A 110,622-nucleotide genomic window follows, 5' to 3' on the forward strand; every position below is an offset into this window, starting at 1 on the left:
GCTTCCCCCAACCAGCCTTGGGGGCCCAGCCAATCACTTCCACACCCCGCGCCCAACCTGCGCCTGCTGGCCTGGCTTGGGCTTCAAAGCCCATAACGCCCAGCCAGGAGTTGCCCGGACTGAGCCGAGGTGGGCAACCCTCGTCACCCAAGCAGCAAGGGGGTCCCCAAGGCGGGGAGGGGGGCATCGCGTAAAAAAAAGGCCATCTTGACTTTTTGGACCCCACGGCCTGGCATGGGGTGGCTGGGGCTAAAAGAGCCTGTGGATCAAACGCAGGTTCTCCTTCCACCCAGATGTTGCAAAGCTCCGTCTTTTAAATCAGAAAGGTGCAAAGCTGTTAATTAATATACAGAATATGTTTTTTCAACATGTTTCTTCTTTTCCATTAGAAGAGTGTTTCTCAACCTTGGGCACTTGAAGACAGGTGGACTTCAACTCCCAGAATTCCCCAGCCAGCCATGCTGGCTGGGGAATTCTGGGAGTTGAAGTCCACCTGTCTTCAAGTGCCCAAGGTTGAGAAACACTGCATTAGAAGTTGTAAACTGCCTATTAAAGAGAAAAGCTACTTACTGCGTCCTTCAGCATTTCACCCACAAAATGCAAAGTGGAGATTAAAAGAAAAAAAACTCCTCTTAATCAAAGGCTGGCCCCACCGTTTGACCCCCTTGGACCCCTATCTCTAGTCCCACCTACGAAACCCCGTTTGGCTTCCTCCCTTTATTTATTCATTTGTTCAATCCCTGGATATAGCCGCCCATCTCATCTCATCGCAGGCGACTCTGGGCGGCGTACCCCAAAGCTAAAAACAGTAAAATCCACTAAAAAATAAGCCAACCAAAATAAAACCGAGACCAAGAAGAAGTTTTTTAGGGGGCCACTATATTTATTTAAGAAGAACCCTTCTATTAAATCAATGTTGTAGAGCTTTCATGCAAGCTCCCCGGCCCGGCTGCGAACGACTACATCTCCCACAGTCCCCCCGCGCGATGTGGGGCGGTCCTGGGCTGTGAAAAACACATGAGCGTCAATTTCTCAGGCTAAAAGAAAAACCCCACACACAAAGAAGGGGAGGAGAGAGGCGGGCGAAGAATCAAAGCCTCGAGCGTCATGTCTAGGAATAGACACGGGAGCCTTGCCAAGATATTACAGAAGATGAGTAATCCACTTAAGTCATTCCTCTAAACACCATTCCTTGTAAGAGAATTAAAATATCAGCTTACATCACCGAATGCAGCTCGCAGGCTCGGCAAAGGCTGTGCAGAAATTATGCTTCGCCTGCATGAGCAAGAACAGGATGGCAGAACGGGAGGAAGGAGAACGGAGCGCCCGGCGGGCAACCGCAGCTGGCCGCAGAAGCACGGCCCAGAGAGCTGGGGGTGAAATGAGAAGACGTGAATCTTAACCCTGGAAGCTGCCCGTCATCCTTTTCCTTTCTCCTGTTTCTTGTTTTCCCCCTTCCTTTTCTTTCCATCATTTTGATTCAAGAAGTTCTGAGCCGGATAAAATCAGTCCAACTTTTAGAGAAGCGATATAAAGCGAATAAAGAAACCTAGCGGAGAGAGAAGGAAGAAAGTGAGGAAAAGAGGAAGAAAAGAAAAGACGACCAGAAGCAGCCTCCGATCTTCTTAACGGCGGTTACATTTTCAGAATTTCCCAGAGCTCGGAGATTGTGGGTTAAAGTCTTGGATGAGAGAATCAAAAGTTCACTTACGGGATGCGGAGTTTTGCAAAGCAATTGTGGGGGGGATGTCTCAGCATATTTTTAAAAAGTTTTTAGAAGTTTAATACAAGGGGGGGCACTAATGTTATTTGAGGCCATTTCCTTGATCTTATTTCTCCCCCCCCCCCCCGCCCCTGCATGAAATCTTCTCCGACTATTCTCGAGTGGCGAAAACATCTTGAAGATTCACCCCTTGGGCCAAGTCATGTCTGGCTAACCCATGGTTTGTCGAAAAAGATCCAGCTGACTACAGATACATAATATGCTAAGCTACCTACCAGTTTACGAACCGTGATTGGGGGGGGGGGGGTTGGCACAACATGCCCCATGAGGCCTCATTAAAAAAGTGGACAAAAATCAAGAGGTGTGCTATTTTTCATTTATTTTATTTATATTTAGTTACATATCAAATTTATATGGCTGCCCGTCTTACAAAAAGTGATTCTGGGCGGTGTATAACAAGGGTATAAAACGATAAAGCTATCAAAAAGCAGTCATTATTAAAAAGTTTTAAAAATAAGGCGTGCAAGAGATTAGATGTTAACAGCCCTAATGGAGCCACCTCAAGATCTCATCGGTGCCCTGGGACCCCCCAGGCCTGATGACCTAACCAGGTCTTGGGGGACTTCCAGAAAATAAGGAGGGGTGGAGATGACCTCATTTCGGGGGGGGGAGGATGTTCCATAAGGCGGGCACCACGGCAGAGAAGGCCCACCCCGGGACCCGCCAAGTGTGGTTCCCTGACAGATGGGACCCGCAGCACGCCTCTGTTGCCAGATCTGATGTAATCGGGGAGAACCGGCCCTTCAGAAAACCCGGCCCCATGCCACGATGGGCTTTAGAGGTCAGAACCAGCACCTTGAATTGGACCTAGACGCAGACTGGCAACCAATGCAGCTCACGGAGCAGAGGTGTACATGTGCCATCCTAGGGGCACCCATAACTGCCCACACTGCCACATTTTGCACCAGGATATTCTTCAAGGGCAGCGCATTACAGAAGTCCAATCAAGAGGTGGCCAGGGCATGAGTGAGTGTGAGCAGAGCCTTCAGATCCAGGAATGGGCACAACTGGCGCCCAACACGATGCTGTGCAAGGCCCTCCTAGCCACAACTGCCACCTGCTCTTTGAGCAGGAGTCCAGGAGGACCCCCAGATTGTGTACTGGGTCTGTCTGGGCAGTGCCACCCCATCCAGCACCTAGCACTGGCAGGCCCCAAAACCCAGAACCCCTCACTCTTGCCAGGGTACAGCTGAACCCTGTTGCTCCCCATCCAGACCCCCACAGCCTCCAGGCACCAGGATAAGACATCAACAGCATTGCTTAATTCACCAGGAGCAGAGATGTATAATTGGGCATCATCAGCGTGCGGGTATGATACCTCACCCAATGGCAACAGTTGAGCAAACCCAGCAGCTTCGTGCCAGAGATCATCTAGAAGCGCAACCGATGCCATTTCCGCCCCATGCCCAGGCCTGAATCCTGACTGAAGGGGGTCCAGATAATCCGTTTCAAACTGCCCAGGTTGGAAAAGTCTGGCTTAGAATAATACGTCAGTCAGGTCAAAGGAAAGGGAAAAGGTAAGATCTCAACGCTCACTGTATACGGGCCACCCTGAAGAGGTTACCTGGCCGGGTAACAAAATGTCTGCAAGAAAACGGCCAAGCTCAGAGAACCCCAAGGACTCCACAGTTTGGGGCTTGTAATAAAGTCTCTCTTTTTGCAAGGCTCAATTTATTTTATGTACTACAGGTCGGTCGCGATTACCGTAGGGCAAGTTTAAATAGTGCAGTATTGGATTTAGCGTGATTCATAAATTGATACCAGTTCACGTTTAATGGAGCCAAAAGTCAGTTCGTGCGAGGCGAGCGCGTGCCCAGTTGCCGCTGGAGTTCTTTGTGCAAAACGGAGAAAAGGAAGTCTCCATCTGGGGAAAGCTCAAAAAAAAATTAGTACAGCAGAACACAGGAGACAACATTTGTACTTTGGATGTGGGTTTATCCTCTTTTACTGTTATACGATATTTCATGAAGAAAGATATAAAAATTCACGTTTAAACATTTTAATTGCCTATTGCCGTCAGTCTGGAACCAACGACCCTATTTTCCATAGAAATATCATTTTGAATAGCACGAATTTGAATAGTGCGACCGTTTTGTGGGATTCATTGACTACGCTCATCGAGACCTACCTGTATATCAATTTATATTGTCCCCCGTCTCCAAATTGCAACGCTCAATGCACGGCGGGAACACCATCTCTTTGGCCAGGTCCTAGTGGTGTGGCCAGTGACATCATAGCCTCGCTGGGATGGGCATGGCCAACCTTTTCAACCCATTTTGGGAAGAATTGGGATTTCTGATGGTGTTGGAAGGAGCCAAATAGCACCCTAAGTCTGAAGGTCCCCATTTTGCGTCTTAACTCTGTCCAGATTCCAAGATCCTGGGTCAAAAACCTTAACCGTGCCCACCCTAAGTGTGCTCTGGGGATTGCAAAACAGGTCAGCAATATCTCACAGCATGGTTCAGGGGTCTTGGGGTGTCAAAAAAGTCAAAACCTGCTTGCACTGTTGATTTTTATGTACTTTTTGTGATAACTGTCGGCTGCCTATATGTATAATTTGTAACTGTTTGAATGGTTTTCATTACTGAAATTGTTCACTGCCCAGAGTCACTTGGATTGAGATGGGCGGTTATAGAAATTGCACAAATAAATAAATACATACATAAATGCAAGAATGGCTTCCATATAAATTACATATTACTCAGCAAGGCAAATTTAAGCAATTAGAGGACAGCTTTTAAGGGGAAAATGTACTGTATTGGCCAAAGAAGTGAAATCAGAAATACACAAAAATTTTAGATTTATCAATACTGTATATCGGTTGGAGTACAACAGAGGGAAAGTTAGAAACTAAATACTTACCTACAATGTTTTAAAATGTTTTAGTAGTTTCCTTCCCTTCCTTCCTTCCTTCCTTCCTTCCTTCCTTCCTTCCTTCCTTCCTTCCTTCCTTCCTTCCTTCCTTCCTTTCTTGGTATCTTTAAAGAACAAAATAGTGTAGACTTTGGCACTCAGCTCAGAGACTCAAAAAGATCTTTAAAATCTTTTTTGCTTATCATCAAAAATAATTTAATGTATTTTGTCTTTAATGGTTAACTTTCCATCAATGATATACGGAGCTCTAACAGTCCAACTTTAGTAACTTCTTTGTCCACTTACTGATATTTTATTTCTGCATCAATTATTTTTTCTTTTTCTTTTTCGCTTGCTCATTTTCTTCTCTATTTTTCTTTCTTTAAAAAAAAAATTAAAATAAAATAAAAGGTCAAGAAGGCAGATAGGGGTATGTGATGGAGCCCTGCCCTTTTTGTATATGTGTCTCAGCTGCCGTCTTTGACTTTTTGGACATCCTGGAACCCAACAGAACATTGTAAAGAATGAGTCACCCTCTGGGGCTCTATCAGTCCATCAGCAAGATAATTCTCCAAAAACTGGACAGAATGGGACCAAATTTGGTGTAGTGGAAGAAACTGGCAAAAGAAAGATTATGTTAAAAAATGGATCAGCCTGGAGCTGTGAAAGAAAAATTCCAGAAAAATTCCCCCAAGAGCTGCCAGCTGTTGGGTTCTTGCTAGTCTCCAGGGAAGGGCTCAGAGATCTGGTAGATAAACAGCCTTCTATTTCCCTTTGGGCAGCTGATCCCCACACTGGGAGGGGCAGCAGATAAGTGGGGAGTGCGTGTCGACATCCACACCATCATTAATCACAGCAGTATTAGCAGGACCAAGTTTAGCGAGTCCTGCCCCAAAGTGATATCATCATCCTTTCTATACCTGCATCATTTGCATAGTGACAACATTGCACAGGGTCGGAAGCTGCAAAAGCACACTTCTTCCTTGCTTGCTGGCAAAAAACAGACCAGCCAGCCCATCAGGCTTGTTTCTTGCTGGTAATCGTCAACAGCCTTGTGACGGTGGCCTATTTTTTGTCAGCAAGAAATAATTAAAGCTATCGCTATCATCATCATCATCATCATCATCATCATCATCATCATCTCCACTTGGATGTGTGTGTGTGTGTGTGTGTGTGTGTGTGAGAGAGAGAGAGAGAGAATCGTGCAAGCCATAGTATTTCCTATGACACTCTATGGAAGTGAAAGTTGGACTTTGAAGAAGCAGAATATGAAGAGTATTGGTGCTTTTGAACTCTTGTTGGAGAAGACTCCTGAGAATACCATGGACAGCCAAGAAGACAAGTTGATGGATCATCAAACAAATCAACCCAGAGTTCTCCCTCAAAGGCACATATGACCAGGCTCAAATTATCCTACTTCAGACACATTATGAGAAGACCAGCTCCCTGGAGAAGGCTCTGATGCTGGGAAAGGTGGAAGGAAAGAGAAGAAGAGGACAACCAGCAGCAAGGTGGAGGGACTCAGTTGCAGTGGCAATCCGGGCACCATTGGAAGATCCGATGGACCAATTTAAGGATGGATCCTCCTGGAGAAAATCTATCTGTGTGATCACTAAGAGTTGACAATAACTTGATGGTACGTAATCATATATGTAATGGGAATCAAATTATGTCAATTGATTTCACTGGCGTTAGTACAGTCCTGTGGCTGGTGGACAATTTCCTGCCAGCTGTTGAAGTTGAGAAGGTGGAAAAAAAGCAACTTTCTGCCCAGGGAAAATGAGCGCATTGTCCTCTGTGGCAAGCTAGAATAAAGACAGTGGGAACTGGCAATGGGGATGGTGAAATGGATGCCAGATTAGTTTAGTTTTCTTCTGGTGCACAGATAGGAGGCGAGTGACAAAGAAGATCAAGATTTTTTCAAGTGTGTTCCATGGAACCCTGTGGTTCCACAAGAACCTACTTGTGTTCTGTGAGAGTAACAGCAAGAAAAAAACCTCACTCATACCCAGCCAGTTGTCTATCACCAGAATTTGTCTCTTGGTCAGGGGTTCCAGGAAAACATCTGTCTCTGCCTCTTTCTCTAAACCAGTGTTTCTCAACCTCAGCAATTTCAAAAGGTGTGGACCTCAACTCCCAGAATTCCCCAGCCAGCATGGCTGGCTGGGGAATTCTGGGAGTTGAAGTCCACACCTCTTGAAATTGCTGAGGTTGAGAAACCCTGGTCTAAACAAACTGGTTCCACAACCTGGAAAGTTTGCAATCCCCTGCCTTAGCCGTAACCGCAACTCCAGCGGACGTTGCCGGAGAAGCGCATTATGTACGGTCGCCCAAATCAGAAGAATCCTAGCTGTAGCTTTTCAGGCTAATAAATGATCTGAGAAGGCATCAGCAGAAACTGATCACAAAGTCCTAAAATGAGTTCGCCTGAAAATCTGCTCGCAGGCTCCTTCTGATTTTTCTCTTTTGATCACTCCAGTGGAAGGAGCAACGTCAACGGTCCAAGTAGGTGGTGATGGGTCAGGTGGCAGGGGAAGTTGGCCCCAGTTCCAGGTGCACGGGCAAGTCAAAACAATTCTGTACCTCTGCTTGAAAAACGTAACTTCAAAGACCCTGGGGACAGGACTGAAACTGGCATGGCTCACACCTCCCTCTAAATTTCCTGGGGGGCGGCGTGCATCTGCTGAGCATCAGATCTGTCCCTTTTGAGTCGGGCTTCTTGGATCTCATGCAATTGTCTCTGTCCGGGGTGGGGGTGGGGGGCAGGGGGGCTATCATTCCAACAGCCAACTCAGTGACATGCCCCGAGACAGAGGGCAGGGCCGGACTCAGAGAGCACCCTGCGATACGTACAACCGATGGTTTCGTGCCTGAAAGAACAGCCGCCCTATTTCAATATGACAGAAATATCTGAATGACTAAAAAACTATGAAACAAATCCCCTCTTTTTTTAGTTCAGGTCTTCTCGTTTTGCAAAAATTAAAATGAGAAAAGAAGAAACAGCTTCGGCTTAATATTTAAAAACCAACCTCTAGCCCCCAGGAAGACGCTTTTGGACGTTAAAATCCCAGAGCATCAGAAGTTTGGGACGGGAAAAAAAGTTCTTTCTGTCTTATCATTACAGCAATCTAAATGGGTCAAATTACTGTCGATTGACTTGCCTCCCAATCTATTTGCCACATTTCTGAATCAGCAGCCTGGGGTGCTGGCAGTCAGATAAAGCTTTTTGGTCTTTGATTGAGTTCTGTTGTTCATGATTTAAAAGCAAGAACTGGGTTCATGCTTCACGTTAATTAACCGTGTTGAGTTGGAAAGAATCAGAAACATGGGAGGCCTTGTTGGGTGAAGAACAAAGCTGGTACCCGAGGGTCTCTGCAGGGCATGGTCAAAAAAGTCAAGATGTCGGCGAATGAAGCTCCGTCCATTTTTACATGGGATGCCCTACAGCACTAGACCTGCATCAGTTATGATTGTTCAGCACAGGGTTCCCCACTTGCACCAAGCCACAATACAAACATGAAATGCACATAAAAAACGGGCAGAGCTTCGATTGCACCGTTGTGTCTGCCATTGTGACTTTTTTTACCATACCTTGCAGAGAACACTGTGTTACTCCATTCAATGATGGAAAGAAACTGAGGCATGGTGGTACCCTAGTTTTAAGAGGAAGGGGGAGGAATCCTGGGGGTGGGATAAATTGATATTGCTCCGTGGTAGATAGAGCAAGGCTGGCGTACTCCATTAACTAGGGCAGTGTTTCCCAACCTCAGCAATTCTAAGATGGGTGGACTTCAACTCCCAGAATTCCCCAGCCAGCTGTGCTGGCTGGGGAATTCTGGGAGTTGAAGTCCACCCATCTTAGAATTGCTGAGGTTGAGGAACACTGATCTAGGGAAAACAATCTTTGCTCTACATCCATTTGGGGAAGGGGAAGAGAAGGAACCAAAACTGGACATCAGAAGAAATAAAGGAAATACATTCGATCAAGAAGCGAACAGCAATTACTTTTCTAAAAGACTGGGAATTCTTTATGGACTTTTTGCTGAAAATGGATGAAAACAAATTGGTGATTTTGGGATCTACTGATTAAAAAGGGTTGCTTATGGGAAGAAGGGAACCATGATATGAAATTTGGGAAGGCGGAGATGGTAATTATTATGTTCATAACCGCTGCAAAGAAGATCGGAAGTCGCTCCTTTAGATATCTTTTCTCTTTCTTTTTCTCTGATTGTCTTTTACTTTTTCTTTTATTCTTTCACATTGCTTTCCTTTTAGGTTTTCCATGGTTTTTTCATCTTATGTAAAATTGTCTTTGAATGCAAGTGATATTTAAAAGAAGAAGAAGAAACAAAGGGAGTTCAGACAATTGCAATTACATATCGATAGCGGCCATTCCCAAAACAACTGTTGATGTGACCGAGGCTACATTTACGGTGACCCGCACCAGGCCGCCGTTTGCTCAGCCACATTTAGACGATAATTGGTTGAGTTGACGCAACATGCTTGGCTGTTGCTTACAAATCGCAGGGCTTGTTCAGTGGGCTTAAAGTTTGAACCTTCAAAGCTGATGATGGTTTAGCACAGGGTTTTCACTTAAATCACCGCCACTTCGCATCCAACGGTTGCTTCCAAAGTAGAGCAGTAGCTTTCAAAAAAGAACTACCCCAGCAATGTATAAAAACCTGTTGGCTTCAATGCCTGGCGTTGGCAAAATCTGTTGGCTTCAATGCCTGGCGTTGGCAAACCCTGTTCTGGATCGTTTTTGTGCCTTTCTGGTACACTACTGTTTGATTTATCGAAATGAGCTGATGAAGCTTTCCAAAGCTTTGGAGCATCATTTCAGCTGCTTTGATTGTCTGTGTCCACTGTGGGAAATAATTTGCTAGCTGGACTATTCATGCAGTTCATGGGAAAGTAATGTTGACTGTTTCTGCTGGTGCTTTGATCAATATTGGGGAGAGGGAATGTCCCCCTTTGCCTTTAGTAGCTGCCAAAGAGAAATCCAGCCCTTGAAGCTATATCGGGGGGGGGGGGAACACCCTACCTACTTTTTACGCCTCCTGGGCAACCGTTAGAAGCAAAAGAGCCCCAGCAAAAAAAGAAAAAAAGTTGTTGGTACTCTCAACAGCCCCAGCACATCTATCAATATTTTGCCTTTCCTTCTCAAATTTCAAGCGGCGTTTGTAATCAGTCGATATCTGCAAAGAAAATTTCTCTTTCATTTTGACTCGGCATCCGAATTTGACTCAAAAGTCCTGGTATGCGATGAAAGCACGTTTGTGGGTATGTTGGGGGGGCTGCAAGGGGGTTAGGGTAAGTTCCTCATCAAAACCAGAGTGACTCATATAGATTCCTTCAATTTCAATGAGGGGCCCAGGACAAGAGAGAGGAATGGGGGAGACGGTACCTATTTGCTATGCTTAAACCCAATTTTGCTTTCGCTCCGCTAGCAATAAATCTGGATGGAGAAATTGAGCAGATAATTTAACACACGAAAAGCAAAATTGCAACCGCTACGTCTCTGAGGGCCCAGAAGAGCTGAAAGCAGAATGAGAATACGACATGGGCCAGCAGAAAGGCAAGCGACTTAGATGGGAGGGAGGGTACAACTGCCCACTTTCAATATTTCAGGGGGGGGGGAAGTTGACGGCTTCTGTTCTTTAAGCAGCAGTTTGCAGCCACCGACACTTAATCCTTCTAATCTTGGTACTGAAAAAAGGGAACCGCAGATCAACCTGCCGATTAAAGCTCAGGAGCAGCTCAGCCATTTTTCAGCTGAAAAATCCGTTTTGCAGTTTTCCAGCATTTTGAGACTGGGACCTCTCAAGCTCAGTGAACTTTCAGTCAAGGATGGCGGGGGGGGGGGGGCAGGGGGGACACCCCTCAGAAGGTCTGATCACACCCACTGAGGTCTTGGGTTTCTCCCCAAAGGTTAAGCGTGGCCCCCGTTTTAGAAGTTAGTAACCACTTCTAGAAAGAGAGAAATCGTGAATGGACAGAGGTTTTTGCCCAGGAACACATCCTGGAAAGGTGTTGGTAGCCGAACCAGATGAGGTGCTTGATAAATGTTGAGGTCGCACTTTTCTTCTGCTTGTTCGACTTCTACTCCACGTGCGGTCTAGATCGGGGACTGTTAATCCTCAAGGGGCGGGCGTCTAGGAGCTCTGATTGCCAGCGTTATTGGAAAGAAGGATAAGGTTCCCACGCAAGAACTGCAGCAAGCGCCCTGCTTTCAGACGAGACGCCTATATGCAGGCAATTTAAGGAGGCCGAGGCAGCAGTGCGCTCCTTTGGCTACATACACAATAGGGGTGGGGCTTTTATCATGACGCCACACCCACCATCTTATAGATTTTGACTCCCCTCCACCCCAGCTGATGTTCATAGACAAAGCTTTCATCCCTTTCCTCCAGCTTTTTCAGTGTACAGGTGGTCCTCATTTAATGACCACTCATTCAGCGATCGTTCAAACTTACGACAGGGCTGAACGAGGGGGACTTACAACTAGTCCTCATACTTACAGCCATCACAGCACCCCCACAGTCACGTGGGCGCTTGGCAACCGCCTCACAATTATGATGGTTGCAGCACCCTGTGGTCACGTGATCACCATTTGCGACCTTCTCTGCCGGCTTCCCACAAGCAAAATCAATGGGGAAGCTGGCACTAGGTCACAAGTCACAGTCATGTAAGGTCCTCATTTAACGATGGCAACTGGGACTGCCAGAACTGCCGTTGCTAAGTGGCGTGGTCACATGGTTTGTCAACTTATGACCGTGCCACTTTATAATGGAGTTTCCGGACCCAATTAGCGTCATTAAGTGAGGGCTACCTATAAAGGGATGGAAGGCGCCTTTTTTGCAGGAGGGGGAATCTGCCTCTGATTTGGTAACCCCGAGTCTTTTTATCAGCATAAGAAGTAATTCTCTCACTGCCCTTCTGCTAATGTGGTCAGTTTCAGATCATACATTAAACCATAAAACATGGTTGACCAACACAATGGCTACACTCCCACAACTTGCTATGATAAAACAAGCAAGTTCTTTTAGGGTTGACCACGTTGATACGGTTCATGCGTCCAACGAAGACATCATTGGGTTGGCTTTGGATGCAGATTAACAAGTTATAACTCAGCCATTCTGATGTTTCCGGTCTGGCTTAGCTTCTCGCTATGAGCCAGAGAGAGAGGTCAACCCCGCTCGCTGCTAGGAGAAGTAGGACCGCCTGTTTAATCGTGCATAGGATTTCTGAGTTCAATGCAGTCTACTTGTTGGTGGGGACAAACAACAGGGCTCATTCCTTGTTCAAGACCACTAAAGCTGGGGTATCTTCAGCAAAGTGTAGAGCAGGATATGGCAAGCCCCCTGCAGTGATGCCATTGCGCAAGCCCCTCATTTACCTGCCTGGGTTGTGATGCCCCGGTGGGGCGCAACTTGTGTAGTGACCTCGCTGCACATCCTCAGACAAAGCTTTGAAAACCCATCTCGTTCCTTGCTTGCCAGCAAAAACCAGGCCGGCCAGCCAAACCAGTCGGTTTGTTTTCTGCCAGCAATTGCCACTTACTGGCCAAGAACAGACCAGCGGCAGCCTGGTTTTGGACTTTTCTTTTCTTTTTTTTTTTTGACAGCAAGAAATAATTAAACACCATTTTAAATTGTTTGCTGCCCTCTGCTTGGATTTGTTTTAAAAAAATGTTCTGCAAAAGGAAGTTAATGTCAGTTGGCTTCACTGGCTATCATGCAAGAACTCCTGCAAAAGGATGTCCACAGGTTATGGTCAAAAAAGTCAAGATGGTGGCTGAGATGGTGCAATCCAAGCTCTGCCTGTTTCTTATGTGCATCGCACACGGGCCGTGCATAAAAAACAGGCAAAGCGTCAATCGCACCATTGTGGCCATTTTCTTGACTTTTTGACCATATCCTGCAGATACTTCTGGGTATCAAGGAGGCAGAGGTACTATATACCTGGGGGGGAGGCCAAAAAATGTCACCTTGGTAGCTGCGGCCACACCCTTAAAGCTCCATTCCTCGCAACCTTACAGCTATTTTCTCCCTGTTTCTGGACATGACCGATTTTTGGTTCTGTTCCAGCAAGATTCTTCTCATGCTGGAAACGGAGGATTTGGACCAGAAACAAAAACTGGCTTTTTTTAAAATCAGAATATGTGCCAGAAAAGATACATATCGCGAACTAACATCATGATGAAACCAGAATGATCCCTACTGGGTTTTATGGACGAGGGATTAGAAAAGAAATATGGGCAATTAATATTATACATGGTAACTACGGCAAGATCATTGTACATAAAGGGTTGGAAAAGCGATGAAATGCCTACAGGGGAAGACTGGATTATAACATTAACTGAACTCGCAGAAATGGTGAAGCTGACCAGTTTGGTCAGCGAAAAAACGGCAAAGGCTTTTTTGAAAGATGGAAACCTTATATGGACTTTTTGCTGAAAGGAGAAAAAACAAATTGATGATTTCGGATTGAAAAGGGATGAAGACGCTGGGGAAAAGATGAAGACGATAATTGATCGACAGAAGGGCCGAAGGCATCATAGTATGTTTTCTTTTCTTTTCTTTCCGTTCCCTTTCTTTTTCTCCTTTTCTATCATTCTTGTTTGCTTTATATGCTTTTACTCTATTGAAAAATTATAATAAAAAATATTTTTAAACACGGGCAGTTCTTGTTCCATGTTCTCACATTTGTACATGTTCTCTACGATGTTCCAGCTTCCCTGCTGCATCTGACAGCGTTCGTTCGTGATGGGGTTCGTCTCTTTCTTCTGCCACTGGAGGGGGGTGAGTTTTGGCGTCCACGAAAGGCACAGAAGTCACCCAGAATGATTCTGGTCACTTCTTGTCCTTCCATCTGAGATATGCCCTACCCAGATTGACCTTCGAGACTCCCAACTTGCTAACATCTTCAACCGGCCCTGTCTTTGCATGGAAATTGACTGCCTGCCGCACAAGAGAACATATAAAATGCCATGTTAGCTTGAGCTAACTTCCACCCTGCTTTGTCATATCAATTGTACAACTTCATCTCACTTTTTTTTGTTGTTCGCTCATTTCTTGCCCATTTTATGCTGGCTTTCATATAACGGCTTGAAAGAAAAAAACTTATTTTGCGTTTATAACTGGGGTTTTTTGAGTCACGAAGGGGATTTTTTTCAACCGTGTCAAAATTCAAGGGAATCTTAGATGTTTTTAAAAACAGTGTTATAGAGCACATTTCTCATCAAAAATAACTTTATTTTTAATAGATTCAACCAAGACAGGTTTCCTTATTGCAGTAGTGAGAGCAAGAGCGTTTGGGTCACAGCTGTGGGGTGTAAAACCTTTTCCCCACCTTGAACAGGCTCCATTTGTCAAGCAAAAGGGAGCAAAATTGCGGCTGGAATTTGGGATTGAGACCGGAGGAAGATCGCTCTGCCCTTTTCCGCTTTGAACAACTGCCTGCAGTCGCTCACAAGGGTGGTGGCATTCTGCAACGATCATTTGAGAGCCATGCAACATTGCTGCTGGAAATTAGCACTTTTGTCGTCAAATTTCAACAAGAATGAAGCGGGGAGGGTTAAAAGAAGTCAAGATGGTGGTCAGAACCACATCTCTGAAGTTGCCAACTTGACTTTTTGACACACACATCCCACGGATGCCCCTCCTGGAAGGGGACATGCTTCCAGATTAAGCATCTCTGTATTTGTGTAATGCGTGAACCTTTGTAACCTTTGTCGAAGGATGTTGAGATTTTCACCGAAGAAATCCTGGAGAGTGTCAGTAAAAGGCCCAACTTCTGAGCAGCCTAGATTGGCACAATCCCTTGAACGTCTGGCTCAGTATTGACCCACCAGGGAGAATTCCTCCATAGCCATATCTGAAGTGAAATGCAAAGAGAGTTTTGCTTCACTTGATCGGAAAAGGGTTGGGGAAGTGTTCTTATTGCAATGAAAGTGGCTTATTTACGTCAATATAGTGTAGTGGTTAAGACACTGGGTGGGACTCAGGAGATCCTCACCACAGATGTCTGGTAGGGGTCATGACATCATCACACAAACAATGTGAATTTTGTAATATGTACAACATGGTGGGTGGCACTGTTTGTCCCCAGAGTTCAAGTCCCTACAGGATCGTGGAACTCAGCAGGTCCCATGGGCTGACACACTTTCTTTCCATCCAGCCGATTCATTGGGACCACCGTGGAAGCCATCTTGGGGTACCAGAAGCAAGACAGAATACAAATGTTGTATCATGAGAAGATTAAGCAACCACCTCTTCCTGGTTGACAGTTTCTTGCAATGTCTAGCACAGTGTTTCTCAACCTTAGCAACTTTAAGGTATGTGGACTTCAATGCCCAGAATTGGGACTTCAATTCTGGGAGGTGAAGTCCGGATACCTTAAAGTTGCCAAGCTTGAGAAACACTGGTCCAGCAAATTCAGAGCAATACGTATTTCTGCATGGTTTGCCAGCTCTTTACTTTGGGGGGGGGGGGAATATATACCTGTAATTTCTGCACATCCCACGGTGTTGAAGTTTAGAAGATAACCCCATCAAAGGAATGACCCCTCTAGATGCCACAAGCCAATGCTAAGTGCCCTTGCGTAAATGGCTTTTTGACATGTTTTTTTACAACGTACAACGAGCCCCCCAAGACCAGCCACAGCAATATCACCCGCCACTTCTTCTCTCCCTGCAAAACTGGAGCTTTCATTTTGATATTGGAAAGTACCACACACTCATCTGGTCAGACACTTAAAAACCACAATTAAAATAGCTCCGGAAAGCTTGAGCACTTCTGGAAATGAAGAAGACAAAAAAATGAATGACTCATATCCTGACCCCTTTGACCCAAGGTAGAAAGGCAGCAGCTGAACCACAGTTTATTCTGCTAAAATTTGTAATTGGGCTGAACCGAGAGATCTCATGCTAGCCTGGCCCCGTTTCATTTGCACTGATTCCAGCAGCAACATCCACTGGGGGAGGGGGGGCTTAAAAAAAAAGTCAGGATGGCAAATGTGACTCATGTGCAAAGCCCTGGCCCCTCTTTCAAGGTGTCGCATGCACGTCCGCATGAATGTTCATGGGGGGCATCAAAATCCGAAAGATGGGGGGCACATGTTTTGTACATGCGTGCAATGTCCCTGCGTGTACAAGAGGGGCAGAGCTTCAATCAGGGCACTGTGCCCTCCACCTTGCAGATTTTAAACCCCACCTTCATGGGCACCACTGGTTTTGCCACCGTAAATTGTCCATATAAAGGGGTCTCATTTGAAAGTAGGGTACTTGCTGTAATTCTTGTGTTGCAACCTTAACACTCTTTCTAATAAATATTCTTAATCAGAGCTCCTAGATACTAATTCCGCGAAGATGGATTTGTACCTGGTCTAGACCACAAGAGGCAAGTCTTCAATCGTTGGCTGTGAGTACCATCCTGATTATTTTTACCACCACCTCTTAAAGAAACTTGTCATAGTTTCCTGCTGTTTCAAAACTGTAATTGTCCATGTACAGTATGATGAAGATCTCATGTACTTGCTTGCTATGGCTGCTCAAAAACTGCATAATTGTTGTCTCCAGTATGGAACAAGTGGGCTGGGTATTCAAAGATCTTACAACTGTGCTCTCACAACATGCTAAACTTGGTTAGCAATAACACCAATTAGTTCTTGAATAGCTCAGGGGATTATACAGACCGGGCTTCTTCAGTTAATGTAAGGATCAAGATAGTGCCAAAAACGCATTTGTGGCTCATAAATGATCTTGATTTAGAGTAAGCTATGAGCTGGCCAAATCTGCAGATGACAGCAAGGTATTTAGGGAGGTAAAAACCAAAACTGAAGTGTCTCTTTCAACTGGGTGAGTATGGTCCACCAAATGACCAATGCAGTCCAAATTAATTAAGTGTAAAGTGATGCACATTGAAGCCAAGAAACTCTACCTTCGTGGCAAGGGCACCCACATGGGGGTTCTAGGGCACCAAGCTGGGGCACCAAGCTGCGCAATCCAAGCTGTGCCCCACTTTACATACATCACAATGTTAAAAAAGGGGATGGATCATGATTGCCATCGTAACTTTCAGAAAAGGATGCCCTTGCTTCATGGGCTGATCCTCACCTTCCTCTAACCCCGTATTTCTCAGCCTTGGCCATTTGAAGAGGCATGGTCTTCAACTCCCAGAATTCCCCAGCCAGCCTGGCTGGGGAATTCTGGGAGTTGAACTCCACACATCTCAAAACGGCCAAGGTTGAGAAACACTGTTCTAACCATGCCACTTTTACAAGCCACACTGTCTTCATGACGTTGCCTCTGCCTCACCCCAAACTCACAGTGGAAGCTGCTTACGGTCATCTCCAGCTGTTCCAGTTTTAAAGTTGTGCTTTCCCTCTTCTCCTGGCACAACAGGGAAATGTTTGCCATGCTGGCACAAGGTACCTCCCCAGCTCCTTTGGTCTATTTTAGGTCGCTCCAGGTTCACATGCTCCAAAGCACCTTTTAAAAATTCAGTCTGAAACATTATACAACCCTAATATTTATCTATTAGATTTCTATCCCACCTTTACTTTGTACAAGTCAAGGTGGTGTACATAATACTCCCACCTCCTACTTCCCCGCCAACAACAACCCTGTGGGCTGCGCTGGGCAGAGAGAGCGTAACTGGCCCAAAGTCACTCAACCATCTTTCATGCCTAATGCAGGACTAGAACTCCCAGTTTTCTGGGTCCTAGTCCAGCATCTTCACCGTTCATCAGACTGGTTCTAATACTGTTGAATATCAGTCTCCTTCTTTACCAGAATTGTATTTTAAGGCCCATCAGACACTGGGCTTTAAATTATGATTAGATTATGTCAAACCAGCTCTGATATAAATATATATTACATAATTTGTGTCCCTTGCACAAGAGCCTCACATTGTGCATGATATCACTGGGGCTTCTTATAGAGTGGGACATTTCCTGAAAAGCTTTTGTTTCCACTGGTGGAAAAGCAGGATGTAGATCTATGTAATAAGTAAAAGATGAATCACAGAATCATCAAATCATTGAATTGTGCAGCTGGAAAGGACCATGAGAGTCATCTTGTGTCATCAACTGATCCAGGATACAGTGGTGCAAGCCGTGATGGGCATGACTTGGTAGGCCCATGTAACACTGCTGCTTTGTGAACTGCACTGGTTGTCAGGTTGCTTCCAGGTGCGATCCAAGGTGCTGGTCATTACCTATAAAGCCCTACATGGCATAGGGCCTGGTGACTTGAGGGACCGCCTGTCTTCCATAGCATCTGCCCAGATGATTCAATCCTACAGGGTTGGCACATTCTGGGGTCCTTCGATTAAACAGTGCCATCTATCAAGACCCCGGAAGATACCTTCTCTGTAGCAGCGCCTGTCCTCTGGAATGAGGTTCACCCCAAGACCTAGATGGCCCCACTCTAGTGGTGTTTCGAAGGGGCTTGAAGACCTGGCTCTTCACCCAGGCCTTGGTGAGGGAGAGAGAGACCCCTCATTTCATCATGTTTACTACCTTTTATCTTGATCTTTGATTGATTTTATCATGATTTCTTTGTTTGTTGTGAGCTGCCCAGAGTTGTTGAAAGTCGGGTGGCATACAGATTTAATCTATCTTGTATATAGCTTACACCCTACGTCAATAAGACGTATAGGTTGAAACCTAGCTGGATTTGTAATATCCCCCTTTTTATATATTGGGATTACGACGCTATTATTCCAACCTACAGGGAATCAGCCAGTGGCATTGATATAGGTAAACAAAGAGGCGAATATAGGGGCCTACCAATCGGGACATGCCTTAAAGATTTCTGGAGGTAACATGTCCTCTCCTGCGGCTTTACCAGCTGTCTGTTGTGCAATTTATTCTTTTAACTTCTGCCACAGTTACAGGGAGCCATTTTGGAGATGTTTTTAGTATATCAATGCCCATTAGCTGTTGGTTTGATATACTAGAGTTTAATTAATTATCATCATCCTCATCTAGTCCAACCCCGTGCAATAGGCCTGGATACCAATTAAACCATCCATGAGAGGTGGCTGTCTTGCTACTTCTTCAAAACCTCCAGAGATGGAGAACCAACCATCTCCCTAGGGAGACTCTTCCATTGCTGGACAAATCTTAGCCTCCAGAAGTTTCTCCTTGTATTTAAATGCAATCTAGTGTCTGCAATTTATACTCCTTATTTCTGGTGCTCATTTCTGAAAATAGTTCCTGGACATCTTCCCTGTTGCTTCCCTTTGAAGGTGGTTGTCATGTTGCCCCTCCATCTTCTTTTTTCCAGACTGAACTTTGGGGGGGAAAATTTGCCATGTTGCCTATTCTTGTTTATGCAGAAGAAGGTTTGAGGCAATGTTGATGGGATGTGAGTAATGTGTCATCCTGAGTCAATCCATCAGTCACTCTAGCTTTGTGCTGTCTCCTTGCTTTTGGAGAGGAAGCCTTTGCAGCCCTCCCTGGAAGTATTAAGATTATTTGGGAAATCATGTGTTCGCAGAACTTGCTCCTCAACAAAGAAGGATGGGCCTGCCCAGGAGAGGTGTGACTTGCCGTGGGAACAGCAGGACAGGGGTTCGCAAAATTAAACTTGGGAGACAATTTGGACTGGTCTAAGACCATAATAAAGATTTATCTATCTACCAAAATTTGGGAGATGGCCATGGCTCCAGCAGTGGGGAAATTACACATAAGACAAAAATGTGCTTCTCAGGACAGATGGACAGTTTCTACTGAGAGAGAAAACAGGATTAAAATAATTAAATTCTGAATGCGCGCCAAGAGACAAACAAAGAAGAAGAAACCAGCTCAACGTAAGCTTGGTGTTTCATGATGAGTAACTACGGCTGCCCGACTCATAATACAAAAGAATATTATGAGCAGCAAAACTTCATATTCAGGGACTGCAATTTACAAACTTTCTCAAGCGTTGGAAACGGGCCGGGCTGTTACTCCCTTAATGCAGTTTGAAGGCTGAGAGATTGTAGCCGGTGAGTTTACGGCTTAGGAAAGGAGGACATTCTTAGGGCAATCTGGAAAAAGCCACAATGATGTCACCTGCTTCTGGTCATTGGGCAAACGACATTGTGATACCCATGATATCACTTGCCGCTCTGGGCACGTGAAGCCATGTGGGAAGGCTGCCCTTGAGAGACACCCGCCTCCGCGTCGCTCTGGTTGGGGAGCTGAAGTAGAGAGTGATCGTGTCAAGTGATGTGGAAGTTGGGGTGTCCGTAGGGTGGGGTCAAGAACACAAAATGGCAGCCCCAGCAGTGTGGCACGCATGAAAATGGCCAGAGCTTCAATGGCGCCACTGTGGCTGCCTCTTGATTTTTTTTACCATACTCTGTGGACACCTTTGGTGGGAATGTAAGAGAAGATGTTTTGGGAACTGGAACAGGTGGACAGAAGCATGTCCCCAGAACCGCCCTAGCATACTGCTTTTCCTTAAGTCATTTCCCCACTTGTGGCAGGCAACATCTTCATAGCACCATCCATCAGTAGAGGCCCGTCCTCATTTTGGCACAACGATGGTTGGATTACTCTAACACAGTCATCCGTGCCGGCTGGAGAATTCTGGGAGCTGAAGTCCACCCCTCTTAATACTGCTGAGGTTGAGAAACCCTGGTTTAGCTCAATAGACGTGGACAGTGTTTGCCAGCTGCTTTCCAGCATTGTGAATGTTAGTCCTGTGAACAAAGGGGGTGAGGTCGAACATGGGGACCTGCGAATGCAAAGCATGACACGCTTAGCCTCCGCCCTTGCCTAATCAGCGTTGCACATAACATCTCACATTACAACCTGAGAACCCATCTCAGAAGATGGCAACATCTGGCAGCGTCTGAGCTTAGAAGCAGGGTCGGATTCCGATTGGATGGGAGACCACTAGGAGATGGCAGAATTCTAGGATAAACTGGGAAAATGGTTGGGAAAATGTCCCCCCAAAAGGCAATGGCGAATCAGAGACGTGTCACCGGAGTAAACCAGGTACAGATGACATCTTTACTCAATTACATTGTTATTTTTATAGATAAGATTTTGATTTATTTGATTTATTTATATTTATTTATTAAGTTTATAAGCCGCCCGTCTCCCCAGATGCATTTTGACAGCTGCTCGTAAGTGCCCAATGCTTTTCAGCCCCCCCCACCCTGCTTTTCTTGCCCGCCTTTCCACCAAACTGGTCCCCAGGTCGTATTTCCAGAGCAGGTTTTATTTATTTGTTTGTTCGATCTGCAATTTCTCTTTCCTACAGGGCATCTATAGCACGCCGTCCTCCCACTTTTCCCCCCAGCAACAACCCTGCGAGGTTGGCTGGGCTCCAAAGGGAGTGCGCCATTTGGATTTTCAGACGACCAAACATCTCGGTCTGTTTTATTCTTCTTTAAGCGTCCTTTATGAAATTGCTCTTCGTTCTCACTGCGACGACAGTCGCTGTTTCCCTCCAAGGAAGTAGTGACAAAAACCGTGCTGTGAATCTGAAAGTATTTATGATAACACTGTACTGACCATGACCACAGGCAGGAAACTCACACTAGTAATCAACTAATAATATACATTCTTTTGGCTTTTTTTTTTCTTCTTCTCTATTTTCCAACATCGAGTTTCTATAAAGAGGAACTTCGACGGGCTAAAATAAGGTCGAGATTGAGGAACAATAGCACTGAGTTCTGAAATTCGTTGCCCGCGTTACACCTTTTCCTTCCTCTGTTGATCATGCTTTCCCACACATCTGTTCCTGGAAAACTGGGGAGGATCCACCCAGCGCCCCCCTTATGGCGGGCTCTGCCACCCTCTGCTGGAGACAAACGGGTTGCAGTGCAGGGCAGGTTGGACCTCGGGGGCTCTGCAGAAGCAACATTTGCTTTTGGCCACAAAAGAAAAAAACTTTTTGAGTACGAGGGAAATTTTTTGAAGTGGCTGTCCTGGAAATACACAGGTAAAGGCATGGAAAAAACACAGGGAAATTTGGAGGAGAGGCAAAGGAAAACACCACTCCTGGGTTTCGCCCCCAGCTCTTTTACTCCCTGCAAAAATGGGGTGGGGGTGGGGAAGGTGAAATGCTTCCTAATGTTTTCTTTTAAACACACACACATGCGCGCGCACACACACACACACACACACACGTGAAAAAAAAGGACTCGCGTATTTCAAAGGGCTCTTCCAAATAGCATCTCGCAGTGATGTCGCAGGGAGATTTTTACATCAGAACATTTACATCAGGCCATTACAGGACCTGGACACAGAGGATAAAATATGCAGTTTATCCCTTCAATGCAAGAGGGCCTTTTTGCTGAAAGAAGAAAGAAATGATGTGATGATTTGGGGGTTTGAAGATGAAGAAAGATGTAGATTAAATGAGGGCTGAAGGGACTTATATAATATCTAAAAGGGGGAAGGACTACAAATGGTAGTGATCTGTCAAACAGAAGGTTGGAAGTCATTATATTTCTTAACCTTCCTTCCTCCCTCCCTTCCTTCCTTCCATGACGTCTGAGGCAAGGACGTCAGTCAGTCGTGTCATCTGTGCAATGAGGACATGTAGGGTATGTCACTCCTTCTGGATGCAAAAGAATTTGGGCAATACGTAGTGTGGAAGAGCCTTTGTATCCAGGTCAGTATAGTGAACACCTTTGAACTCTAGTGTTGGAGAAGACTCCTGAGAATACCGTGGACAGCCAAGAAAACAAACCGACGGATCATCAAACACATCAACCCAGAGTTCTCACTCCAGGCACAAATGACCAGGGTCAGATTATCCTACTTCGGAGACATGATGCGAAGACCCAGAATATGGAGAATTCTGGAGTTGAGGTCCACCCCTCTTAAAGTTGCCAGGTTTGAAAAACACTGCTTTAGATGACGTTGGAGAGCTTTAGATGTTGTGGAGGGAGGCATCTTTCAAGCATAAACCCTTGGAAAGTTTTCAATAGCAACTGCGATCTTGAATAGTGTGGAGATATAAATTGGACTATTTTAGCTCATCTGTCAAGGAGGTAAACATGACCCCCGATAAAACACAAATCCAAATTTTAACAGCAACATTTGGCACCAATTAAAGGTCAGCTGGTGTTCACATAACAGATTTACTTATTTGTTGATCGCGGGGCAAAAGGTATCACATACCTCATGATATCATAGCCCAAGTGACATGCATTTCATAGTTTGCATCATCCCCATGATGACGTCGTGACACCTGTGACCTCATCATGGCCTCTACTGGTTGCTTATGTGAAGGTTCTTCATGCTTGTAGGGGCAACCTTGCCTGGTGGTCCAAACTGGGGCCCAATCTATCCAGTATGTAGTTTTAGATGTACTTTTGTTCCTGCAGAGGAATTGTGGAATTCTCTTCGAATCGGGGCACCCATGGGAGGGGGATGGCGAGGGGGGGGTCAAAAAAGGCAAGCAGGTGGCTGCAACCATGGGATTGAAGACCCACCTCTTTGTTACATGCCTTTGCAGGCAGATTGCACTTTGTATGTTTTTATGCACAGATTGTACTCCATCTGCATGTAAATCTCAGTCTGGATGTAAAAAAAGGTGGGTCTTCAATGCTGCCGTTGCAGCCACCAACTTGGCTTTTTTGCCCCCGCCCTCCCCTCCCCCAGATGCGACTGCTTTGGGTGCCGTGAGTCTATTTTGAACGAATTGGGAAGGGTGGCTTTACAAATATTAAAATTCCCTGCAAGCTGTCGATGTTGCGGTGACTGAACGGAAGAGGGAGCCCAGACGCCGTCTTTCTGCAACTTCCAGCCATCTCTCGCTAGCGAGTGAAGGTGGCTGAGGCCCTGGGGCATCGTTTAACTTTCACAGGAAATAATTTCAAAACACTTCTCCGAAATTAGTGTGTTTTCTCAGAAAGGCATGTCACCAGGGCCGGGGATTTCATTCCGTGAGTAAACCTGGGATTCGGTAACTCAGGTGAATGACCTGAGTTGGAAAAATCCTCCCTGCGAGAGAGAAAAATGCCAGTGACTTAAAGCATTTCAAATACAGTGACTTTCAGGGTTTTCTACAAGTCCGGGTGATGTACAAGTATCTCCCCTTACCAAAGGTCTGAAGAAGAAGAAGAATTGTAATAATTAGAACGACAATTAATAATTGCTAATGCCACGTTTGAAATCCTGACCCTAGGCTCCCTAGACAGCTTTCGAAGCAACACGGCGAGCACAATAGCAACATCACTGAAATACAAAAAATACAACACTGTCCTAAAAGTCAGAAGCAAGGAGGGGGCCCTGTTTATCTTCCACCTGGGGTGGGGGCTACTGTCATAAAGTCCCTGTTACTCACCAGCCCAGGGTTTCTCAACCTCAGCAACTTTAAGATGGGTGGACTTCAACTCCCAGAATTCCCCAGGCAGCATGCTGCCTGGGGAATTCTGGGAGTTGAAGTCCACCCATCTTAAAGTTGCTGAGGTTGAGAAACATTGCACCAGCCTAAGATTTCTCGGTAGATCGACAAAAGACTAGAACACACAAGACTAAGTTGTATGACTAAGTACATGGGAGATCAATCTTCAGGCTATCTTAGCTTTTGGAGACCATTTAGAGCTCCAAAGCTAATAAGAAGACCTTAATTTGGGCCTAGAAACAAATTGGCAGACCAAGCTTAAAGGGATGTAGGAGGAGTACCATATATTCAGAAGGAGGGGCTCTCCAAATCTCCTTGTGGTGCATTCCTGGACATTCAGGTAAGGAATGTGTTACAGCAGGGTTCCTCAACCTTGGCAACTTTAAGATGGGTGGACTTCAACTTCCAGCAAGGAATTCTGGGAGTTGAAGTCCACCCGTTTCAAAGTTACCAAGGTTGAGGAACGCTGTATTACAGGGAGAAAGCATGATACAGGTCACAGTTGATTTCCAAACTCTGTATTCAGCCTGTGAATTTTTCCCATCCAATCAACAGCTCTGCAGTCTTAGCCCAATCCACTTTTCCAAACACATAATAGGTCTATTTTACCTAGATCAAGTTTAAGTTCAATTACTACCATCAGTTACTAACATCTACCACAAAGTAATCTCAAAGCACCTCTCTGTGGTTTCCTTCCACCACCTCTACTTTGTGCAGCCCACTTTGAAATTAAACTGGGGTCATTGGAAGCGAAAGTTGGGCTTTAAAGAACCAGGTTAGGAAGAGTATTGACATCTTTGAACTTTGGTGTTGGAGAAGACTCCTGAGAAAACCATGGACAGCCAAGAAGATAAGCCAATGGATCATCAAAAGAAAACAACCCAGACTTCTCACTCCAGGCACAAATGACCAGGCTCAATTATCCTACTTTGGACACATTATGCGAAGACCCAGCTCCCTGGAAAAGGCTCTGATGCTGGGAAAGAGAAGGAAAGAGAAGAAGAGGATGACCAGCAGCAAGGTGGAGGGACTCAGTTACAGCAGTGATGGGGGTACCATTGGAAGACCTGAAGGACCAGGTTGTGGGACAGATCATCCTGGAGAAAATGACCTGATGGCATGTAATCAAATGAACAAGAATACAAACCATAAAAAGTAAATGTAATAAGTCATAATTAAAACAAAAAGACGTGGCTCTGTGCAAAAGCCTGGGCCCCCAGTTGTGGGACGGAGCCCGTTGCTTGGCCATGTTGACTGTTGGATTGTGGCCTTGTCATTTTTTTTCAGCTGCCATGGGTTTTATATTTTTTGTATATGTTTTTATTATTTTTAATATTGTGAGCCGCCCAGAGTCACATACGTGAGATGGGTGGCCATATAAATCCGTTAAATACAGTGGGGCAAAAAAGTATTTAGTCAGCCACCAATTGTGCAAGTTCTCCCACTTAAAAAGATGAGAGAGGCCTGTCATTTTCATCATAGGTATACCTCAACTATGAGAGACAAAATGGGGGAAAAAATCCAGAAAATCACATTGTCTGATTTGTAAAGAATTTATTTGCAAATCATGGTGGAAAATAAGTATCTGGTCAATATCAAAAGTTCATCTCAATACTTTGTTATATATCCTTTGTTGGCAATGACAGAGGTCAAACGTTTTCTGTAAGTCTTCACAAGGTTTTCACACACTGTTGCTGGTATTTTGGCCCATTCCTCCAGGCAGATCTCAAGTCTTACGATCACATTTTTCTATGACTCAGGGGGAGTCCAATCATGCTGCCATGGTCTAAGGCAGTGTTTCTCAACCTCGGCAACTTGAAGCCGTGTGGACTTCAACTCCCAGAATTCTGGGAGTTGAAGTCCACACGGCTTCAAGTTGCCGAGGTTGAGAAACATTGTTCTAAGGAATGAATGAATCTGGATGCTCTCAGACAGAGGCACAATGAACCTTGGTCAGGGGTATTTTAAGCCAGGGGTTCCCTAACAATGGCTCATGACCCCTGGGGGGAGGCCCAGATGTGAAGCGCTTGCAAAATCTGCACCCACTTATGTTTGTGCAGTAACAACACGATCACCACCCAGAATTCATTCCTACCAGCAGCCAACCTGGTTTTTTTTTCTAGAGGAGCTGCTATAAACTTTCCAAGAGCAACTCGTGACCCAAAACAAATGTGAAACCAAAATGAGAATCACTGCCTTGAAAATAAAACCCACATTTCAGGAAGTTGTGTTTTTTCTTTCTTTCTGAGATATAAATTAAAATGTAAATACGAACTGTGTTTTCTTTCCTGCCCAGCCCTCACAGCCTATTTGCATAGTTGCCTTTTTGTGGTCAAAGGCTTTTCACTCTTGGAATGTAACCTAACCGAGTGTCACTTTTCAGAAAAACTGGAGTTGACTCAGAAAGTTTGGCAGCGCTGCGCGTCCGTCCGTCCCCCGCTTCATCCCGTTCCAAGCCTTCCAGATTTCCCAGCCGCCATCTCATTCGCTCCAGAGGACCCAATTCCACATTCACACAAATATAAATCTGGCTTTTAAGGCGGACGTTCATGCTCACATTTGAAGTAAATTTCCCCCAGGGAGGCATGGTGCCTTTGCAAATAATGTTATCAGGTAAAAAAGCCAACAAACCTTGGTGATGAATTTCTGCCAAGGTCGAGTTTACTTTCGCTTTTCTCCTGGCACATGCCCTTCTCAAAGAGCCAGATTGAAGTGCCCACGTGCATGGGTGGCTTTTGCATCTAAACATGGCAGAAGGAAGCCATGGCAGTTCTGCTGGGCCCCCCAAATGGTGCCTTCATCTCGTCCCCGGCTGTGATGGAATGCTTATGAAGGCCAGGCTCAGGGAGATAAGCGTGTTCTTAGCCCCCAACAGGAGCGTGGGATGTTCAGGAAGATGAGGTTGGCACCTCCCTACGGAATTCACGGTGTTGTGGCTGGCTGGCTGGTTTGGGAACTTAGGTTCAGCCTGGAGAGATTTCTGTCTTGAGGTGGAAGCTAATAAATGCAACAGAACTGTATTTGCATTGTCTCTCGGAGTTCTTTGGGCTGAACCTGACATCAATCTCCCCAGACTGAACCCAAGTTCCCAAGCCAGCCAGCCACAACACTGTGAATTCCTTAGGGAGGTGCCAGCCTCATCTTCTTGAACTTCCCACACTCCTGTTGGGGGCTAAGAACACGCTTATCTCCCTGAGCCTGGCCTTCATAAGTCCATTCCATCACACCGGCCCATGAGTGAGACAGCCTTAAGCGATCATACTGGAGTTAACGTAGAATTTTCCACCTTCTTCTGACACGTCCCAAGGCAGCCCCAAGATGTGTAACGTGTTGGTGAACCTGCCTGGTAATAAAGCCGATGGGAGCACCTTGTGCTTAGCAATGAACTTCTCCCTTAACTTGGGGACCTTGGGCCAGTCCCTCTTTCCCAGGCCTAGGAAGCAGGCAATGGCAAACCACTTCTGAAATCTTGCCAGGAAAACTGCAGGAAAAACACCAGGAGTCAACACTGACTTGAAAGAAGAAACTATTTATTTTGGGGAAAGTTAATGTGTAATAAATGCACTGCTGATAGTCTTATCTTTCACTACTGTATTATGGCTCTGCTGTTCCGGGAAAAGGGCTGGTTGGTGTTCAGCATCGTTCAACCTTTGAAGGATTATCCTTCTTGCCTAGTCAAAACCAGACGACAGGAGCCCTTGTTTTCTTCTTCCCCATTGGAAGGAATAGGTAAAAGTAAATCAAAAGCTTGAAAAAGAAGGAAAAAACCTTACTAAGGCAAAGCAAAGAACAACTAAAATTCCACATGGAGATTGGCTTAAAGATTGAATCAGAACTAAAAAGGGAAAGAAAAAATTCTGATTAAAAAGCTTATCCACTTCAGAGGAAGACACTCTCGGCCATTTGTTTAGACCAGTGTTCCTCACCCTCAGCAACGTGAAGATGTGTGGACTTCAACTCCCAGAACTCCCCCCTTGGGGAATTCTGGGAGTTGAAGTCCACACATCTTCACGTTGCTGAGGTTGAGAAACACTGGTTTAAAGTATTAAGAGCCAGCTTATTTTGAATGATTTTCTGAGCTGGTTGGCATACGTGGTTCTGAGATGATCTTCCCAAGCTTGTTCTTGATCTGGCAACGTGACACCTTTTCTATCTGATGTAGAGGTAGGACCACAACTGAATAGTGACCATCACCCAGGAATACTGAGAATGTCATTTGTTAATGTGGTAGAAAGAACAAGGGAAAAATTTATCTTGGCCTTCAAAAAACTAGAACTTCACCATCCACATCGGATGGATTGAAAGACGTGTAAGAGCATCAGCTATGTGGCTCTTTTCTACATGGAGATCAGGATGCAGATGGTGGGATCCCATGTCGACCGTTTAGAGCTTTGAGAGTTGAAAGGTGACTTTAACCCATCTTGAAGTTTTGTTGTGGGAATAAAACAGAGAGAGAACTATGGATGCTGCCCTGAGCTTCAGGAAAAAATGAGGGGCCTGGACATAATAGACCAAGCACTCTGAAAATGCAGAGCTGTAGGCTCTGCCCCAATGATGGAACCAATATGGCAGAAGACACAGCCAATTCTTTCTCCTGCTTTCTGAGTTGCAATTTGGCAGGTGCAGGAGTTCAGGTGTCTGATGTTGTTAGGGTGCACACACCTGCCCTACAGTGATTTGAATTTTGCCACTCCCCCCCCCAAAAAAATTCCCCAAATCTCTCGATCCAGCTGTGTCACTGGTACCAAATGCAACTAAGAGCTTCTCCTCATTTAAAGGGAAGGTCCAACTCTTGGAGAGATGGAGAACATGGCTGCTTTTGCCTGGGAAGACAAGGGCGGGGGTATGTCTTCCTGCATTTGCCATTGGATGTCTGTAGTCTCTCCTAAACTCCTTAGAATTAAAAAAAAAAATGTACGTCTTTGGATGAATGGATAATTAAATTGTGGGAGCATCCATCAGTTGGATTCTGGAAGCTGAAGAGCTAAGAATATATTACAATAGGGTGGAAAGGATCCTAACTGCATTGCTGCAACTTATCTTGACTCCAATTGGTTTCCAAGTAAACCACTCCATCTAAAAACGAAAGTGAAAGTAAGAAATGGAATTACAAAGGCTTCTGTAAATTTCTAAGAACTGCTAGCAACTACAGAGTGCCTCTGGTGGAGTGTAGGAAAATGCATTGCAGACAGAGGACATAGCACTCCCTATGGCTTACCTGGGTATTGCAGCCCCATTACGCAATACAGGTAGTCCTCAGCTTATGACAAGAATTGGGACCAGAATGATCATCACTAAGTGACACAGTTGTAAAGTACAATGTCATGTGACTGAGTCGCTTAGTGATGGCAATTCCAGCACTCCCAGTTGCTGTTATTAAACAAGGACAATGCAGGTCATTAAGCGAGGGCTTCACATGACCATGACTTCCGACTTCCTGCTGGCTTCCCCATTGATTGCTTGTTGGAAGCTGGCAGGGAATGTCAGAAATCATGATCATGTGACCACGGAGGTGCTGCAACGGCCAGAACTCCAAGGACTGGTCTTAAGTACCACTCATTCAGTGCTGTCATAACTTTGAACAGTTGCTGAACAATGGCCGTACTACCTGTAAATTGGGCAATAGATACAACTGAATTGCCCTACAGGTAATCCTTGACCTATGACCATTCATTCAGTGACCATTCAAAGTTACGATGGAGCTGAAAGAATAGTGATTCTGACTGGTCCTTGGAATTCTGGCTGTTCAAGCACCCCGCAGTCATGTGATTGCAATCTGGGCACTTGGCAACTGGTTCACACTTATGACCAGTTGCAGTGCCCTGTGATCGCCATTTGCAACCTTCCCTGCCAGCCTCTCCAGAAAGTATCCCCCACCCACCCACCCTCCCCCAGCTCCTCTGCACTTCTGCCTCACTGGCCACTTGCACACCCACACGCACCCTCCCCAACACTCATTGCCCCTCCTTGCACCCTTGCATACCCTCCCTGACCCAAGCAGTGCCTGTTATGCACCCCTGTGCACCCTCACACACTCTCCCTGACCCTCCCCCCACCCCTGGACACCCCCTCACTCCCTTCTCCACCCAACAGCGGTAACTTCCTTGCAACTTTTTGCTGGCTTGCCCACTGACTTGGTTGTGGGAAATCAGCAGGAAATTGCCTCGCCTAACGACTTTGGGATTCGATTAAGGATGGCAACAGGGACTGCAGGGATTGCCGTTGCTTAGGCGATGCAGTCTTGCTTTACGACCACATCACTTAGCAACAGAAATTCCAGTCCCAGTTGCTGTTGTACTAGCTGTATTTTCCCCATTGAGCCTGCAATATCTCAATGAGCCACAAGGGGGAGACCCTCCTATATAAAAAGAAAACCTGATGCAGAATTTCATTCTTGGCTGGTGATGTTATGTATGGATTTGTGCCATATCTGAAATGTCGGTTTTCTTTTCTGTAGGATTATACCTTAATCTTATCTACAACTTTTAGTACTGAGTTAATGAATTGCTTACTGTTTGTAGTTTGGGCAGTGATTAGTCCTAGGTTAACCAAGTACACTCAATTTAACATCCAGCAGCGATAATTATCTCTTATCTCATTTCCTGTTTTGTTGCATGTCCTTCATTTTCCTTATATTCTTTCAAAACATTAAATAAAATTTTAAAGAAGAATAAAAGTAAAAAAGTAAAGGCTTTGTCAGGTCAGTTCAATCACTGTGGTCCTCTAATGGTCAGTGGGAGGGAGAGCCGCAGACCGGACAACCGTCCTGCAAAGGGTAGCTTAGCCCGCAGAAGGAAAAGGGGTGTGGGAAGCATCGCAGGAGGGACCCTCCCTAGTTTTCTGGAGAGTAAAAGGAAAGGAGGGGAGAAATGCTTTCAGGCTTGTAAGATTCTGCTAGTGCAACCTTAAAATAAAGGCAGTGTTAGTTCCCACGGTTGGTGCTTCTTGGCTGGATTACTTTGAAGGGTTGACAGTGCTTCCTTGTCAGGGATATTTCTGATAAGGTCCATTGACTAATCAATACAAGTGAATGACAGTGATATGAGCCTGGTTTGCCCCTCCAGCCCTGGGATTTCCCAGTAATCTCCTCTCCAAGGACTCATGAACTTCAGCCCTGCTCAGCTTCTTTGGAACCATACAGGTTTGTGAGGGCTGCCCTCTGCTTCGACGCGTAAAGTACGAGCGCACCTCTCTTCCTGGGCTGAAGGCCAAGCACTGGCTTTTGAGAGTGTGCCAGGCCCAGAAGTCATAAATAGAGCAGGACCCAAGCTCATTGTTCTTTCTTTTCATTTACGTTTAAATCCGGTCGAAATTCATTACAGTTTATATCACGGCTTTCCTGTCATGAGTTTAATATTTTTCTCCTTCCTCTGTCCCGTGAAAAATTGCCATTTGGTAACAAGGCTGAAGATCGCTTGGAGTGGCAAACATGGTTTCTTTGGCTTGGAAGAGGCAAATCTTCCTGCGCCGATCTTTTCCTCGCCCCCCACCCTCCCCTCTGCCTTGTAGCCACGCTTGTTCACACTGCTCTTCCTTCTTCATCTCAAAGCAAAATGGACAAGCCCCCGTATGGAGGAGGACGGAAGCGGGTTGCAACCCCTTGCCGGCAGGGGAAGAAAGGAAGGTACAGTAAATCAGTGTTTCTTAATCTCAGCAACTTTAAGAAGTGTGGACTTCAACTCCCAGGATTCCCCCACCAGCATGCTGGTGGGAGGAATGCTGGGAGTTGAAGTCCACCCATCTTAAGGTTGCTGAGATTGGGAAACGCTGAATTAGATCATGCTTGACAATAGGAAGAGAAGCATCTTTTCCTGGATCCCTGTACCACTTGCTGAGAGTTTCTGAGAGATGCTGATACCAGCTTATGATACCAGGGTTAGAACAGGCTAGGTTCATTCCCTAAGATGGTTCTGTTTCCCTCCTCCATCTGATTGCATGTTTTATATTTGTCTATTTCCATGGTTCTTAAAGTGTGGTCCTAGGACCCCTGGGGATCCCCCAAGACCCCCTCTTGGGTCCTTGAAACCAAAATTATTTGCCGGCCGATGTTGCAAAACAATACAATATTAAAAGCCCATCAACCAATCGTGAGAAGCAACAGTGGCAGCCAGTGCATCGATTTTAATTTTTGATATAGTAAATGTCAATCAATATAACCCATACGAACAAAACCTCTTTTGGGGTCCTCCATAATTTTTAAAAGTGGGAAGGGGTCCTGAGAGCAAAAAGTTTAAGAAACATGGGCCTGTTTTAAGAAAAGCAAACAAGCATGTTGCAAAGAAAAAAAAAATCTTCAAAAGAAACTGCATTTCCAGCAATCGTAGCAAGACTATAACTGAATTCCAAAATCTGGACATCCCACTAGATGGCAGCAGTATGTCTGTTTGCTGCCATCAGGTGGCCATTTGAACGTTTCGGACCCAGATGTTGCAACTGTGTTGTGTAGAAATGTGCCTACCTAGGAAAAAAAGGTAGAAAGCATTTGGGGAATGCTAGAAGGAGTGGTAGACACAAACCTGCGTGGAAGCTGTTTGGGGTGTAAGAAAGCGGTTGTGCAATTCACAATTGTTTGGGGCTCGAATGAGGTTTGTGGCCAGGCTGGGCATTATGTTAATCGCACAGCCCTTTGCAAAAGCATCACTGGATGGTAGGACTGTAATAGAACAGTGTTTTTCAACCTTGGCAACTTTAAGGTGGGTGGACTTCAACTCCCAGAATTCCCCACCCACCTTAAAGTTGCCAAGGTTGAAAAACACTGTAAGAGAAGGTTCCCATCAGCTTATACTGGTCTTGCAGAAATGCTGGTCACTTTAGCTGGACCAGATAGATCAGAACAGCAATTTTGTGCCTGGATTTCTCAAGGGCTCCACGCGAACAGCCGAGGTGAGCAAAAGCCGGAGGCCGAAGTGTATTCATCTGGGCAGGAAGCCAGATGTAACAATGCAAACCCAAGGGCTGTGCCCTGGCTCAGATTTCAGGCATAGAGAAAGAGAAAGAGAGAGATGCTGGAAATTCCCTCCTACAACAACAAAATGGTATGTCTTGTGACAGTCATACACACATCCACAGAAACTTCAGCGGTGATTAATGTTTAACTCACGAGGGTGCTGTATAAAACGGCTGCCTTCCTATCAGTTAGTAGCAGAGTCCTTGATGGTGCTCGCCCCACCTGGAGAACTACTTCTTCAGCCTGGTTTAAAGGAAGGGAGAAGCAGGTGACCAACAGCCAGCCCCCCAGGCCACCCCCCGGTCAGCAATGGGAGCGTGCCTTTGCCCCTCGGAGGGTAAGGAGAACGTTCAAGGTAGCTTTCTGAATAAAAGGTTGGGTTGAAAGGCTGGTTTCAGCACAGCTTGAAAGGGGAGGACTCACACAAAAGTGTTTCTGGGCATGCACTGAGCGCCTTTACCCTGAGCACTTAGAGATCTGTGGTCAGCCCTCTTGCAACAACGCGCTATAAATATTTGACTCTGGGCATTGGTAGCAACTGGGTTTCGATGTCTCTCTAAAGCGTGAAGGGCAAATGCAACAGAGGAAAAGTATTGGGTGCTGGGTGCTACCCTGGAGGGCTGATGTGGAACCTCCACATTCAGGGATAGCCTGTCGGAATCCTAGGAGCTGATGAATGGGCGAGCGGAGTAGGCTTGATTGTGGAGCTTTTCAGAAGCAATCTGCCAGATTTGGTGATCTTGACACAGCTCAATGAAGTAAGAATCTGTTTTTTGGTGAAGCCGGAATCTGTGCATCTCCAGATGTTGATGAATGACCATCTCTATTGTTCTTGGCAGCTAGCCATACTGGTGTTGGGAGTCCAACAACATCTGGAGCGCTGGAGCTCTTCCACCCTGTATGAAGGATCTGATAATTGACAGGGTGAGAGATCAGCATCTCTATCTCCACACCAGGGAAAGAGAGAGAAAGGAGGGCAGTGGCTTCTGGGCCTCCTGGATGCATCTCCCTGGCTTTGGTCATGATCCAGCATTGTCCTGGAGCGCTTTTCTGACCCAAAACTCTTATCCAATGTTACAAGGAGGGTATCTGGGCAGGGGGGCGAATAGAAATTTTGGTATAGAGGACCTTTCTATACAAGGTGCCTCCAAACAAGGGGGACTGCAGCTTCCACAATTCCCCACTTGGGTGGTGAAGGTTGCAGTCAAGCCATGCTTTCTGTGTTTATAAATCCCCATGGAGTTTTCTTCATTCAATAACGAATGCAGGGTTACTCCTTTACTCTCCTCCCCTTCTCTTTTTGGTATGCATTGCTTGGAAGGTTTGAAATAAAGCCAGGATTAAAGGTTTAAGTCAGTGTCCTTGGGGTCTGATGCAGTGGCTAAGAGGGGACACTTTTTGCTGGGAAACTTCTGGTTTAGCTGAATCCATGTTCATCATTTAGATTATATCCTGCCTTTTCTCCAGCAGTTCAAAATGGTTTATATGGGGGGGGGGGAGTGTCTTGATTTTTTCAGCACAATCGCTGAAAAGGAAGGACTCAGAGACAGTGACTGGTCCAGAGTCCACCAGGAGATGTTCATGGCTGAGGCTGGACTAAGCACCTGGTCTTGCTGGTTGCAACAGTCCATTCCTTGAGGACTACATCGATCTGGCATCCTTACTAGATATGGGCAGGGTGGCCTGATTGTGGGACTTAGTGTAGAGAGGACTTCCCTGCTGACATGTTCTCCAGAACTATGAACCATTGCCCGAGATCCCCAGCAAGCACCGCATTGCTTTCCAACACAGAGTTAGGGCTCTCGGCTGGGGTATTCACCCATCCTGGGATCTGGGCACTAGAAGAATAAAACACGCATGCAATGAAGTTACGTAGCAATAAAAATGCCCATCAACTTCTCAAATGATATCCAGAGGGCAGGTGGCCGAAGGGATAAAGGTGGCTTCTTGGTCTAATCATTAGATACATAATGTTGCTTAGGCTGAGCAGTGGGAACTTGGCCTCTCAGGCAGTGTTTTTCAGACTGGGCATCTGACTGGAGAATTCTGGGAGTTGAAGTCCACACATCTTCAAGTTGCCCAGTTTGAAAAACACAGCTAGAAGGCATTCCCTCCAGATGTGTTGTATGGTTAAAGTCCTGTAAGTCCCAGATGCCGTCTGGGAAAAACAGGAGGTTCAGCCCATTACACGTGGAGAGAACTAAAGAGGGAAGATTGTCATTGCAGTTCCTCAAAAATTCTGCAAAATGTCATGGGTGAGGAGAGAATGGCCAATCATAAGTGATGCTGTGACAAGAATCAGATGATGGATCTTGTTTCTAAGGAGAAACAGCCAAGGGGACACAATCACATGAGATTTTGAGGCTAAGAGAACCAGTTCCCACAACACCCTGAACCACAAACTACTCTACAGTTAGCCTCGTTTTGCGAGGTGTGCGAAAGCAGCCGTTGAATTTTGGCAGCTGAGTGTGCATGCTTCAACGGCTCAATGAGGACTAGGCGCTAGTTAAAGTAAGGATGCTGAAGCTATCTGCAGTGGGCCCATCGCTGTCTTTCAGAATATGGCTGTGCGCTAGGCTAGTTAAAGAGCCACTAACGTGCTCTGAACAGAACAACTTTGCTAACGCGTGTGGGATTTTGAGAACTTTTCAGGGCATCTCAGTGGGGAAAGGAGGTCTTGGTTTCTCAAGAGATAGGACTTGCAGACTTTACAGAAATGGCCTCCTGGTTGAACAAGCCCATGGCTCGGGTCTAAGCAGAAGGTATGCTGCTTGGAGCCCTAGCTATTGGGTGCTGATCTGCCCATTGGGCATCGTTTAGCTTCAAGACTTTGGAGAAGGGGCTAAGGAAGACTAGGGATACCCAGGTCCAAAACCCCCGTTGTTCTTTGTGTGAGTTTGGGCTGGTCCCACACCATGAACCTCAACCCACACATACACGCCACTGAGAGAAAAGCATTCCTGAAAGGAATGTACAGTATTCATTCCTGCTAATGGGATAACTCTAACATGCAAGCTGGTCTATGCCCAGGATTTTTGGCCCCAAGAAAGGGTTCAAACGTGTACCCCCTAACCTTGGCTTGAAAAAACATCTTTAGCATATGCCTGTTTGCTGGAAAATTAGCCTCTCCTTGCACTGGCTCCGTTAGCTTAATGCCTCTGACTGAATGAAAGTGAAAGTAACTCGAATAACTGTCTCTAAACACACTTGGGTTTTTATTTCCTTCCAGACCAAGACGGTTTTTAAAATTAATGTTGAGTTTTGCAAGCCCACACAAGGCATGTTTTGTGTCTTGTAGTTCGTTTTCTTTTTGCTTGCTTGGTTTTTTATCCCCACACAAGGCTTATCTTTTTTTCCCCGCATGTACTGACTTGAAACCTTTATCTGCTTTAGTAGCTTTTCCCTTATCTGCAACAGTAAACTCATATAAAGCTGGCAGAAGATCTGAAAAGAAAGCGGTCGGACAGTTAGAGAGCATTTGACATCTGTAGAGCAGGGCTTCCGGCCTCCACCAACCCAACCTGTTTTGCTCTCCCAGGGAACTGAGCACCTTGAGAAGGTGCTGAGTGCTCCAGGTTCAAAAGGTTCCCAATTCCTAGTTAGTGCCCTGGAAAATCAAGTATGTATTTGTAAGCTCTGCTCTCAGTGGATGCTGTTAGTAAGGGCATCTCTCTGCTTGTTAAGAGCTCTGATGTCCCCCAACATAGTTAAGGAGAACCCGTTGTGCCATGATTCATGATCAGGGTAATAAAAGTGCACCTCCCAGTATTAGACACAGCTTTCAGCATCCTGAGGATCACAGCTGTTGATTATGGATCATTCTTGGGTGTCTTGGGGCCCATCCCTTTCTTTTAACCCAACCTACTTCACAGTAGGGGTGTCCACAGGGTGTGGCCAAAAAGTCAAGACAGCAGCTGCAATGGTGTGATGGAAGTTCATCTGTTTTTTATGTGTGACACACATAAAAAGAAGTGGGGTTTTGACTGTGTGGTTGCACATCCATCTTGGCTTTTCTGACTCACCCCTGAGGATACGCTTGAAGAGTAATATTTCTCTTTATTGAGGTAAATGGATCCCATTGAGGTCTTTAGTGAATCTACTCTCTCTTCTTTCTATGATATTAATGGTGATTCATGTCTCCATAGGATCAGACGGCTCTCTCCAAGCTTCCTGCACTCCTCTATTCTTCCATCCTTACATCAAAGGATCCCAAGTTATTATGGATAATTCTTGCTGTATAGTAAGTAGAATAGCCACGTTCCATGATGGTATCGTCTTCTCCAACCGGCCCATAGAGCTTTACGAGAAAGTGACTGTGAAAATCTTACAAGAAGACCAGAAGTGGCAAGGTGGTCTACGGGTGGGCTTCACCTGGAAAGACCCCTGTCTTCAGTCTCGTGAATTGCCTCCATTTGTGTGCCCAGACTTGGTTAAACAAGGGAAGACTTCTGCATGTGTTTTACCAGATGAATATATAGCAGAAGATACCATTGTCAGCTTCTGGGTGGACAGCCAGGGCTGCGTTTTCTGCAGTATCAACCTGGAGGCAGAAGGGTTCTTCCTCTTCAATGGTGTCTCAGTTGAATCTCCTGTTTGGGCTGTTGTGGACGTTTATGGGAGAACCAAAGCAGTCCAACTTCTTGGTAAGCAACTGCAGGCTAGACAATTTGCTTTGGATGGCTTTTTAGATCATAGGAGGGCCGGTGGAGTGAAGGACAGGGTTGTTCCTACTTGGTGAAGCCAGAGGGGTCATGGGAGAAACTAAATGCACAGAGAGGAAAAACTGAAGGATGCAATTAAATTTAATCCCAAACTGAAGACTGGGGAGGGCTCTGACCCATTTAGCATCCTTCAAACCTATGTATTTCTTGCTGGGAAGGGACCAGAGTGTTCCCTTTTCAACTGGGGGAAACAGAGAGATCTCCTGCAGAACGCATAGAAACACAAATGTTTCCCAAAGAAGCTGTTCAGTGGTTCTATATATATATATATATATATATATATATATATATATATATATATATATATATATATATATATATATATATATTCAATATATACCTATATTGGTACCAGTGGCCAGCTGGAATTGGCAGGCTTCTGCAAAGCACCTTCCAGGTCTTCAAGTCTATCCCAAGGTTTAAAATGTATATGATCTCTTATCTCTTGTATACTTAGCACAACATCTGGAGATAGTTTGATGACAGATATTATCAGGGACTTGATCACAACCCAGATTTGACCTTCTGATGAAGATAACCTAATTCATTACTTAATGACATCATCTTTTGCTTACTGATACTTATCTTCCCCTTTCAGAGTAGGGAGTACATGTTGTTCTGAAGTGATTATACGATCACAACATACAATCTGTAAGGCTTGTTAGGTTTAAGCATGGGTATGGGGATCCAAGCATGGGTATGGGGATCCAAGAAGAGAAAAAGTGGACCACACCACTATGCCTCCTCTCCATTTCTTCCATGGAGACACCAAAGGATCCATGGTCATTGCAGCAAAGCTGGTTGTCACGATGTAGCATCAATTGTAGACATTACATTTTTATTCTATATATCTCGAAATAAAAGCATGGATTCTACCTGTACTAGATTACAGTGTGAGGGTCACACACTTCTTGGGGAAACAAATTCTGTTGTTGAGTGTAGTCATGGTGGCACATCCATTTGTTTGTGTACAATGTGTGAAATAGACCTATCGGACAAAGGCATTGGAGAAAGGCCCACAGCTGAAACTGAGCATCCCAAACTCTTTCCTTCTCCAGTGAATGGCAAGGTTTCCTTCTCTCCCCCCTCACTAACATGGCTCACTTCAGCCATCTCAAGATTGACAGCTGATTCCCACTTGTGGAATCAACATGTTGAATGACACCCGCATGCATTGGGAAGGAAGATGAGGTCACTGCATACGTGCAAGTCCAGACTTATCCAGGGAAGACAAAAGGGAAGTCCCTCCTGTCTCTAAAGAATATAGCTTTGAAGGGGGAAGAACAGAAAGGAGGTCCTGGAGGGGAGCCTGAAAGAAGGGGGTTTTACCATCAGCTTGGATGTTCCAGAAAAGCTAAAAGCAAGTCAAGGTAATATTGAACCAGGACTGGACATCTAGTTCAAGGAACTATTGGGTAGATAATAGGTAACCAAGTTCAGCTGGACATTGCAAGAGGAAAGCTGTGTTAGTTTATGGTAGTAAAAACCCAGGAGTCTGGTAGCATCTTTTCCAACTTATACATTTTATTAAATGATAAAAGCTTTTGTGACATACATAAAAAATAGCCAGAGCTTTGATCTCACCATCATGGCCACTGTTTTGACCTTTTTTTGACCATATGCTATAGACACCCCTGTTGCTGCTGCTAGCTTTGGATGAAGAGGGGTAATGTTTTTATGTTCTCTTAAATCTCTGAATTACTTCCTCTTAGCCTAAGCACCCATCCTGGAAATATTATGCCTTCTTTTTTTCATCTCATGTGAAAAATTGAGGCTTTGCAAGCTTAATAAGTAGCAAATAATGGGTATTATGACTAAAAAACCAAAACAGAATCCAGAATATATTTGTTTTAAAAATGTATATACCACTTTTCAAGCATGTGAGAAGGCAGGGAGAAGTGAGGGCCTCAAACGAACCATGTTTGCTAGGGGAGAGCGCTGTGCACCATGGGGCAGCCTTGGGGGGACGGCAGGAGGGAGGATGGGCAGAAGGCACACTCGCACCAGAGTGAAGAGAAGCGGCAGGGGGCGGCTGTTGGGTCAAGTGGGTATTGCAATGTGTATGGCGCTGATTGGATTCGGAAAGTGGAATGTCTGCGGTTTTGCGGTTAATTAGCGGCGCTCCGGGGCGGTAAAAAAAGGTGAGATTGTGAGCCAAGCCCTCGTAGGAGGGGGAGGACAGATAGGGGGTATAAAAACCTGTCAGACCTTGCTTCGGGGTTCCTCCATTGCTGCGGGAGGGACCCACCTTTGCAAACGTGCCCAATAAAAACTTCTGTCTACTGGACAACCGAACCCGTGTCTGTCGTTTTCTGACAAGCACAAGTTAGGTCATGCTGACCAGGAATTCTGGGGGTTGAAGTCCAAAACATCTGGTGGAGGGCACCAAAACGCTTCTACAGCAGAGGGAGTAGCTATATTGCTTGATTTAGGAAGGAGCTCACTTTCAGTACGCTCTGCTTTTGCTCCTGTAAATGGACCAATGTGTTGTTATGAATTAGTTACAGATTCCTCTCTCTCAGTATAAGGGAAATACCATATAAAAGACACCTTTGGGACATCTGCGAGATAAATTAGGACCTTGTATCCCTTCCCATTTTGTAGGAATACACGCCGCAAGTCAAAGAAATGTCAAAAACACACTTCATTTTTTATTACTTAATAAAGCTCTTATTTAACAGAGGACACAAAGACCTCTGATGTCTGTTTTAGACTTTCACGTGGAATATTTATGCCTCTGCAGATTCCACCTGCCTGGAGTTCCAGGAAGGAGCTGAAGAAAGCACTGCTGAAGATTGCATGGTCTGCTTTGCGTCCAAGGCCAACACCATGATGCTCCCGTGCTGTCACGACGGCTTCTGCTCCCGTTGCGCTTTGAAGATTCTGAACACCAGCGGCCGCTGTCCTCTGTGTCGACAGGCGGTGAAGAAAATCCTTCTCATCTCCATTTTGGCAGAAAGGGACAACCCGCAAAGCGGGTTGGAAAAATCAAACAGAATCCACTCCCTGTGGTGACAAAACCTGCGCTATGCTGGTGCTCCTGAAATATGTCAGCCCTAGTAGGAAAGTGCAAGTACTGGAAAGATGAAGAAAGCAGTTGGAAAGGGGGGGGAAAAAGCGATGTTGGCTTAGAAGGGATAGAAGCAATGAATGAGGATGCTGAGTTGGATAAATGAGCTGATTGCAGGAGGTCTGGAACCGCTGGAGATGCACGAAAGCCACAGCCAGGATATGAGAGAGAGTAGCATCAAAAACCTCTTCATTCTTAAAAAGATCACTCCCCTTGCAAGCTGGCGTGAGATTGACAGCTTTAAAATTTAGTTTCAGGACTTTCAAGACAGGGGAAACACCAGCATTGTCTGGTCTCGGGGCAACAAGAATAATGAAGGGCTTGTGGAAAATTCCCAAGGCAGCTCAAGCCATAGGAAAATGTTGTTAGCTATGCCTTGCCAAGTAACTCTTTCCCGTGCAAAATACAATTCATGAGTTAACCAAAGCCTTTGGGAACCTGCTTAAAAGGATATAAATTGCTACCCGTCTTGGCTTCTTTGTAATGTTGATGTTTCCTGAGAATGAGAGAATTATCTTTCAGAAAACAAAAGCTTATTCAGGAAAGTAGATGTGGCCTTTTGGAAGAGGGGGACATGAACAGACTTGTAAATAAATAGCAGTACAAGAATGAACAGTAGAATTCCGCACTGAAGGAGTCACAAGAGGGAGCGAAGCAGCATCGAGAGTTCAAGGCAAAAGGATCTGCCGTTGTTTCTCCTGCTCTGTGGGATGGGAAATCCCCTTGCAGGAAGCATCTGAAGATCTAGGCCTTCAAGACTAAAGACAAAGGGATGATTTCCTGTGACTTGCTCAAACATCTCAAAGTTGGTAGGGACGGCAAACCAACGAGTTGAATGAATCATGTTGAGACTTAGGGGAAGAACCTTATGCAGTCTTAGATTAATTTTTGACAGAGGTTTCTTCATCAGATGCCCTGTATTGAGTGAACAATTTTCGGTTTATGAAGGTTGCAAAACTGTGCAAGCTTTCTGATTTCCCAGGACTCTTCAGGCAAGGATTAATAATCCAACGATCTATCATAGCTGGGCCAATAGCAGGTTATAGTCGATAACGGATTGGGTCCTGGGCCTATGTGAAAATCAAAGCTTGCCCAGAAGAACAAATGGGTCAATCTGTCAGTCTCCCATTTTTGGAGATATAAAATTCATTTATTAAAATCAAACAGTTCCATCTTCTGAATTATAGATTCCTTAATAGGAGGGTGCGTGGCGGGAATTGATAACCTTCCTGCCTTAAAGAAAAATGGTGAATGCAGTTGAATTTGTTTCAATCTGCTTTTAAAGACACAGGCCAGAACCAATAAAAACCGCCAATAAAACAATGCTTTAAAGAATTAAGGACAGAAACAATTGGTAATTTAAAGTACTCATTTACTTGTATTTTAGAGCAGATTGTACATTTTCTAAATGACAAGAGATCAACATGTGCCATCTGTTTCGGTGTTAGTAGTGTTTTTTGGTACTTGCTTCTCTGTAAAAATTGGTATGTATAGAAAGCATTTGTAATAAATTAAGAGATACCGTCCTCTATGATTCTGTTTTCTGTGAATAAGACTGTATTATTAAATAATTATATTTACGGGTATAAAGAGGTCATGTTCAAAGATGCGTAACAGGAAGTGTGGCCTTCATGTCCGAAGGAAGAGATCAAAGAACCAGTTTCTCTAGCAGCCGGTTTCCAACAATGGTAATCCAGTTACTTTTGTGGAAATGGCTAGACAGGACGTGAAGGCAACGCTTTGACAGCTAATATTGCATCTGTTGAAAGAATGTACTTTAAAAACTCTGATGCCCATTCTTCTGAGTGATCCAGGGTAAAAGGTGGAGAAGAGGAAATCTATCTCCTTTTTCCTGTCCTAATCACTTTATAGATGTCTGACACATTCTCTTTTTGGGTCCCGCCAAGCCCAGGTAGAAAGGATTCCAAAGGGGTGTGTATGTGTGTGTGCGTATACAATAACAATTATAAGGATGTGCTGTGTGGTTATTTATTTATCTATAGCAATAAATAATCACTCAGCACCACTTTGGTGTGGAGGATGGAAAAGATTTTCTCCCAAAACAATTGAAAGGAGCCAGAAACAGGTATCAGACTGAATAGTGTAAAAGTGTAAAACTGGAGGAATACTTACATTAAACTAGGCAGTGCAGAACCTTGGCTGATCTTAAAAAGCGAAGCAGTTGGACCTTGCAGGTACTTGGGTGGGAGACTCAGGCGAGGTGGCAAAGGGAGGAGGGCTTGGAAGGCAGGGTCTTCTGACGCACAGGGCCCTGCTCCACTGCCTTTTTATGAGCCTCACTGAAGGAACAGGGGCTGCTCAAAAACAGCGCTGTAAGCCAGAGGGGGTCACTAAACATTTGGACAGATCTGACCCACAAAAGCTTTCTAGAGAACCATGCTGCGTGCCAACTGTTTAATCTACCATGCTATTTTTTAAAAAAATCTCAGGTATTAAAATGTATTGGCCCCAGGTAAGAAAGCACGTGTAACATTGGAAAAGGCCAGCCATATCAAATACACTTGAGTCATCAGTTGTACCTGTTGGCTTAGCTTTGTGGTCTCCTGATAATAGTTACACCTTCCTCCAGGTTGGGCTTCTGCAGATGTGTTGGACTTTTAACCCGACTAATCGGCAGCCAGCAGGGCTGAAAACCACCAGACCTGAAGCCAAAGACACAACCATGGAGCCCCCCAGTAGGAAGGGGCACCCTGCTTCAGCCTTTTATTTTATGCCATTGCTTAAAACCCTTCCTTGGTAGCCAACCCCTCACAGCTGCCGTAATAATCAGTTCTGGAAGCCACAGAAATCTGCCAAGTCCGCCTCCAGCTCTTAAGCAACGTGAATCATCCAGGGACTTATAAACTTTCTAACAAGAAGTGCCAAGTTAAACAAAAGAAAATTGTAAGTCATTAAAAAACGAGATCAGGAAGGCCTGCAGAAAATTCCTCTGGGGGACTGAAGGACAATCACATGAAAGTATATCAGGTTCACACACTCTTCTGGCGCGGTCAGGTGCCAAGATGAAAAGAAAATTTCCCCAATTCCATTTTCCCACCAGTCATTTTGGCCACATTTCTCCACTCTCCCCCACCAGCTGCCCATTTGCAAATATGTCAAGGCTGATGTATAAACCATTTTTTTTTTTTTTTGCAGTGCTGATTACACAAGCTAAGCAATAAAATACACGAACGGTAATGACTTGTTGATGGAAGAATGTTTGCACCCTGGAGATTATTAGACATAAATACCATAACGAAAGTTCATACCGAGAGCATGAATGTCCCTCCCCTTGCAAAGTGTTTTTTCAAGGAAAACGGGAGGGATTGGCTCAAACAGGGCTGGGCAACCATGTGTTCCCTAGAGGCCACACAAACAGCATGGGGAGGGAGTCAAGCGCACTGAAATGGAATGGGTTTTCCAAAGGGTGGGGCCACAAAGTAGATTTGCTTTATCCTTTCTCAGTGGGGAGGGGAAACAGGTTTTCCTTATTTATGTTAAGCCAAGCTTATGTGTGCGTAAGAGTAGTTTCTCACAGGTTTTCAACTCAACTTGGAAATTTCCTACTCAAAGGGGCTCTGACCAACCAGGAAGGAAAGCTCAGGGTCTACATTTACAGCCTGTCCAATTTTAACAGAAATAAGGAGGTAACATCTTTTATCACCCTAGCAAGCAGGTAACAGATTATGAATAAGAATGTGATTAGATAATACGGTGCTGAAACAGGAGTTGTGAAACAGGAGTCCCTTACAACTCTTGAGAACAAAAACAAACTCCGGTTTTTGAGTCAGGTCGCCAGTCTGGTACGGTTTCCTTAATACTTGATGAAACTCATCAAGGTAACCCTCTCCTATGAGTTAAGGTTTTGCTGGAGAGGCTGCAAATCAAAATCCCGGGCTACACTGCGTGCACAATTATTAGGCAAGTTGTATTTTTGAGTATGAATTTCATTATTGAACAACGACAGTGCTCTCGGTCGATCCAAAATGTTAATAAACCTCAAACCTGAATATTTAAGAAAGTAAAAGTGAGGTTTTGGCTTTCTGAGGAGCATATCTGTGTGTGCACAATTATTGGGCAACTATTAGTGTACAGAATTATTATGCAACTAAATGAAAAACGAAAATTCCCCCATCTCACTCCTTTATTTTCATCTGTTAAAGTGAGAATAATGAACAAACTCAAAATTTACAAATAAACATTTCTGACATTTCAAACAAAAAATCAGTGACCAATATAGCCACCCTTCTTCGCAATAACAGTCATAAGCCTTCCATTCATGGCGTCTGTCAGTTTCTTGATCTGTTGACAATAAGCTTTCTGTGCAGCAGCAACCACAGCCTCCCAGACACTGTTCAGAGAGGGGTCCTGTTTTTCTTCACCGTAAATCTCCCTTTTGAGAAGGGCCCACAAGGTCTCAATAGGGTTTAGGTCAGGTGAGGAAGGGGGCCATGTCATTATTCTTTCATCTTTGAGGCCTTTACTGGCTAGCCACGCAGTGGAGTACTTCAATGCACGCGATGGAGCATTGTCCTGCATAAACATCATGGTCTTCTTGAAAGATGCAGACTTTTTCCCGTACCACTGCTTGAAGAAAGTGTCTTCTAAAAACTGGCAGTAGGTTTGGGAGTTGATTTTGAGTCCATCTTCAACCCGAAAAGGTCCATCTGTAATAATACCAGCCCATACCAGTACCCCACCTCCACCTTGCTGGTGTCTGAGTCGAAGTGGAGCTCTGTGCCCGCTACTGACCCAGCCACGGGCCCATTCATCTGGTCTGTCAAGAGTCATTCTCATCTCATCAGTCCAAAAAATCTGTCTTCAGATATTTCTTGGCCCAGTCTTGCTGTTTCAACTTGTGTGTCTTGTTCAGTGGTGGTTGAGTTTCAGCCTTCCTTACCTGGCCATGTCTCTGAGCACTGAACACCTTGTACTTCTGGGCACTCCAGGTAGGTTGCAGTTCTGGAATATGACAGCACTGGAGGATAATGGGTTCCTGATAGCTTCACGTTTGATTCGTCTCAAAGCTTTGGCAGTTAATTTGCGTCTTTTTCTCTCAACACGTTTCTTGCGACCCTGTTGACTATTTGCAACAAAACATTTGATGGTTCTGTGGTCACGCCCCAATATCTTAGCAATTTCAAGAGTGCTGCATCCCTCGGAAAGACTTTTTACCATTTTTGACTTTTCAGAGTCAGTTAAATCTCTTTTTTGGCCCATTTTGCCTGAGGAAAAAAAGCTGCCTAATACTAATGCACACCTTGATATAGGGTGTTGATCTGATAGGCCACCCCCTCCCTCATTACACAAATACACATCACCTGATATGCTTATATCCAATAAGCATTCAGGTTTATACAGCTTGGAGGTGGAAAATATGCATAAAAATGATGATATGGTCAAAATACTCACTTGCCTAATAATTGTGCACACGGTGTAGTATTGGTTGCATCGCTCAGCATGCAGCACAACTCTTCTGTGGTATGTCCTCCACCCACAAGAAACTACTGCACAATGTATAATAACAGGTGTTCCATCAGAGGTTCAAAGCAAATTAAAGCCACAGGCATAAAAGAACTACTAGTTTATTATTAAAAAAAAAGATTTATGCAAATATATAAAATGAGTTAAGACAATTATAAAATAGGAGAGGAGACTGTAGAAAGAAAGATGGGACCATTCTCAGCGTAGGGGAAACCAAAACATGTTTTAAAAAGCAGATGGGCATATATGCCATGATTGTGCCAAGGACACATACGAGTGTTAAAATGTTCCCTAGGCTCAGGGTTGCCCATCTAATAGTTGTGGGGAAGAGGCCAAATTCAAGGGGGGGTTAAAAACACATTAAAAGACACGCAGACTTGACTGTCCATGAGCCTAAATCATACACTGTAGACTGTTTTGTCCCCAGAAGAACTGATGGAATTAGGCAGAAGCTTCTTATGCCGCTGGAGACAGGCAAGTCTCAAATGCAGAAAAATGTCCCACTTTGGAGGCTGAAGAACGTCTGTCCATCAGGTAGCACAAGTTAATCTTCTTGCAGCACTAAGACTTCAGACAAGTCTTGCACCCCCTGTAATTTCAGGTTCTGGAGACAAGTGGGAGGGGGAAGAAAAGAACCGAATGTCAGATTTCAAAACGACCCGCTCACATGCAAGTTTGCTCTCAGCATTGTCAAGGGCACGCCAGAAAAGGTTTCACCAATGGGCTAGCAAAGCCAAGAGATTAGGCTGAAAAGAATCCGTTCATCCCACCTGACTGTCATATTATTTGAATTACCGTGTGTATCGTACTCACCTTTTCATTCGCTAAGTGCAAGAGGCAAGCAAACGCCAATGGTACTGACAGGTTCTTTGCCACCACGGAAGGTAGACTATAAGACAGAACAAGAAGCAGAACTCAGGCCGAGAAGCAAGGAATCTTTTAATTTTTAGGGTTTGAAGAAAAAGAACCCTTTCTCCTCCTGGGTTTTCTAATTGCCCCCCACCAAAAAACCAGCCAGACTTGTTTAAGTAGAGACATCAAATAAACTGATGCATCGAATAATTCAAAGCATGTTTTAACAAGAAACAAGCCTCACCAGTGGCAAATGGGACTTCCTTTGGAATATAAATAGGACAGAACAGTGTTGTACATGGTTGAAGATAATCTTTTCATCTCCAGGACAAAAAGAAACAGCACGATTCTAAAAGGATTTCAAGTTCTACCCTTGAAAAGGGTCCAGAATTTGCAATTGGTGCAAAATTTTTGAGGGACCGACTCTTCCCAATTACATCTGCCTATCCCTGCAGGTCAGGAGGAAGAGGTATGTTGCAGGTCCCGTCTGCTAAGGAGTTACACCTGGCGGGACTCAGGCGCCTTTTCTGCTGTGGCGCCTGCTCTGTGGAACATCATCCCCCTCGAGGTGAGACTGGCCCCATCCTTGATGTCCTTCTGGAAGTCCCTCAAAACCTGGCTAAATCAACAGCCTTGGAGGTCTCGGGAACATGACAATTTAATGAGGCGGCTACATTAACATCTAGTGCTCTCTCCTACATTTTAATAATGATATGTTTTTCAACTATGGAATGTTTTTAATACTGTTATTTCATGGTACGCTGCCCAGAGTCAAGTGTTGTGAGACGGGTGGCCATATAACTATGATAAATAAATAAATAAAATGCAGCATACAGGCTGCTAACTTGTGCGAGATTTTGCACTGTCTCAGCAATGTGGCCTACCATACTTTTAAATTTTGGTGATGACCTTTAGTGCCATAAAGAGGGGATCGCGTCTCCCACGATGAACCTGCCCAGTTATTTGATCAGCAGAAGAGGCCCTTTGGAAGATTCCCCTGCCACCCAAAACTCACTTTACTGCAAGGTGGAGGTGGCTTCTCCTGTGGGACGCCCAGGCTATGGAATGGTTTCCACAGAGAAGTGCACTTCTCCCACAATGCAGGAAAACAACAAAAACACATCTCTTTCACCAAGTTTTCACTGCTGATTGATCTGAATTCTATTGCTTTTAATGTGGATTCTACTGAATTTGCTATTGTGTAGTCACATTTTATACTTTGCTTTCTTATTATCAGCTGCCTTGAGTGCTTATATAAGCAGAAAGTTCAGGCATAACTGATTAAAGAAGCAAATCTAAAGAGCATCCCTCTTTCATGGCCAGGCTTATTATTCTTCTGCATCCAGAGGAAGTCAGCAGAGTCTTGCTCACAGCTGGCAAGGCTTGCTGATGAAATGAAAATTATTCACCAACCTGGGAACATACACAGAGAAAGAGCCAAAGGATACACATGGGTTAAATGTTTCCCTATGGTAGTTTGATTCCCTGTGGGTTGTCCTAAGCTCCGTGGGGAGGGCCTGTTGCAAGCAGTGGTTTACTACAGAGATGAGTGTATCTTCATCTCAGTTCATGGCATCTTGACAGAGTCTTGACCCTGAGAAATACCTGTGAAGGAGGTCCTTGGTGATGTTACTGAAGACCTTCTGGCTTGAGACCAATGAAGAGCTGACCGTTTTCTCTGTGCCTTCACTCTGCAGGGGGAACATTGAAATTAAACCAGTCAGATCATAAACCAGTGTTTCTCAAGCTTAGCCATTTTAAGATGTGTGGACTTCAACTCCCAGAATTCTCTCAGCCAGCATGCTGGCTAGGGAATTCTGGGAATTGGTCCACAAATCTTAGAATGGCTAAGCTTGAGAAACACTGTCATAAATCATCTAGACAGGACCTGTTGTGCTCTTATTTCTGTATAGGGTCTTACGTTATACTAGGCAAAATTATACACAAATGCTAAATATTACACATGCTGATACTAAAACAATAGATCAAGTATTTAAGAGTTGGGTATGTATCAGCTGAAAGCCAGCATGGTGTACTGGTTAAGGTATCAGGCTAGAAACCGGGAGACTTGCACGTTCTAGTCCTGCCTTAGGCACAAAACCAACTGGGTGAGTTTGGGGCCGTCACTCCTGAAAATGTTGCCAAGAAAACGGCAGGGTTAAGTCCAGGCAGTCTACCAGCCACTGTGAAAATATGCAAAGGCAGATGGCATTAAATTAAATGCAGCTGGGTCTCTGAATAAGGCTCTTTATGGGTCATAGAGATAGAGAGCCTCAAAGGTCTGGATCAAATGGTAGATTCAGGTAGTCCTCATTTAGTGACCATTCCCAGTTACAATGGTGATAAAAAAGTAACTTTACAACGAATCCTCATATTTACGACCTTTGCAGGTCTGTAAAATAAAGAAATGCTGAAGAAAGATCATAAGCATAGTTGCAATTTCACTTAACAAGCACTTCACTTAATAGCCAAAGTTGCCTGTCTTAATTGTGGTCACTAAACGAGGACTACCTGTAATGCTTTCTTGCTCTCATAAGAGCTGCATTTCAGGTCCTGGGCTGAGCACAAGAATACCGTTCAGTCAAGGCTTGCAATATCCTAAAGAAAGACCTTCAGCAATGAATGGGAAAGGTCAAATTATGACCCAGTGCAATCTTTTTTCAACCTTGGCAACATTAAGATGTGTAGACTTCAATTCCTAGAACTCCTCAGCCCGCATGTTGAAGTCCGCACATCTTAAAGTTGCCACGGTTGAAAAACACTGAGCTAGTGAGTCCATAGCTAGGTGCCGTGAAGCACTTAAGTGATGTGTGGAGGAAGGACCTCCCAGTGATATAAGAAAGTAATGGAAAAGAAAGTTTGAACAAGCAGCAGAGTTCTCAGTGACATGCTGCAAACTAAGTTAGCCAGGAAAGTAAATGGACTACACTCTTTCACACTAGAGATACTTGCAAATATTTTAATCCTGCCTACTGAAGCATGTAGGAGCAACCCTGTTTTTAGGATGCGCTCTTCCAAGCAAGGAAAAGCTTGCAGTTCTTCTTTATGCAACGCAGTAATTAAAAGTGTGCAGCTAATGCCTTAAGAAGCAGAGTTCAGAGAAACAAAAGTAATTTTCTAGCATCCTGAATATTACTCTGGTCTTCCCTGGGATTACCAGAACTGATTATGCATTAAAAAAAAAAACCTGAAGAATTAATGCAAAAATAGGCTTATTTCTAGATTATAGAAATCAGCTTTTCTTGATACGGAAATCTATGAGCACAGCATTCATACACCCTTGCAACATGAACATCGAATCTCTGTTGGGATCTCTGAATCAAGGTAAGCATATGGTTCCAAATGATGAATTAGAGTCTCACGAAGTCAACTAAGATGCCAAAGGCAGAACAACAACAACAAAAAAACCAGTTTTCCCTCGTGTGTACCTCTTCCTCAGTCTGATTCTTTGGGACATCTGTCAAGAGGAGCCACATGGTCTGCTTCAGCATCTTCATGTCCATCTTTTTGGCAGTTTTTGCATATTGAATGTCTATTTTGTTCACCTAGAATGCAAAGTTAGGCAGAGTTAGAAGAGCCACAATAACCCAAGACAAATCTGCAACCCTGCCTTTCAAAGCATCACCATTCCATACAACCTCCCAGAACGCCTTATTTAAAACAAATAAATCTGCTTCCTATAGGCATAAGAATAAGCATATAGAGTGAGAAAACTAATCTAGAACTAAGGTTTGAGCTAGTGCTTAGATTTTCTTGGCACAAAAAAACAAGAACCTCTCAGCCTGGCCGAGATGAGAACAATGCGGAATTCCAGAAGACATACTGTTAAGCAATGAAGATAGGGAAAGATATGCCATACCTTCCATTAACTCAGACCTAAATAAAGACACGTGATTGCCCTCTGCAAAGACTGTAAAAAGGAGCTATCAGCATGACACCAGGTCAAGTTGGCCCATATACAACGAACTCACCAGGAATGCAAGATAAAGCTGGGATTTATACATCAAAACTGCTTCTCTGTATGTTTTCTTATTTCAGAATAGGGAGCTTGGATCTGGTTCAATGACATTTATTATACTTCTACGGATAAGTCACAGGCTAGATCTTCAACCCATTGTCAGCTCATATTGTACATCATCCTTTCCCAACCTGGCACTTCCAGATACCGACTGGAAATTAGGACAGAGTTTTGGAGCTGTGCATTCCAAGCTAATACTTGCCTTCTGAGGCTCAGCCACCAGATTGGCTTCATGGTAGGTGGAGATGTTGAGTCCTTTGACATCTCCATCAAGTTCTGCATCCTGACTGTCTCCACCTGTAGGATTGGCTGTCATTTCAAACATCCCTCCCTCACCTATAAAGTCCAGAGGATCATTGTCATCATCACTGTCAGCATCCTGAACAGAAAGAAAGGGGAAAAAAATTCAGCATGAGTGCAGTCAAGTTTTAGAGTTCCACAATGTCTCTTCCTCAGCGATCTAAAAAAATTATAGCTGATGTGTCTTGGCTGATAAGGATGTCCCAAAGGAGGAGGATTCGACAGAAGTACAATAGGTGGAAGAGGACTTTTTAAAAAGAGATATCAAGATTTTTTTTTTTTTACTGCTGATGAATGTTTTGAGCATCAACAACTCTTCCTTCATCAAGCACTCCAACTTTGCTCCAATTTGCCTATTAGTAGATATTGTTATATGCACAGCCAAAAGGAACCCTTAGTGCAAGAACTAATAGATAGTGATTATTTTAACATTTGAAAATGTCTGACTTTCAAAAGCCTTCAGACCTGTAAGTTACATGTTCAGTTTTGTACTGAAAAATTGCACAACATTCTGTGAATCCTCCCTTTCAAGCTGCTGCAAGAGACCAGTGGTGCTTAACTTGCTGTTGGGTCAGACTCATAAAATAGTCAGGCTGACTGGACATCAAAAGAGGTAGAGTCCTACAAAACCTGGAAGTTCTCTGCTTTCCCATCCTGCCCTAAAATCACTTCTTCCATTGCAAAAATTGTGACAGGCCCTAAAGCAGATACTTCTGTTCGCTCAAGCCTTTAACAAGGAAGTAGCCAACCTGGTGCCTCTGAGCACCAAAATGACTACAAAGACTTCTCTTGGCATCCACTAGTCACCTGAATTTTTTCAAAAAAGATACTTTAATTTATAAACAAATAAAGTAAGAAGCTACCCTGGTACAAAGAAAAGTGCCGCCCTTTAGTGTGATGTTGATTTTCAAGAATGTGCTGTTGTTTCCCATATGGGTTGTATAGCCGTGAAGTGTGATTATTTCAAGTTCAAACCATTTCAAATCTGAAATGCCCTATTTCAAGTCCCAGACAGTTCTTAAGAACTTCAGATGGGCTGCCCTGGTCATTCCTTCTGAAACAGTTCCATGCCTTGATTTAGTTCAGAAGGAGACCCCACAAACAAAAATTGTAGCTGGAAATCATCTTGGAAGGGGAGCAGTGTACTTTCTGGTAAATGGCTGTTGTATCACTGAATACGCCACCTCCCCACCCCCACCATCCTGGCAGCCATTCTGTGAATAAACAACCCTTCCCCAATAGCAGACCCATAGATAGCTTTCAAAATTTCAAGTGTACTCTCTAGAGCAGTGTTTCTCAACCTTAGCAACCTTAGATGGGCGGACTTCAACTCCCAGAATTCCCCAGCCAGCATGCTGGCTGGGGAAATTCTGGGAGTTGAAATCCGCCCATCTTAACATTGCTGAGCTTGAGAAACCCCACTCTAGACTGTAAGTCACCAACATCTAACTTAGCATTTCAAACATAACATTTCTAACTGCATCATAGTTTTTTAGGAAAGATTCCATGGATGACCACAGATGAGATGCTTACAAAATTGCAGTGCAGGGAACAATCTCTAACAGGTAGCCCAATTTTCTAACGTCACCTGCCGGACGCCATCTGAGGGACTACAGTAAGGTGTCAGGGGTATGTGAAGAACACCTAAGTTTATTTCTCTTACATACAAATTAGTTGAGGGTTGGCCAAATGCCTGGAAGGAAGAACAGACCAGGGGAATGCTAATAAAGAAAAAGCCCCCAGCAAGTGTTCCAGCACTGTAAATGCTAGTCCAAATTTTGCCCCAGCTTAGATCTTGCTGCTGTGTAAGTTTTATAACATCATAGTGTTTTTGCCCTTTCTTAATACAGAGCAATGGTGAAGGTATTGGGCCTAGATTGGGAAGGCTGAAATTTAAGATTGATTTATTTATCAAATTTACAAAGCCGCCCATCTCACAAGAAGGGACTCTGGGCAGTGCACAACTATCAAATAAAACAACAATATATAAAAACAATCAATCATTATAAAAATATAGACATTATTACAAAATTGAAGCATTATTAAAAATTAGACTATGCAAACCACAAAGCACGGAGAGAGTAAATGTACCAGCCTCAACAGGGGAGCCACCTTAAAATGTTGCCAGTTCCCTGGGACCCCCAAGCCTGGTGACATAACCAGGTCTTGAGGGACTTCCTGAACATTAACAGGATGGTACTAACCTGACTTCAGGGGGGAGAATAAGGCAGGCGATACCTCAGAGATGAAGGTGTTACTTGACCACAGAACTCAGAGGATGAGTTGGGGCCAGTTACTCTTGACCCAGCTAACCTTACCAGGATTATTCTAGTAAGCCTATAATGTAGGGAGCCATGAACATCACCGAGAACACCCAGAGAAATGCAGTAAATATAAAGACAATAATAACAAAGAAATCTTGGGAATATTGACTGGCAAGGGAAGAAATCAGGGTAAATACCTCAAAATAAATAAATGGTCCCCATATCTTGCTTACTAACATCCCATTAGAGTTATATTTACTAGTTCTTTGCCTGCTTAACCTGGACCTTTTTTTCCCTTCGCCTTCCTCTATTTATTGGCATTACATTATTTTTCTTCAATGGTGCTCTGAGGCAAAAATCTCTCCTCTCATTCTTAGTAAAGGTGTTACATCAGAACCAGTTTGGTGGGGTGCTTAAAGGCCTAGGAGCCTAGGAACCGTGAGCTCTAGTCTCAAGGCATGAAGCCAGCTGGGTGACTTTGGGCCAGTCTCTCTCTCTCAGCCCAGGAAGAAGGTGGCCAGGGAAAACTGTTTCTGAAAACGCTGCCTGGAAAATTTATACTACAGGGACTCAAAGGCACAACATTCATTTAGTATGACGCTACATAATAATCCCTCTCAGATATCTGTAAATCTTTCTGTATCATAGATACAGAATATTAGTTTATTTACTGTGCAGCAATTCTTAAGCCTCTCTTCTGAAATTCAAACAAGGTGGAATTATTCCTCCTCCCATTAGCCATGTTCAGATTCCTTAGGAGGTTGTGATGCCTTTTTAAGGCTTTTCAGTTGACACTCTGAGTGGAACCGCCGTCCATATTATCAGCATTAACATTCTCCACGGTTCCATTAGCGATCCTACCAAAATCTTGCTGCTACTGGCAGCCAATTTTCATAGCTTCCAGCCACCAACTTCAGACAAGAAGGATGGCAGTCAACACAGAGCGCACCTCTGATTTTTACAACTCACCTGCACTGCAGGACAGAAATTGGAGATATCATTGGGATTGTTGTAATCATATTCTCCGACTTCGTCATCATCATGACCGGATGAATTGCCTTGCAGTGGCATCTTCCACGGCTGTAGAAACAAAAAAACTTGAAAGAGTAAGGACGCCCGCCACTAATGGAAAGAATTAATCCACTAAAGCGTGCTGCCTCACGTAGAAAACCTCTCAGCCAATCTTCTACCCAGAGTAGCATCATTCCCAAGATCCTTCAACTGACCAAGCAAACCTTACATCGATTTTCGGTTTGAGGAACAGCTGGGTGAGGTTGTCTGGATTATAATGGAAGTCTGCTGGCAGGGTGTTGCTTTTCTTGTTTTGGTTTTCAAGGGTAGACTTGGCCAAAATCGTAGCTGCCTGTTTTAGAAAACCAGAAACCGTCAGAGACATCCTTGACCAGAAATGCTGCTCCTTTTCAAGTTTTATCTTAAATTACACTTTGCACTGAAAACAGATTTAACATGCACACAATTTCCTTCATTCTCAATGCAAGCCTCAGCTATAAATGGATCTCAGCTGGCAGGCCAGCCAATATCTGAACACGTATTTGGAAGACAGCTTGCAAACCATGACTGGGCAGGATAGATATATCTGAATAAAATATTGTAACAGATATTGAGGAAGCCTGCCCAAGAGGATACATCCAAGATAGTAGCTTAACCTTTAAGGTATTTTTGCTGCACCTGGCATAGTTTAAGATGCTCCTGCATAATGTGTGGGATATATATGCGTGTAACTTCCAAGAACTTTGGGCAGTTTCTCACCAGGAGAAAATACAAGACGCACACTTTTTCTCTGAAGAAAAACTACACACACATAGACATAAATTGTTGGGCAAGAAAAGAACAAGCCAATTTGGGCCCCCAGTGTGTCCAGCAACAGTTGCCTTTGGAAGCCTGGAAGTACAACAGAAAGGCAATTACCCTCTTCCAACGCTGTGTGCCTTATAACCTTTGCTATGCTCTTTAGCATCTAGAAAACCTTCCCAAAAGTTAAAAACCTACCCGCGTTTTGCAGAAGTGAAGTTCAAACTCAATCTCCTCGTCAAAACTGATCTCAAACACTTTCTTGATTGTTTTCCTTTTACTTATTCTCTCAGAGTTGTTATCACCTGTGCAGATGACAGAAGACAATGCAACATGATGGGAGGAAAGGCAGTTTCTTGCTCTGCCATAGAATATTAAGTCCTTCTATTGGTTAGTGCTGCCGCACACAGACACGGACAGTATCGCTTTGTAAAAGTGAACTTCTTCAGCAGTCTTCAAGCAGGCAGCACAACAGGGCACTTTCAAAATAATTAAATATTAGACATCGCTCTAGCTTCGTCCTACCAATCCTGGTTGTAGGGTGAGAAAATGCACAGACAATTACAGTGGAAGTATTACAGTTCATATTGGAAACGCAACTACTACAACTTTATCTACCTTTTGCTTAAGCAAAAATGAGACATACTGTGATACCATTTCTATTATAGGGTAAGGGATTAACATACATACTACAGAATACGCTTTTCTAAACTTCAGGCAGTATCACCCAGAGCATTATTCTGAAAAGGAGAACGTGTGTGGGTGCATGCATGCATACACAGTGTGGAAAAAGAGGAAGAAGAAGAAAAAAAATAGTACAGGTAGTCCCCAGTTTAAGAATGAGTTCTAGTCTCAAGGTCTGTCCTTAAGTCAAATTTGTATGTAAGCCGGAACAGTATTGTGTAATGAACTTGAACCATTGTGTATTTAACTCGAATTTTACTACAACTGGCTCCGTTCTTAACTATGGGTCGTCCTTAAACTGGGCATTCTTAACCCAGGGACTACCTGTAAAAGAGGTCAGACAGATTTGAACCGCAGGAAGGGAAACAGTAACAGATAAAAGATCATGACTATTCATAAATTTATGAGATGTCACAAGAAACTTGGATTGCTTAATTCTTGACAACCCCTCTCCGACCTCTGTCCACTATACCTTTATGGCGTGGTTTAAAACGCCAGTGTTCTGGGCCTGCCCACATGGAGATAATTCGTGGGCTGAAGTAAGAATACTCGCTGGGGTTCATAGACAGTTGAAGACACATGGACCCAATATCCCCTTCTCCCATAAAAACCAGATTTTCTCTGTAAGAAACAGATTTAACACTAGTTTTAAAGGTTTGACCATTGCTTCTTCAAGTTTGTTCTATACAATGTTTTCTGATTAACATGCATCTTTTTGCAAATGTTGCTCCTGATCATTTTTCAGTGAAGAAAACAAGCAGCTCTCTTTAACAACTATTTGGCCCACCCAAATATTCCAAAAAGGACCTACCTTGAACTTTCTGGTGCTATTCCGCACACCTCCGGATTTTTGGAGAATTCCCTCAGATCTCTTGCCATTGTCTTATCTAGAACGTCAGCATCAAAATCGTCTTCCATTCTATCCTCAACAAACTCCTGGGGGTCATTATCAGTCTCTGCGTTGATATCAAATGCCTGGCCACTCTTCTTGAATTTATCCAGGAGAGCAGAGACTGACTGAATACAGAACAACGTTTAAAGGGGAAATCTTTTCTCAGAATGGCAGTTAAGAGCATAACAATCAACAGCTAACCATACAACTCTAGTTCCTAAAATATTCCTTGCCCACCCAAACGGGGGAAAAAATAGTTACAGAATAAGTAATGATAAAGCTGAGAAAAGGCAAATGAGCTTACAATATTCACACTTAACTGCAAGGCTGCAGCTGTCTTAAGTTAAGCATTTAATAATAGAACTTGAGAAAACCTCTAGAAACAAGATTTGGTAAGAAATCAGGTAGCCCACAACAGGGTAGCATTCCCTGGATATAAATTAAAAGAATGCCAGTATAAGATCACTAAGATAACATCTTTTGATACTGAGCAACAACCAAATTTACCTACCTCATTATGGGTTTCACTGTTCCACTGAGTAAACAGAAAGCCGGTCAATGAAGGGCAAATGGCAGACTTTTCAACACACTGTAGAAGGATGGCTAGATATGACAGCAGAAGAGGGGAACTCAGCAAGAAATTTGAGATTAAAAACTATTAAAATCTCATACATCAGCAAGCTCTCCCATCTACAAAGGTCCTGTTCCTATAGTTGAAGTAGAGCATCAGAACATATTTCTTTCCTCCTTTCTAAGCAGGGCTTAGAATTTCCTAAAATGACTTCCTGCAAAAGAGGAAGAGTCCCTTCCCCAGTTCTGGAGTGACAACTCGGGGGGGTGGGGGGGGGACCCTTGAAGATAAAACAAGACAGGCAACAGGAATAGTTCTGAAAGGACTATATACAAATGGCTTCAGATCCTGCATTGCAGAAGACCAAGTTGCCTCTGAAGTTGTCTGGGTGGGCAGAGTGCCCTGTCCCCACTACAGAAAAGGGGTCTTCAATCCAGTTTTTTTCCAAGCACTGAGCCAAAGTAGAACAAACCAGAGCTGTCCCTGAGGGCACTTGACTTATCCTCTGACAATATGGCCCCTAATCCTTGGTGTGGACTATTTTCTGTAGCACTCTGCTGCTAGAAGATGCTTTGGCCAAGGCATGCAAGACAAGATCGTAATGCCTGAGGAAGGATAGCCACAGGGTGTTTGTGCCAAAGCAGCTGCATTCCCAGTAGCGTGGGCCACAATTCTCTGTACGGCAGGTTATTCTGTGCTTCGTAGGTTAGTTTGATACATTCCTTCACCCACCTGGACACCATAGCAAGTAAGGTTTTGGGGTGCAGGGTACACTTTCAGAAGGACACTAAGATGGTCTGTCTGAGGCTCAGCTCTTCTGTTCTCTTCAGCTAGAACTTGACAGTCTGGCCGGCATCTGGTTTCAACCATTCCTTCTAGTTTGGACCTTAAGGTAAGGGCCACACAGCATACTAAGCTGTGATTTGTTGGCTGGGTTCAGAGAACATGCTCAGCCACAAACTATACAAACTACATTATGGTTTACTGCAATGTATGGATCAGGTGATAACGTGGTTTGTCTAACAAAAAGTTAAAACCTACCTGCGCTTTGTTGAAGTGAAGTTGCATAAACCCAACCACTGTGATTTATAAATCATGATTAAAACAACCATGGCTTAGTATAATGCATGAACTCAGTAAAAGCAAGACTAGGCCTATACCAGATATTCTTGTTTCTAACAGAACTGTCCCCTACAGGCAGTGCAACTCAATCAAGTTTGCTTTATTACCCTGAAATAAAAGTTTGATCATTAATAATTTGGAATGGGAGCAAAGGAGGAAAAAGAAGGGTGAACACCAGTAATTTGTGTGAACCTCATTTGGGCCAAGGATTACAACAGGAAAGATGGAAGACATCACAGATCTATATGATTTTTGGCCTTCTTGCTCTGTATCAATAAAAACACACGCAAAATAAACAGTATTGTAATTAGAATAGTCTGCTACCAATTGTTGACACCTACATTTTAAATCAGCCACTTTCACATGAGAAGAACTTGGTATCTCAGAAGTCACAGAAGAAGGCAGAGGAAAGACCATGGAATCAAACAGGACTTCACTGAGATAGCTGTGCGTGTGAAGTGTGGTGAGGAACACACCAGCTGTACTGCATTCATCAAAAGATGAGGCTGTTCTTTGGAACATGGGATCAATCTGAAGATAAAGCCAGGAGAAAACCCATCTTTAAATATCAAGTTGAAAGAGCTGCCAGCACTACCACTGAACATGCATTGCTTGGGCCTGTACACTTATCCCAACAGCAATCGACACAGATTGTCCTCTCAATTCTCTTCTCTCCTCCATCACCACAAAATAGCACAGGGCTCTGCTTGCAACTGTTTTTGCACCATCAACATTCGTAATCACATATAAAATAGACATGAATGAAAAAATATATAAATAAGCATACCCCTTGGAAAACACAATGGCAGTGTGAACGTGTATAGCTATGTATACAATTGATATCACTATGATTGGTATCGCTCCACAGAAGACCTTTTCTCTCAAGAAAATAAAACCAAAAAATTCAAAATGCATCCTTTATTCCCAGTAATTAAAAACTAAAAATTACTGTACAGTTCAATAATTAAAAATACAGTACAGTAATTAAAAGCTACTGTCACTTTTAAAAAAGAGACAATTATTTGTCTTATATGACTCTAATCCCAAGATGGCGTTTGAACTCCATGGTGAAATACCTGGGCTAATCTGTGGAGTTTCTTGCTTAATAGAAGACCATCCCTGCGAGGTCAGGCTGATGGCCTATCTAGTCCAGCATCACCCAGGAGCCAACCAACCACATTTAGGAAGCTTCTAAACATCAACAAGTAAACCAACTATTACTTAAAGTCTATAATTCCAGAGGTTGCATCAAGGTCTCAACCATTACTTTGCACTATATACAATTGATAGTGCAGTGTAAGTAGACAGCGCAGTTTGGGAACTACACTCAATATGCCACCTTCAAAATCACGAAGTTTTTCTTATCAATGTTCACTCATTAGATAGATCTTTCTTGGAATGGACCTTCGACAAACAGGAGCCCCACACAGTAAAATTCCAAGCTCATGTGGAATCTTTGGCCATGGAACCTGTTTCACCTTGTAGTTGGGTATCAGTGATAGGGCTGAGGAGACCCGTGACATCAGGGGGAGGCCTGACTCATGGGTGTTACATCTCTCCCCTTCTGCACTTACTAACTTTTAATGATATTAAGGGGTAAAGAGGGCTTAAGTTACTGTTTACCCTGCCCATAAATGGGAAAATATTGTTGTCTATGTCAAACACAGAGCCTGTCAGATTTAAAAGAAGCAGACTGTACCCTTTTCACCATAGGGAAGTCATAAAATTGAGTACTGATGTGGGTGATATGGAAGCAGACTGTGTCTCTACTGCCCAGACTTCACACCTTCTGCTTCTACAACCAATCTTGTAGAACCTGTAAGAGCAATAAGCAAGTAAAGGGAGAAAAAAGTCATTTTCATAGAGGTCTCACCTCATACTTGCGATCTGTCTCAGAGACATTGATGTTATTCAGATTTTGTTCAATTGTTTTGTACAGATGTTTCCTCTTACTTGGGAGCTTCTTGGAATGCTCCAAGTCTTCCTTCCCTTCACCTACAAAAGGAAATTCCAGGGCCCTGAGTGGAATTTTCAGCAGTACCTTAACAAAAAATTGCTGCAAATACTTTCTAATATGATTTAGTGACAAAATCCAACAGCTCAGCTATTGTTTTTTAATTCACTCATCAGATAAAATGCTTTCAAGCAAATCTCACTATCCAAATTATGGTTTGGATACCGTAATACAACACTAGCCTGGAAATCATATCGTGTCTGTTAACAAAGGTGAAAGAATCAATATCAGTACATTTTTTCTGGATCTTTCATGCGCACATATGTTATTGCTTGCAGGGAAAGACTAAACTTTTCTATCACTCTTGCTTTTCTGCTGCAGAGAGAACGCTTAGCAAAGCATTGGCAAAGCTTCTCTCCTATATCTAAAGTTCACAACTTACAACCCCAGGGCTGCAAGCAGCCCAAACGCTTGCCAAAAATGGGTGGCACAATTTCCTCTTGCTCTGAAATGGGAATGTACATTGTTGTGCCGATCTTAAGAACCGGCTTGACATAGTTAAAGGAAACAGAAAAAGCAAATCCCCCTTAAAGCAATAAAAAAAAAAAATAGAAAATCCTGGGTCCTTTATATTCATGACAGAGCTCATCCCATATGCTTACTGCCCCACCCAATCTGGAGCTGGGTGGCCCCAGGTACCCAAAGGCTTCCCAGTATGATCCTTGATATTTAAGTATCATACTTGTTGCTAAAATAGATGGCTGGTCCAATTTGCTCGGTAATGTTTATTGTGACCTGCAGCAATGCTCCGTGTTTAGGTTATTGTTCGGATGTTCAAATAAACAAATGAAAAAAATTCCTACAGACATGAGAGATGAACCTTAGCAGGAGGGAAGGGGCTTCTAAGATCTAAGCTATTCCAAACGGTTGATAGCGTCAAAAGGCCCACCTGCATCCTGGTTCTTCTCGGGCTCTGCAATTGCGGAGTCTCTACCCAGTCCTCCAAGAACACGGTAAACATCTGCATGGACAGCATCAACTCTCACTGCATAGATCTTTACGCTGGCATCAAGGGTGCCAGCTGCTACCTGCAAAGCAAATGTAAAGAAGAGGGAGTAAACTTTCATGAGCCTTTTTATCCCTTTAGTGTCTTTGAGTAGTAGTCAAGAGAATACAAGCGAAGCTTTTATTCTGTGCTTTCTCTTTTCTTCTCTGCCCGCTCACCTGAAACTACAGGCTTTCAGAACCAATGTGGACCATCTATTTAATTTGGAAATAGCATCAGGAACATTAGCCATCGTTTTCATATCTCAGCAACAATTAGTTTTTCGGTCTTTCTTTGGATATGGAACCAGCCCCAGGAGTCTAGCAAACAGAATGCGAACCGATCCGCCCGCTGTATGGAGGAGGATAGCTGATCTTTATTTTCTACAGCAGCCTTCCAGATGGGTTTGTTCCATAACCCCCACGATCTCTAGCGTGCTAGCCAGGTATTGGAGTGGGCGAGTTCTTCCAAAAGGAAGGTAATCAAAAGAAAATGGTGGTTTTGTGCCAATCACCCAGGCATCGTAGTCCTTCAAGCCAATCCTCCATGATAAGCAATAAGAAAGATAGTCCAACTTTTCCTGTTCGTGTTCTATACATCAAAGGAAACAGAATTAGGAAGGATCCTGACCTTAAAGTTGGTGAGTTCAGAATCCTTCTGCTTGAGTATTTCGGTCATATAGTCAATGAGATGTAAGCCGAATGCATTCTTTGTGGTGATTTTCTGGAAAAGAGAACAACATTAAATCACACACACACACACAAAAATTGGTGGGGAGAAAACAATAAGTTTAGAACAATGGCTAAAATTGTTGAAATCTCTGAGTTTGGTGATACACACAATCTTACCTCTGAAATATCAAGCAACAATCTTAAGATTTTGGATTTGGATTTCTTGTCTAAAACTGAGTAGCACCGCATACAAAAATATTAAAAGCCACCAATATTTAGGATTTTAAGTTAACAGCAACAATAGCAATACTAACAAATGGAAATGTCACAAGCCCTGCCCTAAAAAGAGGGAGGGCAGCGTCTGAAGCTGGATATTCAAGACTGCAGGCCTGGGTCTCTGAAGATCCTGTTAGGCCCTTCCTTGCTTTGAGATTTCATTAGATTGTGACCATATCCTTTAAGGCAAATCTTTTCAACCACAAAAAGTTTTAAAACTTGTTTTGATGTATCGATTTATAAAAAACCAAAACTAAGTGTAGTGATGAAGGAGCTAGACTAGGGAGGCGGTGAGTTCTAGTCCCTCCCTGGGCATGAAAGTTGCATGGGTGACTTTAGGCCAGTTATTCTCTCTCAGACCATCCCACCGCACAGGGACATTGTTTTGGGGAAAAAAATAGGAAGAGGGAGCATTATGGGCACTGTCTTGAATTCCATAAAACAAAAGCGGATATAATACATAAATAAATAAACATTCTCACAATTCCTGTAATCAGGCCAAATGTTGACAGTTTTGGGAACTCTTTGTGGAATACACAGTCCTAATGCTAGTAAGCCTAAACGGTTCTTCTGTACAGTTGTGAGCAGGGAGCAGAAGTTGAACTCACATTTTCTGTTGAAAGCTTGATGCACGTGGAGTAATGATCTGCAATCTGAGCATTGGACAACTGTGGGATTGCTGGCAGTGATGTCTCTGCTTGCCTACAAGACAAATACAAACGCACAGATATGGATGAGACACACGTATATCTCCTTGATGTTCCTTTGAACTTAGCACAGGAGAACATTTCTGTAAACTAATCACACTTAAAGCCCTACCTTCTTAAAAGCTTTAAAGCACATCCTAGCCTCCACTGCATATTCGTGCAATTACACAGACACTTTTTTTTTTAGTGCAAGTCATTCTTACTTGCTAACGGGAGACCGTATGGACAGAGGCGATTCAGCGCTAAACTGTAGATCGACAACTCTGGAGCGCCTCCGCTGCTTCCTCTCCCGTTCATCGTCATTCTGCGGGCAATTCTCCAGCACTGGGGTGCCACAGGCACTGAGCGGCTGCCGTCTAGTGCCAGGGGACACAAACACGCTGTCGGAAGAGGCATTTTCTTTGAAGTCAGCAAACTGTGGTACTGAAAAGCTCATGATCACTGGGAAGAAAAACACAGCTGATCACACTGATGTTCTAGCTGATAGGTCCAGATTGTCTACAACCAGAGACTGGTAACCTGTAGGCCCTGCAGAAAATGCTTGGCAACCCTCACTTCTGACCATGTTGGCTAGGGTGCTGGAATGGAGCAACATCTGGAAAGGGACAAATGCCCATCCCTGACCTAGACACTTTTTAGTAGGCTTGCCAGAAAACTTAGTTCAGTAAGAGGAGTATGAAGAAAACCTTGAAGATATGGAGCAGCCATTACAAAAACATTGGCTTAACTTAGAAAGACAGGAGAGGATGAGGTAGAAACTCAAAACTACCCCACTTTGGCTCTCTTTGGTATAAGAGAGAGAGAAACTCTTAAGGCTTTCAAGATCCAGTGATTATTCCCTATAGTAACAGCGTTCTAGTAGTTGTTATGGAGTCTGTTTCCTGACCTGGCCTACCTTGAAGGCTGACACTCACATGCCCTTCCAATCAACCTTCTTTCTCTCAAATAGACCCATATGATTGTTCATTTAATAGAGATGTGTCAGGATGGAAACTTAAACTAAGAAAAAAGAAAACATCACCTGTCAAGTTTCAGATCAATGGAAGAGCGTACCAACTGGTTTCCTATGGAACCGCATTTCCCAAGGTTTGTATGACACTGAACCTGCCGTGTTTTCATAAATCCTGAAGGGCATTATTTTAATATATGATTTTATATTCTATATATATATATATATTTCACGTAGTGTGTGGGCATGCATGTGACAGTGCACTCTATCTTACTTATAAAGGGTTAACTTGCTTTGTAAAGAGCACAGCGTTTCTTTCCCCCCACCTTATCTCTTTGTTGAATGCCTGATTGTCTTCGAAGAAGCAATTAGCCAGATGCCTGACTGAACAAGCAAGCTATAAATTAGATTTGTACCGGGTAGGCAGAGACACCGAATTCCAAAGAAGTTACAAAGAAAGCCAGAGAGAGATAAGGAGGTAGGCATTTCTTTGGTAACAGGAGAAGAGAGTTGAGCTAATTTTCTCTTTCTGAGATTTACCTTTACTCCTCCCTAGACCATCCCAAAAATCCCTTATATGGACATGAGGGGATGTATGATCTGATTACATTTGTAAATGCCTATAAAATCTTTGTTGTTTGCTTTGCAAGGTGTGGTTCTCCTCAACACCTTGCCACGGTGTTGACTGAGCCATCCAGAATGTTTCTTGGCCAATAAAACTTCTGTTAGATAAAAAGCCTCCTCTCAAGTCTATTTGGTTCTCTGAACTTGGGTAAACAAATAAATCAAGGCTTGTGCCTAACAATCCAACAGGCCAGGTTATGATCTGTCCCCAGGATAAGGCAGAATTTCTGTCTTGCCTGTTACTGGGTTTTGTTACTATTGTTATTAATAATGCGTGGTGGCTTTTCTGTTTTGTTTTCTTTTTTTTAATGCTAATATGTAAGCTGCCTAAAGTTACCTTCTGATTCAGGCAGCATACAGGTTTATTAAACAAATTAAGATGCTAAATCATAATGTGGGTTGGTTGGTTTGCAGCTTCATATGCTTAGTGAACTCTCCACACCATTTATAAACCAGAGTTTATGGCCAAAACAATTGCATATTTTTATTAGATGATCAGAAGTTTCATTTGCATGTTTGAGAATCTTTGGGTGGACACCATACAGGCCTAATGATCTGTTTATTGTTACTGAAAAAACAAAACACATAATTTCATCTCTCAGCACTCTCTCCTTTCTTCTTAAATCCTTAGCACTGAAGATGGCTGAAAAGAATTCACTGAGCTCTACAATATCTTAGCTTCTTGAACATGCTTTCAGTATTTAAATTGTCAAATATTCCAACTGCTCTGTGGTTAACTTCCTACTTCAAATATGCTGAAAATGCATGATTGATCTCAGATGTCAAATCACTTCAAATTTGAACTATCTTGAACACAAAATGGATTCTTCTAACCTCACTGAAATACCCTCAAAGTTGGAATACTTCTGAAGTCAGAACGATCCATTTCAAGATTGTAACAGTTCTAATTTGAAAAGTTTTACAAATCTCTAGTTTCAATGTACTTTACCAGCATGCTCAAGTTATTTTCCCATATTATCCATTGCTTGCTTACATTTGTTTCCCAAAATTTGTGTTCATTTTTGTGTTCTTCATTTTGGGAAAATTTCTATTTAATGAAGGTTTTACATTTAATAGTTTCTCAACTTTTGTTCATTATCCATCATAGCACCCCCCTGAATTGGTGCCACCTTTGTTTCATGTACATATCAATAACCTAAATTTCCACTTCCACTATTCTGAACATATCTCTCAGGAGCAAAGGAATTTATGGTGCATAATTTCATTTATTTAAAAATGACTTCCAATCAGTTTTTAATTAAGTAGCCCAATCCTAATTTGAAAACTAGGTTCTGTCATACTAAACTGTCTTTTAACCATGGTTTTTTGAATAAATGACAGCTGACTAGATTCACAAACCAAACCAAATTATGGTCTACAAACCACCGGGTCTGGGTCCAAACAGCATGCTTAACCAAAACCAAACAATGGTTCAGTATATTGTGTGAACCAGTCTATAGTGCTCACTAATAGTAGCTAAAGTGGTGGCCTAGAAACCAGGAGGCTGAGAGTTCTAGGCCTCTCTTAGGCCTGAAAGCTGGTTGGGCGGCTTTGGGCCAGTCCCTCTCTCTCAACCCAGACCACCTCATAGGGTGGTTGCTGTGGGGGAAATAGGAGGAGGAGTATCAGGTATGTTTACCACCTTGAGTTGACATATAGATAAAAATCTAATAATAATAATAACCACCTTAAAACCCAGATCACTCTGACCCATCAAAGCCAGCGCAAGCCAGTGCTTTACCACAAGAGGCATTCTCCGCGTCCCTCCTCCAGGACAAGGGAAATGCAGGAGAGGCCCTGCCTGCATAAACCTGGCTTGGGTGCTCCCCTGCTTAATGGAAAACGTTGACCCAGTAGGTTTTTAGCCTGGCAAATTACTTTCTGCTCAGCTACCTCGTTTATTTAATTGATCTGCGGCTTTGCTTGCTACTTTTGTCCTCTTTGGCTTCACTGACACCTTTTCTGGCTCACAAGCAGGATGGATGGACGGATAAATAAATAAATCCCTCCCCGCCCTACGGAATACTCTCCCCCCAGAGGCGAGGCCGGCCCCCACCCTCCCAATTTTTCGATCTGAAGACTTGGCTCTGCCAACTTGCGTGGGGCGAGGAAAGACACAATCAACAATTATTAGCACCTAATTAACATCAGCCTCTTGGAAGCATCATATAGGAAGCTTGTTTTTAGCATATTTTAATTAATACTTATCCATTTTAGTTCATGTTTATTCTGTTTTTACTATAAACCGCCCGGAGTCACTCCGCAGTGAGACGGGCGGCGACAAATTTGAAGTGTAAATAAATAAATAAATTAAATAAATAAATAAACACGAAGAACGCTCAGCGGGCAGGGGCGCCAGCTGATGCTCCACGGACACGTGGGAAGGGCAGCTCCCGGAAGTCATTCATCCCGCGGCTAAGCCTCCTGGGAGTCGTAGTTCCCGCCCTCGAGGACGGGACGCGGCGGGCAAGGCCGCTTCCGCTTTACTGTACGCGTACGTGGGGAAGTTGCAGGCTCTCGAGGCTCGTTACCTGCCAGGCGCCGAGAAGCCCGGCGTTCGCCAGGTAACGCGAGCTAAAATGCCGTAACTAAGCGAGGCATCCCGCGCGTGCGCGCTTCAAACCGCAGCGGCTCCGCGCCCACAGCGGCCTGATTCCGCCAACCCCCCTCTTGGCCAATCAGAGGGCGGTTTTAGTTTGCCGCGCTCCGCTGCGCCAATCGAAACGCCGAATACCCAGAGTTCGGCTTCCCCTCCTTATTGGCCACCCACCTCCCACAAGACCAATCAACGCGCAGTTCCCCGGACTTTTCTCCCGCCCCTTTTTCTGCGCGTTTGTCACCTTCGTCCCGAGGCCTCAGTTGCCGACTTTTCCTCAGACAGGACTTTTATTTCTTCATTCCCGTTTGGCCGCCCGCAAGGCGCGTCGCTCACCGGGTTTCGGTGGACTAGTCGCTGCCGCTTGTAGACTTCAGGCGACGGTTCTCTCGCCGGCGTCGTCGGCCATAACCTCTCTTCTTCCGGCGGCGCCGCTATTTTGAATCGACCCGCGGCCCCAGTGCGCAGGCGCTGAAGACGCATGACGCCATCGCGCAAAAGTGGGTTTGAAGGGGCGCGTTGAGTGGGATGGGCGGAGCTAAGTTAACAGCTAGCATGGACGTTGCTGGGAACATAGAGCTAGGAAAAGTGGAGAGAACCATCGCCTTCATTTGCAAAAGAGGATGTGAGTATAGTAGTAGTTTCAGGGAGCAGCCTGTAATTTGCATACTCAATTTTTTTTTAAAAAAAATTGGGCGCTTTGCAGACAAAACTGGACATGGTCTTGGGGGGAAAAAAGGATCATCTTCATTTATTGTTTTTTTCCTCGGTAATCTGGCTTGCCAAGTGCCATGCTCCAAAAGCTGAGCACAAATAAGATCAAAAGGATTATCATGGGAAGCGATAATCAAAGACCTTTTGCAAGAAAAGGCAAAGAGAATCCTGGCAGCCATTAATGTACAATAACGCGAGTGCAGTGTATTTTGAAGGGATATATGGTTTGGTGGAATTTAGTAAAAATATCTCAAGTTGCAATAAAATTACAATTTTCAGAATTTGTTCAATTCTGCAATGAATCGTTTTCCAGTATTGTTAAGCTTTACAGTGCGGTATTGCCACAACATAAAAAAAATGATCCAACCAGCTTGTTATATTGAACCCTGTACTTCACTGCCCCAGAATGTATAATACAGGTAGTCCTCACTTAGTGACCACTCATTCAGTGGCTGCCTGAAGTTACGACAGTACCGAACAAGGAGACTTACAGCCAGTCCTTGAAATTGCAGCCGTCACAGCATCCCCGCAATCATGCGATCACAATTTGAGCGCTTGGCAACTGGCACACAATTATAAAGGTCGCAGTGTCCCGTGGTCATATGATCACCATTTGTGATCTTCCCTGACAAGCGAAGTCAGTGGGGAAGCTGGCAGGAAGTCGCAGTCACATGACACCATGCTTAACTACTGTGTGTGATTCGCTTAACAACCACAACTGGAACTGCCATCATAAGTCGGCACAGTCACGTGATTTTTCACTTTATGATTGCGTCACTTAACGATGAAGTTCCCAATCCCAATGATGGTTGTTAACTCAGGACTGCTTGTAATTAAAGGAAGGTCGATTTTGTTTGAGCATTAGAAGAAGCTTCCTAAGAGCAGTTTGACAACAGAGCCAATGATGAAAGAAAGGGATGAGCAACCTTACCCTGAATTCCAAATGCCAAGGACGGATGGCCAACATCAATAAGGATGCTTTAATCTGGACTCTAGTACTGAGCAGAGAGACTACCACAATTCTCCCAGCTGAGGACCAGATTCAGGAGCTGAAAAGACACCCTGGGGGGGAAAAAAACCAGTGGCAAACTGCTTCCAAGAAAACTAGGTGAACCTGTCTGTGATGGCTGCAGGAATTGAACATGAGTTGAAAGAGATTGTTTCACTGAGCAGAGTTAGGATTTGATGGCCTCAACGGCCACTGCCAATTCTTACAATTCTAACAAATCAGTTATAATTATAGAGTAATACTTAGAGCACCAAGAAAAGTTGTAGAAACCAACTAGTTCCCACCTCTGGCAACTCAGCCTTCACATCTGGGACACAGTGCATTCCCAACATGTGCATTCCCAACCCAGCCAGGTTGGGAAAAGTTGAACTGAACTCAGGAAACTGGTAGGAGATTCTAATTTCATTAGTCCAGAAAGGGTGATATAAGAAGCTTAAGAACAGAGCTTGCTGGAACCTTTATTTCAAGTCTAATAGAGCAAATTTGTCTGGAATTGAAATGTAGAAAAATACTGAAGAATAGCTGTCACTAGGAAGCTGACCTGACTTGAAGGGCCCTTTGAAGCACTCCTGGCCTTTCCCCAGATCTTTCTGCAGCGTACCCAAACCCCGTTCCGGGATCATTGATGATCTGATACAGCTAATCCAGCTTTGTTTCACTGCTGGAGACAATGCTTCCCATCTTTTTGGCCCCCTTAAGGATTTGTGGTTCAGGGATGAGCCAAAGGAAGCTGGTCTTTCAAATGGAGCTGAATGTTGCTATTCTTCAGGTGCTAACCAGAGAACCCTCACTTGTTCTACAACATCCACAAACTCATTTATTGCCTTGGCATGAAGGTTCGGATCCTGGGCCAAGTGCTCGAAAAGGTTGAAGGGGACAGCACTTCGGAGGCTCTTAGGCAGAGGGATCTGAATAGGCAAGGCAATGTTCCCTATGAGGAAGTGTTCGAGATATTTTTCTTCCAGGGCAGCATTCATGTACAAGAGGATGTCTTGAAGTCTTTGTGCAATTTTCTCGGGCTCCCAATAGGACAGAGGCCACAGAAGCAAGAGGTGCATCAAACAAGTCTTGTAGTGATAGTTAGTGAGCACTGGGTTCTTCTTTTCCGGGGTATTAGACTCTTTGAAAAAGATGAGGATCTGAAGGCATTTCAGGTGGCAGCTGTCCTTGGGAGCTCGTTGGCTCACCCATTTGAAAAAGAGCAGCTCCTGAATAGCAAAGCTTTTATGCCAAACATTACCATTTAGATTATCTTTTTTGCCATCTTGGGTGGTCAGGAAGACCAGAGAGTCTCCTTGCTGCACTCCAAGTAAGATGTCGATAAAGATCTTCCTGGATGGAAATTCTAATTTCAGCTGGCAAGTTTTGTTGGAATGCAGGATTGTGAGACTTAAATTGTACTTCTGACCAAGAGTATCCCAGACCTTGCTTAGCAGAGCTTGGAACCACTGGATGGTTTTCTCCCCATCCAAATGGGAACTGGTGCAAAGAACATGCATGAGGGATTTGCCTTGCTCTTCTTGGCTCAGTTTTCGTTCCGGGTGATGAAGGAAGCATACCACATCCCCCAACAGTTTCTCTCTCTTACACATGCATTCCATTTCTACCGAAATATGCCCATGCTTGCTTGGAGCACCCTCAGAATCACTTGTTTCAACGTGGAAGGAGTGGCCCTTGGGTGGCAATACAGGCACAAGGACACAGAACGTTTTCGAAAACTTCTTCGTGGGCCATCCTTCAAAGGCACTGCCCACTCCAATGCAGTTCTCCAGCAGAGGAAGTGTGTTTTGGTAGGGAAGGGCATTCCGACTCTCTTCAAGCAAATCATTCACAAACGTCTCCACAAAATCACACAAGCTGGTCGTCTCACTAGTTTCCATCTCAATGTGGTGGTCATAAAAATCGTCCAGCAATTTTTGCTTGGGTTCATAATATTCAGGTTCCAGGTCAGTGTCCTCGTAGTCTTCGTTGGTGGTGGTGCTGGAGCTGTCGGTGCTGGAATCGTAATTAGGTTCCTTCTCAATGGTGCATCTGCAGCATCCAAAGAGGATGAGGATGACTAGCCCTACGTAATGCCACCCATCCCAGGTTCCATCTTCTGCTGTTAGGTCATCTGTGGTCCATTGCTCCTGGCTCTGTCTTGGATCCCAGTCCCAGTTCTTCTGGTCCAATTCCACCTGGAGGCGCCCCATTTCTGAAGTTAGCCGCTTCTCATGCTCCTGGAGACGATCCAGTGTGGCCGAATCTGTGATGTCACTGACCATCCGGGGGTGATGGACTAACGCCAGGACAGCCAGGAAAATAAGAGGGCCTATGGCCATATCTAAAGCAGTTGTCTCTGGAAGAAAGCACAAATGATAAAACTGTTCAAATGGGAACTAAGGAAGAGAAGACTCCATTAAAGCTTTTTGAGCCTATGACTGTTCTTACGTGTCAGCTCATTGGATTTTATATATATAAAAAAATAAAAATTATGATCTTTGGGGGTCAGAGATATCTGCTTGTACTTTTTCCCTGGGGGCATATATATAGGGAATAATGTCTTGCTAAACTCTTAACGTATTTACTTTGGCTGCCTTACAGGTTGCATGTCTTGTTTTAATGCCTTCTGCCTAGAGTTGCTACAGTGAGATGGGCGGCCATAGAAATAGTACTAACTATTATTTCTTATTATTATTAAGGAAAACTCACGAGAGATGAAGCTATGGGGTGCCTAATCCAAAGCCTATATGAATAAGTCTGTGTTTTTTTTTCAGGGGCTGAAAATAAGAAATTTGCTTGCCTAACTCAAGGAAGGTGTATGTGCACGCCTGTATTTCAGTTGTAGCTTATCAATGAATTTGCTGATGATGACTGATGGGAAAAATGAGCCTGTTCTGCAGCAGTCTGGGGAACAGTTTGCATGTTAGGAATTACGAGGAAAATAAAATGGCACCTATATTTTGATAGAAATCCCTGGTGCACTCCACCGAATAATATGTACAGTCCCAGTTGCTGTGTTTCAAAAGGAGAATTGAAAACCTATACCAGAGAAAAGATCTGAAGTAGGGGCAGAATGGGACAAGCAAGATAATTATGGGTAGTAGCCTTTCCTAACCTTAGGAAAAGGAGATCCTGGGAAAAGAGTTGTCAGCATCCTGGTCGGGACCCCCAAGACATTCCCAGAATTCCCAGTCCTTCTTTCCCACCAGCTCTGGACTGTAGCAGGGGGTGGGAGTCTGGCATAAGGATTTATGAAGCAAATTGTTGTCCAGGTGAGAAACTCATGATTGACATTAACAGACCATATTTCACCACATCGGTAAATCATAGTTCTTGCTAATGATTTGTTGTGAAGTCTGAACTGACAAAGTATTGCTAGGAAGCTATTGGTCTTTCAGAAGAATGGAAGAATTACATTTCAGACTCTTAACACTCAAGTACTGGAAAGATAGGAACTAAAAACAAATACAGTTAACCATCATTTGAAGTTAGTTAAACCAACGTTTTGGCATGTCGTCTGAAATGAGCTACTCCCACAAAAGATATTATAGCAATTTCACAGTAGGAAGAGAAAAGCCAACACTCCCTCTTCTTTTCCTTCCTTCCTTCCTTCCTTCCTTCCTTCCTTCCTTCCTTCCTTCCTTCCTTCCTTCCTTCCTTCCTTCCTTCCTTCCTTCCTTCCTTCCTTCCTCCTTATGTTGCTTTTGTGTTCTGCTTTATATTTAGGAGTTTGATGATAAATTTGGTACTTCTCCCCTCTCCTTTTTAATCTTTATATTAGCCCCTTGTGATAGAATGAGAAAAAGTGAGTGGCTCACAGTGACTCAGAGAGCTTGACTGACTGATTGATTGATTCAACATTTCATTGTTGTTCAATAATCCAAAGCAGGAACTGAATAGTGACATGAACATGGATCTCCTCCATCATTTTCTAACCCTCTAAAGCACAGGTGCCCCCGTGGAGGGGTCAGGATACCCACAAGCCTAGAAAGGTTGTTGCCAAATGGTAATGTTTACATGATGGAGGTTATTAAATACATGACTGAGCATTATCATTAATCAAATTTTGTTTTAATTAAATTTAAATTAAAGTGAAATCACATTTTGATTGTAGTCTGGGCCTCCCAATCTTTGCAGTAAGGTTCCCAGAACATCTGCCAAGAAGGCCAAATGTGGCTCTTAGCCCAGAGAAAGTTTTGCCCCCTGCTGTAACCACTGGCCAGGGATGCATCGTCCTGTAAATCAAGACGCAACCCATTCAGTTCATTTAATCTACACTACTGTTCTCATCCATGGTGACAGAAAAACCCCAGAGAGCCAATACTTCTCATCCATACCACGTGGAGATGATGAATATTGCAACTGTACATATTAAGAATGCCCCGTTCCATTCAATAAGGGGTCATTCAAAGTTCTGTCCTGTCTGCGGTTTTCACATCTGTATATTTATGGGTGAGTGCTCTTTAGCCCTGAAGCATCACCTCCTCAGTTCAACACGGCTATCGGGTTGCAGAAAACCGACCCCTGGTCCCTTCCCTTCGTTATTGATGGCAACCGAGCAGCTTGATCCCCCCCACTCACCTCATCAGCTAACTGGCAGGGGCCAGACCATTTGCTTCTCTCTCTCCTATGGGCAGAAGGGAACCAGTGATTGGCAGTGGCCGGGAGGAAAGGGAACAAGATCTGTGCAAGTGGAGGAGGATGGTTAGATTGTATATGGCCGTGCCTAGAGAGAGAGAGAGAGAGAGGGGTGTGCAAATGAGTATATGACTTGGTTCCTGAATCATGCTCAGGTCATTGTTCACCAACCACAGTGACTGGATTCACACAACGCCCTAAGCCCAAAGCAAGCAAGAATGCATAATGGCTTTTGGTGCAATGTGTGAACTCAATCCACGCAGCCATGCCAACCCGATTCTCTGATTCTGCAACCCGTGTAGCCTGTGAAAGTCAGAGGAGAGAGGGGCTGTCCAGGACAAGCCATGATGATGCCTTGTGAATCGCGATGCTCGTGATGCAGATTGTGCCCCTCTTGCCCCACCTTGCACATGCCCCTGGCTCAATCCCTCTGTGTCTCTGAGCTGTCCTCCGTTTTAATACCGGTTATAGAGAGGCACTTCATCTCTCTCGGCTGCCCGGATTTTACGCTCATTGTTTTATACCGAATCTGTATTTCAGGTTTTGTAGCAAGCCCTTTCTGGAGTCTTTTGGGCCGAGCCAAATAAGAAAACCGAGTGCAATCAATCAATAATATTTCTCCTACTATTCCCCTCTCCCCCCACCTACCTCTGGAGGCACACGGCTTTTAAAGGGGCAGCGCATCTTAAACCAGGGATGCTCCATGCCTTGCCCGCTCCTTTCTGGCACCATAGAACATCACTCCCTAAGTCACAATTTGGTTTGAAATCCCAGGCTTTCTCCAGCCTTCGGGGAACCCCATTGGCTGCTAGTTGCTGTACTAGTAGCCCCTTCCCATTGTTACTTGACTGACTGTGAAGTCACAGCTGGCCTTAACAGGACATTCAAGTCCAGCCTGAAATTTGCAGATTCAGGACCTGGCATTCTCGGCCTGCTTGGGCAGTTGCTCCCCAGAAGGGTCCACCTCGCCCAGCAAGGAAAGGAGATACGCTACAGCGGATGAGCCCATTTCACCTGCACGTTAAACTTTTTGCAGCCATTCATTCGGGGAAAGAGGGCTGCCCCCTCCCCATTTCCCAGAGAGGTCCTTCATTCCAAACAGGAAAAAGCCTTACATGATGACAACCAAGGATCTTTTCCCTAGCTTCTGCCGTACTATAGTCAAATCACTGCCATGATTCAAAACATAAAACTGCAGCAATCAATTAAATCCCCCGAAAAGCGTGTTTTCTGTGTCCCTTTGCTGCCATCTAGAGGTCTTCTGAGTTTCTGACACACAGATGCAGGAGCCCCGGCTTAGCGCGTTGTGCAACTTGAGTTGTACAGTCAAGAGTAAGGGGAACCTTAACTCTTGCCCACGCCCTACTACTAGACTAATGTCAATATTTGGTGGATGCATTCGAACCACACGCTAGACTCAGTTCAAATAGGGTCAGGTAGTCAATGGTTCAGCGTGTTTGAGAAAACATGTTTGCCTTTTGTGTATTGTGTGACCAAGCCATCACAGCATTATCACAGTGAGAGGGTTTTCTTACCTTGCAAGGTTGGGTAATGTGCTCAGGGCTGTAACTCCTTGGCCAGGGAGAAGGAGACACAATGAGAGCATGGTAAAGTGGGCCCAGAGCTGATTGTACAGACAGTTCATGGGAAGGGAAGGGAAGGGAAGGGAAGGAAAGGGAAGGAAAGGAAGTAAATGGATGAAGAAGGGAAGGGAAGGGAAGGGAAGGGAAGGGAAGGGAAGGGAAGGGAAGGGAAGGGAAGGAAAGGAAAGGGAAGGAAGTAAATGGATGAAGAAGGGAAGGGAAGGGAAGGGAAGGGAAGGGAAGGGAAGGGAAGGGAAGGAAAGGAAAGGAAGTAAATGGATGAAGAAGGGAAGGGAAGGGAAGGGAAGGGAAGGGAAGGGAAGGGAAGGGAAGGGGGAGAGAGAAAGAGGGAGGGAGGGAGGGAGGGAGGGAGGGAGGGAGGGAGAAGGAAGCAAGCAAGCACAGCGACAGCCTGGCAAGCAACACAAAATACACTTGGGCCTGAGCAGTTAGAGTCAAATGCCAGCGCTGCTTCCTAAAGGCTTGGGAGTCAGGACGGCTGTTGACACCTGCTCGGACTGTGGTGTAAATCCACAGCAACGCCACTAAAGTCTGTAGAAGGACTCCAAATTTAACTCAACCCATGGCCATGCCCCTGAATTCTCCACCCACTGTCTTTCTCCGACCCCGGAGTCCTTCCCTAAGTCTTCTTATGAAGTGTCACATTGCAATGGAGTAAAATGGCAATTATGGGGATGTCAGGAGAGGATTACACAGCAGGGGGTGGACAACAGGATCCAGGCCGGCCGTGTTAACTGAGACCTTCTCGCTGGAACAGCTCAAGGGAGGAGGAGGAGGGATCAGTTCCATTTGTAATGACACCGTTGGTCCATCTGTCTTCCTAATAAGCATCAGGACATTGCTGGATCTTCCCTGGATTGAACTCCCTCCAAGAAGGCATGGAGCAAAATGCAGCGTTTCCAGATGGCTGGGAAGAGATCAGTTTTCTCCCAGGGAGGGACAGTCCACTTCCTACCTGGGGACTGATGAAGGGGTGACCAGCGGTGTCCCTGGAATGGATTTGGGCCAGAAAGTTTAGATTGTGTGCGCTTGGATGGAGGTTTTCAGGGGTGCAACGGGTGCCTTCCGGCACAGCACTCATTTTACTCTCACCTCTGCAAGAAATGGGGAAGGAATCACCCTGAATTTTTGTTTTCTTGTTTTCTTTCTTCAGGGTTTTTTAAGGAATGCAATGGATGCTTAAAGCCTCTGCAAGGCTCAAGGTACCGATTTTGCTCCTTAAAATCACCTGTCTCCCCCCGCCCCGCCCCATAAAATAGCTGCAGAAATTTCATCCCTCTCTTGATGCCTCTGGGAGAGCTCTAGAGCAGCCTACAGAAGCTGGCTGGGGAATTCTGGGAGTTTGTTTGTTTGTTTATTTAATTAATTAATTAATTAATTTGTATGCTGCCTGTCTCCCCCGGAGGGTGACTCTGGGCGGGAGTTGAAGTCCACACATCTTAAAGTGGCCATGGTTGAGAAACACTGCTCTAGAGGGTCCCAAATGGCATTGTGAGAGGTGGACGCCACTTCTTACTTAAGGCGGACATTTGAAAAAAATTGGAGTTCATCAGGAATTTTACTCCCTTTATGCTGGGAGGGGGGTTTAAAAAGGGGGGGAGCTTTGATCATGCAATCTCAGCTGCCTAATTGATGTTTTTCCCTTCCTGCAGACCCTTCTGCCTTTATGACTTCTGATTTTCAGTTCATAGTAAAGGGTTTTACGAGGAACCTTTAAGCTGAGCATTTACTTAATAGAAATGCTTCTATGAAAATGCACATAAGGAGAGACAATTATAAGCTGAGCTGTGACGGAACAGATTTTCTCTAATAACAAGCAAACTCCAAGAACAGTAACTGCACATTCAATAAAGACCATGAAGAGGCCAACCCTGGAGGGTTTTGTTCACACATACAAAAGGCTAAGATGTATTTGGCTAATTTGTGGCTCAGTGCGTTGTGTTAACCCCGATGTATATAGTTAGTTTAGGGTTCAGTGTGTCGTGTGAACCTAGGCAGCCTTGGTCTCCCACTTCTGCACAATACAGCATTGCTCATGTGAACTTGGGTCTAGTGCCTTTTTCCATAACCCACAGCTCTGGCCAGGTGAATGCATCTCCCTGCTCTTTTTTTCCTCAAATGAATTTGGATCTCTCGTGCATCTCAACTGTTGTGGGTGCCCTTCTTTTTCACCTTGTGTTCTCCATGATTAAAGCATAATCCCCATGCGCTAGTAGCCCTAGTTTGTGAATTGTGGTGCACGAGAACTGAGCTCTGGGAGGACAATTGTGACATCATGGTGATGAGTGAAATCAATCCCTGTTCTTCACCGGCAGCCATCTTTCTATCCCGCTGAAGGGCAGCGTCCAGTTCCCTGGACTCTGAGGGTCTCTTGGGGTATGCTTAGGATTGGGCACTGCTCTCAGGCGGTTAGCTTGTATGGGGGGATAGAGACAGTAGAAGAGGAAGACAGTAAGGACTGCTGGATTCCTGCTCCACAAAGCTGGTTTAAAAGGCAAAATAACAAGGGAGGGTGGGACCAAGGGAGCCAGGCCACCAGTTGGCTTGGCTTTGCTCCCTGCCCCTCCTTTAACAATGTTTTATAAATAAATAAATAAATAATGATTGAGAAGAAGAAGAAAAAACACACATAGAAAGTGTTTTAACAAAAAAGTGAAAGAAATGCAACAAAGGGGGAAAAAGTTTATATGTCATAACAGTAAACAATTACAATTCTATATATACTATTACATCCTTATCTAATGTAAATATTCAAGTATGTATATATTTTTCATACATTTATATGACTATCATGTGTTTTTTTTAACCTACTGTATGTTGTATAAATGAGTCCCATACTTCATGATACTTGTCCGTACAAAGCCTACGTCTCTAGGCAATCCGCTTGTAAGTAGCAAGTGCAATCAGGTCTTCGATCCACTGAATAAATGGGGCTGTACATTTATCTTTCCAGTGCTGCAATAGCAGTCTTTTGGACATAGTAAGGGCACAGAGGATCCATTTACGTTGTCTGGTTGTCAAGTTCCATGTACTTTGGTATATAGTTCAAAAGAAAATTATCCTCTGAAAATTTTAGCTTTTGTTGCACAATCATATTTATATAGTCCACTACTTTCTCCCAAAACATGGTAAGTGTGGGACATTGTAGAAACATGTTTTAAAGAAGCAATAGCTTTATTTATTGTTGTTCAGTCGTTAAGTCGCATCCAACTCTTTGTGACCCCATGAACCACATCACACCAGGCCTTCCTGTCCTTTATTGCCTCCCTGAGTTGGCTCAGTTTCATGCTCATTGCTTCAGTGATGCTATCTGACCATCTCATCCTCTGCCATCCTCTTCTCCTTTGGCCTTCCATCTTTCCCAGCATCAGGGTCTTTTCCAAAGAGTCCTCTCTTCGCATTAGGTGGCCAAAGTATCTGAGCTTGAGCTTCATTATCGAAATAGCTTTATTACATCTCCAAAAAATGCTGTTTTTGACAATTCTCTTTTATACAAACGTAATGAAGTCCAATACATTCTAAATATTATTTTTTGTTGTATAAGTCATAATTTGAGGTCCACTGACGCTCTTGCTGTAGAAGTTAAGACACTCTCCCATTGTCTAGCCAATATAGAAACCACTAATTCTTTATTCCACTCATCCATTAACATCCACATATCAAATTGATTTATTGATAACAAATATCTATACAAACTAATAGTAGGTTTTCTAGTTTTAAAGGATTTACAAGTTGTTCTAATCTCTCAGGTGTCTCAGAAGCTGAAAATGCTGCTGGTCCAAACACTGTTGTTAACAAACGTTGTAACTGTAAATATTGCCATTGGGTTAACTCTGATAGATGATATTTATCTCTTAACACAGAATATGTTAAAAATTCATCTTCATCAGTTGGTCCAAAGTCAATATCTCCGCTTCCATCCAGTTTTTCTATATCACCATCTTTTCCCAATTTTTAAAGTTGGGTTTCCCCATAAAGTCAGTTTGGCATGGGAAAAAGGGTCAGGTCTTTTTTTATTAGATATTACAATCCATAACTTTCTGACAAAATTGTTTCTAGAGGTGTTCAAGTTTTAGTATATTTAGATCCAAAACTGTCCATTCAACCAAAGGTGCTATATATGTATATTCCAAAGTTGCCCAAATCGGAAAATTAGCACCAATTGTTGGCCTCCGGTATTTAATACTTGACAATAGGTAAGCATGATGATATAATTTGGAAAACCGAATTAACCGAATTGTCCCTCATTAATTGGCAACTACATTTTCTGTAAAGATATTCTCGGAATTGAAGACCCCATAGAAATTTTATAAATAAAGAATTTATTTTCTGAAAATATTTTCCAGATATAAAAACTGGAATTCCTCTCAGAATATAAATTAATCGGGAGTAACATTCATTCTGAGAGCGTTCACCTTTCACCAAAGGGTGAGGTTTAATGACTCCTATCTATTGATATCTGAAGAAACTTCTCTCTATATTTTATTTATATTACATGTTGCTAACTGAGTTATATCTTTTGGTATACACATACCTAGATATTTAATAGATTTGGTACAAATATGGAATTGATATTCCTTAAAGGGATGGGTCACCAAATTTTCACCTATTGGCATCAATTCCAATTTGGACCAGTTAATAGAATATCCTGCTATTTTACTAAAGGCTTCTATCATTTGAATCAACACTGGAATAGTAGTGTGAGGTTTAGAAATAAACAAAAGAATATCATCTGCAAATAAAACCAATTTATATTCACCCATGGGTGCCTTTATTGTCACATTATTTTTAATATGTGAGGTGTCCAAATGGGGTGTTGGAGGAGGAGCAGATCACCCATCCTAGCGAAGCCATGGTGGAATTGCACAGCGATGCCAAACCCACCTGCTTGGTGCTGCGGCCCCAGCTGTTCCTGCTGACTTGTGATGGGCTGAAGGGGGACAGCAGCAAGCCACAATGGGCAGAGGGCATGGTTCAGCATGGAATCACAACAGATGGCAGAGAGACAGGATTGGGGTTGGTGGTGTGGATGTCCAATTTTATGATGGCGTTTTGTGCCGATACAAAGAGTGGATACAGCACAAAGGCAACGTAGGGAAATGGCCTGCAAAGACAGGCGGTTTCAATTTGCTGTGCCTTGATGTGTCCAAACACATTCCCCCTGTGAAGCATCAAGGCCAGATTGATGTTACTCCCTTAACCCCTTCATGCTGATCATAAGGTGCCCCAAAAACACTTTGGTTAAGCTGTTGCAGCTTTGCTCTGCCAGTTCAAAGCAGGGCACCACGGTGTTCTTGGAAGTACTTCAAAGAGGCCTTTGCTCAAACTTTTGGGGAAGTTATGCTCCCCCTCCTCGGAAGGATGACTCAGCCCTAGCCTCATTGTGGTGCACTCCACACAAAGTTGTGGGCTGAAAGAGGGTTGGACCTCCTAACTTCATCCCTTCCCTCCACCCTTAGTGCCATGAGACCCCCACCCACAATCTCTGCAACCTGGTTCCATATACAAGGAAGAATCTGAGTCAATGCCATTTTGTTCCAACTAGCCTCCTTACGGTTGGGGGGGGGGGAGATAAGGAACGTGGTACCCAAGTGTTACAGAAAGGTGTAACATGACAACGGCTGGTGCTTTTGCAGCTGGTAGTAGCAGGATCCTCTTGAGACACTGTGTGGCCGAGAACTGTTGAATAACCTTTACAGGTTTATTTATGCCAAGGCTGATGCTCTGCGCCCTGCTGTGCCAAGTGGGGGTTGAGGATTCAGCCATTCCAAATCCCGTCATCAATCAGGACGGCGGCTGGCTTGAGTTACGAGGGTCCCTTGTAATGACAGCCAGCTAATCCCGGCCTCTTTAGCTGGGATTACCATCAATCATAGTTCTTTACCTTTGGGTCCAATCGGTGCCCCTCATTTTCTGGGGCGGGATGGGGTGTGCATTTCCACTGGACCACAGGCCCCCACTGCCCTGAAGGCCTGTCATCGCAACTATAAATAACACAACTTGTTTGCAGAAGAACAAATTTAGCTTGTCCGAAAGGTCAAAGTGGCAGGGAGCCCAGCCTAGCTCCAAATAGTCTTCCATTAAATGGTTCTCATGTCTGAGTTTCACAACCGAAGGAGCAGAAGGCTGAGGCCGTGAAAGGTGGGGAGGGTCAGGCAGGAACCCACAGGGCTCTTTGACATCTTTCTCCTTTCACCCTGTCCAAGAAAGCACCCATATTCCATCTGAGCTGTGTCACGTCAGAGTGACGGGATGGGGTCCCATGGGACAATTTGCTCCAAAATACAAAGAGCACCCCATCCACTTAGAAAGCTAACCTATCGGAAAGAAGGGGAGTAGTATTGCCATATTCCTGGCATACTAGCTCTCTATCCAAGGGGACTTATTTCCATATGGGGAAGCACCCATTCCTTACCCACAGTCCAAAGCAGCAGACCCAAATCGATTATCTCAATGAGGACCCAGCCTTGAAGAAGAATGCCCAATAGTTATACTGCACCCTTACAGTTATTTATACTCAACAATCCCCCCCCCCCCCGCCCACTGGATTGTACCAAAGGCCAGCTAATCCCGCATTCTGCTTTCAGCAGGGGCTAGCCAAGGCAAGCAAGGTGTGGCAGGAATTGCCTTTTCTGTAGCACTGAATATTCATTGTTGTTTCTACTCATGTAGGTTCCATTTTGCCAGGCAGCTAATATCCCCTGGCAGTCTTATCCTGTATAGCCCTATTAAGCATTCTAAATCCTACATCGGTTTATGGAGATCAAAGATGAAAGTTTTGCCTCCTCATCCATGTCTTTACCACCCTCCGTTGGTTGAAGCCCAACTGTCAACAACAGTAAACCCTTTTCTTACGGAGAGCGATGAGGACGCCAACAAGCCCAATGGCAATTCCCTGCTCTCCCTACTAAGATTATCACATGAGGGTGAATCTGTCCCATCTGTTTCTAAAGCCATCTCTAACACCTTGTCATCTCCTTGGGCTGTAACCCACAGCTGAAGTACGCCTTCATTAGGAGCAGCCAGAATGGCAAAAAAAAGGGTTTGCAAGCTCTTGAGGGCTCCAAAAGAATTCATGAGGCAAGATGTGATAAAAATTAGGGGATGGAGGCATCTAAAAAATTAGGGCAAATGTTTCAGCCCACAAAGTCTGCAGTTCAAATATCTCAAGATACTATGTGGTAGTAACTTCTGATCTTCTTTTTGAACCTTTTTCATCTTCTTCATCCCTTGGTTTTTTGGATTTTCTTGTGATGGATCAATATGACTAAGATGGCCATGTTAAGAAACCCTTAAATATTGATGATGTAATACCTTTTGTCCCAAATCTACCTCCTGTCAGAGGCCCCTGCTGTCCCACAAGATTGAAAAGAATAAGGGAGCATTGATCCAAATTACTGTATTTAAGCAGATTTAAGGCAGCTAGAGGGAATTAAGCAAAATTCCCACCAACTTTGTTCACTGAATATTTTTGTTGTGGTTGTTCAGTCATTACACCTTGTGACCTGATGGACTTCATTTCACCAGATTGCCAATAATTGCATCTTTGAGTTCCTGCAAGCTGCTGCTTGTGTCACCAGTGATAGGGTCTAACCACCTTCCTTGTCTTCTGATGGCCGGCTTTTCCAAGCATCAGAGTCTTCTCCAATGACTTTTGCCTTCACATTATGTGTGTCCAAAATATTAAACCTTTAGCTTCATTCTTAGTGCTTCCAGTAAAAAGTCTCGTTTTACTTCATCTAATCTTGAATGATTTGTTCTTCTCATAATTCAAGGTATGCTCAACAATTTTCTCCAGCACCATCGTTCAAAGGCATCTCCCTTTATTCATCTGGAATTTGTGATGGTCCAATAAAACTATATCAAGAACCAACACCATTTCCCCAGCAACGGCATGTACTGAAAGAGTAGGATAAAGTGCCTCTTGTTTTACTTCTGCTCAGCAATCCCGACCAGAGCAGAGTTGATACATCACACTAAATGCGCTTTTCTTAACCATGGTTTATTGAGTAATTTGCTGGGTTCGCATGACATCCTTACCTGTCCTCATTTACTAACTGCAATGGTTGGATTCTTACAACACCTTAAGCCAAAACTGAACAACCACTTTACAGCTTAGTGCAACCAGAATCTATAAGAAGGAAAGGAATGGCCCGAGTGGGTTAAGCTACCTTTAGCCTAGTCCCATATCTACTATGCAGAGCCAAAGACGGAGAGATCGTGCAGCTGCTTTTCCTCAGGCATATCCTCAGAGAAAGACCCCTGCAAAGGTGGCTTACAGACAGAAAATATAACCAGCCATCTTTTTAGGAAGGCGCAACTTCCTTCCGTACCGATCCCAGCAAAATCACAAGAATGGCAAATATGCTGTCGTACATTGCTCCCCAGGGGTAATCACTCTGGAATGGGACACCCAAATTCATGAGTAGCTTCTCAGGATGGGGATTCTTAGGGAACCCATAGAACTAATGTGCAAATTAAGATATGAAACTCAGCAAATTGGCAGTCCTGTAAGGCACTGGTGTTGGAGGAAGGTGACCTGGCCAAGCGCGCCTCAAAGCCAGTTGGGTGGTCAAATGTCTTAGCCTAATCTTGGTGGGGCAGTCTGTTCTCCTTCTTCCCTGTTTACACTTTCTCTGAAGTCTCTTTGATTTTTTTGCGGGGGGGGGGGAAGCAGCCACCAAAATAAGCCCACCAGAAGGTTAACATTTGTAGCGGAGCCATAATATCTATTCTTCACAAATCTAGAGGGCAGCAAAGTCAGAGAGAAAACTCCAGCTCTGTGTTGCTGCCATCTAGTGATCACCTGGAGCTTTGCAGCCCACATAACAGCACTAGTATAGGGTGCAATGGTGAGCACAGTTCAGTCCCTCGGTTCAGTGTGTTGTGCAAACCCAGCCTATACTGTATAAGCTTTCTGGCGAAAGTTACCTCACTCTACTGTACTTGGTGACTGAGGGAGCAAGAGCTGCACAGAGTTCAGGAACATATTTTTAATGCTTATCGGGGGTAAAATCATAACCTTGAGAACTATAAGAGGAATTTCCTACCCTCACTTATAATGAGTTCATTAAGGCAGAATCTCTTTGAATGATGGGAAACTCTCCAGGGTGTCCACAGGATACAGTCAAAACAGTGAAGATGGCAGCTGCTACAGTATGATTTGAAGGCAGAGCTTCAGTCACACCATCGTGGCCTCCATCTTGACTTTTCTCACCATACCCCACAGACACCCCTGGAAATGCTTCTCCCCTTGTTTCCTGCACCTGGGCTGAGTTGCCACTTACGAGACAAGGTGCCCACAGGTTCCCCTTCTGTCTCTTGACTGTTTATGCTCAGTCTCCCTTGCATTCCTTTTCCAGCCTCCCACAATCTCTCTCTGCAAAACATAACAGTGGAGAATCTGGGCCATTGCGAAGGTCTTTGTGTGAGCCCAAAGAATGAGAGAGCCAAGAACCCAGCCAAGAACCCAGTGGAGGAACAGATAGACAGCCAGGTCTTCTCAAATTGAGGTTGACTCCTGGGGACTGCATAGATAATGCTCTCCATCTTAATTGTAGAGTTTAGGCTTCTCCCATAATCATAGGCCTAGTCATCAGATGAATGAAACAAAACCATATCAGTTACATTGATTAGAGAATCAGATCAGAGAAATCCAGGCTGAGTTGCAAGAGAAGCTGCCAACTGACTCACTTTCTATTTCTTGATTGTTTCTGTCTGTTCTCTTCCAGCCTGCCCATAATCTCTCACAGCAGTCTCTATCCTTCCTGAATCCACAATCATGGCTGGATTGCTGAAGGATGGAAGCACCCAGAGAACCTGGTCTTCAGAGGAGACAGTGGAATAGGAAGGAGATCATTGAGATCACAGAGAAGGTAAAACAAGCATCGAACATCGACTAGCTCATCTCTGCTGAAGTAGAGCATCAGCTCCAAGCATCAAATTCCTTTTTTCGTGGAAAGGTTGGTGGTTGTCTTGGACTAGTCATGCCTTGTTCTCACCTTCTCACTGGTTGAGAGTATAAAATGTGAAGAAGAGGGCATCTGGGGTAGGTGTGAGCAACTTTCTTAGGATAGCTTACCGGGGGCTACCATCCAAAAAGTAGGTAGACCCAGGACAAAAAAGTTAGAGGAAGGATAAAAAAAAATATTTCATTTATGTTAATATAAATTTAATTGGCTACCAATATGTTTCTGAGTGCATTTCAAGGTACTGGTCACAATGCTACTTTAAAACCCTCAATGACTTGGGCCTGGGTATCTAAGAACTCAACTTTCCCTGATAAAATATGTCTCCTGGACCCAAACAGACAGAGAACGTCTGCTCAGGGTCCCCACGTACTAGGAGGTGTGATGGGAAGGGGCCCGATAGCAGACATTCTCTGCAGGGCTCTCCCCCTCTAGAACCCCTTAGCTTCTGAGGCAAGGAAGGTCCCCACTCTTATGGCCTTGGAGATGTCTGGATAATTACCAGAATTTGTTCTCAGCATCTCAGAGACTTTTCCTAAATTTAAAGCCTCCAATAACCTGAGCTCAAGTCCTGGTGATTATCTGAATGTCTTCGTGTTCTTTTCCTGGCAAAAATGTGGATCTAACTCACCATTGCCTTCTTCTGGACTTAAAATCACATTAAATTAATGATACCATGAACAACACTGAAAATTTTCCAATTATTTAATCATTTTTCTTTTCTATTGCAGTAAAAAAAATGGAGGGTTCTGGGGGAACACACCAAGGCTTTCGGAGGGCTAGATCTGGTCCCCAGCCCTGCATGCAGAAACTCCTTTAAAACATTTCTTTGTAAAGAATGATAGGGGAGGAGAAGGGGGGCTACCCCCCTGAACTTCAGTGCTGGAGCCATTTTGGCCAAAGAGTAAAATGTTTCCCAGCAGGATGGCTTCTCAGCTGTTCCCAGTTGTCCCCAGATTCCAGCCTGTCTAACTCAGTCTCAGCACAGCTGTTGGTGGATGGGGGAGTCCAGACCAATGGGGCAGCTTGTCTCTCTGAGAAAATGGAAAGGCATTGTGTGTGTGGAGGGCGGGGGGGGGGGGGAGCTTTCAGGGAGGGTAAAAGCCAGAGCAATAAAGAAAATAACGCATGGAAATGACACTAATCCATAAAAGCCGAAGGACATGTGCGCCTCTATGCTGGTCCTAAGAAGAAGCTAAAACTGCTGAGCAACGTGTTGGTGGGGGGAAGGTAGCAAAGGAAAAGGATGAGAGAGAAGACTTCTATAGTTTTTTTTAAAAAATGCACATATAATGGGCAAATTTAGAATGTAAAAATTATTGCTGATTTGAAATGCCTTTTTCTGCCCATTGTCAGGCAGCAAAATCAGAACTCCGAATGAGGCATCTAGGAAACTGCTTTGTGCCCAGTCAGAATATAAATCCCAGTGGCTCATATAATCCACAACTCTCCTTCCCATATCCATTGGCTGGGGGTGATAGGAACTGTAGTGCAATGTATCTAGAAGGCATTGGGTTGGGCAAGCCTGACCATGGGGCTCTTGCAAGGCTGGCGAGTCAGTAGGCTGCGGTGACTGTGCTGATTGCATTCCCCCACTAGCAACTTAGAAGATCTCCTGGAACCATCCAGCTACCGTTGTGCCAAAATTAGGAACATGGTCTGGCTTCACATCCAAGCCCTTAAACCCTTAGTGAGTTCCTTGAGTTTTATTTATTTATTTATGAAATTTATACACCGCCTTAATCCAAGTGGACTCCAGAAAGTTTACGACATTTATCATAAAATACAACAATAATTATAGTATGAAATATAACAATATATAACTATAACACTCAAACTTACATCGAGGGCTCCAGAATCAATCCTAAAAGGTTCTCTGAAAAGACAAGTCTTTACAACTTTCCAGAAGAGTGGGAACCTCCTTTTTTTTTAGAGGGTCAGCTGTTCCGTAGGAGCCTGTAGAGGAGTACGGAGATGGTTGTGAAGAAAATATGTGGCAACTGTTGAGAAACATAGCCTCGGAAAAGAGGAAAGGGTGAGAAAAATACTCAAGATTACCCTGCCTTGACTCTCTTTGGGGTGAGTGGGAGGAGGGGGGAGGCAAGATGTTGTCAGGCTTCAAGATTCAATATTTTGTTGTTATAGCTTAGATCAATAAAAGTAGAGTTCTAGTACTGTACTAACTGGAAGGGTTGACAGAGCCCTACAGATAATGCCCACCATCACACCTCCTAGTACCATGGGGACCCTAAGCAGGTATTCTGTATCCATTTGGGCCCCAAGCCTTTAAGGGCTTTAAGACCAGCACCTTCAGTTGCACTAAGAATCCTACTGATAGCCAGTGCAGGTCTTGAAGCAACAGTATAATATGGCAGTATTACGACTGACCAGTAAGCATGCAGGCTGCTGCATGATGGACCAGTTGAGGTTTCTGGATGGTCTTCAAGGGCAGTCCTACATAGAGCACATTGATTGATTGACTGATATGTGCCATCAACTCTAAACAACCACATAGATAGATTGTGTTCAGGAAGAACTGTCCCCAACCTGGTCCTTCATGTCTTCCAATGGTGCACCCATCCTTACTATAATTGAGTCCATCCATCTTCCTGCTGGTTGTCCTCTTCTTCTCTTTCTTTCTTCCTTTCCCAGCGTCAGAGCCTTCTCCAGAAAGCTAGGTCTTTGAATAGTACAGAATGTCTGAAGTAGGATAATTTGAGCGTGGTTATTTGTGCCTCGAGAGATAATTTGTTTGAAGATCCATTGGTTTGTTTTCTTCGCTGTCCATGGTATTCTCAGGAGTTTCTCCAGTGCCCAATTTCAAAAGCGTCCATGCTTTTTCTATCCCGTTTCCATCCTGTAGAGCACATTACAGTCATCTACACATGAGATGTCGAGGGCACGAGCAACTAACCTCAGTGCATCCTGTTCCAGGTAAGGCCCTTGCTGGTGCCACAGCCAAAACTGAGCAAAGACCCTCCTAGCCACAGCTGCTATCTGCTCCTTTAGCAGGACCCCAGAGTTCAGGAGGATTGTGAACCTTTTCTCTCTGGGGAAGCACACATCCATAGAGTGTCAGAAATGTGGTATATCAGCTGGATTAGTGATTCTTGCCTGCAAGAGCGAACTCTCCAACACAATTGTTTGTCAAGGCAGTCCAAAGATCTCAGAGACTTTAGATATCTGTGCTTCATCCTTCTGAATTAACAAATTCTTGGCGAATTGCTTGGCAACCTTGCCAGCACCTGAGATAGGTTTACATATTGGCCATTTGTAGTCTGGGAACTAATGGTTGTTGCTTCACTGGTGTAAAAGCAAACTATCCCTCAGTCAAGCTTAATTCCTGGTGACTTCCCAGATACAGCCACATAGATTTCTTTGCCATAAGACAGAAGTCTTTTGCCATGGCTTACTCCCAAGGTGTTTATCTACGCCTCTAAGATTTCCTGGTAGTCTTTCCTCCCAGGGTTGCTGTCAGCCCTCCAAGGTAGGCCAGGTCAGAAAACAGACTCCACAAGAAATACTGGAATTCTACTTTACTGATACAGAATATAATAATGGAATCTTGAAAGCCTGATAGTGTTTTCTCTTTCCTCCCTCTTATACCATAAACAGCAAAGGTGGTATATAACATCTTTTTCCTTTCCCAGGCTTAATTCTTGTTTTACTAATGGCCATTGCATACCCTCTCCAAGGTAATCTCTATGGTTCCTTACACCTAACTAGGTCTGATGCTACTCAGTTTTTGGAAATGCTGATATTTATTAGCTACATTTCCTGGTCTTCCTGAAACAATTGCAAGATATCAAGAAGTCCTATGAACAGATGGAATGATCATAGGCGTATTCACATCTCACAACATCTTCCCTCTCTCCAAAAATGGTCTGCACTGTAAACTAAGAAGGCATCCACTCCTGTAGACCCCTTACCAGCATCCCAGGAAGTCCAGCCAATGGAAGAACAGAAACATTTATAGAATGGAAGATGCTGCCCCGATCCTGTGCGTAGCCACCTCCCTGATCTGGTGCCTTCCAGATGTGTTGGGCATGCAACACCTGTCACATCTGCAGGGTGGCAGATTGGGGAAGGCTGGATTTCAGGTTTATGAGAAAACAAATGGCAGTGCACACAGGACGTCCCTGCTGTCAATTGAAAACTGGAGCTGCCTGGAGTGAAGAAAAGGATTCCCAAGTGGCTGGCAGAAGCCAGCCCGTCTGAGAGCCTGGGAGAAGGAAAAGCAAACCTGAAGCGTGCCCTGGCTTCTTCAATTGCTCAGCCGAAAGGAGACGTGGAAACCTGACCTTCTCCTTGGGATGGCTCCGAAGCAGCTACTCCAACCCGTCTTTCAAGGCCTAATTAGCCAGCTAGAGTGCTGGCGTCTCCCGCCTGTCTCTTCAGCCAGCCGACGTCAGCCAGCAATGTCGGGAATGCTCAGCCTGGACAAAAGAAACCCAAGAGCTTCCTGAGTGTCCCGCCACCCAGCTCCACCTGGCAGTTTGGGAGCAGACTGGATCTACATCCAGCATGTGGCCATTTCTGGACTGCGGTCCAACTCTGACCTGCAGGGTTCCCTTTCTTGGCTCCTATCCTGCAAGACGATGCACCACCGTGTAGAAGAGGGTTACTGCCTTGTAACAGGCTGTATTTGGCCTTGCACAACATGCTTAACTGTCTGGGTTACTGAATTCACCTACCTCCTGGCTTCACACTTCACACAATACACTGATTCCTAAACTAACCAAACAGACCAAGTTCACCCAGCTTGCTAAATCACAGAGAGAGAGAGAGAGTCACAGGTAAAACTAACCAGGTATAGCTTTTTGTGTGAACGCAGCCACTAGGTCTAATGGGTTCACCAGATTAAATTTAGGCAAGGGAGAGGGATTTCACTGATGCCAAAACAGCATCCTTGCCACCTCACTGGGTGATTTGGTATTCACCCATCAACTATTTCACTTTGGCAATAATATGTGCCAGTCAGTGGCCCAGCCATGGGCACCTGCATGGCTCCTCAGAATGCCAACATATTTGTGGCTGACCTAGAACAACGCTTTCTTAACTCTTACCATCTGAAGACCTTCCTTTTCCTGATATTCACTGATGACATTTTCATCTTCTGGACCATGGACATTCCATCATTACTTCAACCAGTTCACCATCAGCCTCAGCCTAGCCCTATCTACAGAACAAGTCCTCTTCCTTGATGTTCCCATAAAAGTACACAACGGACACACAAGCACCAGGTTAGACAGGAAACCTACAGACTGAAATGCCTACCTACATGCTTCCAGCTTTCATCCAGAACACATCACCAAATTCATCATCTATGGCCAGGCTCTATGTTACAACCGCATTTGTACTGACCCGCTTGACAGAGATGCTCCACTGACTGAATTAAGCTAGGCACTCAGGAAACTGAACTATACACCCAACAAGATCAATAGTCAAATCACTAGAGCCAGATCAATTCCCAGGGAGGACCTATTGAAAGACAAACCACAAACACAGAACAACAGAACACTACTGGCTGTCACTTACAGCTCATAGCCCAAATCGCTGAAACGTGTTATTAATAAGCTGCAGCCCATATTGGACAATGACCCTGCACTTTCTCAGCCACCAGATAGCAGGTCCATACAGATAATTACCCTACCAGAAACAGATTCTCATAAGCAACAAGATACATGTAGAAAAGTAGGGAGGTGGCCTGGAAGCAAATATTCAAAAAAACACTGTGTAAACAAAAAGGACAGGAGCATTTCTCAAGTCCTGGCAAAAATGATAGTATTAAGAAGAATCTCAGGTTGGCCCTTATAATCTTGTGGTATAAGATGGAGGGGAGGAAATACGCAGTCAGACTTGCAAGACTATAGCCTATTTCTATAAAGTAGAGTTCTAGTCTTCCTGTGGAGTCAGTTTCCTGGTCTGGTCTACCTTGTAGGGTTGATAACAGGACCATGATGCTAACATGGGAACCAAACACTTCAACAAACCCAGATGTCTTCTTGACGCTCACAGCTACACCAACAGGACCACCAAAGGCCCTAAGAAGTACACAAGCAAGATTAGAGGTTCCTTCACATGTTCTTCCTCTAATCTGGTATATGTCAGCAATGCCCCTCTGGATTCTACATAGGGTGAATGGAACAAACGGTGTGCAAAAACATTTAATGGACACAAGTTTGATATCAGGACTCAAAAAAAAAGGACAAAGAAGTATCAGAGCATTTCAACTTTCCGGGATGCTCTATGGCAGACCTCGAAGTGGCTCTTTAGGAGCAATGGGACTTTAACTCCACCATTGAGTGAAAGGTTGCTGAACTCACATATAGGTAGTCCTCGGGTTACAATGGCAGTTGGGACCCAGATTGCTCCCACTAAGCACTGTGATTGTAAAGCGCTACATCATGTGACCGCATTGCTTAGTGATGACAATCCCAGCAGTCCCGGTTGCTGTCATAACCCCAAGACATGTAGGCCGTTAAGCGGGAAGAGGCAGGAGTCCCAGGTAAGGAGCATGGGGATGGTGCAGGGGGGTGGGAGGGGAGGGGAGGGTTTGGGAGGCATGGTGCAGGTTGTGCATGAGTGCAGGAAGGCCAAGGGCTGGATGGCGCAGCGCAAGTGCAGGAAGGTGAGGGGGTAGGTGGTTCAGTGGGGCGTGAGCGCAGGAAGGCCAGGGGGATTTACCAGGGTAACTTGTGACCTTCCCTGCCAGCTTCCCCATTGACTTTGTTTGTTGGAAACCAGCTGTGAAGGTCGCAAATGGTGATCACATGACCATGGGACGCTATGATGGCTGCAACTTCAAGGACCAGTCATAAGTCTCCTTTTTCAACACTGTCATAACTTTGAACTGTTGCTGAATGAGTGGTCGGTAAACGAGGACTACCTGTAGTTTTTTAACACATTACAGTTGTTAATTGATAAAGTACTTGTAATGCGTCTGACGTGTAACCTGCATCTGCATAGCCTGTTTTTCCCTCCCTTCTCCACAGCTTCACCCCAATTTATATCCTGCACCAGTCTAGCCACTCTAGGCATCAGATGGAGTGAGCTGTAGCTCCTGCCTTTTAACAAAAATTGTTAATTGGAAAACATGCTACTAGATTCCTGATTTTTTAAGAAAAACGGAGGTATTCAATTTTGTAATCCTGTAGTCAATTTCCTAGTGTTAAAAAGCAAACTCTCTGGATTATTTTCCATGCCAAGAAAAGTGGGGGAAGAGAAAGTTCTCTTACCAGTTTTCCAAAAGTGAAACTCCAGGTATCACACGCTGTACTTGTCAGCCTACGGAAGCAACAGCTCATAGAAACGTGAAATGAAAGTTTGAAAGGGACTGTGGGAATCATCTAGTTCAATTCCTTACCCACTATTATAGCATCCTTGTTGTTCAGCCTCTTTTTAAACACCACCAGCAAATGAGAGTCCATCACCTCTCAAGGCAGGTGTTCCATTGCTGAAGTGCTAGGGATTTTTTTCCTGAAACCCTTACAGTTTAAGCCCACTTTTTCCTGCCCTGCCTTCTGGAACAGCTCTGAACTCCTAGACGAGCGTCCTTCAGGTTCTTGGAGATAGCGCTCATATTTCAGTCTTCTCTTTTCCAGGCTAAGCATACCCATCACCTTCAAAGTTCTTCCTTCCAGGACCCTTGCCATTGCTATCCTCTGGATATCTCTATGTCAATGTCCTTCCTAAAAGTGTTACCCAGGACTGGGCACAATGTTCTAAGTGTGATCTGACCAATACAAAATAGAAAAGAACAATGACTTTTCTTAATCCTGACACTATAGTTCAGATGATGCACCCAGAATTGCATTTGCTTTTTTTGCAACTGCATCACACTATTGGCTCGTGTTCATCTTGAGGTCCACCAAGGCACCCAGTTCCTTTTCACATGCACTTCTACCCAGTTTGCCTCCCTATTTTGCTGCTCAGTTTGAGTCCCCCCCATCCTATAGTCATGCTTTTGATTTTTCTAACCTAAACGTAGGACTTTGCATTTGTTCCTGTTGAAATTCATCTCACCGATTTCTTCCCGCCGTTTCAGCTTCCCTCCCAGATCTTGATACTACCTAAGTTTTGCAATCCCCCCTATTTTTGTGTCATCTGCAAATCTGATCATTATATTTGCTAACCCCTCATCCAAATTGCTTATAAATAAGTTGAATTGCACAGGGCCTTGAAATGGGGCCCTTCCTTCCAGCCTGATATGCTGCTATTGACATACCCTGACTGGGTATGATTGTTTAGTCAGCTCTGTGATCATCTAGTCAAGCTCACATTTTGCCATCTTCTCTATTAGAATCTCATGGGAGATTTTGTTGTATGGTATCCTGATAGCAAGGTATACTACTTCCACTGCATACCCTGGGAGAATCAGAAAAGGTGGACCTCTGACTGGGTTCCGGTAGGCTCACAGCCCTGGATCAGACAGACTTTAGATCTCATCTTGTAAGAAGGGCTCTTGACTCCAAGGAAATGTGAACCCCGAGGCAACTGGTGCTGAAATATGCATTTTTAGCCTCGCCTCTGGAGCATGCTGAACAAATCCGTGGCCTCTCAGCTGCCATCTTCTCATCCATCTCCACTTCAGTCCAACTTCCCCAGCCTGCTGGGGAGACCATGGCTGATTGGCACCTGGTTAGGCTGCACTCAGCTGTCCCTGATATTTGACACACAGATTCTCTCTCTCTCACACACACACATACACTCCTCCTTCCTGCCAAACCAAAAAACACACCAGCCCTGGGAAAGGGAAACAAACATGTGAGAGAAGGAGGTGGGAGAGGGTAAAAGAAAAAAGTCATACTCTGAAAGCAAAATAGCTCCTAGGAAGTTGCAGACTTGGTGGAGGGATACCCTGCAGCCAGATCTTGATGTGGATCTGGGGGAGGAAAGCTGAGCTCTTGAAAAATGGTTCCGTGACGAGATCCTTGCTGGGGATTTGAGAACTGAAAAGGACCTGTCTAAATACCTATTGAGAAAGTATTCTCTAGCTTGGACCATTTCTTCTTTTGAAAGGGTAGTTCCTCAAGATTGCCACCATTTTTTCTCTTGAGCCTTTTCCATCAATCCACCAAAGGGCTTCCCACCGGGAAGGTCCTTTGGAACGTGTGGAACACGAAGCGACCTTATTCTGCTCCTGTACCCTGAACTGGAACAAGGGCCTTTGTTTCTACATCTTTGGGAGTTATGTCAGCATTGTTGGAAGCCTCAGATGGAAACACAGAGGGGATACAACCAAGAGCTCTGTCGGGAACATCCAGCACGGAAAGTGGAGGTAAGGCATGGAGTTCTGGAAGATTCAGGTTTGTCTGGGGGCTTCCAAACCATTGACACTGAGGGTGTTTTTGAGGATATGCAACCTCCCTTCAGATAGATAAGCTGTATCATTTATCCATGATAGGTCAGTCTGACAAAAGAGTCAAACAGTGGCTTGAAAGACGTCCTGCCTTTCATGGTGTATGTCCAATGCGTACACTGTCCCAATGTTGCCTCGGATCAAACAAGTTTAGCCCTTTCCTTGATCCCACCACTCTACGACCACAAAGTTAACATTGTTAAACACAGGTCAAAGGGGAAATGCTCAAAGCGTAGAATGGGATTGCAATGTATGTTAGTTTTGGGGAGTCAGGAACCAAGATCAGGAAGAGCTTTTACGGAAGAAAAGAAAGGGGACTTAAGAATACATTCAGAATATTTGAGGGACTGTTGTAGAGTCCCCCTTCAATAAGATCGGGGTGGTCACTTACATTAAGGGTAAGATTTTGAACAGTTTTGTCAAATTCCTGGGGATCTTTAATGCTGAGATGACCAGCTTCCTTTGTGCCTGCAAAACCTCTAGGATATTGTTTATTTCAGGGAAGAACAGGCACAGCCCAGAGCTGCCTGTTGTTCTTGAGCCCCATTTTGATAGTCTTCAGGACTCAGCAGCAGACAAATAACGCCAGTGTAAATGTTATGCCCTTTGGGGGATTGGGGACAAATATTACATTTTATTACATTCCACGCACGATAGGGTTATCGCTGCTATTTTGGTGTTTTTTTAAAAATACAGAACAACCAACAATTCTGCCTCGGTCCCTTTCGGTGATGTCCCTATATTTCTGCCGTGCCCTCTGCTGCTCAAAAGAACATTTAAAAAACGCAATTCCAGTTGCCAGAATATTAAATCTCCCCGATGTATGTGTTTAAAGAAGCTTGGCTGATAGTTCAGCTGAAACGGCCACAGAGCAGCTTACAAAGCAACACGCAGACCCAGAAAAGAGAAGATAACCCAAGTTTACATCCAGAACAGCTGACCCCAAAAGGGAGGGAGGGAGGGAGAAAAAGTAAAATTAAAATGCCTGGCTATGATGAAAAGAGTTCAGGGAGAAGAGGAACCAAGAAGAGGTGGTCTCTCAACAGAGGCAATAGCTGGGCTTGCTTCTCACTCTCCCAGCAACAGCCTGATGGCATGGGATTGTATTGTTCTGCTGTAATCAGTTTTCATTTGAGATATGGTATTATTTCTCCTTCTCCTTCTTCCCCACCCCTTTTTCCTCTTTTTCTTCTCCCTCTTCCCCTCTTCCTCCTCCCCCGCCTCTCTGGAGTAATGGCAAAATGTATTTGGCTTAAATCAAGTATAGAATTACACTATTATTATTATTATTATTATTATTATTATTATTATTATTATTGATAGCATGCAGGGTAATGGTAGGAAGAAAGTCAAATCTTGCTCCAGGGGGTTATAACCAAGCTTTAAAGATGAACATCAGACTATGGGTATATCTTTGACCGAGAACAATTGCACATTACAACCTTATTTCAATTGATGGAAGTCTTTTATAAAACAATGCATAATGCAGAGAGGTAAGAAAGGAACAGGTCCACCACTGTCCAGCCTTCCACAACCTGGTGTCCTCCAGTTATGTTGGAACTGTAACCCCCTGAATCCGTAACCAGGAAATATCCAGGGGGGTGCTCAGATTTGGGGAAAGTGAACTAAAACGTGTGATCAGGCCATGAAATTCTCATGCTTCAGAATAGAGACACTGAAATACTTCTTCATGCAGCAGCTTCTAACATGGTGACTTTGGGTATAAAGCATACCTTCCTCGACACCTGACGATCAAAAAAAGTGATCGTTCTGCTGTTTGTTGCACTGGTCAGACCATACCTGGACTACCATGTCCAGTTCTGATCTCCACAATACAAGAAAGACACCAAGGACTGGAATGGGTACAGAGAAGATGGTGAGGGACTTGGAGGCTAAATTATATGAAGAACAGTTAAAAGAACTAGATATGTTAAATCTAAAGAAGAGAAGGCAGAGGGGAGGTGTAATAGCAGTCTTCTAGTATTTGAAGGGCTGTCACAGGGCAGAGGGGGTGGATTTATTCTCCGTAGCATCTGAGGGTAAGACAAGAACCAATGGGTGGAAGCTTAACAGAACAAGATCCAAGCTCAAAAGGAGGAATCTCCTGACTGTGAGAACCATCAAGCAGTGGAACAGCGTGTGTCCTGGAGTTATGAATGCTCCATCACTGGAGGCTTTCAAGAAAAGGTTGGGCAGCCATTTGTCTGGGATGGTCTGAGGATTCCTGCTCTGGGGTTGGACTAGAAGACCTGCAAGGTCCCTTCCAACCCTATGATGCCAGGGACCAGTGGAAGAGAAGGGCATCTGCCTTCACATTCTGCTCAAGAGACAGCTGTCTACTCAAGTTGCTGAACAAGATGGACCTTTATTCATAACTCTCAGGATAGTTCTTATGCTGGGCTTCACAGCTATTAACAGGTTTTTGGAAGGAAAAATCCACTCAGCGATGTTGGAGTCAAGAGCAAGATTAAGGAGCTAGCCTCTTCTTCAGAGCACAGCAAATTGTTGTGTGCAATCCATCCCAAGGATTTCTAAGTTCCCCAGCTTCATGCCTTGTGATGAGAACTTCTCTTGGGACATTTGGGCCCAAACTAAAAGACTCTGCTGTACAACCTGAGATGCAGTGTAAGTAATCAGAATGAATCAAAACTAAGAAGGCAATATTTAAGTTCCTAATTATGCTTATGCCCTATTATGCTCCTAAGCACTGGATTCTCATAAGATGAATGTGAGTACTTTGTACCCGGAGTCACAGAACACTCTAGTCTAGACTAGACTTGGGTTTGGTAGATTGTGGTCCATGTGTTGTGGGAGCCTAGCTGGGAGACTTTAGGACAATGACAAAATAGCTCCTTTCATTGCTTAGGGCAGTGTTGTCCAAACCTGGCCACTTTAAGATGAGTGGACTTCAACTCCCAGAATTCCCCAGCCAGCCATGCTGGCTGGGGAATTCTGGGAGTTGAAGTCCACTCATCTTAAAGTGGCCAAGTTTGGACAACACTGGCTTAGGGACTTAGCAGGCTGCATTTTTAAAAAAATGGAGGTTGGGGGTCACAAGCAGCTCTGAGGCTTCTAATTCCCCAACCCAGTTATGACAGCCATCAAGGTGAAAGGCAGGGTCAGGTGGGAGACCTGAAGGGCATTATTTATTTGGAAAAATAATCTGTCCTTTATTTTTAAGGATGTTGTAGCACTTCTTGTATTTTCCTTGTTTGAAGCAAAATCATTATATTTCTCAGAATAACAGTACTGGATGCTTGCTGGGCATTTTCAGGTTTTTCAAGTATTTTGCGCACGTTCAGCCTTCATAATAGCTCTTGCAAAGAGTTTTATTGATATCGCTGTTACAGACAGAGCGGCACATTCAAAAGTGCCAGAGACAAGGCTCAAAGGTCTTGTTAGACATGAACTAACACCAGCCTTCCCGTGAGGTTTCAAGTCCCCTCATCCCTCACCAGTAGGTATAGCCCTTTGCTAGCACTTCACCTGCATATAATACATCTGCCTCTCAAGCAGAATAAAGCTGATAAGGACATGCTACAGACAGGGGTGTACACGGGGGACAAAAAGGTAGAGAGGGTGGTTGTGACCATGCAACTGAGGTCACCCTCTTGACCTGTTTGACCTCTTGCATGCCCCAGGTACAGATACAAACTCTAATAGGAATTATGGCTTCTCATCCTCCATTTTTTCCAACAGAAGACTTCATGTTCGTAGCAGAAAACCTCTCTGTGCATAAACTCAAAAGAACTGAAGGAGGTGGAGATGCAGTTTTCACCACTTTCCTTTTCACTGGGGGTGTTGTTATTGTGTTTAAGTGCCAAACTTATGCACCCGAATTCCTATCGCAGCCCTGCCCTTATTGCATTGTATCTCAGATTCCCAGACAAGTCTGACTTCTGCTTTTCAGTGCACAGATGTTACTTAACTCCTGTTGTTGTTCTGGAATAAAGATAACTGTCTTTTGATAAGGAGAGATCTGTATTAGACAATTGATGGGGTAACCTAAGATGATGCTGGGTCAGCTGTGTGGGAGGGTGCATGGCTTGTACCATGAATGGTGTCACATCCTGAATGAACAGTATCAGTATTTACTAATACAGTACAAAACCATACAACAAACAGTATACCTTTCCACTTCTTTTGTTGCTTACAAATGGCAATTTACAGTTTACCCACCTTGTTTCTTGTCTATTTTCTTTCAAAGAAACTTAGAGTATCTTATCCATCCCATTTCAGCCGCACTTCCCTTCTTTCTCCAATCCACACAGCAAAGGAGGCAGACCTGAGTGTGCATGCAGGTGTTTTACACAGCCATTGGCAGATCTATTTAACATTTATTTTATAATTAAAGTATAAAGCACCATGTAATCTTGATTGTAAAATTATAAGCCCCCTCCGTTGGGTTTAATTATATTTTTCCCCTGCTGGAAACACAAACTCCTGGTTTACTGCAGATTATAAAATCACAAACACTACAAGGAGTATCCAGGTTCAAATGAGGTGATAATCATTTACCCACCAGAAAGCTTAAACAGGTCATTTGAAGACTTTGCAATTGCATTCCCACAACTGGCTAAGCTTGGCTTGTTTTAACCTTGGCTAGGATTTTTGTGGCTTCTAGGCTGTGTAAATCCAGCCTTTCTGCTGAGTTAGTGTGTCAGCACAGTGTGAAAACACAGAGAACAGGTTAATTTTGTCTCCAGCCCAAGTGTGGTGTGTGAATACATCTATTGTTGAGTTTCCCCCAACCCACCCCTTGTAAGAGGTTCTCAAAAATCTGTTCTGGAGGTATGGGGGGACCTCTAGTTCAGATTTTGAAGATATGACGTTGAAGTCCACATGTCTTAAAGTTGCCAAGATTGAGTAACACTGGTTTAAGGAGAGAGAGTCGTGAGGAAAACTGCTGATGATGTTCAAGCCACCCCAGCAAACTGCTATTAGCTGGAACTTTTGACCCTGTCCAAATGGAGATTGACCATATTATAACAATGCCATTAAGAGGCTCTGTAATTCTGCTCTAAAGAAAGGCATCCTACAATTTTCAGGATCACAATGTTGGAAGGAACCATTTGGAGCCTACACCCCAGCTTTGTGCAGGAATCTGAATCAAATTCACCCCAAGAGATGGCTGTCCACTTGAGCCCCTCCAGGAAAGGAGAGCCCCCCAACTCTCTGGGTTGCTGGATCCACCGACAAACTGCTCTTACTGTCGGGAATTTTAAAACAAAAACATTCAGTTGGAGTCCACCTTCATGTAATTTAACCCCATTTAACTTTGTGTAACTTAACACCCTTTGGAAAAAGAGAAGTCAGGGTTTGACCTTCTATGTGACATCTTTTTAGGTATTTATTTGAAGAGTACCATCGTATTCTCCCCTCAGTCTTCTGTTCTCCAAGCTAAACATGCCCAGCTCCTTCAACCTCTCTTCAAAAGATTTATCTTCTACTCTCCAATCATCTTGATTGTTCTTCTCCGAACCTCTTTAGCTTGAGCCCATGGACTCTTACATTGTGCAAAAATCCAAGTTAAAGCCTGCCCGGAGATAGCTGTCCAGCTTCAACTTGATGGAATCAAATTAAGGAGAGCCCACCACCTATTGGCCATGGTCCCATTGTTGGACTGCCATGGCCAGGTTTTTCCTAATTTTCCTAACTGAAATCTGCTTCCCTGTAATTTTTGTCCATTTTCCCACCTCCAGCAGCCTGGGACAAGTCATCTTCTGTGTGACTTCCTTTCAGGTACTTGAAAAGTACTGTCATGCCTCCTACTCAGTCATCTTTCCACAAGCTCTATCAGTCTCTCTTCAAAACACTTATAATCCTTCTTTACTGCTGTTCAGCTGCTATCCATCCATCATGGAATCAGCTGAAAACCTACTTGCCCCCCATTACCAATTCCTCTCTTCCTTCCATTGCCTCCATCCCCAATCCTGGTCAGTGACCTGACTTCCCACCACAGCAATAGGACGCCTTAGATGTGTTTGTCTAATCAATTTATACGGCTGCCCAGCTTTCAGAATTGCTACTCTGAGTGACTAAGAAATAATTTTAAAAAATAAGAACATAATACATTCAAGGCCACCCCCATCATTCCTAAATTTTAAAAAAATGGGTCCGGTGCCTGTTTTCAAGGCTTTATGGAAGGCCAACAGGGTCGGGGCCATTTGAACCTTGGGGAGGATGCTGTTCCCTAGGCAGGCGCTGCAACAGAGATGGAAGGGGTTGGGATTAGGGGGAAACAGCTAAAAAGCCTGTCTTTCCCATGGGTGGGGACAAGATGAAGGCATGGAATGTGGACACATCGGGACAAATGAGGCCAAGGCATGCTTGTGCCGCCTTTAGGTACAGATGGGGAAAGGGCCTTAGTGTCACACCTTCAAGGTAGGCCAGGTCAGGAAGCAGACTCTACAAGTTTGCTTGGAATTCTACCCTATCAATCTGGGCTACAGGAACAGAATCCTGAAAGCCTGACTGTGTTTTTCCTTCCTCCCTCTTCTACCCAAGAGCGTTAAGGTGGAGTCAATCTGAGTCTCTTCCTCATGCTTTCTTGATTTCCCAAGCCTAAAGCATGCTTTTGTCTTTGTAACCATTTCTGCAGAGTTTCTCCAAGGTCCTCTCTGTGGCTCTCCGTACTTGGTTCCCATCCTCTGATCATTCTAGTCTTCTTTGAACCTGAATTGTGCACTGGAAGTCCAGTTTGGAAGCAACCTCTGAACGTTACTCCACTCCTTTTGTATGGAATTGCAGGAGGAGAACTCTGTTGGTCTATGGTGGCCAAAATTCAGGAGGAATTTGGGAGCACCTTTTCAGACTAACGAATTGTATTAAAAGGAATACGTTTTTGTGAGCTGCAGGGCATTTGTCGAATGCATGGAGGGGTTAGACTGATGTAGGATTTCAATTGGGGTGGGTGAGGAACGGGGGAAGACAGGTTGGTTATGCAGAGGCAGGTTACATGTGAAACAGATTACAGGTACCTTATCAGCTCACCTTTGTCATGTGTTAAAAGCCTATTGTGTTTGTTGAGCCCTTCAGAGATTGCCTGATTTCTTTTGATGCATGTAATTTCAACAATCTCTCCCTCAACTGTGCAGTTAGTTGTTTATCCCCTTTTTATGAAGGCTCCAGAGGATGTCACAATCTTCCAGGGCTGCATTTTCTTTTCTTTTTTGCTTTTTCTCCACCCATGAGGGAAGATAGGACAAGGGATTTTATGCTTTAATCACAACTGGAAGCTTGTCTATTTTCCAGAGACCAGGTAGTTTGGATATGAAGTGGCGCTTAATTAATCGGTCGCTGTTTCCATGGGAAAAGAGAAAGTAATCACTGCGGTCTTTGTTTATTCTTGTTATCACACTCATATATTAAGCAAAGAAAAGAAAAAAAAGGCAGGTTAATATGTAAAAGCTCAGATACTTTGGCCACCTAATGCGAAGAGAGGACTCTCTGGAAAAGACCCTGATGCTGGGAAAGATGGAAGGCCAAAGGAGAAGAGGACGGCAGAGGATGAGATGGTTAAGTAGCATCACTGAAGCAATGAGCATGAAACTGAGCCAACTCAGGGAGGCAATAAAGGACAGGAAGGCCTGGCGCAATATGGTTCATGGGGCCACAAAGAGTTGGACACGACTTAACAATTGAACAACAAAAATATGTAAAAATCCTCCTGAGTTAAAAATGGCTTAGAAAAGACTAATTCTATCAAATTCTATCAACTGTTCTGCACAGGAAGCAATTAAACATGAATGAATGGGTGCATGTGTTTTTTTTTTAATTATTATAGCCATTGATCAGAAAAAGGAAAAACAAACCCACTTAAAATCATTCACAGCTAATATAGAAAGACAAATTACATATCTCTAGACACTTTCAGATCAGTTGAATGATCAGTTGATCTTCTGCCCAGCCTGATATGCTGCAGAACAAAATTTAGCAATGTCTAAGGCCCTTGGACCATTTGAATCTGAGAAAAATTAAGTGACATAAAACACATTGGCTCCCCCTGGATAGTCTTTTAAAAAGAGGGACAGGTGAAAATGACAAATATCTCAATAATATTTGCAATATAATGGTAGATATGCCATTGTTTCCAGCCTGCCTTCATTACACGGGCAGGAGCGCTCAGCATACGGGCATGGATGTATTTCAGGCATACTGGAAGGGATCTTTGTCAGCGAAGTTTTTTCTGGAGTAAGTACAGAAGGGTGTTCCTGATTGGGCAAAGGCACTGGGCAAACATAATTGCAAATGTAGAGTTATGGTGCAAGAATGTCCAAGTGACATCATTGTGGGGCAACCCCCCCTCCCCGCAGCTCCCAGAGCCCTACCCAACGTTGCTACTTTTGTAAATACAATTGGGCAATTTTATGAGGAAGAAATGACTAAGTATAGATTAATCATATTAATGTTATTACATAATTAACATCAATTTTAATTATCTTTAAATTCAATTAGTTTAGTTTTTGCCTCCCCCCCCCCCCGCTTTATCTTGGTCCCACCTACATTTACAACGCACGTAAGAAAGGGGCGGAACTTTGATCACTCCATTGTGGCTATCATCCTGACTTTTTTTGACCATTTGCTATAGATACCCCCATTTTAAAACTGGAAATTCATCTGACTGGATACAGCTTTATACAGTGGAATAGATGTCCTGTCACTTTTTAAAAATATTTATAAATCCTGGGGTGCTTCGAAGGGTACAGTTCCTTTTCCAGCCCTTCCTGGAATGACCAAGTAACCACGCAACATTTTTCTAGGGAAGGACAGAATGGTAATCAACATTTGTTCTTGCTAGAACAATGCCATCTCTTCTGGAATCCACAGGAATATCCAAATTTGCTCCCAGTAGGATTCTGTCTTTGAAGATTGCTCCATGGAATATAATATAATTTGAAGAGAAACCAGAATTTTGAAGAGAACCCCAATTTTGTCTAATAACTGGCAAGATCTGTCAGGACTTTGTTAAGACCAGCTTGGTTTGATTACATTTTTATATTTACATATTTTTCTTTCTTTTTTTTAACCCTATTTTATTTTATTTCATTATTCTTACTCTGTTATTCAAGTCTGGTTAATGACCAAAATAAGTCCTTTGACTCTGACTCCACAGAAGATCAGGTAGCTCTAATGTCCAGGGCCTATGCCAAAATATTCTTCTTTTCTCTTTCTCTTCAGGAGAAAATGGTGAGACCTCCCAGTGCAAATCTTCTGATTCCAGTGGTGAAGAGGAGGCAAGTATGGGCCAAAAGAAGCCCCGCAGGCAGAGGACCCATTTCACCAGCCAGCAGCTGCAGGAACTGGAGGCCACTTTCCAACGAAATCGCTACCCGGACATGAGCACAAGGGAAGAGATAGCAGGCTGGACCAATCTGACAGAGCCGAGGATAAGGGTGAGGATCCCTGTTGCCAGAGGTGATGGGGTGAACCAGGGATACAGTTCCTCAGAGTAGCTCAGACACACTAATGATGAATCACTGAAGAACGGAGTGGGATGAAAGCCAACCCTTGGCAAGATCATGGGTTCTTGGCTCAGACCTCTTTCACCGTACGATAAAACACCTTCCTCTACCTCAACTTCTTCAGGAGTTGTCAACCCTTGTGAGGTTGGCAAACTCATGAAACAAAGCCACTTGGATTTCAGGAGAGATCTTTACTGCCAGTAGGGTAACATAGCAGAACCTTGAAAGCCTGTCAAAGCAATTCTCCAGCTCAACTTAGACCTAGCATAATTAAGGCGGAGTTGCTCTTCTGAGTCTTTTGATTTAGAGAGTAAGGGAGATGACCCTGATGGAGATATGCAAGATTCATTGCTAGGACAATGAGGGATGAAAAATAATTTAAGTCCACAACAGACAGACATCTTCCTAATTCACATGGGTATAAGGAGGAGGTCCAGCACAATTAGGTTTGCGAGATTCTGTTATAGCCAATCTCAATAAAAGTAGTTTTGGACTTCCTATGGAATTGATTGGTCTGGCCTACTTAGGGGGCTTGACACTTTCTCATGTTTCCCTCCTCCTCTGGACTGAGGCGTCTTTTTTGCAATGGACCTTTTTCATCCTCTGCTTTTCCAGCGTCTGTTACACACTCCAGCCACAGCTGTGTTGAGACTGCATTCTGGTTGGAAACTGGGGGAGTTGCAGTGGCAACGCATCTGGAAGGCAGCAGATTGGGAAAGATTGGAATGAAAGCTTGTGTAAATCACAGCAAAATAATGGGATGATATGTCTGATTCTGTAGGTTAGCAGGCTGGCTTAAGTAGAGTTGCTGCAACACCTTGAGTTTCTTTTCTGATAAAATACAATACCTATGATTGTTCACTCATTCCTCCATGAGAGCATGAAGAATGACACAAACTAAAAGCATTCAAGACAGATTTCATAGGACCTACTTGGCAGGGACTACTTGGATCAAAACATTCAAATTATTTCTCATCCTTTTTTTTTTTTTTTTTTGAGGGGGCGGCTTATGTTTTCATGTGTCAATATTTTTTATTTTGATTATGGCTGTGGGACCTCCCACCCAAGAAATGATACTGGCTTCTCTAGTTCTCCAGGACATCCTGAAGGTTGGCACAGGGAATTTCTGAGTGAGTTTGGAGAAAGCATCCAAGTGCGTCTTAACTGTTTTATAGGTGTGCATGGACTGTTTTCTGGAAAGTGATGCACAGAACAAAACGATTGTGCACAAAGCTATTATGATCGTAGGAAATCACCTTATGCACAGTCTGATAATTTTCCTTTTTTGTTTTATCTTTTGGTGTCTTCGAGTCAATATTCACTCCTGGTGACCATCTAGACAAGTCCCTGCAGTTTTCTAAGCAGCATTTTTGGAAGTGGTTTGCCCTTGCTTTCCTCTTCCTAGGACTGAGGGGTTGGGACTGGCTCAAGTTCACCCTGCTGGCTTTGTGCCTAAGGCAGGGCCAGAACTCAGAGTCTCCTGGTATCTAGCCTGGTGCCTTTAACCACTACACCAATTTGGCTCCTTTCTTGGTGCCTTCAACTCAGTGTTGACTCCTGGTGACCTACATGACAAATCCCTGCAGTTTTCTAGGGAGCATTTTTGGAAGTAGTTTGCCCTTGCTCTCCTCTTCCTAGGACTGAAAGAGAGTGACTGGCCCAAGGTCACCCAGCTGGCTTTGTGCCTAAGGCAGGACTAGAACTCACAGTCTTTCGGTTTTCAGCCTGGTTCCTTAACCATTATATCAAACTGGCTCTCCAATTATCCTTCTGATTGATTGATTGATTGATTGATTGATTATGTGCCATCAAGTCATTGTCAAATCTTATTGACCACATAGATAGATTTTCTCCATGATGGTCTGTCCCTAACCTGGTCTTTCAGGTTTTCCAACAGTGCATCCTTTGGTGCTATAACTGAGTCCCTCCACCTTTTCTTTTTCATGTCCTTAGTGATTGGTGGTGGCTCTCTGTGGTCTTTAGCAGGGTGTTTCCACAGTAGTATCCCAATTTCTGATCTTGGCATATGGTTTGGCCTGATTAATCATTTTGTATGAACCCAGCCAGAAAGTAAAAAGCCTAAGAACTATTGTCTTTAGAGTCCTGGTATAGGAATTTGGAGAGGAGCAGCTCAGAGCATCTGAAAGCACAGTTGTGCTGAGACCCCAGTCTGTGTCTTGTCTGAAATAAGCCGTTCAGATTCAACGGCTCTCCAGTTGGACTGGTTTCAATTTGAATAGGCAGCAACACATGGAAGATTGTTCTGTATTAATAACATAAGAAGAGCTCTTCCAGATTAGACAAAAGGCACATCTAGCCCAACGTTCTGCATTCTCTACCTGTAATCCTCCACTACCCCTTAAATTACTTACACAGGCATGCAGTAGCAAATAGTAATGGCATGTAAACCTACATCTTGGCTAGTATGGCAATCTCCTTTGCAAAGGCTGGCTATGGAATGCCACCCCCCCCCCCACATCTTGAGAGTTTATCCTCTTTCCCAAAGGGGAAAAAAAACCTCTGGTGGCCTAATTGGAGTTACTATGGATAGGCTGGTAAAGACTTCAGCCTTCTCATATCCCCTTCAAATACCGATTTCACTCCCCTTGCTCTCTCTGGGAGGTAAAAAGAGGAGGAGGAGGAGGAGGAGGAGGAGGAAACACAGTCCACAGAGAAATCCCATTCTTTCAAGGCTACTCCAGGCTCCTGTCTATATGCAGATGGCCAGAAGACAGAATCAGGGCTCTGTTAACCTTCTCTTCTGGGTTTGCACAAGGACAGCCGGCCTGCTTAAAGTAATCCAAAACTAACCCAGGCCTTTTTGGTGTGATTTGGAATTGGATCCTGATCCAGAAAGGACTGGGTTTCTGGGTTCACTCAACATGTTGGTCTTTAAATAACATGGCTGAGTACCTCTGTGTCACACAGTACCCATCACGTGAAGCTCACAAATGGACAAGGGCTCGATAACCTTCCTCTACTTTTGACCACAGCAGCTGGTGTTTAAAGAATGCTCTCTGCAGTTCCACAGCCATGAAGACTACTAGCTCTTGATAGTCTTCCATGGCTTGTTCTTATTCTCTTTTAAAAGAAGACAAGAACAATCCATCGAGGGCTATCACTATCCCATGGTAATGGTTTAATGCAACTAGTTTGGGAATTGTTCCTCAACCTTGCATAAGTGAGTACTTTCTTTCTCCCTCCCTCCCTCTTTTCTTTCAAGGTTTGGTTCAAGAACCGAAGAGCCAAGTGGCGGAAAAAGGAACGTCATCAGCAAACGGAGCTTTGCAAAGGAGCCTTTGGGTCACAGCTTAATGGCTTTACTGGAAATCCTTATGATGACCTTTATCCAACCTATGCCTATAATACCTGGACTTCCAAGGGGCTACATAGCAACCCTATCCATGGCAAAGGCTTCCAACTCTTCAACTCCATGAACCTCAATTCTTTTGCACCCCAGAGCATGTTCCCAGCAGCTGCAGGAGCCTCTATATCTGGAGTCCCATCTCTGGAGAACTTCAACAGCCTGGCAAGTCCTCCTGGGCATTCTGGTTCAATGTATGGGCCTGGTGCCCCTTCACCATACATGTACAGGGACCCCTGTAACTCAAGCCTAGCTGGGTTGAGACTCAGAGCAAAACAGCCACAGTCTGCTCTCAATTATGGCTCTCCACAAAATACGGGTATCAGCCCCAGCTCCAGCCAGTACAATCTGGACAGGCCAGTGTGATGCTTGGGTGTAAGGTGAAAGATGATCAGAATTGTACCCCATTAAGAATCTTACTAGTGGCCTCTATAAAAATAAAAATTTGCCTCTCGAAGTCCTGTGTGGGGAGAGATTAGGGTTTGCAAATATTTTTGGTTTCCTCCTTTCTGAAGACCATCATGTCAACTTCAAGCTTTTTCTTAACTAATAGCATACCGCCCCCTGCCCTGTAGCCAGAGGTTCCTTGGAGGCCCCAGATCTTGCTTTGGCAGAAGACCAACAGTATTCTAATTTCATCTGAACCATTCAGGGTCAGATGCCCAAGGTGGTTTTTAATTAATTAATTGCAGTGGTTCTGGAGAGGTGAATTGGCAGGGCTGTTATCAGATATTTGGAGCATTTAGAGTGGAAAAGCTCATCTGTTTTTGACCATCAAAGTTTCCTCTCAAAAAGGAGGAGGAAAAAAAACCCAACTGTCTTCTCTACCAGGGCAGTCTTCTTCAACTTGGCCACCTCCAGGTATGTTGGATTACAATTCCTCTCATCCTCAGCCAGCATGGCCATTGCAGTTTAAATTCAATCCAGGGAGTAAGCACCACAAAGGGAAAAAGTTGGAGAATAGGCCTAAGGAGTCAGATAATTGGGGCTACCTCTGTCAAGGTAGCCTTTCTTAAATTTCTACACCCCCCTCCCCATTAACCTCAGTTCCCCCTCCTGCATGCCCAGAAAATTCCAAGTCAGGGCCATGAAAATGAACTACAGATTCACTGCTCTCCTCTATTGCTGGCCAACTCACCTAGATCGCTAGACAGACCCTGTACAATGAGCATTGTACAGCAATCAGCTGTACAATGAGCAATTACTCCCTTCACCCTCTCCTTCTGCTGTTCAGCCTGAGTTTCATCATCCCTTTCTGGCTGTTTCTGCATCCTACCCTACCAGTTTTGCAGCTCCAAAGTAGATGGAGAGGGGAAAGTGTCCCTCCCCCTGTCTGCTCTATGGCCTCCTCCATTCCAGAAAACTCATAATCTTGTTCATCCTGGGATGTCCAAGTACGTTGTAACAGTGGCAGTTCACATGGATGGAGTTTCCCTAGGCATTGCAGATGAAATGGCATACAGGTTGTGGCGGCCTGTATGCCTGTTGCATTCTCCCACAGTCTCTGATTCTGGGTAGCCCTTCCACTTAATCAGATATTCCAAATGTTTTCCCTTGCATCCAGAGTCCAAAACAGACTCTACTTCATACTCTTCCTCCCCATCGACCCAGGATAGATGGAAGGGGAGCTATTCTAGTCTGTAAGCTGCAGGGGGTGCCTCCCACACGAGCAATGATCAATGTAAAACAGGTTGAATCCCCCTGTTGCTGGTGTTACAACAACAAGCAACAAGGTGCTCATCAGACAGTGGTGTACCTTGAGGATTGGAGGTCATCTCCACTAACAAATGCAAGACCTTCAGCCTCTGCTGAAAGAGAGTAAGAGACTTGCAAGGTTGATGTCAGCCATGAGGTAGGCCAGACCAGGAAGTCACAGGAAGGCTAAAACGACTTTTATTGAAGTTGGGTATAATAACCAAATCTTGCAAATCTGATTGTTCTGCATCTCCTCCTTCTTCTTATACTCCAGTGAATTAGGGGGTCATCTCCCTGAGTTGCTTCTGAATGTAAACTCGTTCTGGACTTAAAAGATGCTTTAGCCCTTTTGCCTAGGTAATGGTTCCTGTATCTCCATCAAGGTCACCTTCCTTACTCTCAACACCACCCTAGAAGGATAAGTTGTCTATATCTAGACAAGCTGAGCTCCCCTGAGACAGAGCCTTCCTTATACCACCTAGTAAATAGTTGTCAGTTACTTTAAACAACTTGGAATATCTAAAAGAGAGTTTCTCAGAGGTATCATCCTACTTGCATTCTCTACCTTAATTTACATGAGGTGGAAAAAAAAAGTTCTACTATCATAAACTTTTTTCAAATAATTTTGTCCCTTCTGTATCCACTTTCTATGAAAATGTTTCTGTTGTCCATTTCACCAGTAAGGTAGAGAATGCTACACTATTGGCTAAAGAAGCCCTCACCCATTAAAAGGTAAGATTTTTGTTTCCAAGAGCATCAAGATTGAACATCCATCTTAAAAATGAAATAATTGTTATGGAATAGAGTTACATTATTGGCCATCCTTTCATTCTTAGAAAATATGCGTTAGTGGAGGATTATGAAGGAGAAAGGTGGCAAGCAAGAAGGCATTTTGGCTTTGAGGACAGTAGTGACCACCTAGTGATTTTCTAGATACGAAATTGGGAATTGTCAGGTTCAGCCCAAAGAACTCCACGAGACAGTGCAATACAGTTCTGTTGCATTTATTAGCTTCCACCTCAAGACAGAAATCTCTCCAGGCTGAACCTAAGTTCCCAAGCCAGCCAGCCAGCCACAACACCGTGAATTCCTTAGGGAGGTGCCAACCTCATCTTCCTGAACATCCCACGCTCCTGCTGGGGGCTAAGGAAATGCTTATCTCCCTGAGCGTGGCCTTCATGACACCATTCTATCACAGGAATAACCTGAATAAAGTTTTAAACACACAAATATATACAAGGCTTGACTGTTTTACCATCTCGAGATAA

General features: G+C 44.1%; 4 protein-coding genes across 8 annotated transcripts; 2 read left to right on the plus strand and 2 right to left on the minus strand.

Annotated features, from left to right (window-relative positions):
- The first annotated feature begins 33,124 nt into the window (after positions 1 to 33,124).
- Positions 33,125 to 42,260, plus strand: NEURL3 (neuralized E3 ubiquitin protein ligase 3). 2 transcript variants are annotated; one of them, XM_007430396.4, is made up of 3 exons: positions 33,125 to 33,298; positions 37,089 to 37,586; positions 40,408 to 42,260. In XM_007430396.4, the coding sequence occupies exons 1-3, from the start codon at positions 33,253 to 33,255 to the stop codon at positions 40,677 to 40,679; spliced, it is 816 nt and encodes a 271-aa protein (XP_007430458.3). In that variant the 5' UTR covers positions 33,125 to 33,252; the 3' UTR covers positions 40,680 to 42,260. The 2 variants fall into 2 exon arrangements, with proteins under 2 accessions (XP_007430458.3, XP_025023818.2); XM_025168050.2 differs by having other exon boundaries at positions 33,125 to 33,280.
- Positions 42,261 to 46,309: 4,049 nt separating this feature from the next.
- On the minus strand, positions 46,310 to 68,023 carry NCAPH (non-SMC condensin I complex subunit H). 2 transcript variants are annotated; one of them, XM_007430387.4, is made up of 18 exons: positions 67,800 to 68,023; positions 63,590 to 63,827; positions 63,288 to 63,381; positions 62,363 to 62,455; positions 61,637 to 61,775; positions 60,607 to 60,728; positions 59,075 to 59,264; positions 57,552 to 57,643; positions 56,960 to 57,165; positions 56,621 to 56,769; positions 55,663 to 55,769; positions 54,893 to 55,015; positions 54,622 to 54,732; positions 51,291 to 51,467; positions 50,499 to 50,615; positions 48,676 to 48,761; positions 47,032 to 47,107; positions 46,310 to 46,822 (listed from the first exon to the last, which is right to left on the minus strand). In XM_007430387.4, exons 2-18 carry the CDS (start codon positions 63,820 to 63,822, stop codon positions 46,763 to 46,765), a joined length of 2,175 nt encoding a protein of 724 aa, XP_007430449.2. In that variant the 5' UTR covers positions 63,823 to 63,827; positions 67,800 to 68,023; the 3' UTR covers positions 46,310 to 46,762. The 2 variants fall into 2 exon arrangements, with proteins under 2 accessions (XP_007430449.2, XP_025023819.2); XM_025168051.2 differs by having other exon boundaries at positions 67,892 to 68,013.
- Positions 68,024 to 70,036: 2,013 nt separating this feature from the next.
- Positions 70,037 to 71,599, minus strand: ITPRIPL1 (ITPRIP like 1). The gene has a single exon (XM_007430397.2). The coding sequence runs from the start codon at positions 71,597 to 71,599 to the stop codon at positions 70,037 to 70,039; it is 1,563 nt and encodes a 520-aa protein (XP_007430459.1).
- A 3,828-nt stretch (positions 71,600 to 75,427) lies between these two features.
- Positions 75,428 to 109,813, plus strand: LOC103061445 (pituitary homeobox 3-like). 3 transcript variants are annotated; one of them, XM_025168046.2, is made up of 6 exons: positions 75,428 to 75,505; positions 76,656 to 76,704; positions 85,234 to 85,464; positions 88,334 to 88,404; positions 104,012 to 104,226; positions 107,519 to 109,813. In XM_025168046.2, the coding sequence occupies exons 4-6, from the start codon at positions 88,356 to 88,358 to the stop codon at positions 108,023 to 108,025; spliced, it is 771 nt and encodes a 256-aa protein (XP_025023814.1). In that variant the 5' UTR covers positions 75,428 to 75,505; positions 76,656 to 76,704; positions 85,234 to 85,464; positions 88,334 to 88,355; the 3' UTR covers positions 108,026 to 109,813. The 3 variants fall into 3 exon arrangements, with proteins under 3 accessions (XP_025023814.1, XP_025023815.1, XP_025023813.1); XM_025168047.2 differs by lacking the exon at positions 88,334 to 88,404; XM_025168045.2 differs by lacking the exons at positions 75,428 to 75,505; positions 76,656 to 76,704 and adding an exon at positions 94,492 to 94,750 and having other exon boundaries at positions 85,449 to 85,464.
- Positions 109,814 to 110,622: the final 809 nt, after the last annotated feature.

This window comes from Python bivittatus, unplaced genomic scaffold (genome assembly GCF_059951505.1).
Source record: "Python bivittatus isolate LINGU-HERP-01145 unplaced genomic scaffold, Pbiv_v1 ctg000680_np1212, whole genome shotgun sequence".
NCBI lineage: Eukaryota > Metazoa > Chordata > Lepidosauria > Squamata > Pythonidae > Python > Python bivittatus.

What these genes read in the sequence shown, in the direction of transcription:
- LOC103061445 (XM_025168045.2), top strand. Translation starts at nt 94,663, where the DNA reads ATGTCAGCATTGTTGGAAGCCTCAGATGGAAACACAGAGGGGATACAA. An exon ending in ATCCAGCACGGAAAGTGGAG is followed by an intron (nt 94,751 to 104,011) that starts GTAAGGCATGGA and finishes CTTTCTCTTCAG; the next exon opens with GAGAAAATGGTGAGACCTCC. An exon ending in TGACAGAGCCGAGGATAAGG is followed by an intron (nt 104,227 to 107,518) that starts GTGAGGATCCCT and finishes TTTTCTTTCAAG; the next exon opens with GTTTGGTTCAAGAACCGAAG.
- NEURL3 (XM_007430396.4), top strand. Translation starts at nt 33,253, where the DNA reads ATGGGAGCGTGCCTTTGCCCCTCGGAGGGTAAGGAGAACGTTCAAG. An exon ending in GGGTAAGGAGAACGTTCAAG is followed by an intron (nt 33,299 to 37,088) that starts GTAGCTTTCTGA and finishes ATGTCTCCATAG; the next exon opens with GATCAGACGGCTCTCTCCAA. An exon ending in CAAAGCAGTCCAACTTCTTG is followed by an intron (nt 37,587 to 40,407) that starts GTAAGCAACTGC and finishes ATGCCTCTGCAG; the next exon opens with ATTCCACCTGCCTGGAGTTC.
- NCAPH (XM_007430387.4), bottom strand. Translation starts at nt 63,822, where the DNA reads ATGAGCTTTTCAGTACCACAGTTTGCTGACTTCAAAGAAAATGCCTCT. An exon ending in TTCACTTCTGCAAAACGCGG is followed by an intron (nt 55,016 to 55,662) that starts GTAGGTTTTTAA and finishes TTTCTAAAACAG; the next exon opens with GCAGCTACGATTTTGGCCAA. An exon ending in AGAATCAGACTGAGGAAGAG is followed by an intron (nt 48,762 to 50,498) that starts GTACACACGAGG and finishes TTCCCCCTGCAG; the next exon opens with AGTGAAGGCACAGAGAAAAC.
- ITPRIPL1 (XM_007430397.2), bottom strand. Translation starts at nt 71,599, where the DNA reads ATGGCCATAGGCCCTCTTATTTTCCTGGCTGTCCTGGCGTTAGTCCAT.